We start from the raw sequence: 144,179 nt of genomic DNA on the forward strand, positions 1-144,179 counted from the left end.
AATGTTGTGGCTCTGGAGAAAAGAAAAACCCCATCAGACTCTTCCCTCTCATTACCTGAGCCAGTAAAAATGTGAGGTGGTATTTAATCTGGAGGATGTACAGGTCTCATTACTGATGCCTGGTTAAGGTAAACAATAAATTATTTTGTTTTGGAACTGTATCTAGAAATATATTGATTAAACTGAAGTGGCAGTTGTCAAAGTGTTTTTGTGGCTCCCTTGATTAGACTGGAATACCAAAACACAAGTCTTTTCTCTTTCCCTTAATCCATGCTCTTGACACACACCCTGCAAACTGAATGAGATGCCTATGGCTTGTCTTGATCACCCACTGTCATCCAAAACATGAACAAAGTATGCCCTTTTCATTAAATCGTTGATGTTTCGTCAATGTTTGGATGTAGTGGAGCATATAAATAGAAAAAAACCCATCTTTTCATATCGTATTTACAATTGCCACTTGTGAAATAACATGACTGTAGAGCAAATTGAGTATGAATTTTGACATCAGCAACCCCAAATTAGTAAAGTGTTTGATTTCATACAGCAAGTGGGATGCTAGACAGTGTATTGGTATGAGTACAAGTCTACTTTGCTCAAAGTGTCTGTTTTTACTACAGAATGGATGAATGAATTAGAAGGTATTTTCTTTAGCATTATTTTAAAAAGGTGCAATTAATGGTAAGAAAAGGCAATATCAAAGAAAATCCAGGGTGTCTGTAACATTCAGCATAATTTTATTTTTTAAAAAGCAAGGCTCTCAATAAGGTTTTGTTTCGTATGTATGCTAAGATGTAAGTTAATAATAAGGAGTAGGAAGGCTGTTTTTTTCTTGAAAATTTTCCCCCTGTCAATTTAACATTTTATAAGATAAATAATTCTATATTAAACATTCGTTTTTTTTCAATTTTTTTTCAAATATGTCCCGAGTTTCTGTTCTCAAAGTTGGTTTAATTATTAGTTTTATCTTTAAATTAACTAAATTGAGTTGTGTTATTTATGCACTATATGTCACGCGTTTCCCACGTTTTCTCCCATTATAATAATCAAATAAGGAGAATCAGACGTTATTATGTAACAAAAAAAATAGTCGTCCGTTGCGTAACAACACTGCCCGCCCCCTTTTCACTCGCTCCGCGCATGCGAAGTACAGATATACACGCCGCCATTGAGGGACCCACGATCTGGAGGAAAGGGTCAGAGAGGTACTTCTACCAGCGGTGCCTGCACGTTTTTCCAGTCTTCTGCTACAACTTTGGCTTGAGCTACCGTTTTTAATACTTGACTCAGGCTCTTGACTTATTTGCTGTGGATGTTTTTGGGTCGAAAACTGTCTTCATCGTTACTACAAGGGAGCCTGTTGTTTTTCTTTTTTTTTCTTTTAAAAAAAAAGTAGATTCTAGAAGTAACGGGCAGCAGCTATAACGAGGCTACAGCAGGCTAGCTAACGTTAGCCAGCGACCTGGCTAGCTGCACACGAGCTGAGCATTGCTCGGTGGTGGCGGGGGGGCGGTTTGCCTACAGTGTCATTTGATGGATCCGAGGATCGCCTGGTTCCAACCAGAACAACGTGGACCCGCTAACAACCTGTGGATGCAGATTTGGGAGATGACACAGAGAATTGGCTACTTGTACGTGAATAACAGCTACACTACTGTATCGAGCCCAAAAGCTAACGTTAACGGGGTGTCGGGAGCCGTCGTCGCAGAAGGAAACGAGGCACCCGATACAAAAAGCAGCGGCATCGGAGAAGCCAAGACTCAGGGGATGTCGGCCCCGATGGGGGATGGAGAATTGACAGTACAGGGGGACTTCATACCACTCGAAACTAACAGCAACCACAACAGCCGAGTCGTTGGTACGGGCGGTGTCGGTGGAGGAGGGCAGCAACAGCACGGCAGCGGGGTCGCTGTTAGCAGAGTCACGGACGGACAGCCCCCCAAAAGAAAAAGGGACAACAAAGCTAGCACTTTCGGATTCAGTGTCATCTTAAACGGTGACAATAAAGAATATGTTGGTTACACGGGCACGCCATGGAAAGAAAGGAACTACTCAGAGGGAATTATAGGGTAAGAAAGAGTTTAACGAAGTTGGAAAAGAGAGAACCTTTATAAATTATTTTACTGTATTGGACCCCTTAATGAGGGTGTGAATGTGTAAGCCAACCCCAAGTAGGTGTTCACCTGCAGTGTTTTATTTATTTGTTTATTTAAAGCCTAACTTGAACACCTGCATGCTGAGATAATTGAGGCTGTCAGATCCCATCCCCACCCACTTTGTCAGCTCCACCTATCGTGTTGGGCAACCATGTGCAATGTTTTCTAATTGCATTAAGGCTCATTTGAGCATAAAATTTAATACTTTTGGTTGAAAGGCACCTTATTTAAGACTATTATATAAGGTTATGAAAAGGTGCTGTGGTGGGAGTGGCGTGAGTTCACATGGCTCCTTGGCCAAAATCATATGGTATCTCCTTTGCAGTCCAGAGTTAAAAGAAAAAAAGTTTGATAGTGCTCTCTGCCACTATCATGAAACACCAAAATAAGGAAGTATATTGTGGAAGAATGGCTTTTTATCCCTCCAAAGTTGCAGAGACTTAGAGTCGGTGTTAAGCTCTATGGTTTGCATATCGATGACCAGCTCCTTGTTACAGTCTAATTATTATTTCGATTCTACGTGGTTCTGGATAAATATTCAACACCATATGAGTCTCTGTAGTATTTAGAACATTATAGTGATCATTTAGGTTAAGTGATAAGTGTACCCAGTCTTGTTCTTATACGTACTCATTACTGTTGCTGGGTAAAGTTCATGTTTGCGTTCACCAACAACTTTAGGCGAAAGTGGGGAGGCGAAAACTCCTTTAATAGAAACGAACCTTTGGAAGAAACAGACCACTTCAACTGGTTATGAGAAGGAAAATGGAGAAATGACAAACAGTACAATAAAAAGTCAGTAAGTTGGTGGGGGTCAGTAACTGCAGATCAAAAGCCTTCTGCTCTTGAGCCAAACACACCTGCAGTACAAGGAGAAAGAGAGGACAAACAGTTAATGGCATTCAATGCTGGTGTACTCAGAATGCTCAGAGGGTGAAAGATATGACAGAGGACAAATTGCAAAGGTAAAGAATAACATCATGACACTGACAAATACAAGGTGAAGGAATGCAAATCAACTCGAAACAGGTTGGCTAACCTGGGCTGATGGTAGATCAAATCTGCTGTATGGATGCTATACTACGATTGTGGTTGTGAAGTGGCCTTTTAGTTAGTGTCGCTGTGGATTTCTATTAGCCTGCGGAGTGTGATCATAAGTGCTGTTAGTCTGTGGACAGCTAAGGAGTGTTTGTAGCCCCTTTTAAGGAATTAAATTATTTTCCTGTTATTTCTAGCCACTAACAACGGTGTATTTTAACACAGAGTGCACTGTGAAAGCAAAAGAAAATGCAAGTTAAAAGAATTTTTTGGCATTGGTGGTGATTTTTGACCAGCACTCATGGATAGTCAACATGGTTATAGCATTGTTATGGCAATCAGTCTGTTTCCCTGCTTACAAACAAACCCTGCTTAAAATCTGGTTGTCTTTGAAATATTTATTATAGTCCTAATGCTTTTCCTTTGGAGAGGGGTCAAAGACTCTTTGGGTACCAACATTATTCATATGCAAGGGAAAAAATACTGGAGTTTAATGCTAACTTCAGCAGTTATTTGATTCATAATTTCCACAAAGCAGATTCTGGCAGCTACTAAACTATACTATCACTTCATTTGAGAGACACTCACTTCATTTACTGAGAATGAGATTTGATTCCGTAGAGAGCATGCATGTTTAAATTGCCGGGCTTATATTGTTGTTCCTACCTACTACATTTAGTCTTCTAGCATTAGTCTACAGTATTGAACTACATGACTCAATGAGAGAAGACTGCCTATATTAACTTTTTGCCTTTTTCTTTTCATTCTTGTCATTTGTTTCTTTTAGATGTGATCACTGTGGGGAAATATTTTGGTGGGTGGGGCTCTGTTTTAATTTTCTTTTTCTTAAAGAGCAGAAGTTTGTCTCTTTTCCCACCCCTTTCTGTTAGGCAAGTGCAGACAAGCAGAACACCCTAGTGTGGAGTTTAGTCTTTGGCTGATTCTCATTTATAGTAATATTGTAGCTCTGTGTTTGCTTAAGGACATTCCTTAGTGATTAGCTGGGCTAATACTAAAACCTGAACCTCAGAGTCAGAATCGGACTTCAACCACCACGGAAGGCTTTCTGTTTAACCATACTGTAGTAAATCACAGGGCCAATGTGATGTATGGCAGTACAGTAAATGTATTTTGAAAATGAACATGTGCAGAGCTACTGTATATGTGAATGGTTCACTGTAAAATATCCCTTGTTATACATGTTTTGTTGCTAGGGAGTTGTAGCCTGGGAGCACACTAATGCAACACCTTGAGTCAGACAGATGGAATATACTTTTAAATCAGTGGCTTTAAAAAGCACTGCTGTCAAGGGTGCTAGCATTAATGGTCATGTTGTTCATGAGAAGAGTATCTTGTGGCTGATTGGTTGTTGCTTAAAAAGACTATACTTTTCTACTGTTTTTGACTGTGAGATGTAGTTACCTGGGATTTCAAAGACCGCTTGTCCTATTTTATTTATGTCATGTGCACATTTCTTGATTTGGCCGGCATATTGGATGTGATACAACCACTGGTTGGTAGGGGGAAAAATGTTCCAACTGGTTGGCAAGTTCCTGTGTGTCGCTAGGTGAAATTGGTTTCACCAATTTCTTCCTTTTTTTTTTTTTTTTTTTTTTTTTGTAGATTCATTTTTTTGCCTGGAGATTGGCACACTTGCCTATAGAGTTTCATGTTTATCTTAGCGTACTAACTAACTCTAAGCCCAGAAGTAGTAAAACTTGAGAGGGTACGATGGTAAACTGGAAAAGGAGAATGCTTGCCTTTAGGGCTGAACGATTATGGAAAATAATCTAATTGCGATTTTTTTTTTTTGCCCCAATATTGCGATTGCGATGCGATATGCGATTATTTTTTTTTAAGGTCTTTGTCTTCTGTATTATTAAACAAAGACAAGCAATACATCATATAGTATGGCCAATACTATATTACATTAATTTTAAACTGTTCTTTCCTGGAAGACAGACCTCTGTTATGATGACATGAGGTGATGCATGAATTGATGACTGACATTTTTATTTAACTTCTTCAATCACAACAGTATATTTGAACATACACAATAGTTTATTTTTAGCTTACAAACATCTGAGCATAAAGTGCTGACAAGGAACCCTGGTGTAAACATTAAAATGAAAGTCAGTGCAATGTGCAGATTGCAGAAATATACATAAACAAAATCAGTGGCTTTACCACACTCAGTTTTTCGACATCTGTGAACTACTAGACAGTCATTCAATTAAAAAATAATATTAAATAAATAAAACTAATAAATAAAAAATACACACATCTTACTGATCTCTGCAGTCAGTAACATTACACATAAAGTGCAAACATAATAGCAATTGTATAAACACACACACAAACACGCCTTTAAAATTTAAAGGCGTGAAATTGGACGGTCTAGTTCTGATTAGCGTCACCGCTGTCTCGGTGGAGTTTAATAAACTCGGCCGTCTGCTTCTTGCTATCTAAAATATAACCAGACACTGGTGTAAATTCTCGACTGTCTCATACTTCTGTTTAATAAGTTTTCTGTTTGACGTTTAGTCAGCTGTGTGAAAACCAAGGAGGAACCCACCCGGGGGATTAATAAAGTTTTATTTTATCTAATCTAATAACTTTAATCTCAGCCAAACCGATTTACTCACGAACAAACAAAACACTGAAAAAAGCCCAACAATAACATTTTTAGGTTGTCTAAGTGACTTATATATTACGTTTAACCCGAGCAGCGAAACTCCGCGGTGATCTGAAAATGATGTGCCGGGAGTTGTGCCGTTCTCGGCCGCATCAGTAACCCTCGAGCTCCCGGCTAGCTGTCGAGCTGGTGGGTAGCAGACGCCTCTGAAAACGTCGAAGCACTTTTGCAAATATGGGATATCTTGATAAACCGAGCAGATATTTGATGTTTACACAACTACTTTCTCGCCTGAAAATATGTTAAAAGTTTATTTTGTGACCCAGAAAGATTAGTATGAGTAATTTTAAAACTTAGTAGCGGCCGCTATTGCTGGAAACTGGAGTTTGGCTGGGCCGCGCTATGAATTCTGGGATATGGTAGTAATTTGGACAGCCTTCGGCGCGTCGCTGTGACGTAATCGGTCTACAAATGCGGCCTCAGGAGGATGCAGCCCATGAATTTGGACATGTCCAGAGTATAATCGCAGCCTTTGCGGTTAGAAAATTGCACTTGATCATGTCGCGATATTATCGCAAATGCGATATATCGTTCAGCCCTACTTGCCTTCAAAGCAAAAGCTCTGTATTTTGCAAAATGTTGGCTACACTACTAAGGCACAGCTTTTACTTTGAAGGTGAACCCTCTTCATGTTCAGTTTGCGTCACAGTTTCACTACATCTTGGAGAGTAGCTGGACAGTGTTTCTTAGACAATCCGTCATTGCCATTCAAAGTACAACTGTAGCAATATGTCACCAAAGCAATCGCAAGGCTGCTATTTAACCAACTGGTTGGGAAATACACTTTTCCCTCGCAACAAGTGGTTGCCAGGGGGCTGGCTGGCTAGTCTTTAGGCGTGCATGGGTGGGGATTTTAGTAATAATTTTCCCAGCAACTGCAGTAAACCTCTAGCAACCACATGCAACCGAATGCCTTATTCACGTGATCCTACATTGTCACCATGACAAAATGGTGTGGAAGTTAATACCATGTGATCTGTGGACATGAGTGTGCAAAACATCAATTGAAGTTGATGAGGTTTTCAACAATTTGAATTTATAGGCTCAGTCACCAGTTTTCGTTCACAGTAAGACTTTAAGTCTACTCTCATAAAAATTGGGTGATTCTAAAGATCAGACCAAAGCCATGCTCATTGGTTAACCCCATCTTCACCTTCACTTTTAGTGGGATGATGTTAAGTTTTGCTGAATTGAATTATGGATTTGTTGCTTTGCTTGCTGAGCTTGCAGTGAAAAGTCCAGTAGAATTCATCTTGTCAAGTGCTGTTACAGGTGTTAGCCAACCAGATGAGCTTTATTCAAATCATTTGGTGTGGCTTTGGTCAGTCAAATCAGGTTATTAAAATATACTGAAAATAAAGTGGTTGCACTTCTAGTTTGATGAACTGTAGACAAAATGAATCCTTGTGGAGAGTCATCACCCTGTCTATTAACAAATGTATTAGCATGCAAGCTAGCTTGTCTCAGTCCAAGATTTATTGTTGTACCTTTACAAGTTGCTGTTGCTATGACAATCATGCCAACATGACCAGAGAAATCTTGCATTACTCATGTTAAATCTTCCAAGTTTCTTCTCTGTGATTCATCTGTGATTAGTAAGAGCTATCTAAGTGAGCCATATAATAATAATATTGAGCAAGTGTTGGTTACACGTGTGAAAAACTGTTCTAAAGCCTTTCATCTGCGCTCTTAAGAGAACAGGGTAGTGTGGGTTCAACACAGAAATTTGCAGACATAGGGTCCGCTCTTCGTACCTCGCTAAGTAAGTTAGCTGGATTTGGATTTGGGAAGTCTGTCGCAGCCATGTCCTGTCCGTATACGCGAGCAGCCCATTGCGGAAGGTGCAAGATTGATAAGGAGAGTTCTCAGAATTCAGCGTATATTGCGGGATAGACAGGATCCTTTAGCTCAGCGCGACAGTGTGCTCATAGAGAGATATCGATTTTCCTGTGAGGGTATTATTTACTTAACCAACTTGTTGACGAGGAGGTGCAGGACTACCACCTGTCTTTTTGTGCTCTGCCCTTTTCTTGGTTGCTGTTATAAACAAACAGATTATTTCAGGGTCTCTTTTCAAGAGACTAAAAGCAATATAAGTGATAAATATTACCGTTCTGTAGAATATTCTTATATTTCACTTTTACTTGTTCCCATGTTCTAGTGGGTCCTGTTGTGGCTCTAATGTGAAAGAGGATATAATGTAATATAATATAATATAGTGTAATATAATAAATTTACCCTACTGCCTACTGGTGTTGGCCAGAGGGGCCGATGGCGCGATATGGCAGCCTCGCTTCTGTCAGTCTGCCCCAGGGCAGCTGTGGCTACAACCGTAGCTGCCTCCACCAGTGTGTGAATGTGAGAGTGAATGAATAGTGGTATTGTAAAGCGCTTTGGGTGCCTTGAAAAGCGCTATATAAATCCAATCTATTATTATTATTATTATTATTATTATTATTATTATTATTATTAAATTACTTGCGAGTTTAATTTGTCAGCAACTTTCTGCCAGCCCTCTCTCCTTGCTTTTGCAGCCTTTGCAGTGTTCCCTTGCGTTTTAATTAAACTCTGAAACTCCTGAAATCCCTCAATCAAGAGTTCTTGCTCTGCTGCCGAAAAATACCGAGCGCACTCCTTCGACATTTTCGCCGACCAATCAAAGGGTTGCCGATCAATGTTTCTACTATCGATGCGTAGCCCCTGTTAAGCCACCCAGTGATCTCACATTACTTCATCCAGCTATACTAATCGTCAACAACAGGTGTGTTCGGAGAACCGGAATAGCGAGCTCAAAGTTAGCGCGATGATTTGATCTTGGATGTGTCATTTGATCTTGGATGTAGTAAGCGAGGTACGAAGAACGGACCCATAGTCTATATTGTACCTGAGCATTTTGTTGTTGTTTTGTTTTTTAATAAACAAAACCACAAACAACATAAACTGCCCACTAGGGCTGCCACAAACGATTATTTTGATAGTCGACTAGTCACCGATTATTTATGCGATTAGTCGACTAATCAGATCATCATCCACTGGACGTAAAACTACAGCTTATTGCACCAGCAGCATCTGCTCTTATATAACTATCATTAGCTTACAGCTTTAAGCTTTTAAGGTGCTAACTAAAAATAAAGACAAGATGATAGTTTATTCAATTTTAATGAAATTTGCAGATTGTTTCGGTAAAGTTTAATAAACTCCTTGCTATCTAAAATATATCAGGACACCGGAGTATATTCTCCAGCATCTCACACTTCTGATAATCAGCTGTCTGCTTGACGTTTATTCAGCTGTGTAAAAACTATAACTTTAATCTCAGCCAAACCGATTTACTCAGGAACAAATAAAATACTAAAAAAAAAAAAAAAACAACATTTTTAATTTATCTAAGTGACTCATATATATTTAACCTGAGTCGCGAAAGACAGCGGTGGGTTTGAAAACAATTTGCCGGGAGTCCGGTGTTCTCACGGCGCTAGTGACCTAGCCCCCGGCTAGCTATCGAGCTAGTGGGTAACAGACGTCTCTGAAAACGTCGGAGCGCTTTTGAAAATATGTGGTGTCCTGATAAACTGAGCCGATATTTGAGGTTTACACAGCTACATTCTCGCATGAAAATATGTTAAACGTTTATTTTGTGACCCAGAAAGAATAATAAGAGTAATATTAAAACTAACTAGCTACCGCCATTGTTGGAAACTAAGCTGGGCCGCGCTATGAATTCTGGGACGCTGCTGCTTCTTCTTCTTCGGGGTTTAACGGCAGCTGGCATCCTTGTACATGCAGTGCTGCCATCTTCTGTTTCAGTCCGTTATTACACTCTTAAATCCTGCTATTATTCCTGCGTCTTTTGCGATCTTACAAAGCTTCAAACGACACGTCGACTATTAAATCAGTCGTCGACGATTTTGATAGTCGACGTAATCGTGACTAGTCGACAAATCGTGGCAGCCCTACTGCCCACTGTGGCTACTGTTGGTGTCATTTTGGTTCATCCTTTTCTCCTTCAAGCCCTCTTCTCCAGTCAGGATTCTACTAAGATCTAGTGTCTTAGTTATTTCGTTATGGGCTGTTGGTTGTGTACCCAGAATGTAGTGTAGGAATAGGCACACAAATTTTCCTTTACAGAGTGGCATAAGGCAAAAGTGGAAAATGAGCATTTCAGTTCTTCACCTTTTGATTTTTTTAAGAAGAAGGTAAAGAAGTTTTAAAAAAACAAAAAACAAAACACTTTTAAAATAAAAAATTCCACTCAAGCTTTTACTGGGATTCCTGTCTGGTTTTAGTCTGTGACCAGCCAAATTTTTGCCATTTTTGCCCCCCTGTGCAGTGACATGCTTTAGATTCTTTTTCCCAAATCTGTCTTGTCAATGTTTTGGGCAGCAGGCGTATGTAAACCAGAGAATCACTGTTGCATTTTTGGTATTTGAAAATGGCAAAACAGAGCAATATGGTAGTGCATTTTTCCATGGGACAATCTGTACACTATATTTGGGCATGTGGGTTGGCTAGAGAGGCAGAGGCATGTGCTTATTTGTGTTTGACGCTCCTCCAGGTTTTCTGGAACTTAAATGGTCCAAGCAAGCAGCCTGCCTCTTGATGGCAATGGATCAGTGTTTACATGCTCCACACGGCCTTACTTCCATTAAACAAAGCCAACCCACTTGAGAGTGAAACCTGAGCCCTTTCTGTCCATCCAATCAGATTAGGAGCTTGAAGGGAGTGTTTCCACCTAATTTTCTAGTCATGTAGAACAGCTATTTAGATTCTTGATATGGTCACAGGAAGTAAGTGTAGATGGTAGAACTGTGGCCTTTTTCTGTCCTGCAGAACACATGTTGTGCTTTTTATTGTGTAGATAATGTCTCAAGGTTAGTCATTTACAGCAGGGACATGATGTTAGAATTCAAAGTGATAGGTAGTTTTATTAGATTACAAGGCTGCGTGACTCTAGTAAATTCATAATCACAATTGTTTTGGTCAGTAGTGTTGTACTGTGGTGATTGTGTTGACTAAAATGGCTTTGCCCTTGACTGTTAAAACAAAACTAAAAAAACAAAAGGGGGGGAAAAAAGAAGCAATTGAATCAGTGAGGAGGGTGGAGGACACATTGTGATCTGGTAGGACGTTTTATGCCCAGACTAATAGGTGTTTTGATTATATAGCTGTTCTCAAAAGGCCAAGTGCTCATCTGCCCCAACTGTGAAAAGTTTGCTTGTGCAGACGGCCCCAGTTGGCAGTAAACTTGCATGCCTTGGGAGACCTACACAGTAGTAACTAGAAAGTAATAGAGAGCCATAGCTAATCGCAAACTGTAGCATGCTACAGACAGTAAACTGGGTGAGAGATTCTGAGGGCTCTCAAGACCAAAGTAACTGTTCATGATTCTTCCACAGATTCAACTGTGGAAATGTTGCTTTACTTCCTGTCAATTGGTAAACTTTACTGAAAGCCCTCTTCCCATCATTACTCTACCTGAACAAAATGGTGATTTGAGCTTTTAGGTTGGGGCAAAAATTCACTGCTGTAAAGTAAAAAGATGAAACCTGCTTTAAAAAATGCAAAAAGGAGTCTTTAAATGCAGATTATTTTGTTTTGACGATCTTAAAATTAAGCTTGCTATACTACATGTGTCCATTTTTGTTAACTTAAATGGCATTTCCAAACATGGGAGACAAAACATCTGAAATAGCAAGTCATAGTAACAAAGATTTATAGCTAATGCAAGTAGTCCAGAGGCATTTAAGTAGACGTTAAGGTACCAAGTTCATTGCATTTGACGTTAACTGAATTTGTGTTTAATATTTTGGATATGTTTGTGCATGCCCACGGCCACGACACAGAAATGAAAGAGTAAAACAAAAATAAACAACCCTCATGTCAAACCTGACCATAGTTTTCACCTTAGCTGAGGGCTCCAGTTATAGAGTACATCTCTTACAAGCTAATTAAATGTGTGGTTAATAGTTCACTAATGAGTTGACTCACCATATTGTTTTATTACCATTTACTGCATCTATTTTTTTTAGATATTTATATGACCCTAGGACACCCATAGACAGTGCCTCTGTGACTAAAACTCTGTTAGTGGAGCTGTGGTTCATCTAGTTTCTGCTGGCTTTGACATCCATGTCACCCTCTCCTTTTTCTTTCTCTGCTTACTGGCTGGCTGTCAGCCAAAGTGTGTAAGCTTGTAGTGAGAAAGAAGCCTTATGCGTGTCCTGTGAATACCATGTAAAACGGGCCCACTCTGAACAGCACATGTGGGCAGCTGGTCATACTGTCTTCCCATGTGTAGTGAGGAATGTAGTTGTTTTTTTCCCTTTTTTCTTCTCTCTTCCAGTCCTATGGAAACTTCCTGTGTTCCAGTGCGATGCAGTGAACTTGTAAAACAGTATTTTCCAAAGGAAAGATCGTAACTGACTCTTGTCTATTAGTAGTTTAAAAAAACAAAACAAGGAAAAACAGCCACACAAACATTTTATTACCATTTTCTGTTTATTGCACTGTTGTAGGTGAGCTTTGCATGGCTGACAGTTAAAAATGGAGCCCTATTTATTTAAAGCGAGGCGTTTTAGCTCCTCTTCTTTTAAGTTGATTTTCTTATTGCTCATTGCGAATAGAAGGTTTGATCAGCAAATGGGTAGACTTTCTATGCTAACAGCCTGGTACGAGTTGACTGTCTGAAACTGAGTGCTTAGAGGACCCTGAATTTTGGTGGTAAATACACAGAACTCATTATTTAAACCTATCACAGTGATTGATATAGAGATTTTCCTGGTGACTGTTTCAACTAACAGAGGACTGAAGACCTAGTCTAAAAGCTAGAAAACGCATGGTTAACAATCATGTGGTTGAGTTTACACTGAGACTGCTGCATCTGTTCTTTTACATCAAAGTACTGCAAAACTGTGCTGGTTTGTCCACATGTTTGCAACTAGCAGAAGTACTCCTGGATTGTATTTGATGACTAGCCAGGGCAGCAGCATTTTAAACATTAGTTGTACACATCCTTAATATGAGCATCAACCATTGTAACTTTATTTATTTTTAAACATGATGATTAGAGTGATTTTCAAGCTCCAACTACTATCCTGGACTATATCAGGTTTCTGGTGTAGCTATTCCTATTTAGACCATAGCACCCTGGTACATCATTCAGGTGTACCCAGGCCTGTCACACTTAGTCAGCAGTGTGTGGGCTTTTGTGTAACTGGAGCTGTGTTGTCCCAGTGGCCAACATTTACCACCGGATCAGTTCATTGATGAAACATTAATGAATATGCCATCTGTGTGACACTGACGCGTCTACTTCTGTTTGTGCTCGTCCTCATTTAGCAACGCTGTGTGTAATGCGACTGGTTTGCCTCCAGGCATCCCCGTCAGTTCAAAGCTACTGTTGTTGAAGATGTCATTTCATAGACACAGCAGTGTCATGTAACGTTGCTGTGGATGTGCATGGAACCCTTTGTTGCAAAGGTTGGCACAGCACAAATTTCAAGCCTTGATTTGACTAAAAGGATAATGTTTGAACTTGTTTTGGCTAAATATACCAACAAAAATGGCGAGAACTGTAGCATGATTAATCTGGTGCATAACTAGACTGCATTGAGCAGGTGTTTTTCGGCACAGGAATGTCTTAAAGTGGCCATTAAATATTAAATTCTAAAGGTTTGCTTCAGTAAATACATTTATTGGAACATCCAGTAAATGTTGCTCAGTGTGATGTGACAGTAACCTCTTTTTCCTTCATTCTCACCAACTTAACAGATGGCTCTCAGTCACATGAACGCTTTTCAGCACCACACCCAATCCTGCATCTCTACCCTAATCTTTCTGTCTTACCTCTGGTGTATATATATATATATATATATATATATATATATATATATATATATATATATATATATATATATATATATATATATATATATATATATATATATATATATATATATATATATATATATATATATATATAAAAAAAAAGAAAAAAAAAAAAAAAAAACACCCAGCACGCCCCTGCGGGCGGTTTATCCTTCAAGCTCGGGTCCTCTACCAGAGGCCTGGGAGCTTGAGGGTCCTGCGCAGTATCTTAGCTGTTCCCAGGACTGCGCTCTTCTGGACAGAGATCTCCGATGTTATTCCCGGGATCTGCTGGAGCCACTCGCCTAGCTTGGGAGTCACCGCACCTAGTGCTCCGATTACCACGGGGACCACCGTTACCTTCACCCTCCACATCCTCTCGAGCTCTTCTCTGAGCCCTTGGTATTTCTCCAGCTTCTCGTGTTCCTTCTTCCTGATATTGCTGTCATTCGGAACCGCTACATCGATCACTACGGCCGTCTTCTTCTGTTTGTCTACCACCACTATGTCCGGTTGGTTAGCCACCACCATTTTGTCCGTCTGTATCTGGAAGTCCCACAGGATCTTAGCTCGGTCATTCTCCACCACCCTTGGGGGCATCTCCCATTTTGACCTCGGGACTTCTAGGTTATACTCGGCACAGATGTTCCTGTACACTATGCCGGCCACTTGGTTATGGCGTTCCATGTATGCCTTGCCTGCTAGCATCTTGCACCCTGCTGTTATGTGCTGGATTGTCTCTGGGGCATCTTTACACAGCCTGCACCTGGGGTCTTGCCTGGTGTGATAGACCCCAGCCTCTATGGATCTTGTACTCAGAGCTTGTTCTTGTGCTGCCATGATTAGTGCCTCTGTGCTGTCTTTCAGTCCAGCTTTGTCCAGCCACTGGTAGGATTTCTGGATATCAGCCACCTCCTCTATCTGCCGGTGGTACATACCGTGCAGGGGCCTGTCCTTCCATGATGGTTCCTCGTCTCCCTCCTCTTTCTTGGGTTTCTGCTGCCTGAGGTATTCACTGAGCACTCGGTCAGTTGGGGCCATCTTCCCAATGTATTCTTGGATGTTCCTTGTCTCATCCTGGACTGTGGTGCTGACACTCACCAGTCCCCGGCCCCCTTCCTTCCGCTTAGCGTACAGCCTCAGGGTGCTGGACTTGGGGTGAAACCCTCCATGCATGGTCAGGAGCTTTCTTGTCTTTATGTCAGTGGCTTCTATCTCCTCCTTTGGCCAGCCTATTACCCCAGCAGGGTACCTGCTCATGAAGTATATATATATATATATATATATATATATATATATATTTGCTTTGCTTGTTATACCTTTTGCTCTCCATGTTTGACTTGGAATTATTTTTCCAACCACCAGAAGGCCCTATTATGCCTCCTGGACAGGGTGTGTCCTCATGAAGTATAGCCCCTTTTACAGGAATTTATTTACAAAAACATTCAAGTATGCATAAAAAAAAAAGTGCATTTGGTTGGAGTGTACAGTCTTGTTTTCGAGTATAAATTTTAATGCATAAACTGAGTCCTTGTGATTTGTGCCAAGTTTAGTGGGGAATGAAGCCAACCAAGTTCAGGAACTCAACTCAAGCTGTGCTGTGTCAAGTCTCACCCTCACTGTCAGCAATTTGAAACTTAAGCTGCCAAGTTTTTCATCCTTACCTCTGACCTGTCAGTCCTGCTCCTGCACTGAATCACTGCCTGATCACTGATGTTTTAATCTCTGTAGGCTTTGAGGGAAATGGTTACTCATTGCTTCTCATTTTCTATTTATTATTATTATTATTATTATTATTATTATTATTATTATTATTCCTTTATTTATCCAGGTAAAAAAAATCTCATTGAGATTAAAAATCTCATTTCCAAGAGAGACCTGGCATCATGGCAACAAAAGTCACATACCACATAGGTATATAACATTTAAAACATCATTTGTTATGCGGTTAAGAGCTCAGAGCTCTGTCTCTTCCGCTGTGATAAATCATTTCAAATGTGATTTAACTGACTGGGAAGATATTTTGATTATTGTGGAGCAATATCGTGAATTTCACTGATTAGGGCACATATGTTGCCATACCCCCCCATACATACATGACATTGCCTAATGGTGCTGGACACCTGGGGACCTACACGTTGAATTGCAGTCACCAACCAATCATTTGATAGAAAGTAAAACATTTTTAAATGTTTTCTAAGATTTGTTTGAACTTTTATAGTAATATTTAGCTTTTTAAGTGCGATTGGTGAAAACTAGACCTTTGACTGTGCTTTCAGCTATCACAGACTGTTTTCATAGTTTTTTTTTCTATTTTTATAAATGAAATGATTAGTAAAAGCACTGCTTTAATTCCTCAGACCGACACAAAGTCAATTCCAGTACTCTGGGGAGTAGGGCTGTGCGATATGACCAAAATCTCATATCCCGATATAAGACATCTATCGTCCCGATAACGATATAAATCACAAAAATGAATCTCGGGCAGCTCGACTTGCGTGAAGTGTTTCCAGCTGGGTGTCGTGTAACTGGAGTCGAGTGTTTTAACCGATGCATGTAACGATACATTTTTAGACATAAATTTAATGGCCGCCGTTTTCTTTGAGTATTTATTACACAGCCTGCTGCGGGGAAAAGCCTGTTCTAACGTTTGAGTCTAAGGTTTATTTTTTAGCACCTGACGGGTCTTTTTTTGCTTTTCATCCGTAAATACTCTGCATACTCTTTCACGTGATTCAGTTTATTTTGAAAAGTCTCAACAGGATCTTGAGCTTTATTGTGAAAGGTTTATATGTAAAATAAACAAGCGGACACGCGTTGGTTTTACCGTCGTTGTTGCTAACAACAACGCATAAAAACAGGCGCTTGTCCGTCTGTAGTATATTAAATATAAGAGAAAGAGAGAACTTTAAGAAATTAATATAGCCACTACAGTGACCATCAAAACGATGAAAAAATATTGCCGTAAACAGTTTATTTTGCGACACCACGAAACAAACGATAGCGTAAAATGAAACGATAGACGTTTTTATATCGTCATCCGATATATATATATATATGTTATATCGAACAGCCTTACTGGGGAGTCAAAAAGTGGTGTCAGAAGAAAATTCAACATTGCTCCTAAGCAGCTCTGCTCCATTCATATTTTATTCATACATACTGACCAAATTACATTAGAGTACAAAACACAACTGGTTTAAAATGAAGCAGCACTAATGTTAGAGGCAGCAATTGGGAATAAACATGACTGGCAACATTTCAAACACTAGAATAAGCTTGTTGGAGGAAAGTGTTAGACTTCTCTCCAAGTCTCAGCTCTCTGGAAAGCTGCTCTTCTAGGTTATGTAACACCACAGTGATATAGGCAAGTGGGATTATGTGATAAATGGTACCAAGGGTCCTGAAGCTTTCAAGTCAGGCAGGCCAGAGGACTGGGATGTAATTTGATCCTAGAAGGTGAGGCCAGAGGAGGAATTCATTATTTGTTTTTAAATGTGTGCTCTCATCACTTGAAAACAAGGAAGCAGTAGTACTGTTTGCTGTAAAATGAAACCTAGTGGTGCTGTTGGTAAGTGAAACTGCTTGACATCAATGTTCTGTTGAGAATGCATTTGACAGAGGTTAATTTAACTTGACCTATTTTTAGGTATCCTGAATGAAGCCATGGTGACGTGTGTTCTCTAAACCATGAAATTAAAAGTAATTCTTCTGTAATGCAGATTGGAGCTTTTCAGTTTCTGTTTACCCTTAAATGAAACTTAGTGTGTGATTGAGGCTGAAATTTCTCCAGCGTCATTGGAGGGTGGAGCAAAAAAACCCAAACAACTATTTGCATTCTTGGATGTCCAAAAGAAATGAATTGTATGTGGTACCAGCTTGTGTTCTGTATAAAAACCTGCACTTAAGGTTATCAAACTTTTCAGAAGGAAGATGCAAACAGCAGTAACATGTTTGATGTGAAAGAAGGAAGCGAATGAAACTAAATGAAGCCATTCTGTTCACTTTATTTCTGTATTTGAGGTCAGCAGTCTGAAGCTTTCTTTAAGATGAAACCGTCCTTCCAGCTAATGGAAGCATCTTTGTGACAGATGTAATATCAGCATGCTTTTCTGGGGAGAAAAAATTGCTTTGGGGATCTTGTCTTGTCTTTATCTGCACATAGTGGTAATCAGTTTTCAGTTAGTATTACTTAGAAGTAGAGCAGGGCGATATGGCCAAAAATATTTATCACGATATATATATATATATTTGAAAATTTGCAATAACGATATAACTGACGATATAATTGATGCGAGACAAAATACAACTCCACAACATTACTAGCGCAAAAAGACAACCTTCCATTTATTTTCACTTAAACAAGAAGCTGGTTTTTATGTACATTAAAGCTTTATAAAAATGTAACAGTGCAAATGCAAATTCCTTGCTGAAAGCTGACACATCCTGAGCATAACCATGTATAATATCCACTGAAGTTAAAAAGAGGTGCTTTGCAACATTAAACTGCAGTGTGCAGTACGTATTTTTCGGACCATAAGGTGCACGGGATTATAAGGCACATTAAGCGAAACAAAGCAGTCAGATAAATCAAACTTTATTAAACTCATTCTTCTTGCTTCCTCCACTTCTGTACCATTGATTCATTAATGTTGAATTCTCTGGCAGCTGCTCTATTCCCATTTTGTTGCAGTATATTAATGACTACCCTCGTATTGTGGATGGATTATTTCAGTTGTTCTCCTGACTGAAGTTTGGTCCGTTTACAGCATCCTGCCATGCGATTGCATTTGTCTTTAACTATCAGGAACCTTAACGTTAACTTTTATAAGTGGGAAAAGTGTTAGTGTTTGTCCTCCAGCTTCACTGTTTATGTTATGCTAACATAGCTGTGTCGCTAGCGATCACGTAGCACATCATTATATACCAACTAGTCCAACTTCAGTAACCCTACAAACGTCACTGCTGTTTAGTTTCCTGTCTTCATTTATGTTGGAAGTGATAGCAGAGCTGTACGTTTGAATTTTTTCAGAAATCTCTCAGTCAGAACATGCTATATCATGCTTAGGTAACTAGCGAAACTAGCGAGCTAACTTCCGCTAGCTTCCTGCTAACTTCTAACTCCGTTAAATGTAATAAATTTTGTTTTCATGGATGCCTGGAAGTTAAACTTCTTAGTTACACCTGGTAAAGCAGCAATGCTGATCGTTTTATTAAAGATGAAAGAATTTAGACAGTTTTTAACTCTCAGTGATGCTGCAGTGTTCGTTTGACCAGAAGCTTACGGAGTTTAGGACCCAGATTACTCCCAGATTTAAGAGCATCTTAGTCCGACAAATACGACAATAACGACGGCCGCTTGCATGTTCTGCAAAAAAATGTGCTTTGTCGTGTATCTGACGGACAAACACCAAACCAGTTCCACATCACTGAAGTTGCACCATTTTTACAAACCAATTCTGGTTCATCTGTTTCACTCAACAATCGGCCATGTGCGTATGAAAACAAAGGCACTGCGCGTGCGCGTTTTACTCATATTCTATCGCGATATTTCATTTTCCTATCGTTGCCCAACATTATACCGGTATTACCGTGAACGGTATAATATGGCCCAGCCCTACTTAGAAGTATCATCTCCCCACAATTTTTCTTTGCATTTTCAGTAACTCGTTCACTTACGAACAGCCAGTTGAGCAGCATTGAGACCCAAGAATAGCAGTTAAATATTAAAGTTTTCATTTATCACAGTTAGAACAGTAGTAATATTTTTAGAAATCATCCTACTTGACCCTCTGCTAATGGAACTAGAATTCCTGATTTTAAAAGTGTACTTAATTTCCTAGTCTAATCATTGCTCAAGTTAAATGCCCTATGCTACTTTGATCTAGAATAGGGCATGATGTGCCCCTTTCAGAGTTTGGGGTGTTTCATAAAATTGTCTTAATTAATAAAATAGGAGTGCCTACTTTATAATTAATTATGATTATTGTTATTATTATTTTAAGTAGCCATCTTTTTGTGTTTAGATTAACTGTTAATTTGTACACACAATGTTTTTATCCAGCAAATCAGGGGTTAGTTTAAGGACATCAAGATGGTATTTGACTAAAGGGGGAGAGAGTTCTGCATTGTAGGTACAGTTAAGTTTCTGAAAACAAGAAATGATGAAGGTGAGGCTCAGTTTCCTTAACTATCAGGTGAGGAGAGCTTGATGTATAAAGCCCCAGTAAGATGACACACACAAGCTCTTTGGAGTGGAATCTAAACAACAGTCAGCAATACCAGCTGTCATATGCTTTTTCTTTACTGGTATCACTGTCTAATATGAATTGGTTAATTTTGGCCTAACGTGTGTCAATTGTCTGCACACAAACTTGTCTCTCCTTATGTGTATGTAGACATGACTGGTCAGTGAAAATGTCAACACACGTGGACAAAGTGACCCATTCCAAGGACAAAAGCTTAGCCCTTACTACTTTCCCCCTTTTTCTTTTAAACGGACATATGCACTGTAGAGGTTCCTGTTGTTTTTACGCTGCCTGACAGTTTACCAAATATAAATGGTTGGCTTTAAACTTAAAACACCACTAGTTATGTTATTTTTGGAAGACTAAAACTCGCATGCTATTTGGAGGAATAACACCCAGATATTACGTGTCTCAGAACACCACCATTAGGCAACTCGTATGCTCTGTCATAATATGAAATTCAGTCAAAACATTTTATTTATTTATTTTCTATTTTTTTTGATTGTACTGATAAGCATGAATTTATTTGCCAAGGGAAGGTCAAGTCTTTGGATCCAGCCTGCTGAGTTGTCTTTAATTTTTGGCCTGCTCACTGCAAAATGTGCATGAATACAGTGCTTGCATCTTCTAAACAATTGTCCTTGCAAAAACTGTTCAAATATTATAATAATTTGCCTGGAGATCATACTCTCATTTGGATTTTCAGCAACTAAAGAAACACTGCTGCTAGTTATATCCTTTTCCTGGCATTACATATTTGCAATGCTACTGTCAGAGGATCCCAGAATGGTTCAACCCAATGAGCGAAATTTTACCTTTTGTTTTTGGCATTAGACTTTTACTAATTACTTTTAGTAATGTATTTTTAACTGTTGTTGCTGTGTGGTGTGTGGTTTTTTTTTTTTTTTTTTTTTTTTTTTTTTTTTTTTTTTTTTTTTAAACACAAATTTACATTGTGGTGGTTTCTGCATTTTTATTTTCATTCTTTGCCTCTACTTAACTGGTATATGGATTTGGATGCATATGTCCTATATGATATATTATTGTACTGCTGTACTGTCACAAACAACCAGATGGAGTAAGATTTCATGCAGTAATGACTAAACTTTAGATTAATTTTTTTTTTTTTTTTAAATAATGATACCTTATATTTTAAGTTTTATTTCAGTCTGGTATTCTTCCACTATTTTTGACAGCACTGTTTTGTTCTCTACAGGCTACATGAGGAGATTATAGACTTCTATAACTACATCTCCCCACGGCCAGAGGAAGAGAAAATGAGACTGGAGGTGGTGGACAGAATCAAGGAAGTCATCCATGACTTGTGGCCAAGTGCTGAGGTATATTTTATTCTTAAACCCTAACAACTGCAAAAGTTTTCTTTAGGCAGAATGTTGGTTTGGATATTGAGAGATAATAGATTTATTTTTTGGGGGAAAAAATCCACTTGTGGGGTTTGTCAGTGAAAGCACCACTTCAGATTATTAGCTTTAATCTGAAAGCTATCTAATGTCTATTTTACCGTATCTTATTTTATTTTTTGCACAAATAAATGATTTGTAACACAGTGAAAACCTTTAACATGCTTTCTTAAGTGAATTTTAAGGAAGTGCTTGAAAAGGACAGTTTCTGCAAATAGCTTTTATTGCAAAGTACTTTGTGGAGTCATAAATGCTGACAGAGACCGAGCTCTATGGCCATACTACCTTTGACACAGTGGTCTCTGTAACTTATACAGGTCCTTCTCAAAAAAATTAGCGTATTGTGATAAAGTGCATTATTTTCTGTAATGTACTGATAAACATTAGACTTTCATATATTTCAGATTCATTACACACAACTGAAGTAGTTTGAGCCTTTTATCGTTTTAATATTGATGATTTTGGCATACAGCTCATGAAAACCCAAATTTCCTATCTCAAAAACTTAGCATATTTCATCCGACCAATAAAAGAAAAGTGTTTTTAATACAAAAGTCAACCTTCAAATAATTATGTTCAGTTATGCACTCAAAACTTGGTCGGGAATCCTTTTGCGGAAATGACTGCTTCAATGCGGCGTGGCATGGAGGCAATCAGCCTGTGGCACTGCTGAGGTGTTATGGAGGCCCAGGATGCTTCGATAGCGGCCTTAAGCTCATCCAGAGTGTATCCCACAGATTCTCTATGGGGTTCAGGTCAGGAGAGTTGGCAGGCCAATTGAGCACAGTAATACCATGGTCAGTAAACCATTTACCAGTGGTTTTGGCACTGTAAGCAGGTGCCAGGTCGTGCTGAAAAATGAAATCTTCATCTCCATAAAGCTTTTCAGCAGATGGAAGCATGAAGTGCTCCAAAATCTCCTGATAGCTAGCTGCATTGACCCTGCCCTTGATAAAACACAGTGGACCAACACCAGCAGCTGACATGGCACCCCAGACCATCACTGACTGTGGGTACTTGACACGGGACTTCAGGCATTTTGGCATTTCCCTCTCCCCAGTCTTCCTCCAGACTCTTGATGGCATCTTGATTTCCGAATGACATGCAAAAGTTGCTTTCATCCGAAAAAAGTACTTTGGACCACTGAGTAACAGTCCAGTGCTGCTTCTCTGTAGCCCAGGTCAGGCGCTTCTGCCGCTGTTTCTGGTTCAAAAGTGGCTTTACCTGGGGAATGCGGCACCAGCCCATTTCCTGCACATACCTGTACACGGTGGCTCTGGATGTTTCTACTCCAGACTCTACTGCTTCCGCAGGTCCCCCAAGGTCTGGAATCGGTCCTTCTCCACAATCTTCCTCAGGGTCCGGTCACCTCTTCTCGTTGTGCAGCGTTTTCTGCCACACTTTTTCCTTCCCACAGACTTCCCACTTAGGTGACTTGATACAGCCCTCTGGGAGCAGCCTATTCGTTCAGAAATTTCTTTCTGTGTCTTACTCGTTTAGAGGACCTTTTCATGATATGCTAATTTTTTGAGATAGGAATTTTGGGTTTTCATTAGCTGTATGCCAAAATCATCAATATTAAAACAATGACAGGCTTGAACTACTTGTGTGTAATGAATCTGAAATCTATGAAAGTCTAATGTTTATCAGTACATTACAGAAAATAATGAACTTTATCACAATATGCTAATTTTTTTTGAGAAGGACCTGTAACTGTCAGATACCAGTGTTGGTTTACAATACTAATCAGGCTGTTTGTGATGTAGCTAATGGCTACAGGCGTCAGGCTTTTATAAAGCATCCTGTTTTCTGTTATCTCGCTGCTGCACAGTACTGTTTGGGTCATTTTATTACTGCCACCTCAGGCATTATTGTACCCGCTGACTTTGATCCTGCTGATAGAGCAGTGTGCTTCAAAGTGTGTCTGCCCTGGGAATAGCAGCTCCTAAATGAGGAGCACAACACTGTCCCAATTGTGGTCAGCTTTATTTATTTTTTCCCCCCCCACCATGAAGTGAGCAGGAGCAGCGTTGTCATCAGGTCAGTGTGATGCCTGTTTAATTAGCTTAGATGCCAAGAAGTCCAGCAGTCACGCTGTTGCTGTACCAAATTGAAATCTTGCCAGGTAAACATGTAGGATTGTCTCATTCAAAAAGCACCAAGAAATGTTAATGGTATGTATGCAATAACTTGGCAGTTATTCACCACACTTAGGCCACAAGTGAAAGTGTTACTGGAGATGCCAAACTGGGATCAAACGACTCTTTTCACCTTCCTAACCACCTATAGTTACCTCACCCTTCACAGAAATCTTCAAGAACTACTATTCATTCATTCATTCGGTCATGGCTCTACACTCAGCTTAATGCTCTACATGTGACAGTCCTGTAAACCAGAGTTTATACTTCTGGGTTATAGTGGAATGTGTAGAGGAGGTTTAAGGGAATTAAATGTGGGCTATGGCTTAATTCTATTTGTGTAGTGCTCTGAGAGAGGTTAAAAGGGAAGGTTGAAGATGTATTTTCATTAACAGAGTGCAGGTTATAAGATTAGTAGCTAAAAAGGCTGTTGTTATTGTAAAAGCTGTTCAATTTGTGTAAGCCTGCCACTAAATCACTGCTATGTTGAGCTGTAAAAATGTATTCATGCACGCTGTAGAACAGGTTTTTGTTGTAGTCAGTTGTAGCGTGGGAAAATCAAGGAAAGCTATCATAGTGCTTGTTTCAGTTTGCCAGCAGGGTAATCTGTCATGGGTTGTCAGAGCTATAAAGGTGTGTAGGAGTTTAAAGAAACATTGTGATTAAAAAGACCTTTGTGACATGCTTTATCTGCATTTCTTATCCTAAACAAAAAAATATCTACATGTGTGTAACTGCTTGTCCTTTATCTTCAGGTGGAAGTGTTTGGGAGTTTCAGCACTGGTCTTTATCTGCCAACAAGGTGAGCTATGCAGCATTCATCATTTTTGCCAAACTGTAACTGAACTGGCTTATTACCACAGTTACTTAACTCACCTATGGAGAAAGTGCTCTGTCTAGCCAGGCTTTGAGGGTCAAGTGGTTTAGTAATTTTAGCACCACTGATCCTGGAGCTCGTAAAGGATTTACTCAGAGTGGCTCCCCACTGCTGACAGACAACAAGAAGACAACAACACCCCACCCCCCTCAACACACAGGCAGGCATGCCACCTGCATTAGTGAACTCTTAACACCATACTGAGCGCTTTAAAAGGGCTCAGCTGTTCATTAATGCTTTATTTTTCACAGACTGATTTCTTTGACATTTTTGGATCATTTCTAGAGACATGACTGTTTGTATTGAGCTGCCAGAGTAGAGTGTTTTGTGGTCTGCGTGTATATTTTTGTTTGCACGCCTCTTGTTTGTACTGGGTGCTTGTGTGTGACACATGGCACTGCTGACTTAATACACATTGGCTGACTCTTAAAAGGCTCTGTCAGGAGCTGCACATTGCTTTTCCACAAGAGGGAACCAAAGCCATCTGCCATCTATCTGCAGTTATCTAACACACAGGATAGGTTTAAGGTGGACCACTTGTGCGTTTCCTTGGCATTTGTTTTGTGTATGCAGTTAGTGATGGAAGCTCATGCTCAAATTTTGAAATGATGTCACAAGTAATTCTTCTGAGTCACACATTTGGGCTTCACACGTCCACACCCTGCTTGTAATGCTCAGCAGAGACTGGACCACAGTTTGAGAACCCACAGCCTTAAAATTACTTTTGAACTTCGGGGCTAAGACAGGGCAGTATAAGAAAGATGAGGATTATATAAAACTTTTGTGTACTTGATTACAAATTATGGAACAAGTGAACTTCAAATCCAGCTGGTTTATCATATAATACCTGTTGACTGGAGTAGAAAATTTTAGCAAAATCACGCCACACTCACTTGTACAGAGGAACAATGTGCAGTGTCTTTATGTGCGACGATAAATTTCAGCTGAAGTTATTTTAGTTGTGCACCTAATGTTAAAGCTGCATTGTTTTTAGTTTAGTGAGGGTCAGTATTTTTGTCACATGACAAACTTGAAACTAAATGTTTTGCTGTGAAGATAAACCAGAAATGCTTCTGCGGTGTGTTGGTGTTTTTGAGGGACTCATATAGAAGAGTTGGATTAAAATAACTTTTTTTTCCCTCCTCTTCATTTTCCCCTCTCAACAGTGACATTGACCTGGTAGTTTTTGGGAAGTGGGAGTCACTCCCTCTCTGGACTTTAGAAGAGGCGCTCCGAAAGAAAAACGTCGCAGATGAAAACTCCATCAAAGTTTTGGACAAAGCCACAGTAAGACTTCATTTCCAGTTTTTCTTCTGTGTTTAGAGGTATAAATCTGTAAAGCCACAACCTGTGGAAAAAGCAAACATGGAATCATTGCAAGCTACTAATTATCTGCAATAAATCAGATTCATGTAGAGCAATTCGCCTTAGTTTTCAGTGTCTTCAATTCAGGCAAGCAGCTGTATGAAATCACTGATGACGCTGATAAGCATAGTTGTCTTATTATAGTCAGGCATGTGTACAGACATGCACATGAAGAGAAATGCCAGCATCAGAACTTTGGTATGCTTCAAGTGTTTTGTTGCTACAAATGACAGAGTACATTTCATCCAAACTAAAGTGATGTGGTTCTAGCAGTGGCACAGCATGTAATGATCTTGAAGCTAACATTGTCATTCATATCACATCATTTTTGTTTTTTCAACCAATTCCAAAAGTTTAATTAACAATCTGTGCTTTGTTAATAGATTTTTCCTAACATTTGGGTTTATACCACCTCAGAAGATTTAGTAAAAGCCTTTTCTGCTTTGCAACTGTCGCTTATTATGGTTCTTAAAAAGCCTATAAGCAGTTGTAGGGGAATATCAAGTGGATTTTAGTTGAGGATTATCAGTTGTGTATGATTGCATGTGAACCTGTTGTTTTCACACTTACAGACACACTTGGACACAAAGTAGTTTATAGGTGCAGATTTAAAATTATAAATGTCTTTTATAACAAGTGTGAGGGATTCGTATTCTGTGTCACACATGTTCCAGGTTCCCATCATTAAACTGACAGACTCTTACACTGAAGTTAAAGTGGACATCAGCTTCAATGTGACGAGTGGAGTGAAAGCTGCACGTCTCATCAAGGAATTCAAAGAGGTACAGTTTACAGTACAGTTTCTGTTCAGTATGTATGATCCTTTTTTTTGCTCCATGTATTTTTCTGTATTAACACCTGTAAGGCTGAGTTCCCTCTTTTAGAGATGTGTACATTGTTTGAGCACTGTTGTAGTTGATCTTAGACCTTAATCTGTGTGGGATCACCCCGAGGTCTTCCTGAATCCTGAAGATGCTTGCTTTCTCGTGAGGCTACTTTATATAAAAATGTACAATATAATAATCCCTATTGTCTTTATTCTGTAGAAATATCCTGTGCTGCCTTATCTGGTCCTGGTGCTGAAGCAGTTTCTACTGCAACGGGACCTCAATGAGGTTTTTACCGGTGGAATTGGCTCCTACAGTCTCTTTCTCATGGCTGTCAGCTTTCTGCAGGTTGGTTCTGTAGTTTAAACCCAGCCGCCCAATGTTCCGAAACAAAATACAAAGACTACAAAATATAAAAACCCTTACCTGTGAATAAAATGTTCAGAAATTTGCAGTTTGAACTGAGAAACAAGAATTGCAGCTAACTTACTGATTTACAGTACTTCTAACAACCACCTGTACTTTGTTTCCAGCTTCACTACAGGGAGGATGTGTTTGGTCTCAACATCAACATTGGTGTTTTGCTGATTGAATTCTTTGAGCTCTATGGGCGCAACTTCAACTACCTGAAAACAGGCATCAGGATAAAAGACGGCGGGTGCTACGTTGCCAAAGACGAGGTTCAGAAGAACATGTTGGATGGCTACAGGCCCTCCATGCTCTACATTGAGGACCCACTACAGCCAGGTAGAAATTATTCTAATTCCTCAGAGGTGTTGAATCTTAAATTGGTGCAACATGCATATTTAAATGCACAAGCCTTTGCTACACAAACAGTGTGTCGATAAAAAGCAAAGAAAATCCAGTCTGATCTTCAGTATTATATTAGCGTGACTGTAAAAACTGCTGCTCCAGTCTGACTATAATGTCACATACTGCAATTAAGACCTCATTATTTTTTTGGCTTCAGACTTGCAGAGCCATCTGTGTTATTCTAACCAAATGTAATATATAATGAAGGCGAATAATTATGAAATAGCAGAAACCTTAAAAAGTGCAAGTGGTTAAAGCCATACCTTATCAAAAGATTCAACACAGAACTTAAATGGTAGAAAATGGTGTTGTCATTAAACGGGCAATGTGGAATTGATAATTCTTCATCGTATTGGCGTGTTGGTAATGTTCTCACCTTCTGTCTTGTGTCCAACAGACAATGATGTTGGCCGCAGCTCTTACGGTGCCATGCAAGTGAAGCAGGCGTTTGACTACGCCTACGTGGTGCTCAGCCATGCCGTGTCACCCATCGCCAAATTCTACCCCAACAATGAGAGTGAGAGGTAAGGAACAAATTCAAGAAACTTGCGAGGACTTGTCTAATGCTAATTTAATTTCTTAATACTGAAATTCTCATTCTTTGGACTTAAACAACTGAGACAGTAGAATCAGTGATTGTTTTGGTACAGTCACATTCAGAGCGGAGGGTTATCAGCAAAAACAAGGGCTTCTTACAGTTTATCTTCAGTCTGTGAAATGATATCTACTTTCTTATACTTATTAGTTATTGTAAGAAAAAATTTTGTTGCTTGCATCACTTGATGCACACAAACCCTAATAACATTTGTATTCAGACTGCTGTTTTACTATGTATTTCTCTCTTGTGTCCTATCACAGCATACTTGGCCGGATCATCCGTGTGACTCAGGAAGTGGATGACTACAGAGAATGGATCCGAAAAAAATGGGGAAGCCCACTCAACAGTATGTTCAGGTTTTCTCATGTGTTTGAAAAAAGTAACTGCAAAGTAACTTTGACCCACTAAAGATCAGCAGTTCACTGTCTGCTGAATGTACTAATAACTCCAGACCAATTGTAGACCAAATGTAATCTTTACAGGCTTAATGTGTTCACTCTGCATTTGTCTTTTCCCGGCTTCTGTAGAAAATGAAGTCACATTGTTTGAATCGCAGCAGCTTGATGAGCGCAACAACAACGTTCCAGATGACGACAATGATCCTGTGGTGGCTGTACTGTCAACTCCTCTCAGCAAAACATCCTCCAACTCTTCTTCCCCGTCACTCCGCTCCTCTCCATCCTCCTCCCCACTGTCGCCGTCTTCCACATCCTCTACTTCCACCTCAAGTGATGGGGTCAGTCCTGTGGCTGCATACATATTTCAAATATGACATTATTGCAAATATCTGTAACATTTAAAGCTTCCTAAGAAAGATTTATAGGTGACAAAATATTTTGGAAATTATATTTTGTAACAAATTTTGTCCCCCACCCAGGACTCTGATAGTACACCTTGTAAGACTGCCAAACAGCAGCCCAGCCGAGGATCCAGTGGTCACAGAGAAAAGTCTGCTGCTGTCAGCAATCACAGAACACAGAGCCACACTACCAGCACTCCACCTGGAGGCAACAAGGGAGGAAAGGTACTCACAGCTTCACATTAAATTCACACATACATCTCAAGATACCACAGACGTATCAATCTAACTTTTGACTAATTGTGATAGTTGTTAACCTCTTTAAATCAAGGATTTATCTTATTGAGATTTTTCAAACAGATCCAGTTTAAGAGCAAAGATTGAGGAACACATAAGACAAAAAGAAATTATAAAGGTTTATAGGTTGCAAGAGGAACTACAGATGCATAAATATAACATTTTAACATTTCAATTGCAAAATCATAGAATGCAACTTAATGTTTTTTTGCAGTAAATTTGGGCAATATTTAAGAGTAATGGCTAATGTTAGAATGCCCTGTGCTGGTAACTGCTGGATAACTTTGATTTGTATTTATTTTTTCTGGATAATGAAAGATTGCAAAAGAAATGGAGAAGCTTTTCTAGTGTGCTTTTTGTCACATTTCTGCACCATCACTGGCAAGTTACATTGACACTGTACAGCAGGTAAAATATTGAACACATCACCAATTTTCCAAGTAAATGTATTTCTAAAGGTGCTATTGACATGAAATCAACAAAATGTTGGTAACAGCCCATCTAAGCACACATGCAAAGAAATTAAACCATAAGAAATGACATGAGGGGGAAAAAGTGTTGAACACATGAAAAAAAGGGAAGTGCAAAAAGGCATAGCAAGTCATGACTTCAGCTGAAATCTCAGCTCTCGCAAGACCTTTGCAACCTTTTTATTGCAAAACACACAGATGGCATCAGCTACAGAAGAATTTCTAAACTGAAGGTTCCAGTGAGCACTGTTGGGGCCGTAATCCTGAAGTGGAAAGAACATCATTTCACCATAAACCAGGTGCTCCTGCAAGATTTCAGACAGAAGTGAAAAGAATTGTTACAAGAGTTGTCCAAAAGCCAATGACCACAGAGCTACAGCAGGTACAGTTGTTTCAAAGAAAACAATAAGTATTTTAATGCCATAGTGCACACCATGTCTGGAGGTCAAAAGGCACTGCATATTGCCCCCCCAAATACCGCACAAACAGTGAAGTACAAATCAGTTGAGCATCATGATATAGGGCTGGGCTTTTGTTTTGTTTTTTTGTTGTTGTTTTTTTTTTGGGGGGGGGTCTTCAGCATATGGGACTGGAATGCTTCATAGACTTGAAGGAAAGATGAATGGAAAAATATACCGACACATCCTTGATTAAAAATCTGCTGCCATCTACCAGGAGGATGAAGCTGGAACAAGGATGGATGTTTTAGCAAGACGATGATTCCAAACACTGCCAAGGGACCTCTCAATTGATTTCAGAGAAAGTACAGCTGCTACAATGCCCCAGCCAACCTGACCTGAATCCAACTGAAAGTCAGTGTAACAAAACAAAAACAAATAAAACCTCCCAAAAAACTAAAGGTCAGAGTTCATAGAAGGGAACTTTCAGATTTTGAAGACTGTTTGTTTGGACAACTGGGCCAAAATCACACCGCAGGAGGGTCTTGAACAAACAAAGACTTTTGTACAAAGTATTACTTGTTCAGTACTTTATCCCTGTGTCATGTCTCATTATTACACATAATTTATGGACATCAGTGGTTTGATTTCTTTGCATGTGTGCATTGGATGGGTTGTTACCGACATCTGGTGATTTCATCTAAATGGCACCTCTAGAAATATATTGAGTTGAAGTGCTTATTTTACCCGCTGCATGTCTACGGAAATTCCACCACTATTAATAACTAAATGTTTTGTCCTCTGCCTCCAAGGCCAGGATGTCTCGTTCTCACCAAAAGAGTGGCCATCACGGGCAGCAGACCAACTTCTCCGGTGGCAAAAGCCATCCGAGCAACAAGCCGCACCACCACCAGGCCAGCAGCAAGAGGAGGAAAAATGTGCGAGACTCTACACAAGAGGATCTTTACAGATAGGGTTAATTTTGCTAGCATCACCCCAGATCTCCCTTCCTTTTCTGCAACGGACTGTCACATCTTACTTCTGCTGCCAGACTCGAGGCTTGGGAGACTACTAGTATTGAAACATCGTCCAGAACTCTTTCAATCTGGCTTTTCAGGGTGACGAGCAACATCCTCTAGCAGGGAGGAAAAACTCACAAAGAGAATCGTAATTGGAAATGGACATAATTTCATGGACTTGAACTGAAATCACAAAGGGTAAACGGTCAGTTTCCAGCTTCCCAACAGCTTCTTGTAAGGAGTGGGGTTTTTCTTTCCATAGCCAGCACCTACACAATATGCCTCTTGCGCCTCCTGCTGTACAGGAATGGACAGGCCAGGTTTGTGAATCAGCTCTGGAGCAATACCTGGAACTGCTGGCTGGAAAATAGGATCAAAGGTTTTAAAGAGAAATTAAAGTATGCAAATGGCTTAAAATGTACAAAAAAAAGTTATGTTGAACAGAAAATGTGTATGAAGATTTTTTTTTTTTTTTTTTTTTTTTTTTTTTTTTTAAATGATGGTCACTTACAAATGCAATCAATAAGAGCGAGGAAATAACTTATGCATGATATGTTTTTAGTTGATTTAAATTGTTTTGTTATGTCTAAACAGGTTATAAAAAGATTTGTACAAAAAAACACACAAAATAAGCAAAAAACTGTTAAAAAAAAAAAAAATCACAACTAAGAGGAACCTATTTCGTATGACATTTTTACAGACAATTTGAAGTCGTATAAACATGCACATTTTGCTCCCGCTGCTTTGGGTCCCATTGCCAACAGAAATCATCAGCATCTAGTTTTTCTCCTGTTTGCTTTCTGAGTGTGCTACAGTGTTAACAGTTAGCCCTGAGTGAGCCTTTGCTCACAATACAGCCCTATAGATGAGCAGAGGGAGCTCGAGTTCTCTTATCCAGCTCAGTCGCATCAGTGTAGAGGCTTTAAGACTACAGGTTTGAAACGTATAGGGCGATAATGGGTTTTATTGGGGGGAGGGGGGACAAAAAAAACAACAAAATCCTACACTTGAAAACGTGTCATCAATGCGATAATAATCTGTTTCTCTGATAATTTACAAACTACAAAATCATTTGTATTTGTTAAATGTATTTATTTTTTTATTAATCGTATGAACATAGTATGGATCTATGTGTTTAACATTAGAGCCCATATCTTTGAGTCCTATATTTGAAATGGGATAAGTTGTCGGGAGGTGGGTTGGGGTCGGGCATGTTAGAATACAGGAAGATGCCACCTTTTTATTGTTGTACTACTACTACTTTTTTTTTTTTTTTTTTTTTTTTTTTCTCTCTTGTTCCACTGACAGTTGAGTGACCAAGGTACTTTGAACAATTTAAGACCATTTTACAAGTCATGTGGTGAGAATTTTCTATTCATGTGGCTGGTCTACCTAGTTTAAGAGAGACTATTTGTTTTACGGTTTATAAATCAACAGAACACTTCTGTCATTGCAGTACAGCAACTAACCTGTAGATGGAGTTATTGCTCCAAGTCTTAATCCACAGAGTTTGGGCTTGTATACTGCATTTGGGTTTTTTTTTTTCCTTTTTTTTTTTTTTTTTTTTGGGTTTGTGTGCGATTGTGATTGACATAAGCTTGGTGTCTTGTCTGAATAGGCAGCTGCACATAGCAAACTTTCAACTTAAACAGTTTTTCTAGGAGGGAGTCTCACACCGAAGCACAGTGCAGTCCCCTCGTCATCTACCTTTCTCAGATGTGACAAGAATCACCCACAGTAAAACAAGTAGCCAGCAATAACCACCACCTCACGTTATAGAATGCTACTCCACAATGACTACTGTAGCGACACAATGTTATGCTCACCACCGAGCTATGTTATGTTTAGATGGAGCAGGATCAGGACACTTTTAAGTCAACTTACTGTTATTTGGTGTTGAATTATTAAAAAAAAAACAACACAAAAAAAACACACAAAAAAAACCTAGTTCCACTACCCTTCCAACACCTCACTCATCCTCAAGTACTACAGCTGAGGTTTAAAAATGCAGTATAACAGCGCTGGTCTTGTGGTCGACAGACAAGGAGAAAGGTGAATCAAGTTGTGCCATCTGAATGTCCACTGACCATGTTTCTTCACAGCAGGAAAGCTTTGACCCCAACTGTACTCATTTGAAATGTTTTTCTGCAGCTATTACAATCCATGCAATAAAAACCATATCATTAAACCATATGTTGAGACAAGTTTCTGGTCTGCCTTTGACTTTTATTTTGAATTGTCTGTCTCTTTGTTGACTAAATTAAATAATTGTAAGGTCACTTAAAATGAAAAGCAGCATTGTGTTGGGGTGTGAGAGGGACATCTCCAGAGGGGAGCTCATCTGAAAGTCTCCAAGAGCATGAAATGAACCAGTGGTGGAAGTTGATCCAGTGCAAATACTCCTGTATTTGACTGAAATTCTTTTATTTTGCATGCAAATATTGTATGTAACTCATACTCCACATTGTTTCAGTGATTAAAGCTTTAAAATGTATAAACCCTACTAAAAATGTATTGAAAACTTAAACCACAAGGTGGCAGCATCTTACCAAAAGGTTTTATTGTAGGCAACTACGCTAACCAGCATTGCATTCTGTGCAAGTTTGAAATTAGTCTTGAAAGACGTTTTTATGGTGGTTTTAACAAAACTGCACAGACGTTTCTAGTGTTCTCAATAAGTACGATGACAGAAATATAAATGCAGTACAGATATTAAGTTAACATCAAAGATAATTGCAGCCACCGTAAGCAAAAATAGTTTTAAAACTACTCTTCACACAATACATCTCTCTTAGTTCATAGGACTCTCCTGCATGAGCCTCAAAATAGTAGCCAATGCTTTCTATACTATATTTAACCGGGTCTGTGGTCTCCCCCCTGCCTTTTTTGGGGCTCCCATCTTTGCCCAATGTTGAAAAAAGTCTGGTTAACGCCCCTGGTGTGTGACAGTGATGGAGGAGGGGCGTGCTCGCTTGGCGCAACGCGCGCACGGGCAATTGAAGAGTAGAGAAGAGGCGCACGGGGACCACGCACTCAATGAGCACTTACCGGTTCGTTTATGTACGATTTATTTCCCGGAAGACCTTTAAGTCTCTCAGGTAAGATGCTAAACTCTTGTTTGATTTAAAAAACTAAACAAAACAAAAACGACCCTTCCTGACACATTAACACCTGCATGCTCAAGAGAAGGGTAACTGGTTGCACGGGGGGAAAACGGTTAACACAAGGATGTCTCAGCGGAAAACTTTCCATCTCTGGCAACACCTTTTCATTTAAGTCGAGGTTTTTATATATATATATATATGTGTGTGTGTGTGTGTAAATTTGTCGAAGTCTAAAGTTAAATAAAATGACACTTTTCTTGATCTCCGCATCGATTTTCCTTGACGCATTTTTACCTTGTTCTAAACGGGCTTTCGGTCTGCCATGCGTTTGTGTCAAATGTGTATCTCCTTGTATGTCACCGGGTAATGACTGGTAGTGTTTCTCACTCATTTATTGAGCGCACCCATCCAAATATAACCAGTTTATTTACTTCGGCATGGATTAAACTCTACCAGTGATCCTGTGATGTCTTTTCTCCGTGCTCTGGTGTTCTTCAAACCAACAAGGGCATTTTAGGGAAGGTAAAATTGTTTTTAATAAGTAAGTTGCTTTTTGGCAGGCTGGATGTTGCTGATTTAAAATAGTTTTATCTCTTCAAATCTCTTCCTACAACATATGGTCCCCGTTTCTACCACGAATAGTGCCCCCGTCAGTGCCTGTATACTCATTTCAGAGTGAAACTGGCTTTAGTCCTTTAGTAACTGGAGCACAACACAGTGCGTGCTTCAGAAGGCGCTTTACTGTTTGAGTTTAAAATCGAAATTGAATTTGATTTATTTACAAATCAGTTTAAAATGATCTAATATTAAATGACGTTATCTGCACTTTTTAATTAGTGGTCATTAAAACAACAGTTGTGGAGCTGTGCTGCGAGATCCCAGAGAAAGCAGCATGAGTCATTTTTAATGAAATCAAAATAACTAACCATCCGATTTTAATAATATTTTAACTTCTCACACAGTGTTTGTCCATTTTTTTTAGATATCCATCTATGAGCTCAGATTTCATTTAAGTGGATTTAAAATGACCTTAAATTGATTTTAATAATATATTCACAATACAGAAAAACGTTGATTCCCATATCTCACTGACAACAGTTTTCACTGGGGCTTCTTTATTTTTGCAGGAAATGGTCCGTGTATTATTTGGGTGCATCACAGTGAGTGTGAGGTAGTTTTATTATTATCTTAAAGTTAGACATATTAAGAGCTATTTTTGTTGTTGTGAAGTTCAGTCTGTTTCCTAAATAGAAAGCAACCGCACATTGTCAGCCCATGTATTTATTGAGCCAGCAGTGTGCATAATTTTGCCTGAATGTAATGTTACAGCATAGGTGATGTGATCTCTGAAAGCAGAACATACAGGACATAGTTTTAAGGGATTATAATGGTCGGCTGATGTATAGCTTTTCAGGCAAATCTGTTTATGTGCACACAGTCCACTCGCTTGCTTTGGTCTGAATAGAAGATTAGACATCAGCTGAACAGCTTACATACACAACTCGCAATATATGGCTTCACTTGAAATCGGTCTTTGTGATAATTTATTGCAAATAGTTTGAGAAATGATATGTAAACTCCATCACATCTGAGTATTTAATGTTGCACTTCCTCAGCTGTTACTTTCCGTAAAGTGAAGCTGCAGCGAAGTCATTTCTTGGCATCGGCAGGTAGTTTAAACTGTGGATGAAGGCCATATTACTTCTCCTAAGAGCCAGGAAGAGATTGTGTAGCTGTACAAGTGACTTCTGAAAACACCAATTGGCTTTGTGTTTCTTCTCTACAAAGCTGTTCTGGTGATAAACTCTTTACATGGCTTAAAAGTTTTTTTTTTTGTTTACGCTGTGATGATGTGTAAACCCAAGAACCGAATGACATGTGCATTCCTGCCATCATATTCTGGGTACATGGATAGGCTAATTCTCATGTTTCTGCTTGTTTGAGCCTACTCACTGTTACTGACTCCATCGGGATAAGAGACATAGCTTCTGTGGGGCGGCTGTGTATCACTTGCTTGATTACTAATCTGATCCCTTTTCCAATTCTCATAAGTACAGGCGGCTTATGGATTGACCACTTGCTGTTATTTTTAATGACATCACTTTGTTTTAATTTAATCTAGGCAGTGAAAAACATTGAAGCCTAAAATGGTGAGACTACCATGTATAATGGTCAGTGTAAAATATCTGCAAGCAAGAGAAATCATTGCTTTGACGTATGGAGCTCATGTGTTTTAATGTAATGGAGGGGTTAGTCTATGCAGTGGCAGTGGTGTTAAATTCTTGGTCATGGCTCAGCAGGTGAATGCGTTACTGCAATTCCCTAAATAACCCTAACCCGTTGACAGAAAAGCTGTAATCTAAATCGTAACCTATACATTAGCATTGGCCACTGGTGTGCAGTTATCCTTTGTGATGGTATGATGTATGTAATTTTGACACGATGAAAACTGTGTTGTAATTTTGCAGATTGATTTTACAGTTTGATGCACCCAAACAGGGTTTAGCTGTGAGTGCGCACAAAAAAATCCCAAACTATAACAAAACAGATTGTGGGGAATGACACCAGGGTCTGCTTTGTGATGATAATAACTGGTAGTTCAGTTGTTTTGTGTTTCTTCGCCCTCTCGCGTGGAGCCTCAGCTGACCATGTCGCTAGTATAAGACAGCAGTTCCCAGTGTGTGGTTTCAGTGCTAGCATGTCTTCATCAGTGGGGTTTGTTGACAACCATTATTTTTCATGTTATGTATTCATAGTCTGCACTGTCATGCATCCTTAGTAAAAATGTTAATGCATTGGAGTAAAATGAATCAGGTCATTTTGTAGGCTAACGTAATCAAATTTATTCAAATTTGCATCCTTTGGTTTGGTGTTTATCTCATTAAGCTATGGCCAATTACTAACTCCACTGTAAAATTTGATGATAATACTATGAAACACTATTAGCAATTATCTGTTAGCCACACTGTCTGTCTGTTATCAGTAAGGTAGTGGCTTGCAGCTATGGTTGAGTAATAAAGCTATAACATTAATATAGAAGGTAGGCAACAAATGTCACCAGACAGTGTCCATTTGACAGGAAAACACAGTTATGTGTCCAAAACACACTATGTCCCCATGGATATCAAAGATGGTATCGGGTATCAAGTATTTTCCTCGGTATCAGTATCGAGTTTTGAAATTCAAGTATCGTGACAACCCTGGTTAGCGGATACCTGAGTCTGTCTGGTCTCCAAGCAAAGGATGGGCAGTATAGCCGCAAAATGATATCACAAGATTTCAAGAAAATTTGCGATAATGATATTACTGACAGTATCTTTTCATTGATCCGTGTAGCTTACAGAGAGCGGTAGCAAGCTTCAACACTGTTATCAAAAAATATTTTCTACCTGAAATGTTACATTTAGGATCGAGCTTTTTAACCACCTGGGCCGAGGTACAGTGGGGCAAAAAAGTATTTAGTCAGCCACCGATTGTGCAAGTTCCCCCACTTAAAATGATGACAGAGGTCAGTAATTTGCACCAGAGGTACACTTCAACTGTGAGAGACAGAATGTGAAAAAAAAATCCATGAATCCACATGGTAGGATTTGTAAAGAATTTATTCGTAAATTAGGGTGGAAAATAAGTATTTGGTCACCTCAAACAAGGAAAATCTCTGGCTCTCACAGACCTGTAACGTCTTCTGTAAGAAGCTTTTCTGTCCCCCACTCGTTACCTGTATGAATGGCACCTGTTTGAACTCATCATCTGTATAAAAGACACCTGTCCACAGCCTCAAACAGTCAGACTCCAAACTCCGCCATGGCCAAGACCAAAGAGCTTTCGAAGGACACCAGGAAAAGTATTGTAGACCTGCACCAGACTGGGAAGAGTGAATCTACAATAGGCAAGCAGCTTGGTGTGAAAAAATCAACTGTGGGGGCAATCATCAGAAAATGGAAGACATACAAGACCACTGATAATCTCCCTCGGTCTGGGGCTCCACGCAAGATCTCATCCCGTGGGGTCAAAATGATCATGAGAACGGTGGGCAAAGATCCCAGAACCACACGGGGGGACCTGGTGAATGACCTGCAGAGAGCTGGGACCAAAGTAACAAAGGTCACCATCAGTAACACACTACAACGGCAGGGAATCAAATCCCGCAGTGCCAGACGTGTTCCGCTGCTGAAGCCAGTGCATGTCCAGGCCCGTCTGAAGTTTGCCAGAGAGCACATGGATGATACAGCAGAGGATTGGGAGAATGTCATGTGGTCAGATGAAACCAAAGTAGAACTTTTTGGTATAAACTCAACTCGTCGTGTTTGGAGGAAGACGAATACTGAGTTGCATCCCAAGAGCACCATACCTACTGTGAAGCATGGGGGTGGAAACATCATGCTATGGGGCTGTTTTTCTGCCAAGGGGACAGGACGACTGATCCGTGTTAAGGACAGAATGAATGGGGCCATGTATCGTGAGATTTTGAGCCAAAACCTCCTTCCATCAGTGAGAACTTTGAAGATGAAACGAGGCTGGGTCTTCCAACATGACAATGATCCAAAACACACCGCCCGGGCAACAAAGGAGTGGCTCCGTAAGAAGCATTTGAAAGTCCTGGAGTGGCCTAGCCAGTCTCCAGACCTCAACCCCATAGAAAATCTGTGGCGGGAGTTGAAAGTCCGTGTTGCTCGGCGACAGCCCCAAAACATCACTGCTCTCGAGAAGATCTGCATGGAGGAATGGGCCAAAATACCAGCTACTGTGTGTGCAAACCTGGTAAAGACCTATAGTAAACGTTTAACCTCTGTTATTGCCAACAAAGGTTATGTTACAAAGTATTGAGTTGTATTTTTGTTATTGACCAAATACTTATTTTCCACCCTGATTTACGAATAAATTCTTTACAAATCCTACCATGTGGATTCATGGATTTTTCTTTCACATTCTGTCTCTCACAGTTGAAGTGTACCTCTGGTACAAATTACTGACCTCTGTCATCATTTTAGGTGGGGGAACTTGCACAATCGGTGGCTGACTAAATACTTTTTTGCCCCACTGTAGCTTTTCCACCATGTAACCACATCCTTAATTTCTATCCACCTTTGCTCTTCCTGTCATAATGGAGAGCAGCCAGCGACACCTGGTGGAGTCATTTGTTTATATTTGTTTCGCACATCACCAGCTGTGTTCAATCTTTAGTGGAAACAGTTTTCCTGTATATTATGTAAAGTATTTTGTTTTGTTGGAAGCTGTTGAAGTAGCTCGGGTTTTGCTAAATCGTCCTCGGAGGCTGACGCACGGCTCTTGCCTTCAAACTTGCCCAGGCTTGTGTCATTGTTGAGCACACTGTGGAATTTAAACACGTGGTTTCACGGTAGCAGTGATGTTTCGATTTGACATTTATTAATAATGTTTAATTGCAGACAATATGACATGGCATAGCCCTACTCCAGACGTTAACAACAGCTACAGAATCTTGTTTTTGTCATTTGAGCTGAATGACGGCCTATATGGACAGAGTAATAAAGCAGAGGGCTTGGGGAGAAGAGTAATTTTAGGGCTTGATAAAATACGTTACTGTAACTTCATTCCAGCTATTCATTATAACCCTTCTGTGTTGGTTTCCAAAAACACTTCTCAGGCTATATTTGTGTGAGTTTCACTTCACCTTTGGTGTAAATATAACTTCAGTCAGATGACCTGTTTGGTTTTTTTTTTGCTGCAAACATTGGAAACCACCGAATTAAATTGCATAAGTGTTCTGCAGCAGTATGGACACCTACACGCCTCAGTTTGTGAAGGAAAAAAAAAAAGTACAGATAACTCAATATAGGTATGTAAACTTATGTTAAATGCAAATGTAAATGGGCATTTGCAGTGTAAATGGTGCCTTTCTCTTCTAAGCAAATGAAAGAAGATGAGTGTGCCCTGTTTAATTTGACCGCTCCTGTGTTTTGAAACGGGTACACAGCGTTATCATCAGCGCTGAAGAGAATCTTGCTGAGTTGTGCGTCGCTTACCTAAACGCACGCATATATATATATATATATAAATGAGCTAACACCTATGTGCAACATATACTCTTGGTTTGTGCTTGACAAAGATAATGACCTTGACAGGAAATGTGGGGAACCTTCACCGGATGCACAATGTGACTTCTCACAGGTTTTTCTTAAGAACTAGAGTTGACACCATCTGTGAAGCTGAGAGGAACACAAGCTGTCTCTTTGTGCTGCTTTCAGTATCGTTCTTGCTTGGCAGCATGCTTATTTCTCTTTTTGGCTATATTGTTTTTTTTTTTGTTTTTTTTAAAAAGCACATTTTTTTTTCCCAACAAGAGTGGGAGCTGGCAACACAGAATGGCACAAGAACATATTTAAAGTTTTTAAATACTAATACATTAAAACCCTCACCAAATCTCAGGAAGCATCATTTTTGAACAATCATTTTAAAGTACATGTCTGATCTCTTTGAGTGTATTGAGATGGGGTTGTGTGTCAGGATAAAGCTATTTTCCCTCTTTACTGTTGAGTACTTCCTTCCTATCAGTCTCAGTAGAGAAATTCCATCCAGATTTGTCCTCATTAAGCACGCACGCACACACACAGGCAGTGTTTCTTACTAATAGGCATTTTCTGTTGTTATTAGACCTCATCATGTTCTTAAAATGCTTCTAGCCACTTACAGCACTGATAATTTCTCCAATTTCTCCCCTCTTTCCTGTCTTTTCTCTCTTCGTCGCTCATTTTTCAATCTCGCTTTCTCTCATCTGCTTCGGAGCAGGCTCTCTCGCTCTGCTGTCTCTCCCCTTCAGGCTCGAAAGGAGAAGGGTTCCTCTAGGTGGACAGTGTGCTAATCCTCGAACACACAGTGGGGACTAATCGGACTCATTAACTCTCGACTCTAGTGCTTTCACCCAGGGATCACAGCTAATCCTTTTTCGGCACAGTCTTCATCGTGCATGCTGTAAATGCTCGTTTGCTTTATCCTCTCTTGTGCGATTTTATTTCTTGCATAATAATAGAGACAGCTATTTTTTTTTTTTTTAATTTAACAAAAACCATTGCTACAGAAGGGTACCCTGTGGTCTGATCTTAGCTTTAAACATCATTTCAACTATACTTCTGACATGGTGCCTTGATAATAAGCTTTCAGTGACACGTGACAGCTCAGTGTTTAAAGCATGGATGTAAACACAGCTATAAAAACCGAGCAAAAACATCGGTCAGTGAATCAGGCCACTTACTGTCGAGCGCCAGAACCACCAAGCTCTCCGGATTGTTTTCACACTGCTTGCACTTGTTCCATATATTTAAAGTCAACCTAATCTCATCTTGGTCTTAAAAAAACACGAGTCCGTGGAGAGTAGGGTGAAGATGACGTCTGGTTTGGCGATGTCTCTGAATCAGTTTCTCCCAGAATCTTTTCCCAACAAGATGTTGTGAAACTATAGGATGAAAAGGATGAGGATGCCACTGGGACAGGGTCTCTAAAGTCAACCAAGGTTCAAAGGCTGATGTCATTGACGTCACCAGAATCATGGCTCACAGAACATTGGGCTAATACTTGGTTTTATTGCCCAACTCCTGTGACAGTTTATAGTCTAAACTTTAGTAGATTGAAAGACAAGAGTCCAAATGATTATGCATTCTGTACTAAGTGCTAAGCTCCAAAATCATGCAAACTATAACTAATCCTTGACTTTTCTTTGGAGCCAACCTGAAATGACAATTCAAGGAACAGGATTTGGGGGGCTTCTGCATTGCTTGATTAGTAGGAACTCATTTTGAAGGTGGCGCACGGTAGTGGTGGAAGGCGGAGGAGTGTAATTAAAGTTAATAGAAATATTCCTGGGCATCAAGAACAGCTCAAGATGGAAAACAACTGACAGTCAAGAATTTTAAGCTCTGTTTATGCGGCACTTTTGTAGAAAATAGTTGCTGTCAAAGTGGTCAGAAATATTTCACAATTCTACCAAGCTCTTTGTAAAATTTTGTCTGGCGGTGTGACATTCAGGGTACATTAGAGGCATGTTTACATGTCACTTTTTCTAATTTTCTGTCAGTTTGGACACAAAAAAGGAAATTCAATCTTTCGTATGTTCAAAAAATGTTGAGGTGCCTTTTTAATTGCACTAAATTTTGATCTGTGGCGTCTCTGAATTACATTTCGTGGTAGGGTAGTAGAGTGCTACTGTGTGTGTTTTGAATTTCATCATAGTGTGAAGCAGAAATAATAATTTGTGGTTCGAAAAATTACTTGAAGATGGTAAACAGGGTCATTACAGGAACTTTCAATTCACGCAGACATACAATCACGGTTTCAAATCAGTGCTATTAAGGTTAAGTAAAAGAAATCTTCATAATCACTTAGGGAAAGAAATGTTAAGACGACCTGCGAAGCACAAAACCCGATAACCTGTGGCTTTCCACATACTCAAGTTAAAAGAAGGAGCCCGTGATATTTGGAGCCGTGTATTTTTAGGAAGAAACATCCAGGACAGGTTTGTCACTTAAGAAACTTCTTCAGACTTTACTGCATACATTATAAGAGAGAGACATGGCACACAAAGGATCCTGAATTTAACTCTGAGACTTTTGCAACAGCAGAAATGGTGGTAAAAGTTTAACTTCTGGTATGAATTTTTTTTTTTTTTCAAAATCTTATTTCAGGGCAACGTCCACATCTGATTTAATCAGTTATTGCTCGATGTGATTGCATTTTATCCTGCAGTTCTTTCGACTCTGTGACCAAAGAAATGTTTTAGACAAACTATGACTTTACCTCTTAAGTATAGCTAGAGCAACAGCTGGCTGTTTGAAGAGCAAGAGGATGAGAAATCCTAATATGGTTGTCTTTGCTTTTTAGTCATCATTATTACACCCACTTGTTTCTAGTCCCACTCTGTTTCCATTCCTTGCCCTTGCTGCCCATTTCATGACTGTCACCGCAAAAATGTGGTATGCATGACAGAACTTGCCCTCTATCAAAATGAACTAACTATTAATCCTGAAAAACTCTGTTCTGTTAATGCACATGATAAGATCTCCAAGATTTATTTCAAAGATTCTCATATAGTGAGATTTAGTCTGATCTACCTTAAAACATGTTTCTTTCTACAAGTGCCACTTATTTTCTTCTTAACTTATCTTGTTTTACCCTGTGATGGGCCGGTGAGCTGTCTGTGGAAGCTTGTTTCAAACACTGAATAATGAAAACAGAATTTGCTATCGATAAGTCAAACTCTTGGTTTATGATTACAAAGTTTGAGTTGCATATATCCAAGTTATGACTTACTAACTGAAAATTCTGAGAAAATGACTCAAAAGTGAGAAAATAAGTATGTCATTAATTTGCAATTGTGACTTATGGGTGGCAAAAAATCTATGTATTTCTGAAAATGTTTTTTTTCAGTGTTAGTTAACTTCCACACCTGTTCAGGAAGTCCCTGCCTCTCACCCAAAATAAAATGGGATAGGTTCCACTTGATCCAGACTAACTTGATCAGCCTGACTATAATCAGGCTTCACTTAAACGCTGTTTCCCTAGTGATGAAATGCAGTAAAAGCTTTACTGCAAGTTTTAAACCAAACCTAAGAATAGAGGGAATGCACCATCACTCAGCTCACTTGACCGCAGTTTACAGTATAAAGATTTCTGCAAACATACAAAAGAAAAACTGTTGACACCACAGGGATGAAATTCCTGCCAACTGTTGCTTCTTCCAACCTGTTTTGGCTCTCCTGCAGCTTGTGCACTGCCGTTGATGTGTGGTGTACGCAACACAACCTATAACTAAAATAAATGGATTTGCCCATAGAGCGTCTACTTGTCACCAATGTCAGATCTGGCTTTTTGAGTCAAATATCAGATCGGGGGATCAGGGATACTGATCTCATGGAGTATTTATGTTAGTCTCCCAGCTGTTTTGCGCACTATGCACTTCAACACTTGACAACCCGCTGTGAAACCTTCCACGGTCTGCCACTTTGTGACTGAGCTGCTGTAGTTCTTAAATGCTTCCACTTTGCAGTATTGCCACTTACAACTGATCATGGAATATTTATGAGGGAAGAAATTTGCAGACTTGTTGCAGTGTTGGAATCTTATTACAGTGCCAGACTCAAATTCAGTGAGCTCTTTGCTTTCACAAATGTGTGTAAAGACAGACTGTGTGAAAATGTGTGATTTTTTTATTTTATTTTTATTTTTTATACAGTTGTAGCAGTGGGACTGAAAACACTTTAATTCAAAGATTAAGGAGAGTGGTCCAATACTGTGAATTCTGTGCCCAAATACAAGCAACAAAATGACGACTGCATGAGAGTGTTTGCTTTCTAAGGTTATGGAGAAACCCCTTTAGGTTTTGCTGGTGGGGTTTTTTGTGCTGTTTTTCAACTTTTGAAGTAGGTTTTTAGGGAAATAAATGCTAGGACAGTAACTACCGTTACTGTTTGCTCTCTTGTCATCCTCTAGTGTCCAGTTTCAATCACACTTGTTCAAGACTACTAATGTATCTTGCCAGGAAAGCTCTCTAGGGGCCATAAAAGGCCATGCCCTCTTAGTTTTGCTGTTTGGAGAGGATCAGTGCTGCTGAGATGGGATGCTTTAGAGTGCCATTAGAGAAATGCCTCTTCACCCCATTTGTTAAATTGTTCCATTTCCTGGACACCCTCCTCGCCCACAGCGCTTTTGTGTCAACACTCATTCTAATCTGCCTTCAGCAGTTGGGTGATAAGATACATTTTGATGTATGTACACAGTCAAAGCAAAACATTTGCCAAAAAGAGCCAATCGATACTATATTCAGATTTATGAATCTTGTCTAATGCGCCTGTGATGTACTGGCAAGAGATTTGTTGGCTGTAAAATGTTTTCGCGTCCCATGGATACATATGAGATGACCTTTTTGTCTCTTACTTCTTGATCGAAAGCCATATTGAACATTGAAATGCCCTGCAGCTGGCATGAGGCGATGCCTGCCTCCTCTGAATGCTCGTTTGAGTTTGGATGGTGCAGATGCGTGGGTGTCCTGCTCTTTCTCTCTTACTTTTTTTTTTTCCTCCCAATTTCATTTTCAGAGTATTGTGCTTGCTGTGGTTCAAGGACATTATGTAATGCTTATAAGAGCACCTCATCTGGAGAAGTGCCATTGAGACACAGAGTTTGCAGAACTCATTTTAGAAATGAAAACTTGCCTGTGAAAGACATTAGTAACTAAGGACACTGAACCGAAAAGGAATTCAGCAGGTGAATAACTCTAAGACAAGGAAAGTCTTTATTTTTACCAATTTTTGAAGGATATTTAGGGAGCGATGCAATATTCAACGATATAATGCAAATATTACTGTTCTTACAGTTAATTTGCTCGGTGTTTATATTTTTTCCTATAGAGCTTTTTAGCCTCAAGCTTGTAGTCATTTAGTTGGTACACAGCGCTGCTCTTGGTGGGTGCTGTTTTGTGTTTGTGCATTCACATTTTCAGAAATATGTGGTGTTTGCATGCCACAGGGAGGCTTGCGGCACTTTCCTGCTCCAACAAGCTGCTCATTGTGCTTGGCTGGTTAATGAGTGATTAGCCAGGATTGGCTCTCTGTTTGGGAAGAAGAGCTGGTAGGTGACCTATCGAATGAATAGTGCAGAGACTAAGATAAAAGCTGGGAATGCTGTTGGAAAAATGTCAGATGGGTCTTGGGGTGCACAATTTAAATTGGAATAGATAAGGTTATGTTTCGGGTAAACTGAAAAGCACATGCCTTTATGTAGATGTCATAGATGTGCCTTATCTGGTCAACTAGGGTTATTCAAGGGTTATTCAAGTATTTTTATATTTGGTTTCCAGATAAAATGTTGACATATACAGACCCAAACTGCAAAAGTACAAAGCTACAGCATATATCAACACTAGCCAAAGCGGTGATCATGAACTGTAACGAAGATTTAGCCAATTTTGGCAATGGAACAGAAAACGTTATCAGATTGTTTCATAGAGTAGTATGCTTTGAGTTTTTGAGTTGTTTGTGCGATGGTGGCATACATTTTTTTATTTTATTTTTGTTTTTTTTGTTTTTTTCTCATGTGGTTAGTCTTTATTCACCCAGAGACAGCAAAAATATATGTACCAAAACTGAACTGGGGTGGATTTTTAGAAATATCAGTTCTCACTTGGTAAAGTCATCATTTTTGGCTGACGCATACGTCAGTGCTTGTCAACATATGAACAACAGAATTTGAAACGGGAAAAAATACAACTAAAGAGTTATCTGTACAATGCCCAACTGCTGCATCAATCTGGCTCTGTTCCTTTTAGAAGTCCCAATGCTCCTGCTTGTCATAGAGTTGCCTGTAGAGAATGACCTGCTTCCAACCTCTCTCAGCAAGCGTAAACTGCCTGCAACATGTCAGGACTTAGGAGCAAAGCATCAGCTCTGGCTTAAGGGAGCGCCTCATCATTGGTCTGTTGACTTAACCAAAGTTACTTGGCTATGTTCTCTTTTGGGTTTACTCTAAAGCATGGGTGGAGTTTACAGCCATAACGTAATTTATTTCAACAAACACTGGTCCACCTGTTGCATTGCAACTGCACTAGACAGAAGGAGACAAATACACAAATAAAAGAGGGTGTCCATGTGGTTGATGAGAATCTGTGGTAGTGGTGACACAGTAGAAAGATAACTCATTTGCCAAAAGGATTTTGAATAATGCTATGTAATCATCAGATGCTGTAGGGCAGGGTCCCCAATCCCAGTCCATGAGGGCCGGTGTCCCTGAAGGTTTTAGATCTCACCCTGGGTCAACACACCTGAATCACATGATTAGGTCATTACCAGGCCTATGGAGAACTTCAAGACATGTTGAGAAGGTAATTTATCCATTTAAATCAGCTGTGATGGATCAAGGACACATCTAAAACCTGCAGGGACACCGGCCCTCGTGGACTGGGATTGGGGACCCCTGCTGTAGGGCAACAAAATAGTGCTCTCTTTCGTGCAGTATTAGCATAGCTATGTAGGCCAGCCTGCAGTGTAGGAAGATGACAGACGAGTAAGTGACATTTACACCAGGGTAGAGAAGAAAGGTCTTGGCCAGTATCCCAAAAAGTTGATTCTGTTCATCTGGATGTTGCGTTTTCAGTGGAAGAAACATTTCATTACTTATCCAAGTAACTTCAGTCTCAGTTGACTGGAGATGTTTTATTCACATGTACTGTCTATAAGGTTGAGGAAACCTTCAGTTAGCCAGGACTGAAGAAATGACTTGGTTGAGTGACGAAACGGCTCTTCCACTGAAAACGCAATGGCCAGATGAACAGAATCAATGTTTTGGGAATTCCTTACCTGGAAGATTGAGTATGCATTAGGATGTCTTAGCCAGTATTTTTAACTAGTTTTGTTAATTTGAGTTTTATTGTCGGGCATAATATAGGCATTTCTCAAAGTATTAGAAATAACAGGAAAATGCATTGATTTTTGTCAAACAAAGCAGTATTGATATACTTTATTTTTTACAATTTATATAAATTCGGAGTGTTTAAAAAAACAAAGTTATTATTTTTACTGTTTATTGACACATCCTACTGTAATATCACTGTCATAAATAATAACGTTACAATCTGGTAGCATCACAAACCTCATGTAATTGGGGATTCCCCAAAGGTCTCGAGGGAACACCCTGTACACGTAATGGGCAAATTATGATTTGATATCCTCCTTTTCTCTCTTCTTTAATACGGTTCTGTCAGACGCTTCCTTCTTTAGAAACAGCGATCTACTTCCCCACCGTCGCACCATAGTTTATCTTCTGATTGTTTACATTCTCTCTTTAATATTGCAGGATCTTTTCATTATGATATAAAGGGCCTTCTTATTAGCCTCTGCACATATATAGTTTCATTGAATGCTTCTGTTTTGTTGTGTAGAAAAAGAAAGCCACAGTCTTTAAAATATCATTTCTTTCGCATACGCCACACTCACTTCCTCCTTTGTGGGGCTGTCACATGGGTCACTGCCAACGCCATTTGGGAGGCAGTGGTCCAGTGGAGCAGCCCAAAGCTTCAGGCTCAGGTGTCACACGGTCAAAAGACTGGTGTTCTGTTAATGCATTGTAAGCTCATCTATTCTGGCTTGGTGATCTGTCTTCTAGTTGATAGTTGTTGTAGCAATAAAGATTTGTGTTATGCTTTTGTGGCTGCATCTCTCATTTGTCAGTAATCATGGAATGGATTTCAGTTTTAGAGCCTTTTAAGGATCATTACTGCTCCTCTTGATGACAGGAACCGTGTGTCCATAAATGAATAATAAATGCTTGGGTCTTATCTGCATCTGTGCTTATCTATCCCAAATAGATTCACTGTTTGTCTTGACAGGACTTAAAATCTGTCATTCCTTTCATAACAGCATCCATCTGTGACTAATTATGCAGTGGCTGCAGGATTTTTTTTTTGATTTTTTTTTTTACGAAACTGTCCTTGCACAGTTGTTAGGGAAATGAGTCACGGTTGTTAAGGAAGTGAAATGGTGTGCGGTCGACTGTATGTCGCAGGGTATGACTGGCCTTCATCTGAGAGCTCTCAGAGCACTCAAAACCTCTGCAGGTGTTCGATGTTTGAGCTCTGCAGATCTTCTTTCACATTTGGAAATAAAGAGAAAATATGGGAACAATGTAGCAATGTGATTGTACAGCTTATGTTTATGTATATCTTAATTGGTTTTAGTGTGATAGAGCAATCCAAAACTCATGGCAGCAACATCCGCAGTCAGTTACTCTGCGTTGTGTGGTAAGTGTGATCAAAGCAATGATTGGTGACAGCTGACAGCATACTGAACAAAAAGCTCACTGTGTTCCTCTTTTGACTCCTGGGTGATGCAAGAGTGTGTCAAATACCAATAGTGTGTGTGTGTGCACCATCTCTCAACACAACACAATGTTTTTAGTTAATCTTTGTATCACTATGAACAAGTATTTTGATGGTTTTAAGAAATTGGGAAATTATAGTGTTTATAAAACTCACTTGCAGACTGTAAAAGCTGCTTCTTCATTCAGTTCAAGTGAAGAAAAAGCTAGCAGACACTGAACTTGGACCAAAAGCGATGCCTTTCACTGGATTTGATTAAGTTACTTGATTGTGATAGTTGTAAGTTTATACATTTGCACTTTTTCTACATATGCAGTAAAATCAAACTGTTTCCGACACATAGACTTTACTTCTTACATTTAAAAAAAAACCCCAAAACATTTTCTCTGTACAAGACTCATATATATCATCTGCAGTCAAATTAATTTTGCACATTGGAGTTACTCTTATTTTGGAAATTAACCAGCTAGTTAATTCCTTTTCTATGTTTAACCCCTGGCTGGCTCACTGGGAACCCTTCATGTGTTAGCATCCACAGAGAGACCTTTGACTAATTCCACCATCTTGGGCAGCTAATAACTTGTCTATCACTGCTGCACTGCTGACATGTTCCTTCTATACTATGAAGATGTGCACTGAGGTTTTATTTTGAGTCATTTTCACTTTTTCGTCTTAGTACTGTTGCTTCTTGAGGTTTTTTGTTTGTTTTGTTCTATATAGATATTTTCTTTCTGTCCCTGGATGATCTGAGGAAGTAAAATAATCAAAAGAACCATCACACCTAAAACTCTAAAGATTGATTTATTCTGTGGTGAATCTTTGTAGGTCCTATAATGTAACCTATGCAAGAGCATTCATGCCTGGTGCATGGTGCATTGTGCATTAATTAGTGTGCATGGTAGAAACAAAGAAAATGCTGGGACGTTTTTTCCGTGCTGGCTCCCCACTCTTCAGTACCCACAGCTGTGGGCTGCAGTGAGTCGATATGTAGTTGCTTTTCTAAGAAGGTGCACATCAGATTATTTAACACGGAAGTTTAAAGCCCATTTAAATATTTTATTCTCTAGCTGATCACATCATGTCTGTCCCAGGAGCAGTCAAACTTTTGTTCTTACATCAGTAGTAATTTAAACTGATCAGTGAGTCATTTTTAAACCAGCGCTTCCAGTATTTTGCCTGGTAGCTCAAGAAAAGTTCGATTTATCAGATTAAATAGCTGTTAGAAGTTGTTCTTCTAATATGCCAAGTGCACGCTTACTAAATATTTAACGAAATAAAAGTAATTAAACATGTGGAACTAATAACTCCAAAAATACTAAAATTAGTTCAAGGTTAGTTTCAGATTTAATCAGCCTTCTTACTGAAGGATGTTTTCCTTCTTTCCACAGGCTACTTATAGAAACTATCCATTTGTTAACTCTTTCTTGGGTTGAACAGTAACTTTATATTGCCCCTGTTTAAGCATGCATACAAAATCGCCCTTTCTTGATGGAGTTGGATGTCATTATAGGATAACTGGAGTCATGCACTAAACAGGGTGAGTTCTTCACACCTGGATGAGCTTGTCTTTATGCTGCACAGTGTGAGACTGTGACTCATATTTGGGAGGGACTGCAGTGAAACTGAAGCAACTCATGTCCGTTCCTTTGAGAGATCCTGCACAGACAGATGCTCAGTAGGAGTAACCTTGCTTTCACCCAATACAGCCAAAAACTCTTCTTCCCACTCAACCACAGAAACCTCAGAATTGGTACTGCTGCCTGAAGACATTCCTGACTGTGTAGCTGTTCATCAGCAATGCTTTTATGCACATTTCTTGGCTTACAGTGGCAAAACATAAGGGGAGGTTTTTGCAAAATGTGTAACTGTAACCCTGCCGCATACTTTCAGACTGCCAACAACAAGGCCTCCATTCAGAATCGGAAAGAAAGTGTGAGCCAATGTAAAGCCTACAATGAAGTGGAACACAGACTAAACACAATTCGGAGGCCAGTCATATGAGGAGGCTGATACAGGAACAAACATTTTAAGAGTGCTAATGAAGACACTCAGCAAAGAGACAAGGATGCTATTAGTCAGCCCTCATTTACTCCAGTCATCCATAGCTCCCAGGAGGCATTTGAGGTAATGAGATCCCTCTGTGCTCTTTCTGCGTCACTCCCACTGTCTGACCTCTCTGTTGCTGGACAGCTGTAATTGAAGGCTTAGCAGAATGCGCCGTGCCATGCTGCACTTATAGCACATGCTGTCAGCATTTCTTTTGCTCATTACACGTGTATTATTTTCCACTGCATGGCTATTTGTCCCACACATGTACAGCAGGGAGTCACTCAATCAGTCTGGTGCTGAGACTTTTGACAAGTGTTTGGCTTACTCCAATAGTTAATAATATTGTACTTGTCTCCATGGGGAAATGTCTCATCTATTTGACCTGTCCTAACCACAATCATACAGCAATCACAGAGCAAAGCTTGTGGATCTGCGCCAGTACACAAGCGTGCGCCTTGTGTAAGTGTAATGGCAGGATTATTCCTGCCTAACGTGTCAATCTTATGGTGTGGGAGGAAAAGAGAAACTTGCAAATGCGGTGATGCAACAATGATAATTACCATGCAACTATAGAAGGAATCAAATTTTCCTCTTTTCCACTGCTGGGGTATTTTAGAATTTAAAATCCTTTCCTGAAGGGGAATTTGTCACTCATGTTCTGTGGGTTGGGAGAGTATCGCTCAATACAAAAGGTACATTTACCTGGAGCCTAATATTCAAGTGCTGACAGACCCATAATACTTCATATTTCAGCTGATTACAGTAGGGTTACCCGTTGACTTGCATGCATGCCTGCTTGACTTTAATCTGGTGTCAGACTCGAGGCCTGCACCCAGTGCAGGACACATGTCAAACTAAACTGGCGATCATACCCTTACCTCACTAACAAATATGCTAACACACATTAGCATGGAAAAGGTTGGAAAAGCTGATCCATAAAACAGACCATTTCATGAGAGTTTGGACTCACAGCAGAGCTGTGCAGCCCAGAATCTTTATTAATATTATTCCTCTCATTATTTTTACTGAAGCTTGTCGAACAACCACCGAGTTGTCATGTTCACACTTGTGAAATAGGCGATGTCAAGCTTGTAGGATACCTGAGGATATAGTTTAAGCGATTGCTCTGTATTATCACCAGTTATAATATTTAGCTTTGTGAAAAAGCTTCTGGTGTAATATTATTTTGTTTAACTAAATTGTATACTATTCAGAAGTAGCTTTATGTGGACCCAGTTATACATGAGAAAGCTATGTGAAACTTTATCAACTCTAAACTGTATGTAGGTTTCTGGCCCTTGATGTGAGTGAGTTTGACACCATTGGAATAAATTGCAGCAGGTTGTGTGTTTTTCCTCTTTAAAAAAAAGACTTTTCAAAGTGAATTGATCCCTTGCATAGCATTTGTATTTCATGTAAACACTTGAAGAAATAAGAGCAGCACAGTGCTGGCAACAACTACTCTGAAGAGATGATAAATATCCATCTTCAGGGAGCTCATCAAACATTCGCTAAAGAGATAAGATGGCCATTGAGGAAGACAAATGTATAATGATTTCATAACTGTAGCCAAAGTCCCACAGCTATTCTGATTAAATGGGCGGTGCATGTAAACACCAAGACACTGTCAACTCACCAGTCGTGTAATAGCACTGTTGGCCACTTGCATAACTTTTGCTTATTCCATGCTCTTGGGATCAGTGTTCCTAGTGTGCTGGGTGCGAGCGTCCAGAGACAGGGTGTGTTTGACAACAGTCGTTGGTCCTCTTAATTTTGGGCCAGAGCCAGGCAGCTCTTGGAGCCTTTGCAGACAGACTGACTACTCCCTGCATGTAAGCAAAGTGTCATATAAAATCTCCAATCATGAGTTGAATTCCTGAAGCTGTTTTAATACACCCTGTTTATATTCTTACATCAGATTTGTAGAAATAAAACAAAAAAAGGAAAATATTTTACAAATAGCTGCTAAGATTCATTTTAAGATAAAATTTGTTCTTAAAGTCGACAAAGATTCGTGCAGTGACTGCATAGATCAGAGCCATGACTACTCCATATTCCAAATAATTTTTTTTAATATCAATTTTTAGGAGGTTAACACTAACACCTACTCCGCCTAAATCCCACCACTGTACACAGATGTTTTGAATAACAACGAGTTCGTGCTTGCTTCCTGGCCTCCCACCCACAAGCATTGCATAAATAATTTTTCTACAGGGCAAAAGCATTTTGTAAGCCTCTTATTCTCTACTTGTTTTTTTTTTTTTTGTTTTTTTACCATCTCAATTATGCATTTAAAAATATACATTTTGAACTTTTGGAAAATACCTGCATCAGCCATTGCACAGCAACGTGAGGAGGAGGAGCACAGTGGCTAAGTTCAGGCAGCCTGATGTTGACCAGAGATACCGGGAACAAGTTTATTCAGTTCACATGTATGAAACTGCCGATATGCTGCCTCTGATAAAAAGGCTACTTTTTCAGTTTGCAGAATTTAAGATGGTTCTGATTACTCGGAAACCTTGGTCAGAGATTGGGAGCTCTCTGTCATACCAAGTAACAGTTTCCATGGTGGAAATTGTTACTAACTAAGAGGTGTCTTCTTGCTTTTGAAATTTCTTTCCACACATCTCTAAACACTGTGCTGACATATTCTTGGTTTGTTGTGCATGCACTGCATGATTGTGGTTTAAGTTGATCTCAGTAGTACTGTACGAGTGTCCAATGAAACATGTTTCCACAAGAGTTTTTTCAGTCTAGAAAGAAGTTGACTATAATTAGTTAAATCATGAACTTCTAGCTAGAATGATCTGTAAAAATGGGTATTATTTGCCAGTAGAATTGCATTAATATCAAAACCTACAAAATGGTAAACAAAACTGTAAAACGATTCTAGTGCAGCACATAATGCAAGTATAAGCTGGCCCCTTCCAAGTTGTAATTTAAAATTGTACTGTAAATGTACTGGTGGTTATAGCAAGAGCAGTAGATGATGCCAATTTAACTCTTTTACTTGATTTGGCTTCAAGGTTTTGTGTGTGTGTGTGTGTGTGTCTGTCAAGCTTTAGTTACATTGTTTGTTCAACCTTTTTTATTTGTTAATAAATTGTGATTGGCTGATTCACCCTGTGGACTGAATGGGACAGCTCCCAGTTAACCTGTCAGACATGATTTGGCGTTTACCATTGGGCTACTGTTTATGTCAGTCCTATATTCTTTATTAAAGCCATTGCATATTTATATTTCCTTTTTACCTCACTCCTTTTCATCTTTCTCATAGTGATCCATCAGCACCTGTTTGGGGAACATCATTTTGACCTAATAATTTCTTTGCCTACTAGCTTCACAGCTGACAGTACTTCCTGTCAAAGCTCCTGCCAAAAACAACCAGCAAGAAATAGCAGCTGTATTAGCATGCTACGTGTTTGAGGTGTATGCTATATGCAAACTTTAGTCATATGAGTCTAGAAGTCTCTTTTTATATCAGCAGCTTTGTGTGGGATTTTAGACCTTCAGCTTTCAGGTCACATGTGCATTCACTTTCATTGTTATTATCCCTTTGAACTTGCCTTCAGATAGACATTAAATCTGTACTGTACATAGCACCACAGCTGTGGCTCTTACCTTTCCTTGTACTTTGCAGTAATGTGATTTCTGTGTGTGAATAGAACCAACTACAGACTAATGTAGAACCGATCTAGAACTAGACCTTTTCAATAAAAAAACAAACAAAATCAGACAGTTTCTCATAGAAGGTGTGTGTTGCTTTAGTTTAAAGGTGATGGGTACATATCAAAGGCTTACTGTCATGGTCTCGGGCCATGTGGGCCCAGTATTCTCAGTTTTTGTATGTTTTGTATTTCATTCCCTAGTCATGCCTTGGTTCCTAGGATTATTTAGTTATGATGATCCTTATTTGGTTACCTCCTGTGTGCCCCTGTGTATCTGTGAGCCCTCGTCTCTCCTTGTGTTTTATTCTATGTTTTCCCCAGCCCGTTATGTCTGTGTCCTCCCCGTGCTCTCTCCCCTCCTGTTTGAACCTCTGTACTTCCTGTTTTACTTTGGGACTCCCGCACCTGTATACGACATGTTATGTTCACCCCGCCCTGTCTCGTTATAATTATCAGTGTCACCTGTGTTCCCCATGTGCTCCCACTTCCCTCGTTAACCCTCTGTGTATTTATGTCTGCGTCTCTCTCAGTTCTGTGTCGCGTTCTCCCTCATGCTGTGTGTGATTCTCCCTGTGTTTCTTGGTGAGCTTTATATTTAGTTTTCCCAGTTTAGTTTTGTATTACCCGTGATCTGCCTTTCCAGCAATAAAGCTGTGATTTTGAGTTTATCCCCTGAGTCCATGGGTTTGCATTTTGGGTCCTCATCCTGCCTGCCACACAGCGAGCCATGACACTTACAGTACATATTTGTTTAGCTAGCTATGGTTTTCATATCTACAATATCTCTCTATTGGTAGATTAGCTTAGTCAGAGCATGTAACTCAAATGTGCTACTGTAAAGTAAGTATTGTAACAAATACTCATGTTCAGCTGCATGTTAACACGTGTCTGATTAGCCAGTCACATGTTAGCAACTCGGTGCATTTAGACATGTAGAAATGGTCAAAATAACCTGCTGAAGTTCAAACTAAGGATCTGGGGAAAATGGTGATGAGGTGACTCTGAATGTGTCATTGTTGTTGGTGACTGACAGGCTGGTCTGAGTATTTCAGAAACTGCTGATCTACTGGGATTTTTCCCGCACAGCCATGTCTGCGATGATTTGCAGAGACCGGTCCAAAAAAAGGGAAATGAGCAGCAGTTCTGCCGTCTTCATGCTAGAGGTCAAAGGAGAATGGTCAGACTCCTTTGAGCAAATAGGAAGGAAATGGTAACTTAAAACGTACTAATTACAAACAGTATGAAGAACAGCATTGCTGAACACACTACATGTCAAACCTTCAGGCAGATTGGCTACAGCAACAGAAGAGCACACTAGGTGCCCCTCATGTCAGTTAAGAGCAGGAAACTGATGCATTTCACACGGGCGCGCTAAAGTTGAATAACAGAAGATTGGAAAAACTTTGTCACAGTTTGGTGTATAGAACATGAAAGCACAAATCCATCGTGACTTGTGTCAACAATTCACGCTGCTGCTGCTACTGCTGCTGCTGCTGGTGTAATGGTGTGGAGATATTTTCTTGACACGCTTAATAGCAGCTGTTGCTCACCATGTCTTTATGACCACAGTGTACCCCTCTTCTAATGGCTGCTGGATATCCAGCTGGAGAATGTGCCATGTCACATAGGCAAAATTATCTCGAATGTATTTTTGGAACATGAGTTCACTGTATTCAAATGACTCCACACTCATGAGGTGGAGATTCACATATTGGATGTGCAGCTGACAAACTTTGTCATCATATCAATACAAACCAAAACCTCCGAGGAATGTTTCCAGCACCTTGTTGAATCTGTCATGTATAATTAAGGCTGAACGAGTTCCAGCCTGGCACTGGAAAAGTGTACATAATGAAGTGGCTGGTGAGTGCATGTGTAGGTACTGTATATCATATTTTGATGCAGAAACTCCACCACTGCAGGAATGTGATAAGTACAATATAGAAAGATTAGTGTGTTTATAGAAAAAAATTTCCTGGGACTACTGACAGACTCTTTCAAAACAAAGATTGTCATCAGTCTGGGGTGTGCCCAAAGAAAAACAAACACATGCATGTACGGCTCAGCTGAAGCAAACATTTACCCGTCTTCTTTCTGCTACTATTGTGTAATGGATACTATGTAATTGTACTGTTTGTTTGTGTTGTGTTGAGACCCATTTACCACAACTTGTTTTCAATGTGGAACAAGACATCAACCCACTAAACAAACATTCACAAGCAAATATTGAGAATCTAAAATATTTTCATGCACACAGTATGGATGCATATAGTGCAGTTCCACTGAAACCTCTGCATAAATGTAAATGTTTTACATCTAGTGTATCTGTTAGCAAGTTTTATCCAATATGAACGAATCGCAGAAGACATGTCTCTGATGTTTTTCCATCTTTTGGTGACCCTGTCTCAGGATCCTGGCCAGACATGACCGATGACAGATGAGGGTGTGGTGTGGCACATCTCACACATGCACACCAGCAGAGTGTCGTTTTTATTAGAGCACTCCAAGAATTTGATTATAACCAAAGGCCTTGCATTTCTGGCAGTTTCAGGATTGACCTCCATTGTCTGTACTTCCCAGAGATAATAGAAGATGTCATCCAGTACATTTTCCCCAAATGCCCGGAAATCTTTGCTTCTGTGGCCACACAGAAGAGCGTTGTAGGCTGGGTTTACTCATGTATACCCATGTGAAAGCTTTAGTAATGTTTTACTCGTTATCCACTCATAGTTAAAGGATGTTCAGACTCCTCAGTGGCTTGCTGGTAAAGTGAAAGAAAACCAGCGCATTCATGTATGAATGCACATTATAAATTATGAACACAGTTAAAACAAGACTAGTTACAACAGTAGATTAGTAGATTGTAGAAAACATGCACCAGATGGCCCTGTCAGCAGACAGAGCTTTATGGTAGCCTGGAAAATTACCATCACCGTGTTGATCTGAAGCTGTCTCCCATTTCTGTTGGAGTAGCTCTGCATGATATCCACGGTAGGTTTTGTTTCGCTGTGTAAACAGCTCTCCTCTCTGCTAGATGCAGATGTTGAGATTTCTCTTTGAGTGGTAATGCCGGTAGTAAGCTGGCTGGCGTACTAAGGGATAATTATGGTTTTCTTATTGGTGGCGGCAGCGGTGGTGGTGGGGAAATGGGCTGGTGCATACAGAGGGTTCCTTCTGCTACAGATTTACAGGATGGAGCCTGTCTGGTTATGAAACGTGACATGGGGATGTGGCTGGCTATACCAGCTGGAAACAATGGTCTCTCTCACCGTATAGCATTCTTTCCACTCTTTCTTACTAAACTTTCTCTACAAATTACATGTTTTTGGGAAACAAAACCTTCCACAAAGGTCATCTCACATTGTGCGTCATCAATCTTATATATGTTGAAAGCACAAGTACAAATATTGAACGGGGTCAAATGGCTACAGTAACATTTGTAATCAACAAACAGCCTCACAACATGTATAGTTCAGATAGGTAGATATTTTTTATTAAATATGAAGAGCTGTGAAGTTTTCTAAAGATTTCTCCCTTTCGTTGGGTCTACAGGTGTTTTCCCAATCCATAATGCATATGAGAAGGAAATGGCTTAGACAAATTCAATCAGTGCTTTCCCAGGATTGGATTTGGACGATGGTTGATATGTTTAGATGTAAATTCTATGCTTCTTTAAATCAATAAGCTCCTCGTTGGAGTGCTCTTTGTGTCAAGCAGAAAAATTGGTGACTTGGGCTCAGTTTGTGGAAGCAAATGTGAAACAGTCGAGCAGCAGCAGCCAGCTTCCGAGCACGTGGTGTTTTCGCTTGCACTTCCTGTATTTATTATCAGCAACAGCATTTAAAGCTTAAATCATTGCTGAAATAGCATCCTGCTAATATTGTTAAGGGTCAGCAGCTCCCTCTGGTCAACATGGTTAATTTAATACCAGTAGACAGTACTGGGAGGAGAGTTGGAGATATGGAAAAGGACAAAACCTAATCTAATATGCTGGTTGCATTTTTGTACATACATAAGTCATCAGTTTATGTAAAGGTGTACAGGCAATGTCCTCCACAATTACAAAGGTAGCCCACCCCTAACCTACCCCTGTCCCGACTGGGATAAACCTTGTTCCATGTACTGACTGAAATATGATAGTATTAATCATAATTGATTATGCCTTGATTATGGCGCTCGGAGCAAGTCATTCAGGACATTCAAGCACTTCATGTTACTACACACTGTTACTCTCTGTTTAGGTTTGGTAACATCTGGTTTAAATTCAGGATTCAGGCACAGTTTACATTAGATTTCTAGCTACAGACAGAGCAATCATTTATATTAACTGACAGAGTAGATTTATCTATCTCTCTATCTGGTGCAACGATACACAAAATTCACGGTTCGGTTCGATACTTTGGTGCCACGGTTCGATACTTTTTTCGATACAAAAAAATGTTCATGCCTTTTTAATTTGTCATTTATTAAAATTATAAATATATATTTTAACTCAGAAGTACAGTTTTTAAATTTAATGTTGCTGAAACAACAAAATAATTTTTAAAAAAATCTATCTGATCGAGAAATCACTCATCTTTGGAAAAGAGAGTTTATTACAGAGAAATGGATCTTTCCAAAATAAAAGCTATACTATACGCTTCTTCTGGGCTATATTCTCAGCAGCATATTAAACATATCAGGTCCCCATAAGGAGCATCGTGTGTGTGTGTGTGTGTGTGTGTGTGTGTGTGTCTATATATGTGTGTATGTATATGTGTATGTGTGTGTATATATATGGCTGAAAATGAAATCAGCGATAGTTCCTAAATATATAAATTTGCTTTTAGTTAATTTTTGTGCAGAAGTGTACAAAAGTAAAGTGCAGCATTGAGATTTGCAAATTAGAGGGTCATGTTTAGATATGTGTGACTTAAATTCTTGGTAATACTAAGCGAGCTCTGTCAGGTGCCTCGGGTTGATATGCCCTTTACCCACATCACCTTTAACCCTGACTCTGTAGAGCATGGGTTGAAAAATGCGGTTGTCTGTCTTTAACGGAGGTCACTCTTTGTCCCTTTTTTGTCCAAGCTTATTGAATACCAACACAAAGGCGACCATAAAAGCAGAGTAGTTTTCTTTTGGAATGAGGCCTGCCTGTTTGCTCTCCATAAAAAGGATTCAAATGGGCTTATGCTTGGTGATGATTCAACTAGATCAGATAACATTGGCTTATTTCCAATGAGGTGATTACTTAGCATAAATAGAATAGATTGACCATTTCTGGGCAGCGCTCAAGCATACAATTTGAAATCATCAATGAAGAATTCACGCCCTTTCAGTCAGACTCTGAAAGTAAGAATTTGATGGGCTAAATCACAGAGCCAAAACAGATTGTGTCAAGGTCTAAAAATCCAGGCGCTGCACTGTATCTAGTCGCTTGACAGGACACCTCTAGTTGCTTCCTGTTAGGCAACTGGTGTTTTTGGCTACCCAGCAGATACTTACTCCTGCTTTGTTTCCCGAGAGGCTGAAGATGTCATTCTGCTGCTTAACAGACTGCTGGTACACAACATACGAAAAGTATCCGTGAGTCAATATGGAGAAAGGATGTCAAACAAGTGGTCTCGCAGCCCCAGCTAGCTTTCCTGTCCCTGGTTTGGTGATGCAGAGCTAAGACAGTAGTGATTTTTTTATTTTTTTGTATTTTAGATCCGGACAAGTCATTAAGATTTTGTAACTAAGCAATAGTAATTTAAAACTGTACAGGTGAAGGGTCGTCAGCATGATAAATAATAACAGTAGACTCAGAATGTGGGACAGCTGACAGGTATTACTAAATATCACTTATTGTTCTTAAGCATCTCAGTTTGTTTGTCGTCTGTTTTGTAAATGAATCACTCATTAAATATGAGAACATGACAGATCACCTGTAGTGGCTTATATTCTTTACATTCATTGGACTGTGCTCTGTGAATATGTCCTCAGGCTGTTAATACAGAGGTCTGCTGGAACTTCCTCAATCATTCGAGAGCTACCTGGATGTTAGCCTGGAATCATGCATAAGCACTCAGTTTTATGTGTGACACATCAACATAATCTTTGCTCATTGCCTTGTGCCATCCTCTGGATTTGCCTTACAGTGGGTTTGTCCAGAAAATGAAAATGAGAATCAAGTTTAAGGGTTTTTATTTATTTTTTTGCAAAGGCAGGTGTATGTTAGTGTAACTTTTTCATTTTAGTCACATACACATATGATGGTTACCACACTTGTCATAGTCATTGTCTTTTCTTCTGGAACTATCCGTTTTGAGAGCTCCCAGTCATCTCACCCTCCCTTTTCCTTGACTCCAGGACCTATACTTCCTACTGCTCAGAAGCAAGCACACAGTGACGTTGGTTGGTTTTGTATGGCTGCTGATCGAGGATTCAGTGACGCCAATTTACAAGGGTGCTATGTGATCCTTTCATTTGCCAGGCTTTTATAGTGAAAGGCCTGGCAGTCAGTGCAGCAGTTTCAATCCTACTTGCTGAGAGACTCCGCTCTATTGAGGCATACAGCCCTGTGTGTTGTCCCAGCTCCATGCCACAGAGCAGCCACAGGTTTGATGGTTCTGCTTTTTTGCTATGGTTACTTTAGAGTTGAAGTATAAAAAGCAGTGTAAGAGTCAGGCCCTAGAGCTTTGACATGTGGTCAATGAGAGTCTTTGCAGTGTGGATTGGTTACCTAAAGACTAGACAAACCCATTAAATACATAAGACAATGGGTCATCCTTTCATCAGTGATTGAAGTTTTGTTTTTGTTTTTTAAATTTCTTTCCTTGTGTGCGGTCATTGAGGGGGAAAAATGGAGCTTATTGGCTTTGTTCTCCATTTGCACTTCAGGCTTTTCTCTGCTTGTGTTTAGATTTTCCACTTAAATTCTAAGAGCCAATAAAATCATCTCTTAACAGGTTTAAACTAAATTCCTTCTAATCTCCTCTATTGGTAAATCTAAAAATAAGTTTTAAAAAGCCTCTTTCCCCACAAATTATACTTTTACTAGACAATTATGGCTTCTTTTACAGCTTAGTCCAGGAAGCCAACACGAACATCTCTTCTCACTCCACCAGTCCCATGAACAAATCTTATGGATAAGCCAAAAACAGGTCTACTTTCCTGTGTCTTTAGTACAGTTTAAAAAGAAAAACTGCTGAATGTTATTTTTTTTTCACTTCACTGTATAGTTTGTTATATAGGAAGATATATTGCCAGATGGCAAATAGAAGGACTGCGAGTCCATTGATAGGTAGTGTCCTTGAGATCTAGTGTAGGTATAATAGCTCCCTTGTTCCCTCGTAGACACACTGTCTGGACTGTTTCACTTCACTTTAAACTGCTTTTTTTTTCTCTCTGCCTTACTCTTCCCTCAGCTCTTTTTATGGCACATGGCATCCGCTTCAGTTGCTATGCGAGAGACAAGTATGAAGTGGTGTCTTCCACACACTGCACACTGGGGCAATGATATAAGCAAGTGGAGGAAATGAGGTTTCTATTAACAGTGGTGTGAAGTTCAAACTGCTTCTATTGAGCTTCAGGACAGCACCTTCTCGTTCTGTTGCTTAGAAATGGACAACAACGTGCAAATTCTCCCCTTTGTATTTTATTTCATTTTTTTGATTTTTTTTTTGTATTATTTTTTGAGGAATTTAATTTCAAATGTCAGCTTTTAGAAGGATTATGTTAAATTTTGTCAAAACGATGGTCAGTTGCTCTCTTTGGTTTTTAGCATATGGTTGTGAGGACCTCAGCTCAAATGTTTTCTTCAAAAGTAGAGCAGGTATTTAGGCCATGTTCTGGTTTACATGCGGACAGTTATAGGAAGCATAAATTTGTGCTTTGTCTGCTTTTGTTACTGGAAGCTGAGCTGTAGCTGTCTGGCTCTTTAGTTTGTTTGTTGAGCAGGCATGCGAGAGAAATAATTTGCATAACTGTACAGGAGCTCAGAAGCTTGTATTATTCAGTTAATGTGACCACTGTGGTCATCCATATGGCTGCTTCCTGTAAAACTTAGAAACACTGGTGTAATCACAAATTCTAAAGAGATCAGGCGTAAATTTGATCCGTATTGAAAACGTTATTTTAGGTGTTGTAAAAGCAGCTCAACAATTCATGTAGTAGACCTCCACAAGAAGTTGTTAAAATAAAAATATGCTAGACATGCTGCATTTGGCAGAGTAGAAAATGCTTTGGGAAGAGGTCAGAGTGACACGTGAGGACGTTTGGTTCGTATCCAGAATAATGCAATTATAAAAAATTGAGAAAAAAAAATTAATAAACCCGACACTTATGAGCTCTGAGAAGCTAAAAGCAGTGTTTTGCAAAAAATAAAAAAACAGAGACCAAACGTTGCTTACTTGAAGAAAAGAAATAATATCGAACCTTCCCTTAGAATCCATTCAGCCATCCGTCCATAATTTTTGGCTTATCCAGTTCTGGGTCCCAGTGGAGTTGGAGCCTCCCCACCTGTCACACAGCGACTGTCCCAGTTGTCAAAGGTTAATTTCTCCTAGAATGAAAAATGAAAAATATTTAAAACCATCTGGATCTTTGATTCAGATCTAACAGAAAGTTGATCAGAAGAGAGCCAGGATCCTGCACATAGCAGACAGGGTTTTTTATGCATAGATTTTACACAAGTATGAGAGTTCAGGTGTGAGTAAACCTGTGCTCTGTGACTGATTTGGATATCTCTTTATGAGCCCATAAAGTGCCTGACTATTTGTTCCCTTGTGTGTAGTGTAAAGCATATGAAAAAGCCCTTAAAATCAATTGAGCCTTAATTTTTTTGCCATGTTTTATATGAAACCTGTGTTCGTTTTGTGATTTTGTGTGTGTGATTTTGAAAATCTTTATCATTTTCGTTTTTCTCTTTCCTTTGTCTTGCCTTCTTCCATCCTTCAGGTGCCTTGCAGGACTGGAGTTCCCGACCTCTGTGCTGAGTTAAATCCTAAATCCTGGTGGGATCACGACTGACCTTTGTTGCTCCGTCATCGGCTCCTGTTTCCCTCCCGCTCTTCCTCCAAACTTCTCTCCTCCCCTTTCTTAAACTCTGTTCCCCTCCTCCTCTGTGTCTGTCGTTCCCGGGCTTATTACTCACTGAAGGGAGCAGCACAGTAGCTGGCAAAGGATGAAGCGGGTCTGCCTGCCAACACCAGACAGAGGATAGAAGCCACAAAAGGACTAGCAAGGGGGGCAAGAGAGGCCAAGAGGAAGAGAGACTGAGAAGAAATCTATCAGAGAGAACCACAACGAAAGTGTGAGAAGCAACAACAATCAAGATGCCTCGCCGGAAAGACAGAAGTTTCATCAGCTAGGAAGGTGCCACTAGCAGATCTATAACTCTGAACATTTTTTTAAACAAACTTCTAACCTGCACACACAAAAATAAGTTGTGGAGACAGATGCTCCTACCCTCTGGAGTCCTTGTTAACACCTGCTATGCCTCTGTAAAAAGTGTTAGCCATGCCAGCCAAGGGAAAGTACCTGTTGAATGACCAGGAGCTCAGAAATGAGGCACTCTACCGCAAATACTCCTGCATCAGCCAGTATCAGCCGCTGGTACTCCTGCTGGGCCTCTCCATGCTCTGCTGTGTAATTCTCCTTATTCTGTTCTTTGCCCTCCGATTGGTGAGTTTTAACATACACATTTGTTTAAAAGTTACACTGACTGCAAACACTGGAAAGCATTATACCTTTTAAATATGAATCCCAGTCTGTGATTTTTAACAATACAGTGATTATATTCATGACCTCTGAGGCAGAGGAGGGGAGTCATTGGAAATGATCAATAGTTCTTTTGAATTCCTTCATGTGACTAATCTTTGGGCTTCAACTGCATAAAAGGTATTAATTGGTATTAAAATGTCTTAAGTCAGTTTTTCATATACTAAGATATGGGCACCTGGGTTTTATTAATTGTACTTGACATTATAATTTAAATCCTCCAAAATATGATTGCTAGGTTGCACTGTTGAGTCATGAAAATTGGCTCCTTTGCCAAGATTTTACCCAACAGCTGAATCCAGCATGCAGGTTTTCAGCCACACGTGGTGCATTTTGTGTGCAAAGTGTTTCCGGTGTGGCACAGTAGGAATCAAGAAAGTGGAATCCAGTGCAAGTTCCAGTTCAAGTAATTCTTGCAAAGTAGCTTGACTAGATTAGATTAAATCACCAAATATGCTATAAACTTACTGGAACTCAGATTGTTGTTGTTTTTTAAATCAGCCTTACTGATTTGCCTATCTAGGAATAATGCAGTGAGTGTAAGGAATAACTGAATTTCTGAAAATTGGTAGCCTCCATAAACTGTTGTATAACAATTAAATTGAAAAAAAAAATGCAAAATGCACAACCTGACTTTCACAGCATGGTTTCTTATGACAATGGCACCAAGATGCTACACATAAACAGCAGCTCTTGTAGTCATAAACTCAGTTTTTCTACCTGGCATTTTCCTTTTAATTGATGAAAATATGTTAGAAAAGCAAATTAAAGAAATCACTCATCCAAGACAGTATGCAGTTAATAATTAAGATGCTCTAGATTCAGCTTGGTTCAAGTGTTGTTTTAAGGCACGTCTTAGAAGATGTTTATTATTTAGTCAAGGAAAGAACCTGCTGAGCCAACATACAAACACACCTGCAGTTTTCCTGCTTTTTGCATCACTGTTAGTTTTTATTGCTAGGTGACACAAATTGCTGTTGCAAGTATTGACGTGCACCAACGATGAAACATCATTTATGTTTCTTTGAGAGTTATTTTAAAGACCTACAGACCTGTCACATCCTGCTTTAACGATGATAAGTTTTAGTTAGTCGATTGGTGTTTGGGGGAGAGATTTGGCACATTAGGACAGCAGCAGTAGCGTGCTGTGTTATGAAGCAGGATGTGGCTGGATGTTCAGTTTGAAACCTTAGGTCACCAGTGAAAATGTGGGAGAAAAAAACAACACTCCTCTATTTTGATAGCTGCTTGAATAAAGCACTGTGGGTACAGATGTAGAGGAGTGTGAATGAGTGAGTGATTGTGTAACTGTTTTGATGTGAAGGAGGATGTATCTGAAGTAGGCATGAATATGGGGAATGCAAATTTCAGTTTCAAGATTATATAAGGTTATAATGTTTTTGTGCAGGAAACGGCGTGAAGTGTATGTTGTCTCAGTGTCTCGTTTATCCACAGAGAGATGTGAGGTCAAGGTTGGCTAGAGAGGGCTCAGAAATACTTGCGTTTAGTTCCTTTTTTCCTCTGAGGCACGTTCTCTCTGTTAATTGTTTTACCCAGCAGTTAAAACTTGCATCAACTTTGTTGGAGATTTGAATAGAATAAAACAAATCAAGAGAAAACTAAGACATGCAGTAAAATGTTTAAAACAATGCAGCTGTCAGAGCACAGCGACTGCAATTGTGCTTCCTACCGTGACAAGAAAAGACATGTATTCATTGAGTTCTGCTGTTCAGCGGCATGCTGTTGATTTTTGGCATGATGGCAGGCAGCTGCTACAGCTTCTGTCACCGTAGCTTATATTACTTTCTCCTGCTGGAAAAATCATTTTAACCTTCCTTATATTGTGTTGCTGCAGTCTTTTTGGCACACTCCTTTTTTTCATGTCTCTCTCAAACATTGGTTCCATCACTCTTGTATCCACTTTACACACATTCACGCTCGCACGTCCATGTTGGTAACATGTAGCTTCTCATTTGGATTTCAAAATATGTAAAATCTATTCACACCTTCAGCAATCCCCTGGCATACCATTACACACTCCTTTTTTTTCTGTCCTCTCTTCTGCGCATGCAGTTGCCAGGGGTACAAAGGAGTTAAGAGAAAATGTTGGGTTGGAGCTTGTATAACACTTATTAAATGCAAAGGAGGGGCACAGTGTCGCTTAGGGGGTGGCCATCAATGTCAGGCAGTCACTTTCGACTTATGTAACTCTTCTTTAGTCGTGGATATTGGATGATAAATGAAGGAAAAACTAGAGAAAACTGGCATTAAAAGTGTGTCTTCTAACACCTGTCTCGGGTCCTGATTGCCTGGAAGGTTCTTTAAATTTTATCCAAATACAATGGCTATAGCATGTATAATAACACTCTTAGACCTAAATATGTAACTCCTATAAATGCATTCACTGTGGCCTTGAAACCTGCTTTTGCTGTCTCCATATAGTTGCTTTCATTTTTATTAAACTTACTGCAAAACGCCCCTTTTTCGAATGTCAGTGATGATGCTGAATCACAGAAATAAAAGTCAGAATGATCAGTGCAAAGTCTCACAGAACTTTAAACACCCTGGCTAGTTTTGTGTGATTTCCCCCCCCCCCCCTTGGTGTGCCACATGTTAAACATTAAAGCCGTATCTGCTCACGTGGATTTCTCCGCAGCTGAAACGAAGTAATTGTGCTTTTGCTGCCGTCAGAAAGGTTTTGTCAAGACTCGCATCTACACGGGGAGCGGAAAATGCTTTAGTTGAGATCTGGCCTTTTCCAGTGCTGCCATGGTAACCAGAAAGATCAACATACAATGCAGAGATGGCCTTCTCCGCTCAGAGATCTATTGACTCTGACTTTGTGCGTCTGTCTCACTCCTGAGCGCTCTTTTAACCCCTTACTTTCTCTTGTGTCCTCCCTCCAACACCTACTCTCTCTCCCAGTTAACGCCAAGGCAATCACACATCATGTGCACACATCGACGAACTGCTGTTCTCATGCATGTAATTACCTACGCTTTTGATACACAAACACACACACAAAAACGCTCTTCTTTTCACAAATGCATTCTTTTTTTCCCCCCCTTTTGTGCCAGCTTCTCACTGTGCAGTAACTCAATTAGGAAGATGTTGACCTGGAGGCAACAGCACATGAAGCAGAGACAACTGTGAATAAAAACACGCAGTAATCTCACATAGGCCTTTGTTCTCAGGAGCATTTTATGTTGATTTTTTATTTTTTTTTACCTTCAGCTTCAACTGCAGTGTACGAGTTCACCAACAATACAAAAATTTTTGAGCTGCTCGTTAAAATATTTTTTAAAAAGTATATAAGTAGACTCTACAGTACATGCAAGCAGGTGAAAATATAGATTTTTCACACAAAATTTACAAATACTTCACATTATTGGCAAAATCCATAATGTTTGCTTTTCATCTTGTGGGAAATAAAGGTGGTTATTGCAGGAAGTGCTATTATTAGTTGCGCTTCTTCATACTAGATGGCTAACATAGTTCTTCTGCCACTGATACACCTGTGGCCCATGCACAAATGTAGCTACTGACAGCTACTGACCTGAAACTTGCCTTATAATGTGTTTAAATACTAGCAGCTGTCTCTTGTTAAATCTGACTGTAAATACTTGTGATATAACTTATGTTATACAGCAGTCCTCTGTGGAAAAACCTCTGCTTCAGTTGAGCAAACTTCCAAGATGTTATCTAAACAATATGTTGTAATTTAAACCTTGGAAACCTGGTTGAGGATAAGGTGTTGATCATCTTCAACCAGGCTTGAAAGACACTGAGCAACCCTGTAAGAGTTTAACAAATTGTGTTTTTATTTTTCTCTCCCTGGCTTCTGTTATAGGGAGCCGACAAACATTATGTCTTTGTGAGTGTGGTGAGCGCCAGCCTGTGTGTGTTCCTAGCTGTGTTTGTGCTGGTGTGTACAGACGTACTCGCACAGCGATGGAGGCGTCTGCTAGGCCTGATTGTATGGGCAACACACCTCACCTTGGGCTACACCTTCATCTTCAGTGGACCTATTGTCTTACCTTGGGACCAGGTAACTTCACTTTACAGCAGAGTTTAAACTGAAGTAATGCAAGCCTTTTCCAGAGGCAAAAATCTTGGGAAGCTGTGTAAAATGTACACAAATACTTAAATCATTTAGTCCTGAAAACCATATATTTGCTAGAAAAACTACAAACACAATACACTGAATGGTAGAAATAAAAATTTAAAAATCAATTTTTCCACTTATCCACTTTTTCCTGCTTGTCCAATCGAGGGCTGCAGCTTAGCACAGGCACCATTCAGACTTACATTTTACCTGCGACCAATATAGAATTGCCACTTTAACTATCTTTCGACTGTGAAAGGAAGCCAGAGTAGTTTTAGAGAACCCCCAGAGGCACCTACACAGAAGTACACATTGGATTCAAACCCAGGACCTTACGCTTATTTTAAATTTCAGGGACGAGGTATGTTTCCCACTGTGTTGGATTTGTCCTTCTCCTTTATTTATTTTTTTCATCGAGGTGGTCGGCTCCTCAACACCTGAAGCCCTCCCTTCTGTTGCTGGGTTTCGTAATGTCCCAAACATTATCAGTGGGTAACAGGCCTGGACTGCAGGCATCGGTTTTATATCTGACTCTCTGCTACAAACCAAGGCTGTTAAGAAATATATGGAAATTTTTTGACAGTCTTTTTCTTGAAAATGTCATAAGTTTAACAACCTTTTCCTGGCATCTTTTATATTGTTGTGCATTAATGGTGCTCTCTTACTTATGTACTGTGTACTGTTAACAACCCATATGGTCCCTGTCCTCTTTAGACCGGTGTGCGTCACTGATGCTTTCCAAAAGTAAATTTCAGACCACAGGGCAGGTTTTCACTTTGCCTCCATCCATCTTAAGTGAACTTATGCCTAGGTTGACTTTACTGGTGTTTGTTTAGAGAGTTATTCTTTGCATAACTGATTTTGAATCTCCATTAGTGGTTGCAGGGACTGTGCAGTGCTATGTGAGATCAAGAACATCATGGACATTCAATATTAGCTTTTGTTTTTTTTGTTTCTGCATGTAGTATATTTCCATTTAGAAGAAAAAAATGATGAATATTTATACTTTCTAATTCTCACCAAGTTGCTGGTTTGGTTGCGTAAAACGGATTTTTTTTCTTCTCATAAATCTTCTACAGCTTAGCTGTGAAATGTCTTTTAGCTTTGGATCTGTGACTAAACACCAGATGATGTAATTGTTCCAAAAACTAGGAATGATTTGAAATGACTCAGTCCTTTCCTATATGTTCCCAGGTGCCTTTATTCCTCTTCATCATCTTCTCTGTATACACAATGCTGCCATTCCAGATGAAGGACGCTGTAGTGCTGAGCATCATTTCCTCTCTGTCCCACATTTTGGCCATCACGATACACCTCAAAGTTTACAGCACAGAGACCAGTTACCTTGCCAACCAGGTAAAACCATTCGAATTGTTCTAGTAATTCTAGTTCTTACTGCTTCTGTGATGTTAATCAGTCTGTGATTGTTGCTTTAGTGTGAAGAATGTGTTCAGCACTTCAGGTCAATATAATTTGTAGGAAAATGGCAAGTTGCAGTTCATAATTACAAGAACATAGGAATCCTTCAGAAAACACTGAAAACTTACAGATGTGAATCTCAGTGTGTGATGTGATGGTGTCAAAATATTGTGTTTATTACTGGCCAAGTTAAACACAAAAAAATGGACCAGTAGAAAGCCAAAGCCATTGACGTAGGAACTTGAGTATCATTAATTTGTAATGTCCCGTTCCAGCAGGCACACAGAGGTTCAGATTCATGCCTGCGTGTGTGTGTTCGTGCATAGCAAGTGTTTCAACTTGAGCTCTAACATCTGCTGCTGTGCCTCTTTCTCTAGCTCCTGTCCAACCTAGTGGTGTTTCTGTGCGGCAGTGTGGTGGGAGCCTTTCATAAAGTCCTAATGGAGAAAACCCTGAGGCAGACTTTCCAGGACACCCTGAGGTCCCTGGGAATGCGGATGAAGCTCGAGATAGAAAAGAGACAACAGGTAATACAGTGGCTTTCATTGTGTGGCATGCATGCTTTAATGTGTGTTGTATGAAAATTTGTTTCTGCAAATAGGTCTGCAGTGCAATGACTGGATAAAGAGTGGCTTGGGTAACGTGGTGCTTTATCATGAGATTTCACAGTTTTTGTCTATATTTTGAACCCTCACAGAATGTAAACAAACATTACAGACAAATGAAAATAGCTCATCATAATCGTTATTGCCGTACTCTTATTATTTTATTGCATTTAATTTCTGAGCTTTGCCTTTGGCTGCCCTTACGTTGACTCTTCCATGAATGTTTTCAATGGGACTACCAAATCCTTCTCAAATTAGATTTTCCTGTGATGCCTTTTAAATTACACGCATCTGTGCTGACTTCTTCTACTTCAGGAGCCTTTTTGCAACAATTTCCCCCTTTTATCATTTGTTTTGACTGTTGCTTAGTAGAGGACATAAAACATGCTGACAGGGAGGCTTCAGTGTTGCCTAGCAGGAAAAAAAAGGAATGATATAGTCGTTAACATTCAAACCTTCTCTTCTTGTTTTGAACTGTGGCTGGGAGGAGAAGGGAAGGGAGGGAGCGAGAGAAAAAGAGGAACCAATGACAATCGCACACTGTGTCAATTCCACTGGGAAAAGCCCAGTATGTTCCCCCGAAATGCTTCTTGGCAGGGTGTGAAGGACATCTAAATGATATTCAAACTGTTTGTTTATGCTCCCATGTGAAACCAACATTAATAAAATTGGTTTAATAACAATGTTTATACATGTTAAAATAAGTATCATACTAGGGATCGTTCATATACATTTTCATTCACATGTACACATTATATAAAGAATGACATTTCCAGAAGCACTTTACATACGGTCCTCTGTGCAAAGGTCCCTTTATGAGAGGTTTTTCTTTCTTTCTTTTTTTTTCTTCTGATAAATATTTTCCATTGTGACTAAAAAGCAGGTGATATTGTTGCAGAGAGGAGGAAGCATGAGCGCGCACACACACACACACACACACACACACACACACACACACACGCGCGCGCATCTGTAAGGACTAACACATAAAATGCTTTGCCTTAGGTGAGTTCTTAACCCTCATGATCTCTCCCACATTGTTTGTGTTTAAATATTACTACATGTGGATTATTTGTTTTTACTTCGGAGTGGTAGTGACTCAGGAGGTACATCAGAGATCCACTAATCAGACGATCTGTTGTTACTGCTCCGGCTTCTCCTTTCTACATGTCGAGGTGTCCGCAATCCAGATACTGAAACAAACAAACAAATAAAAAACTTCCCATATATTTGTGTGTAGCAGCACAAGTATAATTATCATGAGAGTTTGTGTAAATGGGTGACCGTAATCTTTATGTGTAAGCTTTTTGAGTAATTAAGAAGACACAACTGTATGTTGTCTACTGTTTACACTCATTTAAATGGATGTGTGTGTTATTACTTCTTAATTTCCCTTTAAATTAATTTGAAGAAAAAAAAAAAAAGCGTGAGTATTTGGACTAAAAAAAATGAGACTCAAAATTAATTTTCATTCTCTCAGGTCCTTGATATGTTTTGACAGCTTGGAGAGTGTCCACAAACCCTCCAGGGAAATAAGTCTTGTGACAACACACTTGGCTTTTCCAAAAAGTCAGAGACATTTCTCACATGTAAACTACTAAAGCACTAAATTTAGACACAAATCAGCTGGTATATAACATACCTTGCATGCCATGAAGTGTGGTAGTGGTATCTCTGTGCCAAGCGAGTGGAGGTTTGCCAGGTCCTGATTAGCTGAAGTAAATAAAAGGGTCCCAAAATAGAGCAATATTGTAGATCAGGGCTGCCCAATCCCGGTCCTCGAGAGCTACTATCCTGCAGCTTTTAGATGCATCCCTACTCCAACACAGCTGAATCAAATGGTTTGATTACCTCTTCAGCATGCCATCATGTTTGGCAAAGGCCTGATAACAAGCCATTCATTTGATTCAGGTGTGTGGGAACAAGGATGCATCTAAAAGCTGCAGGATGGTAGCTCTCGAGGACCGGGATTGGGCACCCCCTGTTGTAGATTATGAAGACAATCAGTGTTGTAGCAATACAATGACGAAGTTGTTTGCGCTCCTCCCCTTTCTCGTAAAATTTCTTCTGATTCGCTGTCAGTTGCAAAAAGGTTTAACATGAGCATCCATCACTGTAATAGTATGCCTATGTATATGGCATAAAAATGTATAAATAGGTCAACTAATTTATTCATGCACAAAGAACTGCACATCAACTTTTCATTTTAATGCTTTCTGTACAAATATCTTACTCAGATCTCATGATTATTGTCATCACAATTACAAATGTTTGTCCCCTAAGTCAATTAGCAAAAAAGACTAAGTACTCTTGCTCTAGTGTTTTGAAGGATTTTTAAAATGCCAATGAGACGTTTACCTCGCTGACTAAAGGAAATATATTTGAAGCACTTTGCAGTGACTTGTTGAATTAAAATATAACAAGCCTCGTCTCAGCCAGCGTAGTCAGATGATGTAACCTGCCGCCCTTCATATGATGTGAGAAGGGATTAATCATTTCTTTGGAAGTCAGATTTGTGTCTTAATGAAGCAGTCGAACTTTGAACATTTCTCAGGCCTCAGGGTATTATGGCTCATGCTATACACATATTTCTTCTGCTGTCTCATGTTAATCATGGACTAGATGCGATAGCAGCATGATTTGTATGTGTTTGGTGCCATTGCACCATTTTTAACCCAGTGTGAATATTCTGGTCTCTATATAAACCACTCCTGCTCTGAATGCTAAGTAAAGGTTCACAGGTGTGGGGACAGTGCTGAGGAAATAATAGGACTGATACAGACTGGGACTCAAAGTATGATGTGATTACAGACAGAATTAAAGATGGTCACAGGAAAAAAAATGTTTTAATTGGAGCTTTTGCTTCCTGTGTTCTGGTCATCATATTTGTGGATGTCTTCTGTTCTACCCTTTCTGTTTCTGGTAGACCTTTGTTCACTACAGGACCTGACCACTCATGGCTGTATACTGAGTGCAGCCGTCAAATAAGCTTAATTTCCTGACTCTCCTAAATTGCACTTATGTAACTAATTGTGTGTGTGTGTGTGTGTGTCTGTTTGTATTTGCAGGAGAACCTGCTGCAGTCTGTGTTGCCAGTCTACATCTCCATGAAGATGAAACTGGCAATAATGGAGCGCTTGCAAGACTGTAAAGACAAAGAAGAGCAACAACGGCTCGTCAAAGATAACAACTTCAAAAGCCTCTATGTCAAGAGGCATGAAAATGTCAGGTACAACCGCAACCATCTTTGGGATCGCAATATTATTTTAAATAATAACCTCGTTGTAGAAGCCTCATTTTAGTCAAAAAATGCATTCATTGTTCTGGCAGCAGATATTGGCTGTCCAATCTGACATTTTGGAAATAAGTGTCTGTGGCCTGAATTTGCTCTGCTTATAATTATTAACACTGACAGATTTCCAGACTAAATAAAAGACTACATTTGTGTAAGCTTAAAATGAATCACTTCAGATGGATTGTGACTCACATCTAGTGTGCGTGTCTTGTAAAAGACCCGCGTTTTAAACAGTATTTTATTGTATTTATCACGTTGACTTTGAATTAGAAAGGACTTTTTTAAGTAATTAAAAGAAATGTATTGTATTTTTAATCTAAATGTAAATCCTCAGGCATCACATCTTAAAACAAACAAGGCAAGAAAAAAGCAGGGGGGAAAAAGCAATTCGAGACAAATTCTCTAAATACTGGAGATTACTATGTCTGTTTTCCGAGCAGTGACCCAAATATAGCTCTGCTTTATGAGGTTTTCATTAATTTAGCAAGTGCTGACTGATATCAGGACAGCTGAAAGCGAAATGATTTTTCTGATGCGGAAACAGGACGCCGTTCTCATCTCACGTCACTAAAAGCATTGCAGGTTTTCCTAAGAGCAAACTCAATACTCTGTAAAGGCAGTTGTTTTTTAACAATATTCTGCACGTGGACGCAAAATGAAACCGTAATGGCATTAAACACAACAAAACTAAACTATTTTCTTTTTAAGATGTTTGAAGAAATGCTTGAAGATCTATAGAGGTTTTGAATTTTGCAATCAAAGGTCCATTGTGGCATCATCTTTGCTTCCATGTTCATTTAAGGCCACTGCAAAAAGGTGTTAAATGATAGGCCGTGTCATATACAAGTCTCTATAATTACCTGAGTCAGTCCAGTAATTAGCTGTGTTCTCAGTCTCCTGAAACACCTGGCTCACTTCAGTCACGTAGTGGAAGCAGGTGCAGTATCTGTGTTCATCCGCTGGTCACTTACGGCCAGTGTTACTCAGGCCAGGCTTCAACGGTGTCAGTAATCAGCTCCACTCGGTGCATTTGCCTATATGTACACAAGCTATGAATATTTGTGGTTGTTTTTAATAGAGTTTAACAGTTCCAAATAAACTGAACCATGGGTATTCTTGGACATAGTTGATGGCTTCTTTAATAGTTCCCTTCAGTAGTCTTTTCTAAGCCAGATAAAACAAATCACTTCATGCTTCGTGCAGGATTAATCACGACTGTTGACATAACCTCTAATATGGTCAGGTGATTGTATTCACTTAGCTGGTGTGAATACAGATACGTTAAGACAATGAATCCATTGCTCTCTTTTTGTTTGAATTCATGCCAAGCTTCTAGTCTTTATTTTGGTGGTGTCAGGGTCTTTAATAGGTCAGATAAGATATCAGTGTTCCTTTGTGGTTTGCTGATGGGTAGTTTTAATAATGCCTGGTCTGTGTTTCAGCATTTGAACCAAACATGCCTTTAAATCAGGTCTACTGAAGTTTAATGGGTGATAGTACAGATATTTTTGCCCGATCAATCCCGATCAGCACAGCCCATAATGGTCACAATGGATCATAATGGGCTGTGCTGAGAAAAGCTGCTGTTTTGGGGCCAAATTTGAAGGACTAAAACTGTTTGAGCTTTATGGCCATTAGTATCCTCCAGTTCACTGCACATTGGTTGATTGTTAACAGAACCTTCATGAAGTCCTTGTCAGCATCTATTGTTAATTGGTTGAGTGACGAAAGCCAATGATGAAAGACAGGATTTGTTGTTCTGCCAGTATTTGTTCTTTTTATCAGCCTGGGCATGTGAATCGCAATCACATGGGTTTGGCTAAGTAAGCTAAGCCTGGTGGTTTTCTTTAGGAATCTCCTCTTTTAGAATTTAAAGGATGGCTTAATTCAGTGGTTCCCAAACTTTTTTTGCTAGGCCCCCCTTTGTTTTACAAGAAAAATGTTCCCTGCCATGGAGGGGCCCCACCCTTTGGGAAGGTCTGGCTTAATTAGTGGGATTCTTGTAGTTTCTACAATCAAAACATCACCAAACAATTTGAATTTTGAGTTATTCAGTCAGGACCACTGTAGTATTAAAAAAAAAAAAAAAAAAAAGTTTGACATCAGATGTGTCATTGATAAAGTCAGAAGCATGTATGCATGTAAACTTTGCCAGCTCTAAAACCTATTTTGTTTGATAAATGCTTGTTGCACATGTTGAATGGGTATTCTTTCATTACATGTGAATATTTCTGTGTTAAATGTTCGTTCACTTAATATCTTTCAGCATTCTGTATGCAGACATTGTCGGTTTCACCCGACTGGCCAGTGACTGTTCTCCCAAGGAGCTGGTCATTATGCTCAATGAACTGTTTGGCAAGTTTGACCAAATTGCCAAGGTGAGTTAAGACATTAAATAAAAATAGCTTTTATATCCAAGTGTCGAATGCCCAAAGGTTGCACAAACACAAAACTTCCATTGTTGACAAATCTCAAACACACCAATTTATTTAGCCATGCTAGCAAACATGCTAACATTTCAGCCTTGTGGAAACAAAATAGAGATCATATACTGTACATCAGCGGTCCCCGACCCCCAGGCCACGGACCAGTACCGGTCCGTGAGTCTCTTGGTGCCGGGCCGCGAGAGTTGAGGCTCGGGTGTGAAATTTATGGTTTTCAGGGTTTTTATTGGTTTTTAGAGTTATTATTTTTTTTACTACTTTTAATCATTAACTCAGTTTCCCTGGGTCTTTTCCCGTTTGTTATGAATAAATCTTCTTTTTTTGGTACTGGTACTGGTTTTATTTTGTTGTATTTATCCGCGACACCTTAAAGGCCGTGAAAATATTGTCGGACATAAACCGGTCAGTGGCGCAAAAAAGGGTGGGGAAAGCTGCTGTACATGCTGCAATCTGTCAGATGATTGGCTTAAAACAATCACATAGTAAATCACTTTCTAATCTCATATCACCCTCTTAAAAATTTGCAACAGTAAGTATAATTCTTAAAACAGAGTAGTGCGTTTACAACTGAGGCTACAAGTTTCATCATAAACATTCTGTATCTTTGTATATATCATTGTTTGCATTGGTGCTTGTTCACAAATGGAAGTTTAAGATTGAACTCCTCTCTGACAAAGCTTAGAAAGATCGCCCCCTCTGGCAGGAAGAGTTACATGCTCAAGACCAATTAAATGAAGATGCTAGGGGAGCCATGTTTAACCTCATAATAGTGTTTGGCTATACCATACTCCACATTTCCAGTACAAATGGCTGTTTTATGTTCTGAAATATGTTGTTTTTGTGCTTTCTCCAGTATAAGCTTGACCACAGGGGCATTTCTGGGCCCATTTATATTCAACTTGCACTTCAGTATTTGCCTCTTAAAGCACTGTTGGCACTATAGTGAAATAATCTTCATCTCAGAAAATCAGGGTCTGACAGCTGAAAAAGGAAACACTCACGACTGAGGCACTTAAGCCCTAATAGGCAAAGCTGTTTTGTGCAAAGTGGCACATTGATTGATTGATTTATTTATTTTGTGAATGACTTATCCGTTTTTCTCATTCTTTAAAGGAAAACGAATGCATGAGAATCAAGATCCTCGGAGATTGCTACTACTGTGTGTCTGGGCTGCCGGTGTCACTGCCTAAACATGCAAAGAACTGTGTCAAAATGGGTCTGGACATGTGTGAAGCCATCAAGTAAGTTTTTCTTATAACAGTCACTTTTAGCTGTTTTTAACGTACAGTTATTTTCAAGATAGATTGTGTAATGTTTAAATAACCAGGATTTATGCATTAATTATTTATGAAGAGTGTCAGTGGAAGGTATATTAAACTGCGTGGAAGATCTAAGGGGAACATTTTTACCATACAGATTAAAACACAGAAACGTATGGTAGAGATGCACTGAGACACACACACACATACATCCTTGCAGTGTTATTGTGTTTGGAATTACTGAAAATATAGAAATAATATTAAAGAATGAAAACAAGTTTTTGTATTTCTGCAAAACTCCTTCAGGCAGGTACGAGAGGCCACAGGAGTGGATATCAACATGAGAGTTGGGGTTCACTCGGGCAACGTGCTCTGTGGTGTGATTGGACTTCGTAAGTGGCAGTTTGATGTATGGTCACATGATGTCACTCTAGCCAATCATATGGAGTCAGGAGGCCTTCCAGGGTAAGGAGCACTACCCTTTTTACCTTTTCTTGTTTCACATTTAATATCGACTCTTAAAGTTGAAGTTACCAGATTCATTTATTTATTTTTTACATTTGACCAGACGTGTCCACATAACAGAGGCGACTCTGAAGCACCTAAACAAGGCGTATGAAGTAGAAGAAGGAAACGGTCACCTCAGGGACACCTACTTAAAAGAGCTCAACGTCCAGACCTACCTAGTCATTGATCCACGGGTAAGCTTTAAGTCCATATTCCTAAAAAACACAGTTTGTGAAGGATGGAGAGAAATCTTTAGCATTTCAAATGTCTCCTCATACAGATAACTGCTGTTAGGATTTTGAATTTTACTAATAAAACAATCATGTTAATCTTGTAAATCATTTTTATATATTTCACTTTGTATTTTGCACACTGTGGGGTTTTTTAAAATTGGATGTTGCTTGCCATATGTCAAAGAACAATATGTGTTGATATTTTAAATCTTTTTTCCCCTTCCCACTATACTTTTGGGTGTTTGTTTCTCACGACCTCAGCAAACGTTTTTCCTTTTTTCTCCTTGCTGTCTCATCTTAGGTCAGATTTGTCACTATAAAGAATACTGCATAAATGTATTTTTTGTTGCAATTTTCATCTCTTTTTGAGCCAATGGGATGGATTCTTTGAGCTATTAGTACATGATATTCACTATCAAATCTTTGCATGTTCATCTACATCTTAAGTCTTAAGTCATCTACATCTTAAGTCCTCCCAGAACAACCAAAAGCCCCCCAAACCTCGGGTGAATGATGGTCTGAAGATGCGAGCATCTGTGCGTATGACCCGCTACCTTGAATCCTGGGGGGCTGTCAAACCTTTCGCCCACCTGCAGAACCGAGACGGCTTCACACCAGACACGATTGTCAATGGCAAACCACGTTTCAAGGTATGGTCGCTGGATTGTACACCATGGTTTATTTACATTATTATCAAGATGACAATGAAAGAGAATAAAGTTGTTGTTTTCTTTGTGGCTTAGAATGGGATTATCGTGAGGTTGACCATGCACACATACATGCTTGGTCAGCATTTCCAAACCAAAATGCTATATAACTACAGTATTATCCTCATCTTTTTCAGGATATTCCTTTGCGACCGAGCTCCAAGAACCCTGAGAGGTAAGACAAATCTTCAGCTGCTCCAGTAGCTACAAAATTAATTCACACATGACTCAAACACAACATGAAAGTTGACATCGACAAAAAGCTTTTTCACACATATGCACGCTGGCTTTTACAACCAACCTACTCAGTAGCATCATTATGACAACTGCCTTAAAAGAAAAGAGTTTCTGGCCAGCAAATTTTCCAGCCAGGACATTCTTATCAGTCCATAAACCCTGAAGTCTTTGCAATGTCTTTATTAATACTGTATTATATAAGACTATATTGAAGCATTTAGAAGCATATTATAGTTTAACATCTTGCAGATGTTACATCAATGACTATATTCAGCTATACTTATGGAGATTAACATAATACCCAAAATGTATGCATTTCTGAAAGATCTGAGATTTCAGAGTCATTTTAGATGATATCTAAAACACCAAATAGCATCTAGCTTGTTATCCTCTAGAGTAACTTGCGGTGAGCGTACAAGCAGCGTGCTGAATATGTTCTTCTGTGTGTGCTGGGCTTTTGGAAGAGGAATATGGTACCATTCTTGTTTGTTATTCTAGCTGCTCAGCAGCCCTGAAGTCCTAAGACATCTAATATTGATTTTTCAGCCTTGTGCCTTGCGCATAGAGATTTCTCCCAATTCTTGGCATACTTTTATGATATTATGTACTGTAAATTATTTGACAGTCAGCATTTCACAATTTTAGGTTATTCTGAAATTGCCCATCTTTACCTCTGAGAAACATCCCCTGTTTAAGATGCTATTTTTATACCCAATCATGTTACTGACCTGTTGTCAATGAACCTAATTGCTTGCAAAATGTACCAGTTACTTTTTCAGCCTTTTGTTGCCCCATCCAAACAGTTTTGATTCGTGTTACTGCCATCACATTCAAAATGAGCTAATATTTTTCCTAAGATGGAACACCTTCTCAGTTTGGACACATGATATGATTACTTTGGGATTTCGTTCTTATTGTGGATAAACTGAGATCTGTAAATGACTGCATTCTCTTTTTACATATATTTTACAAAGCATCACGGCTCTTTTGGAACGGTGTTGTAAATAGCAGATGTAGTAGCATTAGTAGGTCACTTAATATGTAACACAGATGTCTGACGGGCAGTTTATGCTCACTGTTGTCATGCCTTGCCAAAAATGATCTAATTAATGCTTGCAAATGGTGTTGTTTTTATTTTTTGCCCTGTCTTGCACTCTTTGTTACCAGTTTTTGCTCTGATGCACAGTCAGTCTGAAGGCAGGTTGGTCTCTACAAGAATTTCAAGAATACATCAGTCTTGAAGTGTAGAGTTTCCATCTTGGAAATCAGTAGCGAGAAATTGCTGAATGTTTTTATCATTTAGGAGAAAACTCCATTGTGTCAAGCATGAGTACAAATGTTTATGGTGCTTTGCTAACACCAAAGTTCATGCCAGCTTTGACTACAACTGCCATCATCTCCTGTTAGCGTGGTGAAGCAGTTTTTTGGGGAGCTTCCCCTTTTTTCTCAGCACCAACACTTATTATTTAGGAGAAAACTGCAGTGCGTTAAGTGTGCTTCAAAAGCGAGTATAAACGTTTATAGCGCTCTGATTAGGTCACAGCTCTTGCAAGCGTAACTACACGATTAGTGTTTGTTGATTGGTACAGATTTAATATTTCTGAGACTCACAATGATTCTGTTTCATGGAAGCAAAAGTAGTGCTCGAGGATTCGATTTGACTAACAAATAGATTTTTTTTTTTTTTAAAGCTGTGCTGCAGTGGTAGTTATTCCTGCAGAGGGGTAGGAGTTCTGAGCAATATGAGTAGCCTTTCCACTAGCTTTAAATAATGCATAACCAAATTGATTGTGGTCATAGCTTTTAATGGTTAATTCTCTCTCCCCATCTGGTGAAGGCAGAATCAAAACAGCAAAGCTACTGATCAGTGGGCAGGACACGCCTACACAAAACAGTGTGGGCTGAAGTAATGTGATTAGAAGAGATAAGTGTGATCCAAGTGCACAAGCATTCCTTCCTGAGAGTGTGTAGGTTTGCTGTATCGCGGAAACTGTCAATTTCATTCATGTATTCACAGTCCAATAAGGCTGAGGCTGTCACAGTGAAATGATCTACACGGTTTTAATGACACAACATGGTAGATTATACCGATCTCTGATTAAAACTGACAGTTGTTATTGCACTACGCTCAATTTTTATCTTAAAATGATTATAAATCCTGTGGTTTGTTTTTGTTTTGTTTGTTTTTTTGGCTCTGCGCTGCTCTGTTGTGATCGATGTATATTTGTGTTTTACTGTTGGACCCCGACAGCTTTGATGAGTCTCTAGAAGAGGCATTCTCCTTACCCGCCCCGCCGCTCGGCAACCCTAAGTGAGTGGAGCCTTCACGGCCCGCAAGGTCCTCAGTCCTTTCAGTGCAGTAGTTCTCAGCCTTTCAGCTTATTCTCCCCAACAAATGCCTCACGTGCGCTTGCGTAAATGCAGACTACAGCGAGCTGAGTTTTACTTTAAATTATGCACTTGCCATGTTTTGTTTTGTTTTCCCAGTCCCCTGCAATCAGTTCGCTTTATGCAGATAACGAAAGAAAAGTTTTAAAGGGGACCTATTATGTGTTTTTATATATATTTTTTTATTAAAGCTGTCACTTTTTACTCATGTATGTTATTTACACATATAAAAACAGCCTTTAAAATTCCGTATGACTAAACTTCAAACACGAGGAACAAAATAAGAATTATTTAACAATTATATTGGGGTTTTTTTTGCTCAGCTCACCCACTTATGTTCAGTAGTAACAGTAGGCTAAATCGTAACCATTTGTGCTCTCTCTGTGTCTTTCTTGTTGTACTGGAAATGACATATGTGACATATCTGATATCATACATTCTGTGCCACTTGGGAGAGAAGCCAGCAGCGTTGATTTGTTACTCAGTTTCATAATTAAGTGTGCAAGTTTTTCAAAATCTTGAGTGTATAATTCAGTTAGAATACTTGACAGTTGTGAGTACAAGCATAGAAGCTTCACCCACCTGCCATTCAAGCCTTCTGTTTATGAGAAGAAAGACGGCTGGAGATGGTAGGAACGTAAAACGGTGTGTACCAAACAGAGAATAACCTGAGGGGTGGCATCAAGTCCCAATATAAGATAATTAAAAAATGTTTTGAACTCATGCACAGCAACTCGAGTGTAAGAGTAAAAATTTGGACCCGGAAGTGAGCAGAATAGGTCCCCTTCAAATATTTTATATGCATTTTTATAATAATTTTTAAAAGATGATTACTCTAAGTTTGAATGTAATAATTAAAAGCAATGAAATGTTAAAAACTAGACCTCCAGGTTGAGAACTACTGTCTTAGCAGAGAACCTTGCTGTTCTAACACTAACCCGTGCAGTGGTGTAATACGTATTTTCTGACCTTTTCTAACTGCTGCCTCTTTGTAACAGGGCAACATGCGATCTCGGAAGCCCCTAACCTTTGTTAGTGGACTGACATGATCCTATTAACGCTGATCACCTACTGGGGCTTGTGTGGTAATCAGGGTTTCTGCATCTGTGTGAATGTTTCCTTCCTGATGTAGCAGGGGGTTTCCGAGCAGGAGCACGACAGAAACACACCAACCAAATCCCACTGAGATCATCTAACACACAGATCTCTGCAGCATTACCGGCACACTCCCTTTTCGTACAGTAACACTCTTGCAGGCACAACCTACGTTTCCCTTTTCTCACTAATGCTCAGAATGGCATTAACCAAGTGGCCTCCAACCACAGCTACACTGGACCAGAGTGACCCACATGCTTGATCTGGTTTTCCAGCATCTGTTCCAGTCACTCTACATGTCTCTGCGTTTGTCTGCATGCCACTTCCTTATTGTCTCTGTTTTCTGGTCCAGGAAATCCCAGAAGACTCGGTTTGATGAGGAGCTGCACAATGAGATGACCATTACCATAGACGAGCTCAGCAACAAGTAGGTCGATTTCGGTCGAATCACAATTTATGCAATATTTGTAGCATATTTGATAAAATATTGTAATGTGTTGTATTTAACAGGTTTAAAGGAATTGCACAGTGGAGGAAATCCTCTGCTGAATTGTTTCTGATTGAGGTTACATCTTGATCCTTGATGATAAGCCTGACTAATTGTTTACTCTGTTGTTTCCCTGAAATTCTGGATCGGCTGTGTGACCGTTTCTATATGCCAAGATGTTGCAGTTTATTTTTATTCAGCTACTATTGCTTGGTTGTTGGTAATGCTGGTTGTTGATACAACCAACAAAATATTAAAATCCATTAACCCAATTTAAAATTCAGCGATCTGACACCAGCCTGTGTCACAAGCTTTTACTTGAAACCAGCAGCAGCTGAGGCCCTGTGTTGGTTTACCTGCATCCTCTCATGTCAGGTGCTGATCAGAAGTGAGAACAGATGACAAATTTGTTCGCGTTTGGCTCATTTGGTTTGTGCTTTTGTGGTATAGATACCACAGTTTTGCTTAACTGGTCTGTGACAAAAATATTTGCACAAAACAAAAAGCTCATGGTGACCGTAAGAGAAACATTTTGTCACTGAATTTATACTCTGGTACATTAAAAGTGCATGCATGGATCTGATGGAGCAATAGATTACAGACAATGATTTAACTGTTATTCGAAATGTCACATTAGTAATCTAACTGTGACTGAACTTTTAGACCTTGACTGACTGTGCAGATGTTTTAGATAATTAGTGAAGTTGCTGCTTTACAGCTTCAGATATTACAGATTAAAAATAAAGCTTCTCTGAAATCGGAGGCTGCAGCTAAAACATGCATATCGTTCCAGCTGTTGCGCAATGATTTCATTTCATGAAACTGAATGGAAATGATGCACCAATTTAAAAATAATAATAATAATAAGAGCAAAACGAAAAAGGTGATACAGTTTTTTGGGTGTGTGTGTGTGTTTTCTACTGTAATTTATAATTATGTGTATTTTTTTTTTTTGTTATCAGAGATGTTTTTGTATATGCACAACCATGAGGATACAAAAGGTTATCTAAGTAGATTTAAGAGCAAATTTAATTTGCCTTCTCTGTTCAGCACACAAAGAAATAAAGAAAATTGTATAAGAATTGTTCTGCCCTCCTTTGAATTGGAGCCTTAATGATAAGTGAGCACTTAATACTTAAGAGATAACTATTAATGTTGTAGCATTTATTTGCCATTTCACTGAACTCCACTTAAAGCTGTGTGCAATGTCTTTGTTAATCTTAGAGGTTAAAACATGCAGATTAAGTTAAGAGCCCCCATAATGATCTGTGGTGTTCAGTAAAATTATTTGTTTATAATGAACAGAAATTATGACCTCAGTGTTTTTTCATGTTTTGAGATTTTTTTTCTTTGCCGTTGCATCAAGTTGTTGCATCAGGTGTGATCCAACACAGAGCAGTGCAGCATGTGCCCAGTGTTCACCTTAAAAACAGTCACAATACAGAGCACCTGAAATGTAAATCTCATAGAAGGAGACTGTTAATAACTCCGATTCCACCTTCATTCCCTGCTTTTCTTCTTCCATGCCCACTTACCTCCCTTCATGTGTTGCAGGCAGTGGTACAAGTTTGAAGAGAGCGGCTTAGCTCTGTGGTTTCTGAAGAAAGATCTGGCAAAACAGGTTGGTGAGATTTAATGTTCAATATAAATGACTGCTTCATCATACTTTTACATTTTAGTCATTTTAATACTGAAAAAGAAACATAATAAGTGTCTTCCGCCTTTCTTAGTATCGAGCCCTGGATTTGCCGATGTTCAAACACTACGCCAGCTGTGCCACCTTCATCTTCCTCTGTATCTTCATCATTCAGATGTTTGTTGCAAGGAAGTGAGTATGTTTTTAGTTTTTCGGATATTTGAATATCTGTTCTTCTCATGAGTACAAACTCGGAGGAACAGTTTTTTGAGCATTTGAAAAAGGTTTTAAAGCGCACGACGAAGACGTTTTTATATTTAGAAGATGAGCTGGAGATTGATGTTATTTTGTTTTTTCATTCGTGTCTTCCTAAGGCAACAGAGACTGGCGGTGTTATTTGGAGGGCTGTTTTGTGTGCTGCTCCTGGTCCTGGCGATCTGTTACGCAGGTCACTTACAGGTTTGTCCATTGATTCACATTCAGTATCTGGTTATTTGAGTGATTTAGTACAAGATTCTTTTCAGGCCCCGTTTGTAGAAACCAGGAGAAAAAGCCTTAATGACACAACAACTCTTTCATGCATCTTTACAGTAACATCTAAAGCCAAGCTGGATGCTGGTCAAGCATCAGTGATAAATAGTTTCTCGTTTATCTAGAAACACATTTTAATATTGCATATTCTTAACACACAGGTGGTTTGCTGAAGACATTCAATTTAATTTCCTTGTGCATGGGAAGTAGAAGTTTAATGTTAAATTCTTTATAGACTTTTTTCAACACATGATGATGATGATGATGATGATGATAAAGATAATTATTATTGTTATTACTTTGTAAAAAAAAAAAAGTTTAATTATCCAGTAAGTACATAAATATAATCAAATCAAATCAAATTTCTATTTTTAATGTTTTATATTCGCAGCGTTTTTAAGAAAATACCAAGGGGATGGGACAAAAATGTCACAACTTTTCACATTTCTTAACTTGTCAAGATATAATACAAAATTCCTGCGTGGATCACTCCTAAATTCAAGTCCAGTGCAAATGCAGTGCTTAATTAATTAATTAGAAAAACAAACAAACAAGAAAACACAAAGATTTTAAAAATATGTTTAAAAAAATGAAAATGAAACAATGTCTTAGGCAAATGTCAAACTGAATTCATGCTTCTATACCTAAATTCGGCACACTGGACTTCTCTTAGAAGTCAGAAATTAATCAAGCGTAACAATCATTGAAGTAACAATTTCAAAATTGGCATCTGAACCAAAAAATAATGTGTTTTCCCTTTTTTTCCCCTGTCTTTTTTTTATCTTATAAATTTGAAAAATCATGAATAGCGGTAATTATATATTGGCATTAAAAATATTATTTTGATTAAAGACCTTGCACATACTGGTGGATCAACCATTACAGAAACGCAAGAATTGATTTTAGTACCCTTTAGTTACCCTGCCACCAGCCCCCACCCACCCTATTGGCACAAGTAATAAAAGCATGAGTGAAAAGGACTTGTGTTTTTGTGCACACTGTGCCAGAATTAGATGATCTGAGAATGGAAACATGGCATGAAAACTATCTCCTGCATTCACTGGGCTACAGCTTACTATAGACGCCCTTCTGACTCTGCAGATGACATCTGACATTCTGTTCTGGACATGCAGTTTTTTGGCTTTCAACTCGGACAGATTCCTTTCCTTGAAAGAGCTAGCTGTGAATCACTCGTGCATGCTGTCTGCAGATAGCTGACTGTAAAAAAGTCACGTTGCTCGTACCTGTTTGATTGCATTTTGTCTTTTTTTCTCCTCACTTCACTGCAGCGCCTGTTTCCGGAGAAGCTGTCAGGTTGCCAGTGGCTGCCAGCTGTGTCAGAGGCAGTGGTTAAACGGCCGTTTGTGCGCCTCCCTCTGGCAACCATCACCACAGCGGTCATCATTATCATGGCTGTGTTCAACCTGGTGAGACTCTGCTCACATGTTGAAGGCTAAGGCAGATCCATTTAGTACTCTGGTATTTCTAGCTGTGCTGTTCATAAATGTCATGCCAAGCTTCAAAGCATGTTGTCAGGTCGTTGCTTGTCAGTTGTTTATTTATTTGTTTTTCCACTCCCTGCAGTGCTTTGACCAGGCAGATAAAGACGACTACTCTTGCCTTCCCGTGAGTGATAGATTTAATCCCAGACACGATGGTGTATAAATAGCAGTATTACATTTTAGTGTAAAGTAGTGTGTATTAATTGTAGTTCTCCTAACAGTAAAAAAGAGTGTAGTGTTTTACTTGTTTGCATGCTGCTTATAAATTTGATTTAGGACATTATTTAGATTTGCTACAAGTCTAATTCCATTTTATCCCCTTTTCTGTCCCTCAGTACTCTGTCTACTGCTGCATCCTATCACTCATTGCCTGTGGAGTTTTCCTTCGGATGAGCTTTGAGCTTAAAGTGCTCTTTCTGACTGTGGCCTCTACGGCATATTACGTCATCATTATCAGAAACACGCATACATCCTTTTATGAATACAGCAAAAACCTCAGCACCAAGAAGGACCTTGAAATCTTCACAAATTTGAACTGCAGGTGAGACTGAAGGAAAAGGGTGAATCCCACAGCTTTTCGGGAAATGTATTATTTCCTGTTTTCACGCTGATGACCTGCAAATGTATCTACGTACCTGTGGCTTGTGACCAGTGAAGTTACCGCACCGACAGCAATCACTTTTGTGTTGCTTTAACTATCTCTGTCAGATTCACTTTATGCCACAACTCACATAGGTTAGGCTGTTGTTTATTGGCTGAGTGAAGCACTGGAGACCATGAACTTTGGAGGACTTAATTCTTACTTTATTTACTCTCAGCTTTCTGAGCTCCAGCTCTCCAGCTACTGATCTCTGTGGTTGTCTCACAGGAGTTTGTTTGTTTGTTTCTGGTTTGACTGAGTTGCTGCAGTTGGGCGTTCAATTTTAGCTTTATAATCCTGTTTTGTGTACAAACTGTGTGCTGCATCAGGGACATTTGTTCTCACTATCTAGCCAAGTAGTTTCCCCCACTATTTGCCTCAGTAGGGAGACTAGTGAATTAATAAAGTTGAAAGTAAAAAAAGCAGGATTTTGATTGGTGGAATAATCTTTTTGTTTAGATTGTGATATTATCCTGGGTGACAGCCTTAATGCAAACATGCAAAGGTTGCATTTTAGATTGCATCTGCTGGCATCATGTTTTCTTTATCTGAATCAGTGTATGGCTGCAGTGCAGTAATATTTATCATATAACATCAGATCTACTTCAGCCTAATAGTCAAGACCTGCGTCAGAGCAGCCAAAACATTATCAATGAGCAAATGGCTTAAATCGAGTAGTTCAGTGAGAAAGAATATGACAAGAGTCTAAAATATTATAACAATCCTCTCTAAAGCAAATTAACTGTAATTTCATAATGCAAAATAAAATCCAATAAAACAAGCTTAGTGAGTATGACAAAAGAAAAGGCACAGCAAATATCAGGTGATGAGAAAGTGGCTCAGTGGAAACTGTTCTGATTGTAGTCTTTAAAAGATGGATGTAACCATAGTGATCTTACCAAGGAGTTTGGACTCATTTCGAAACTTTAGTGTTTTATGTTGTGTTTGTGTGTTGTTGTTTTTTTTTAATCTTATCAGAGGTTAGATTGCTACTTCTGGGGTGGTCTATCACACATCATACCATAATCTTAATCAGACAAGTCAATAAAAATGATCTAAGGCACCAATATCTGCATACTTCTTTCTGAATACATGAATGAATTGGATTCTTAATCAGAGAATTATAGCAGAGAATTTTAGTTTACTGTTATGCCACCTTGTACTTTTAATCACTAGTGGTCAAAGTCATAACCACTGCAAGTTATTATTTTCCAAGTAAAAGTGGAGTCTGTGATTGGTCATGTTCTTGCTTGTCTTGCAGTGTAGAAATCCTGAAATGTTTAGGGCTGGTAAAACATCCCCAGTATATGAGTTGCATGTACATCACGCTTTTCCTGGTCACCATGTTCATCATCTCACTGCAGGTAAATGACAGTTTTTTGTTTGCTGAATTATTTTAAAAAACAAAAAAATTATCTCTTGTGCTGATTTTCCTCTAAACTTGCCATTCCTGTGGATTACAGAACGAGTACTGCTTCCGCCAGGACTTCCTGCTAAAGAACAAGAACCACACAGAGCAGGATGAGATCGAGACGAGAGAGAACTTGAACCGCCTGCTGCTGGAAAATGTGCTGCCGGCCCACGTAGCAGCGCTGTTTGTTGGGGAGAATAAGAAGAACGAGGTGAGATTTCCAAAGTTGATTCTAGTCCCCTGGATGCTATGAAGGACTGGTGAAGAGAGTTAAAAACAAAACATTCCCGTGAGATAACCCCCCATCATTACATACTGAAAGTGAACATGAACCAGGCGGCAATAATGTGACCAGTTATCTGAGGTCATCTTAAAAAAAGAAATAAATAATTGTTATTTCCAGCATGTGGATTTTGGGTTTTAAAAGACTCAAAGAGAGGGACCTTTGAAACATAATACTGTACACAATCAGGGTGCCAGCTGCTTACTCATCAGGTTTTCACTGACACCGAGAACAGGACACAGAAAGTTGTGCTGGACATATTTTAACCTCCTAGAACCTGGCGTAAACATATGTGGACATCACATTTTGGGACATCTAAACCAAAATACTTAATTTTTCTCTACAAGGGCCTGATATCCACTTGCGATTATACTGCCACTGTTCTATCAAAATTTGAAACAAATGTCCTCATATGTGGATCTAATTTTTCTCAAAAACAAAAATTAGGTAAAATAAAAATCTGGTAATTCTTTGTTTTTACATTCTTTAGGTCCCAATCAGCCCAAACAGCAAGGAAAAATTAAACATGCATGCCATGAAAGAGCTCGGGTCTTAGGAGGTTAAAGTACAAAGTTCATCAGGAGTGACTACAAGCGGAGATGCCTTTCAGTGTCTTGCTGCTTCATTGTTACACTGAGCATGAATTGCCCTTTCAGTGTTATCACAGTTAGTAGAAGTAACAGGAAGGTTTAAGTATCTAAATGTAGCAATCCCAATAATCTTCATATTTCCTTGGTGAAACAATGCGAAAATGTAAAAACATGGCGCGGGGGAAACGGCCAGCTCCTTAAGCCTCAATGTGCCAGAGGAGTGTGGGTATATAGAGGTGCATTTCAATCATTTACTGCTTGAGTTTGATATAACCACACAACAGAACCCTTTTTAGAGCCATAATTGTGACGAAGTGAAGAATGTAGATAACTGGCTGGCATGCTACTGTCAGCTAGGGGTGGGTTTTGATAATCGATTTATCGATTAAAATCGATTCTGGCTTGGATAACGTGATATTGATTCATTAAAATCCTGAATCTATTTTTTTTTTTGCCCGAAATGCCAGAATCTCAGGTGAAACCTCACAAAATTTCAACAACCACCAAACAGCTAAAACAGTAAATGAGAGCAGGTACACGGATACCCAGCCCTACTATCAGTGATATGACTCTGCAGCTATCACAGAAAATCAGGAGTGGCAAGTAACGGAAGCAAGCTTCTTGAGTACAGCATGGCAGTAATTATTCAAAAAGAAAAACTACAAACTATATAAGCAGAACTCTATACTATAACTCTACAAATAATCATAACTTCCAGATAGCGTGGCTCCATACAACATAAAAGTAACATGTTTCCTGTACAAGCTTTATCTGTTGGTTTTGTGCTTTTCCCAACAGGACCTCTACTACCAGTCCTATGACTGTGTGTGCGTGATGTTCGCTTCGGTGCCGGATTTCAAAGAATTTTACACCGAGTGCGATATCAACAAAGAAGGTCTGGAATGCTTGAGACTTCTCAATGAGATCATCGCTGACTTTGATGAGGTCAGGAAGTCAAAGTCTTACCGAATATTTGTCTGAAATACAAATGTCAGGGGCTAATCATGAAGACCCTGGCATGGTTGGGATGATAAATGCGCGCACCCCTCATTTGTTTGTTTGTTTGCCTCTAACTCAACAGCTGTTGTCCAAACCAAAGTTCAGCGGTGTGGAGAAGATCAAGACAATCGGCAGCAGTTACATGGCTGCTGCGGGGCTTAGTGGGTCACCTGGTCAGGAGAATAATCGGGTGAGGTAGTTACTACTTCAGATCAGGGTCGGGCTTTAACTTTAACTGTTTGAAAGCAAGCCATGACCAAACCTCATAATTAGGCTGTGGACTGACATCACTCTGTGTTGTTTTAGGACAGAGAACGGCAGCACGCCCAGATAGGGATCATGGTAGAGTTTGCCATCGCTCTGATAGGCAAGCTAGATGGCATCAACAGACATTCCTTCAATAGCTTCAGGCTTCGTGTGGGTGAGTGTGCATAAACCTTTAATTCAATAAATACTGCATTGTGCAGCCTCCATCTCTGTTAAGGCTGGCACAGGTTTCCTTGGTTACTCAGTACATGATTGGCATTCATGTACTGTTCTTGCAGTGAGAGTACTAGCATTCACTGACACAGGTTGTTAAAAGCTCATGCCTATAAAAATAGTCACAGAATTTCTGGAGTTGAGGCATTTTCTTCGTGTTAAAGCAGTTCCCACTTTATATCAGGTTGAGCCATGCATAAATTACTCAACTGTAATGTGGTGGAGTATTTTTCCTAGTTACCTTAAAATAAAAAAAACAGATCTCACAGAAGAACGCTATATGAGAAATGTCACTGGCCATAGTAAGTTCTCCTGCAGACCCTCTTTTCTTAGTGACAATCTGGGACTTAATGAAGCAATAATGCTTCTATTCTATTGGTTCGAGCCCCGGCTTGGACAGTCTCGGTTGTTGTGTCCTGGTGGTGGTCAGAGGGCCCGGTGGCGCCAGTGTCCGGCAGCCTCGCCTCTGTCAGTGCGCCCCAGGGTGGCTGTGGCTACAATGTAGCTTGCCATCACCAGTGTGTGAATGGGTGGATGACTGGTTGTGTAAAGCGCTTTGGGGTCCTTAGGGACTAGTAAAGCGCTATACAAATACAGGCCATTTACCATGCCAAGGAAACTGGAATTTAGTGACTTGTGATAACCTAATGGGTTTTCATCCGAACTGTACTGAAACCTTAAGGTCACATTTGTTTTCTTATCAGCAATAACTTGTTGATTATGATGGATCCTGAAGCTACTACCTCACTGACGTTCTGGTTTAAAAACATAACTTTGACACAGCAGCAGAGCTGTGGAGTAACAGCACAGCTTCAGAAGGTCACAAAACTGAAAACTGTTACAACAAAATGTTCCTTTAAGTCTAATTTCAAAGTGATCGTGCTGTAAAGGGAAGTTCAGTTTTTGTGTGCAGCCAATTTCAAGCAGAAGCCTTAGGCTGTACAAGGATCTTCTTGAGCAGTTAAACAGGAGAGGTAAGACGTGTAGGCAAACATGCAAAATGTTACAGATTCACCTCAGGATGTACTGGGTCCAGTACTATCAGTAGCTCTCATATTCAGCTTTGTGAAACAGAGCCCATCATTTCAGATACATCTTTTCCTTTTATTTTTACTGCATTCTGTGTGGTTCTTTTTACCAATACGGATCAGTTACTATGAGCCACTTTAGTCCATCAAATAGCAGGAAGCGAATGTTTTACTCAAATATAGAGCCAGAACCTTTTAGAGTCTGACAAACATCATCCTCCGTTTTTTGTGTCTACAGTCCTGACATCTATGATAAAACCAATCAAAACATTTACATTTTTGGAGTTAAAAATGCACATAGTACAAACAGTGAAATTTTTAATTGAGTGGCATCATTTTTCTTCATCAGTGGCTGTGTGCAACCACCTTAAAACCTCCTTTGTGTGTTTATTAAAAAGATATACATTCTCTTTAATGCACTCAGAGCCTGAGTACATTCATTGATTAGAAGATTTGTTTCCCGTTAGTCACCTAATGTTGTGAACAGCTTTGCACTACCAGTTAAAACAATAGTTTAAAACGACTGACGACAAGCCAGAATGAGCCTCGCTTCCAGTATCGACTCACCACACATTTTATGAGTTTCATGTCGCTAGTGCTGGATTGGACTCCTTCAACAAGCGGCTGGAAATATTCCAGAGTATTTTGGTCTATATAGACATGATAACATCACACGGTTGCTACAGATTTGTTGACATAAATCTCCTGTTTCAACACATTCCTAAGGTGCTCTGTTTTGTTGAGATCTGGTGACTGTAGAGGCCAGTTGTGGAGTACAGTGAAATTCTTGTCATGTTCGAGAAACCAGTTTGAGATGCTTCGAGCTTTGCGACATGGTACACTATCCTGCTGGAAGCATTTGTCAAAAGATGGGATCAAAAGATGAGTTGGTACTAAGAGACTCAAAGCGTGCCAAGAAAATTTACTCCATACCATTATGCCTCCACCAACAGCCTGTACTGTTGATACGAGGCAGGACGGATCCCTGCTGTTATGCTGTTTACACCAAATTCTGACCCATCTGATCGTTGCAGCAGGAATCAAGACTCATCAGGCCACAGAACGTTTTTCCAGTCTTTCTACCAAATTTTAGCGAGAATCGTAGCTTCACTGTTTTGCTTCAGTCTTTTGTATGTGAGTGTATGCCTCACGTGCATTCATTATCTTTGCCATTAAAAACGAAAAGAATACATGGCAAGAAAACTGGAGTAGATTCCAGCCACCCCCTGACCCTGGATTGGGTAAGCAGAACAAAAATGAAAGGAAGGAGATGGTCAGAAAGATCAGAATAACAAGTGCAGGCATTTCAGAAATATTGTTAACACTTGAATAAAATTCAAACCCAGTAGGCGTGTTTTTCAAACAGTTCATATTATATTTTGAATCCATCTGATTCAGAATACCTGCGTATGCTGATTTGAAGCTTGTGTTTCTGCCGGTGCCCATAGTCTTGCATTTATCAGAGTTAGACAGTAGAGGTACCGTTTTATATTGGTTTAAAATACACAGAATTTCTCAATTTGTTTCATTTCAGTAGCGTGATCAGTTGTGAAGTCTTTGCACTGAAACATCTTAATAATTACTGTGAACTTTTACATTTCTATCATGTTTTCAAAGCAAATCCTACTCTGTTTTAGACTCACCATGTCTTTAAGAGCAGTTACAGTATTGTCTGTGTCTTTTAGTCAGGTACTTCAGCATCTGCTGCACAAAAGCTTTTCTTTTAAAAATTTATGGGCCACTCAGAAAATTTCTCTTGTGGTCTAATGGCCTTGATTATAAACTGGTTGCAAACTAGCAGCACTGTATTAATGCATTAAAATGTTTCTTTTATTTCTTCCTAATATTTCACCTTTTCTGGTACCCCTGATCCTCTGTCACCGCAGCCTTACATTTTCATTCCATTTTACCTCTATAAACACTGCACATGAACTTTACAGACTTTATTATAAAATACAGCATTAAACTTTAACATATTGGGGGCTTGTTTTTCTTCCACAGGAATTAATCATGGCCCAGTGATAGCCGGAGTAATCGGAGCAAGGAAACCTCAGTATGACATCTGGGGCAACACAGTCAATGTAGCCAGCAGAATGGAGAGCACTGGAGAGCTGGGAAAAATCCAGGTATGTTCTTTAAGGTCAAATGGTCACTTCTCACACAGCATATCTCAACATTTACAAAAGATCCAATTTCGAACTGGACTCGGGTTTTATTTTCCTTACCTATCTCAACTGCTGCAAAAATAAACTCCTCCTGTCCTTAACCAGCCACGAGAACCACCTCTGAGAAAACCGTTACATTGTTTCTTTCTCTTCCAATTGCACTTTATGCTCTGTATCACATTTATTGGCAGATCAAAAGCTATTCATGCTTTAACTTGATAAAATATGTAAATTACTTTGGAATCAAAGCCATTAGCAGAGACAAAGTGCCACCTGAGATGCGTATTGTTTAATGTAGTCACGGGAAAATGATTTTGCTGCAAGGAAGGTCTCGCATTGAATTTGGGCTAATCCAATTTCCTTTCCGTTTGCTTTGCCTGCTTTCAGGTAACAGAGGAAACGTCTGTCGTGTTGCAGGACCTGGGCTACTCATGCGAGTGTCGAGGACTAATCAATGTGAAGGGGAAAGGGGAGCTCAAAACTTTCTTTGTGTGCACCGATATGAGCAAGCAGCAAGGTATGGGTCTGAGCTGAGGCCAGGTCAATGCTGCAAAAAGAACTGGGGACAAACTAGTTTACAGACTTCTGCTGGTCACACATGCGCACCTGCTAGCTGCGTTCCTGTGATGTTACTGAATTAAGGATTTTTAAAGGAACTGCTTATTTGCTGTGTGGTGGATATTGCATTCAACACCCAGCATCTCATGGTTGGATCAGGAGATGACTGAGGAGATGGTCAGTATGTACAATCACCATCTTTTTCTAGTCACAAACACATTGACACAAGTGATCGATCACTTTTGTACTATTTTCCATGTCTGTAATTTTATGTGATAGAAAAAAAAATGTGTATTGTACTAAAGCCAAATGCAGTTGAGATTTTGGATGTCCATTTTGGTCTTTTAAAACAAAAAATAAGAGGGGGAAAAATCTCCAGTGGATTCTGTTTGAATCTGAAAGTTGTATGGGTTTCGTTTTGAGAGGCGATGGACACTGTTGCTGTTACTGTGTAATGAGCCAGACATAAATGTGTTAAGCTGTTTCAATGTCAGAAACCAGCTGTGCAGAAGACAGGGAAACTTCTCTTGCTCCCATCTATAGAAGTAAATCTAGGAAGCTTTACTTTGTGGCTAAACTGCAAATCCTGAAGCAGATTAAGATTAGGTTTCCATCACTTTGTGGTCTTTATGTGACCTTTTAGGAATTCCAGCTGTGCTGTTTGGCCTTAGGAACAATAATTTAATATTAAGGTACGTACTGTATTTCAGGAGGAAATACATTTTCTTTATGTATGCCATCTGTGTAAGTGTTTAATCTGCTCAGATAAGAAATCCATTTTCAGCATCTTTGCCTGCCTGTCTCCATATATGCTGCGATGAAGGGTATCTGTGACGCTCTCTTCGATGTCCTCGATCTGTGTGATCTAACAACCTGCCTGCTGTGAATGTTTTTTCTGGCCCCAGCTCAGAGACCACTTAAACTGATCTGGATCACTTTCTGTGCCTCTGAAACTTGTCTTGTGGCCTTATCTTCTGAGACCAACATTTTGTCTGTAATTGTGGTTACATAATATTAACAACAACAATAATAATAATAATAATAATGTACTGGCCTTTCTGTGAACAAATGTGACATTGACTTTTGTACAGTTACAGAATGTAATAAATGTTTTAAGTCTGCAGTTTGTCACGCAGCGTTACACAAGAGCCAAGGTTGTTGGTTTTTATTAAAAAAAAGTTTATTGGCCGAAAAGCATACAAATGTAACACAAAAAGCACTTTTTGTACAAAACTTAAGTTATTACACTGAATGAGAGTGTTTGGAATTTCATTACACAGCGATAACTGGAACCACATCTGGACAACTGGTCTCCATGGCTTCAGCCGTGTCCTGCACTGAAAACGTGGAAAAGTTCTCGTCTGCAATTTTCTGTTTTTTGTAAGGTTACATACTGCATTTGACACAACTTAAGAGAAACTGCCTTTTACCTGTAGTGAGGTCTATGAAGAGCTCAGGTGGGTCTGGAGGGGCAGCAATGCCCATGGCCTTCCTGATGCCGTAGATACTGCTGACATCACATGGGGCCACCTGACTAGTCAGCTCAGCCAAGTTTGATGTCACCTTCTCAGCTGTAAAGGTAGGAGGATGAACGTGAAGACAGCAGGAAATTAAGATATTAAGAAAAAGCAGATTTAAAAAAAAAACAAAAAAAAAACAGATGTATGACTGGTTGTATTTACCAGGCCTACATCTGGTTATTTTTTGTTTGTTTTAATCTATATATCTATTGATACTCTGACTTGGATCAGCTGCTGTTTGGAGCTGCAAAAACAGTGTCCTCTGGTGGGCAAAACAGGCAACACTCATATTTGAAGGGCGTTTCTCACATCTCTCCTTTACTTAAATTTTCATTTATTAACTGTTGAATACACAGATACAGACGTATCAACAAACTGCTAATAATGTTAAATGTGATGGCAGGAGCATGCTGCTGACATGTTTATCATGGTGACAACACTTGAGGCAAGATAACGGAACTGCTATTAACCTTGTTATTATATTATATTAATTAAATTATCCTACATTTTAATGGTGAACTGAATAAAGAAATAGCTTCCTGCCTTTACACTTAACATGATTTGATTGGCTGGTGCCTGTATTGGCATTCTACATGACTAACTATTAAGTTATCAGTACAAACGGCGAGCGAGAGAAAGAAAGAAAACTGATATGAACTGAACCACATTTCTTAAGAACTGTTACATCCATTACAAAATGTCACTTTACAGGAAGTGACCTCAGGAAAAACAAGCTGATATGTTGATACATGTTGATAGCTGGAAGTGGCTTAAATATATGGTTTAAATGCTCTACCATGGAAAGGAAGCAATCAATGAATCATCCTAAATCAGTGAGTAAACTGATGGGCAGGTTTGCGAAATTGTATTTAAACAAAAAGAAATTCATTTCATTCTTGTCCTATTGTAAGATAATCAGCCTAGTGTGGCTGACTGTACTTACAGTAATTGACGTTTCTTGTTTAAAGTCTCCTACATTTTGATGCTGAACTGAATAAGGAACTAGCTCCCTCGGCTTAATTTGATTGGCTGGTGCCTGTGCTGGCATTCCACAAGGCTATCTCTTAAGTTATCAGAAAAATACTTGTTACAGCATGTAACAATTCAGTTCAGCACTGCATGAAGTCACACCATCCTAAGTAACAATTTACCGAGTAAAGAGGTTATTTTAAACACAAAAGTATTAAATGGTGATCAAGGACAACCGTTTATCTGAAAACCCTATTAATTGTAAATATAGCCTATGAAATTAGAGGTCGCTTTTTAATTTTATAAAGTCATCTGAAATAGAGAGCTACGTATTGCCATTCAGCATAAAAGTTCTTTTCCACAAAATGTGTCTCTTAGCCTCTTAAGCCCCAAAGGGGTTTCTGAGCTTCCTGCTCAAAAATGTAATGCCCAAATTTAATTGATTATTTCTCTGCAATTACAAACTCTGTCCTTACAATCTTGGTATCAAAATAAAGCTAACACTTGGGAAATTTCATCAGAGGTGTAAATATTGAAGCAGATATTACTGTGTCAAAGTTACTGAGACTGGAACACAGAAAAAGTAACTAGATTTTATCCTCGCCTATTTTTTTTTTTTTAGCTTATAACCCTTTTAAAAATATGGCTCAGATCACATTTGGTTCCAGAAATTCAGTAACCAACATATAAACATCATCTGTGCAAAGATTTGTTTCTAAAATGAAACGGTGAAAAAATTACAGCCCTGTCAATACACGAATATCCAGATGTTGTACAAAAATGTCAAATTTTGGCACAATTGTACACCATGCCAGTTGATTTTTTAGGTATTAAAGAGCAGAAATTAATAAGGCCTAAAAATGCTTTTTTTAAAAATATATTTTTGAAGAATTAACCACACATTTACATGGTAATGGCCCTTTTCTGCAGTGCGCATAGAGCGTTTGATTGGCCTCTGGCCCTTTAAACTCCGAGGGGCTGTAACTTTGGTTTCTTTTGGTCAATTTGCGTGATTGACACCTTTTTAATCGTTTGAGCCAATAGATTCACTGTAACGATGCCAAGTTCACGTCACTTCAACCATTTAGACGTTGTAATGCCAAAACCTACGTGGGCCCAAATTTACTACATGTTGCATCTGTCCAGTCACGTGTCTGTAGGTGGGTCTAAAATGGAGGTTGTTGACGGAAAACGGCTCTGATGTGGCTAGGTAGGCATGGTAACTACTGGTAATCACGTGGCTACCAGCGAAAAATAACGGAGGAAATTGGGACGGTAAGCCAATTTCTGTCTTAGCGCATTTGCGCCACTGTGTGTTTTTGTGGTCTTCTTTTGCGGCTCATTCAGTGAATTTTGGTCTGATCGTGGTGAAACTTGGTGTGTGGAGTCAGTGATAGCCCTGGAAGCTAACCAGTGCGTTTGGTGGTTGTAGAAATGGTTTATATGACATTTTGGCTGAGATTCTGAGGTTTCTGTGGATACCACACGTCTGGACTTATATTTCTCAACCAGCGTTATAATCGATTAAACGTGATCTCCTCCTTTTTGCCCCCGGTACCGGGGGGTGGGGTTTAAGTGGTTAAAAAAGAAATTTTGGCACAGGTTACATCAAAATGTGTTTTTTCCCCGCTGGGTTCACTCTTTTAAAGACAGCAGACCAATGGATGCCCTTTTTAACTGTAATTTAGATATAAGATCTTGGATGGCAAAAAATGTTTTACAGCTTAACCAGGACAAGACTGAAGTTTTAATCATCGGTCCTGAGCCTCAGAGAGAGAAACTCTTGTCTAAATTACAGGCATTTTCACTGTGTCCTTTGCTACAAGTGAAAAACCTGGGTGTTATTTTTGACTCCGAGCTTGGTTTTATCCCACATATTAAACATGTAACCAAAATTGGATTTTATCATCTAAAAAATATAACCAGAGTCTGCCCTATTCTCTCTCGGGCCAACACGGAGATGTTGACGCATGCTTTTATTACCAGTCCATTGATTACTGTAATGCCCTGCTCTCTGGTCCCCCCAAAAATAATATTTCACCTTTACAACTTTTACAAAACTCTGCAGCTCGTGTGCTGACGAAGACCAGAGGGCGGGTCCACATTACACCGGTTTTAGAAACGCTGCATTGGCTCCCCGTGTGTTTCAGGATCGATTTTGAAGTTCTTTTATTGGTTTTTAAATGTCTTAATGGTCTTGGGCCTTCTTATCTCTCACATTTGCTTTTACCATATGAACCCTCGCAGACCCTGAGGGGGGATGTGTGTGTATGTATGTATGTATCCATGATCGTTTATGTTAATGAGAGTGTGGGGAGTGAGTTGGAGGGCGGGGTGGGCTGCTTTTAACCATGTAAAGCACTTTGTGCTACATTTCTGTATGAAAAGTGCTTTATAAATAAAGATTGATTGATTGAAAGAAAAATATTCTGGAAAGGGGGTCCCAGTGATCTGAATCAGGCCAATGTCTACCACACCTGTGAAGGATGCAGGCTACAGAGGTAAATGAAGTGTTGTTCGAGGTCTACAGCTGACTTTAGTGGAAGAACAAAGACGCCCATGCACTATGAGGCTCTTACCCAGCTCCAGCTCCTTGGCAGTCGGGGCCAGCAAGCAGATCATGTTTGGTGGCTGCTTGGCACTCAGACGTTCCCTCTGAACTTCCTGCAAGTTGCGCAGGAGCTTTGTAGTCTCGTCCAATTTCTGCTGGATGTTCAGGGCTTCTGTGTGAGGGAAGGAGAACACGCAGCAAGTAAATACTTCCTCTGAGTTCCTCCAGTTACCTTCTGGTAACCCCCCCGCAAATCATTTCTTTCTAACACAATATAGCCACTGTTTCTGAGCCCTGACACAGACCCCTGGGTTCTCGTGTTACATTAATACTCGAAGGTGCCGAAAGCTGATGACAGAAGAACTCTAGAAAGATCTCAAAGGAAACATAATAGGACGATGGACAGCTAATATGTCGCTCAAACAGCTTTAGACATTAAAATGTTTACATTATGTACTATCTTGACAGAACAATGAGCCACGGTACACTTATGTATATACATAGGGAGAACAAATATTATAATAAATAATGGCCATGAATTTTAAAAAGTACCATGACAGATTTTTCATCATATCCCCAATACTATGTGAACTTGTAGTTTTCTGATTCTCATTTCTCTTCTCATCAGCATGAGGCAGGTCCTTAAACTGCCTGTAGTGCCACAATTCTTATTTCCTGCCATCAAGAAAAGGCATTAAAAATATTTCTGCTGAGTTAAAAATTAATACCACTAAGAAGGAAAATAAATCCCTTTTTGATTGTCATACCATCAAAGAACGATGGGAAGCCAGTGGGGACAGTAACAGTGCATTCATGCAGAATAATTGAAAAGATACATTCCCATGTTGGCTTTGTCATCTCAGTTTTATTTAAATAGCAACAGCATTCATCCAAAGGTACTTTTAATCTTAAAGATAAAGATCCTGCAAAAAATTGGGACTAAGAATTATGACACGAGAACTGAAGGTCTGCAAACTTGTATCATAATTCCATCATGCTCTATCACAATATCCATTGTAGGATGTTAATGCTCAGGTAGATCCTGGTAGTCTGGTGAGTGCTGTGATATTTAAAGATGTTTTTTTTCTCCAGGTAAATTTCAGTATTTTGATGATCATGTTTATGATTAAGTGACGTTCCCTGTGGTAAAAAACAAAAAAAAGGGCTGTTTTCCCTACTGCCCATTTCCCTAAAAAACAACAACAACAAAAAACTCCCCAAAAAACAACAACCAAAACCCAGGTATGAATTGAACCACTTAAGAATTGTTAGGGTCAGGGCTGTAGTGACTGAAAGTTTCCTGTGGATGTAGATCTACATGTGTATGTAGATGTAGAACATTAGGTGCTTGATTTTGGCAAAAAATTTCATCACAATTACTAAGGTCACAAGTTTTTGATCATGTAATTAACACAGATCCAGGGCTGAGGACCGGGCAGTGACAAAAAATGAACTGAATGAGTCCATCAATGTAATTTGGGCTTTTGGGTGGAAAAAAAAACGTGGAGGTGCCTGAATGACAAAACGAGCATGATTGCGAAACAGAATTCGGCACAATAAGCATTTTATCTTGATTAGCTTGTTTTCATCATGGAAAGATGAAAAGTATTAATGACATGTGTTTATAGTGCTTTCTAAAGGAACCAAATTAAACATTTTAAAGATGTTCTGATCATTCCTAAAAGTGTAATTAGCTGCCACTTTAAATACAGAAAAAAAAAAGTCAGACGTTTTACCCTCAGAAAGCTCCTCAGTCATCTGCAGGCCTGCAGCAGAGCGCAGGAAATCCAGTCTGTCACATGTTTGGGGGTCAGCTACCTACCAAAGACAGAGGGGAAACAACATGGTTAGTTAGATTAGAAAAATGCATTCCACACTGGACATAAAAGGGAACATCACAATCTTTTGAAGCTTCTTTTGTCATGCTACTTCTTCACTACAATAAAATCAGGCCTAATCAAAAGCTGCAACACCCGAGCAGGGGATGAGAGTAAACTGGAGGGCGGCCAAAAACAGCAAGAAGCTAGCACAAAGGGCCGCTGTTTGTCTGACGGTGGGCCCCTGCTCTGGTTTCCTCTACTGCTCTGAGGAGCGATTCAGCTTCACAGTCAGTGGGCAGTAGAGGAAAACAGTCCTCTCAAAATTCTCCAACAGCGGGCCTTGAGCATGTAGTACTGCTGTGTTTTAAAAGGAAATGTTCTTTCCATCTTTACACCAGGCCCCTGCTATGTTGACACAGCTGGTGGATGCAGCAGTCATCAGCTGAGGCCATCTAGAACACAAATTAAATCCATGGGGTATAATGGAGGAGCACGTGATATGCTTTGCACTGAACAGCAGCAGCTTCAAAAGCAGTGCTGATGAGGATGAGTGGCTCCGGTTTTGTATTACATAGCGAACGCTGGCACTCGTCACTCGACTCACCTCACGCACATTTCTATTACATGCTGCACATTTTTTGATCAGGGTTTCAGCTCCAGATTCTCTCACCTCCACGGTATCCTTGTCCTCTTGTATATTTGACAGCTGCTCTACTTGCTGGAGGAAAAAAAATGACAAAAACACCCCCCCCAAAGCAAAACAAAAACATTTATTTAGTCAACTGGAAGACTTTCCTGTCCTGAAACAAAAAACAACAAATGACGTCAGAGAAAAGCTTACTTGCTCGGTGTCCTTCAAGATTCTTGAATGCTCTCCGTTTGTCACTGCATCCAGGAGGTTGTCTGCCAGTTTGTACACATACTCTTCTGATTTGGCCAGGAACTCTGACAAGCTGCCAAACAACCAACCAAATGAAACTTTACTAGTTATTTACTAGTTATTTCCTATGCAGCAGCGGTGTAAAAGTCTGAATCATTTTGTTGACTGAGAATAATGACAAGTAGTTGATATTGACACTCCTGCAAATTGGTGGAAAAATAACTGCACCGCCTACACAACCAGTCAAATAAGGACGTGCTACTAATGGTAATTAAAGATTTTCATTAATTTGTAAACAAAAATCATACTGTGCTTTTCCGTTTAGAGGAAAAAACAGACACAAGAGACGAGCATGTGGTAACAATAAGCTAAATACATATAGTAATATGTAGTAGTCCCAGTTTCCCATAGCCCCTTGGAAAAATTGATTGCTTACACCCCCCCCCCCCCCCCCTTTTTTTTTTTTTTTAAATCACCTTGCATTTACTGAACTTTTCAGTTGAATGATTTAAGGATCAACCATATATATATATATATGTATTTCCTTAAAATTATCCTAAAAATTATGTAGAAAAATAAAATTGAAATTAAAATTCTGTCATGGATAACTAATGGTCCCCACTGGCTGCAGCCGTCATCATAGAACGAGCCCATGTAGCTTCACCTACTCAAACCTTTTTATGGCTTTTATATTCCCTAGATCTTTTTCATTCTGAACACTTTGGAGTTCCACAAGATGTACCAACCTGTTATGAGCATGAACATCATGAGAGAATAAAACAGAAACAAGATGAAACTGAAGTTTACGAAGAGATGAAGGGTTTGAGTCAGGGTGAGGCTCCGCTTACAGTTTACCTCCTCCTGATACAGAAAATCCAGTGGAAAAAGAGGAACATCTGGAAAGTAATCAGTGAGGAATGCCTCGCTGCTTAAAAGACACAGAGCTCGGGTCCTTATACAGACACGCTGTTCATACCTGTCTGAGCCCTGCAGGCTGGACTCGTCTCCATAGAGAGAGTAGATAAGGTCAGAATCTTCCTTGCTGATGTTGGCGAAGCTGGAGTCGTAGGTTGGCGCGTAGGAGGTGAATGGCCCATAGTTCATGTAGGACACTGTGGAAAGTGCCGCACACAGATAATTTATTGTCTTTCCTTTGAGACTCTGATATCAACAATATGGAGAAACATAAAGGTAGAGCCGTACCTGGGGTGATCCTGTTCCTCTTGTCCTCCCTGAAACCCTGCAAGGTGTTCACACCGCTCTGCAGCCGGTTGGACATCATGCCGAGTTTCACAGGACAATAACCCACATCTGCAACAGCAAACACAGTTTTTTCCCCTCAAGTCTCTGGCTGCATCATCATTTCTTTTATAGGTCTGGAAATACTAATCAACCATTAAAATTTCCCAGTCATAGTTTACAGAAATTAAAATCAAAGAAGCCAAAGGAAACTTATATTTCGCTTTTTTGTGTATAAGATGTTGTTGTGTAAAGTGGATATATTATGCTTCTATATTTGTATTTTTGGACTTCAAGAGTGGTGCAGCCTTTCAGTTCATCCACGGCCAGAGCTTACAACAGAAGCTGATGGTGTTTTCATTTATAACTGTGTGGGCTGCAGTGATGGAGTCGTGTAGTTACATTTCTAGCGTTTCAGAACATTTTGCGCTTATAATGTCTCTGTGATGTAGATTTAACACAGAAGTATAACTCCAACTGAAAACAGACTGTTTTAGCTCCTCTTTCTTTAAGCTGTTTCCTTCTGATTGGTTGTCCTACATAAACCCCTTTGACTCAAAATTCAAGCCTGCACTTTTGGCCTAAAGGGATTAATGGTATATGAGCTGATCTTTTTACATTAAAGCCATATTCAATATGAACATCCACCGCTGTGGCAAATTGTAATAATTGGTCTAATTGAGCTCTTTTATAGTTCCAAAATGGTCTCACCTCCTGCTGAGGGATCTGCTGGGTTGAGGATAGCCAGAGTGGTGGAGCCATCTGACTTCCGCCTTGCAAACTCCAACTACAAAACAAACAGTGATAGTGAAAGAGGAATAAAAATAATGAGAAAATATTACATTATTGGATTGTAGTTAATTAGATAAGACACAATGGACATCAGATAAATAACCAGCACTGACTCTACAACATCGTCTCCAGAGTCTAAAACAAAAAAGAAGGTGTGGATATATTTTAAACTGGGGCCCTTACTGGTTTTTAAACACAAAGCCTAATTTTTAAAGTAGAGCGCCAAAGCTCTTTTGGCAAAACAAAAGCGGCAAAGCATTTTTATTCATGCTCTAAATCTCTGTGGTCACAGACTGCACACACAGCCTGTAAAAATAACAGTGAGCACTGATTACATCACAAAACTAAAAACACAGTGTCCAGAACATGTAACTCAAGTCTTTTCAACCTTAAGCAGCTGTTCTGTAATTCTAAAGAAATTACAAAAATGTGAAGTAAAAAAACAAACTATTCTTCCACTATGATCTGTTTATTAATAAAAGGAAACATCAGTATATCTTGATTCAACTTTATGGGCCAAAATTCCTAAATGGGGCAAAATAGCGCGTGAGTGCAATCGCCAAATAGCGCTAAAGTTCAAAAGGTTAACAACTCTTACAATTTTGTCCATTTGTAAATATTGAGAGAACTTTTTTTTCTGGTGCAACATATTAGTAAATCTGGCCCTATGGGGTTAAACGAGGATCTGCCGGGGTTAGTTGGTTCGCTTTGTCTTACTTTTTTCCCCTCACTGAGAAGAAAAAAAGAAAACATAAGTAAATATTTACAATTTATATGTAATGGAAATCTGAAAGGATTAATATATGTCTCATATTAGATTTTCCTTATCTAATCTGCAATGACTTTTCTTAATCCTGCTTCTTCTCATGTCTTTTTTTTCATCTACCCTTCAGATCATTTCATTCAATTACTGCTTTCAACTTTCAACAAGCTCTTGCTGGCTACGTACTCTAAAGCGAGTTAAATTGCATCTGCTCTTAAGTGTAAACAATTGGGATTTATGCTTAAGAAATTACATTTCCGCTATACATGAGTTTAACTTCTCCTTTCCATGGTTACTATTTTGATTCATAAGATAACCATGGTGCAAAATACTGCGTTATACTGTGTGATAATGTATTTAGTGTTGGAAATTTTGTCTAAATCAGTAAAAACTGCTTAAGATTTATGAGCAAGTCATTCCACAAAGTTATTTAGAACATTCTTAAGAGAATGGGACCTGTAATACCACAATGCCATCTGAAACATTATGATCTAAAAGATCAGATATATCAGTTTGAAAGCGTGTTCTTGTGTTTAACTCTGTTTTCTCACATCAGACTGCAGCACTCTGTTGGACAGCTTTCCTCCAGACTTCTCAATGACCTTGCGTATTTCCTGAAGCTCTTTCTCTGCTTTTGCTGCTTCGTCCTTAGAGTCTTTGTCCTGTCTGCAAATGAAAAACAAATTGAAAGATGCCAGATGATGAGACACTGTGACCGTGAATGTACTTTGTGGCAACAACAAAAAGTATACACACAGCAGAGAGGAAATTTGCAGGAGTTTTTCTGTTCATTGTATGCCCACAATCTGTGTTCATTCCTCAGATAATTTACCTGTAAGCGTTTGCTGACGTCAACGAACAGATTTTGAGACAGCATATTTTACGAGATAAAAGGTAACTGAATGAAAAACAGCCTACTACGTGGCTTTCTGGGGCTCGTCCTCTTATAGCGAGTCATAATAAAATGCATAATGTCAGCATACGGGTTCTGTTACATCACCAAGTTAAAACACAGCTGTAAAAGATGATAGCCAAGAGAAAACAAGCCCCAGCATGTCATCAGGCATTCCCCACATTCTCAGCCTCCAGCTCCACAGTGGAAAACAAGCTCACAGGAATCAACACGGTGCACTTATGGGAAACTGTTTCCACTCATATGCTGCATCTCTTCATATTTCTCAGTTCTGCTGATACAAATGTGAAACCTTCTACTCTTTTAATTTTACAAATATGTAATTGTGTCAGGCCAACTGTAATTTTAAGGGGTTAAAATATTGACAGTATGGTCAGGAGTATTATTAAAATCCCTCTTGCAGTCTGGGCTCTCCAAGCTACACTTAAATGTGGCATCAAGGCTTAAGGACACGTGTGCAAAGTCAACATGTGAAAGGACCTGGGAGTGCTGGGTGTCTGTGACCTCTCGCTGCTGTCTGTAGTCGCAGGTCCCTCCTTGTTCTGGTCCAGAAAGGTGCTCGTTTGTTCCTCAGATTTCAAAGGTTGTTTGGCAGAAGGGTCAAGACCAGCCATAAAATCTATGCTTTGCTTCAGGCTGTCCAGCCTTTCCTATTAGGGAAGGTGAAAAACATGCTTTTTACTTGGGTTTAAGAAAGAGAAAAAAAATAACCAAGGAGAAGAAAACTGTGGTGCTGAGTTTGTGAGCATCTGCTGCCCCCAACTGTTGCTTTGTTCCTAAAGCAAGGTTACAGCAGCCTGACTTACAGATTATTTTACAGCAGGCTATTTATCAGTAGAGAACACCTGGGTCCTTATTTGAATGCTATTTTGGAACTTTTAGTACATAATTCACTTTTCTCCTGTCTCAATTATTGTAACTCACTTTTTATGTAAATGGCCTGTATTTGTATAGTGCTTCACTTAGTCCCTAAGGATCCCAAAGCGCTTTACACTACATTCATTCACCCATTCACACACTGGTGATGGCAAGCTACATTGTAGCCACAGCTGCCCTGGGGTACACTGACAGAGGCGAGGCTGCCGGACACTGGCGACACCAGGCCCTCTGACCACCACCACCAGTAGTGGTGAAGTGTCTTGCCCAAGGACACAACGACCCAGACTGTCTGAGCCGGGGCTCGAACTGGCAACCTTCCGATTACAAGATGAACTGCCAACTCTTGAGCCACAATCTTTAGATTACTATGAGCCTGTTTTCAAATTGTTCAGAATGCAGCAGCTCTGCTGCTCACAAAAACAAAACATTTTAGTTAATTTTAAAATGTTATTAATAACACATAAAGCCCTACATGGCCAGGCTCCTGTCTATATAACAGTGCTAGTGACACCACATTCCAACAACTGGCCTCTCCAGTCATCTGATTACAGTCTGTGAACTAGGGCTGCTCAATTAATCGAATTTTAATCACGATTACGATCTGGGCTTTCAACGATCATTAAAAATGACTGAGCCGATTATTAGCCCCTCCCTCATTTATCCGCGACACCTTAAAGGCCGGTCCGTGAAAATATTGTCGGGCATAAACCGGTCCGTGGCGCAAAAAAGGTTGGAGACCGCTGATTAAGAGGACCCGAGGGAAGCTCGGAAAGCTAAGCAGAAGTTATTTGGAGAGTGACTGCCGTTGGTTGAAAAGAGAGTTTAAAAAAGAAAAACTTCAGTGGTGTTGCACACTATTTTATATTATTTTTTTAAAGTCATTGTTAACCCTTTAAAGCCGTCAGAGCAGCAAGCTCCGTTTTGCGTAACTATTTTTAAATCCCTGTAGAACCTGAACCGTGTAAGCTAGCGCAATAATTTGTTTTGCATATGAAACCGGAGGAGTTGTATTTACATCTGATGCCATCAGCTTGTCCTCGGTCACGGTTTCGTTCCACATATAGCTTTGCAAAAATTGCATAAAAAGCGCTTGCAGGAACAAAAACATAATATTCCAGAAACACGCTTTGCCGTTCCTATCAGCTGTTCGTAACACTTCCCACAGTGAAATGATGCACATGCTGTTTTCTTTGCAAATTTGCATCATAGGATTGTTTTTTGTTTTTCATGCAGTATATAAAAATTGCTGTATCTCCAAAATAAAACTATGAAAACACTCAAAATAAATTTCCTGTGGTGGGAAACTATTTTTTGCAACTTTATTGTATTTAAAGTTTTGAGGGATAAACCTCTTAAATTTCTCCAAGTAGAAATATATGTAAACAAAACAAAAGCGATTTTCAATTTTTTTTGTAGTTTATTGCACTTTTTTGCAATTTATGTAATTACTATGGACTTAATGCATACATATTATTAAAATATGGGCTATAACAGTTGTACTGATGTATAGCAACTTGAAATGCTCCCACAAATGGCACTACAGCATGTAAAAAAATAATATAAGCTCTGGTGGACTTGGTTCTATAGTAGGTCTTAAAGGGTTAAATAAATATCGTCAAATAATCGTGATCTCAATTTCAGTGAAAATAATCGTGATTATCATTTTTGCCATAATCGAGCAGCCCTACTGTGAACTATTCCACACTCTTCTATTTTAAATCCAGAGACGACCAAGCTTTTGAGGTTTCAGCTCACTAACTTTGATACAAGCTTCCTTGTTTTAAAAGACTGATGACAGCAAATTTTTATATGTTAACTTTTCTTAAAATGTTTACCCCTTCGTATGTAAGAACGAATGTAAGACTGTATGTTTCATTTTCTGTCTGTACTATTACTATGGAACTATGTGTTTTAAAAAGTGCCATTCAAATAATGTTATGGTTATATAATTATAAAAGAAAAATTGGTGCATATGAATGCAGTATGTTTGTGTGCAGGTTTTATTGCTGACAGATGTCTACAAAGAAAGTACAACAGCTAATGTAGACACAAATCGTCTTTACAACTTTAAAATTACTGCAAAGTTTGTCATACATTAGGCTTTATAAAAATTTAGATGCACAAAAAATTATTTGAAATAATTTGAAATAATATATTTTTGGGGGCTTTCAAACAGAAGTTTTCTGTTATCATGTACACTGTTTTAAAATAAAGCTCCTTAATTTTTAATTTTTTAAAAACTTGATGAACCTTTCCTGGAGTGTGAACACCTCCGAGCTGCTGAAAAAGGCCCAACAGAGACTGTACTTCCTGAGAATTCTCAGGAGGAATAACATCACACAGAGACTGCTGGTGTCCTTCTACAGAGCCACCATTGAGAGTGTTCTAACTTACTGCATATGCATCTGGTACACTAGCTGCACAGGGGCTCAGAGGAAAGCACTCCAAGGGATCATTAACACCGCCCAAAAGATCACTGGCTGCCCTCTCCCCACACTGGAAGTTCTACACAACGCCCACTGTTTTAAAAAGGCCCAAAACATCATAAAAGACACCTCACATCCTGGCCACTCCCTGTTCGAACTGTTGCCCTCAGGCAGACGGTACAGGGCAATCAGAGCAAGGACTAATAGACTCAAACACAGCTGTTATCCAACTGCAATAACACATCTGAATACTACAAAAAAAATGTCCATCACGCCACTCTTGTGTTAATCTATGCACGGTCTGAAGCATGTGTGTGGGAATGTATGTGAATGTTTTACTGTTATATCTTATTAGTATTTTAAGTATTCTATCTATTTTATTTATTGAATTTTATTGTTTTATTTATATTTTGATATTGCTAGGGATGATGCAATGATCGGGGACCATTCTTAATTTCGTTGTTCTCATGACAATGACAATAAAGTTTCTGATTCTGATTTTCTGAAATTACCCCCAAGTAAAAGAGGTCAAAGAAAATGACGGTCCAAGGTCACGATACCTGGCTCAAGATCTTCATTCCTGAATGTAACAGTTTCCGTGCTGCTTTGTGGTAGATTGTCTCAGGTTTGTTGTAAATCATGGCATTTTCACACATAATCCTGAAATCAACCTGCATCAATGACATGCGTAACATTTTAAAGCATGACAAATACAACAGCTTCTGTTAGTTAAAACACACTAAAAATGTGTTCAAATGTGGCCTTTAGGGAAAACAAATATACTTAACATTTTTAACATGATTTAAATTTTTTTTGAATAAGGTGAAGACATCATTGACAAAGTTTTAGCAGTTTGATCAAACAAAGAAGTATAATCTGTAAATTGCACTGAAGCTACTTGTCATCAAAGACAGGCAAAAAACATCAAGTATCAGAACATACATTAAGAAGGGAAAAAATACTAATTTTTTCACCCAAAACAAGTATCATTAGTGGATGTAAAAGGACCTGGGAGTCCTCCATAAGCACCACGTCAGTGTGTCCTACAGTAAGCTAGAGTATCAGCAATTACAAGAGCTGTGTCTTTAAACTTGAAAGAACGGTTTTATTTATTTCTTCTAACCGAATGCAATAGTACACAGACATGTACCTTGAGTTCATCCAGTGACTGGTAGCACTCTTTCTTTACTTTGTCCTTCATTGTACTGAAGTCCATGGGACGCTTGATGACTGCAGAGTAACCAGGAGCAATGAGGTCTGTCACTGGAAATGAAAAGAATGCGTTCGGGTCTTTCCTGCAGAGGAGACACAAACAGTTTTTAGTTGCAGAAATATCATTACCTAATGCGGTGAGTTGCTCACCTCATTATTTATAGATATTACTAAATGTCAAATAAAAATGTAAATGCACAATTATCCCTGATCAATAGGTGATAAATGCTGCTGCACCTTTGGAGCTGCCTGATGAGCTGATTCAAAGCTTCCTGCAGAGGAGTCTGTTCTTTTTCTGTGGAAAGGAGCAAAATAACTTAAGATTCTTTCAACAACCTTCAGAATAAGTGTTAGTATTAATTTGGGAAATATTTAACATTACCTTCCTGTTTATCAATCTCTGAACGTATAGGAGTCCTGCTCTGCTCCCGGTCATCATCTCCATCTGCCTCCTGCCCTTTCTTCTTTTTAGTTACCTAAAATAAACAAACAAACAAACAAACATACATACATACATTAAATTCACACACACACTACCCTTTTAAAATATTTAACATTATATGCTAAATTATCTATACCAACAGATATGATGTTTACCTTCTTCTTCCCCTTTTCCTCCTCTGGTGACCCAAAGCTTTTCTCTTTATCCTTTTTCTTCTTCTTTTTCTTGTCTTTGGGTTTGTCAAAGTCAGCCGGCTGTTCGTCATAAAAAGTGTCAAGGCTCGAGCTTCCTGCCGTCACTTCATTTCCGGACACTTTCAGCACCAGCTTCAGTGGTCTGTCTCCATATTCTGTACAAACAAATATCGATTAATAATCAAAATAATGGTGTGTGACTACAGTGAGAACATACGGCAGCTTAGGAAAGCTAGAAACAATAGCCGCTAACAACTAACTCGAAGTCATTTAACTTACGCTGCACGTCTAGCGAACAATGTATTGTATTCACACATCACCACCTCAGTATTATTATTTTTCATTTTAAAAAATGATGGAAACGTGTAGATATCCATATAACTAAGTCGGGAAGGTAGTTTAGCAATAAGCTAGTTTACCAACTAGCTCTATTGTCGTGCTAACAGTGCTACAATACAAAAACACAGGGTCTACGAGTTAGTTTAAAATGTAAAAACGGTTTATTCTGATAAGCAGTTAAACTGTATGGGATGAAATACCTTCATATCCATGCTTCTCGGACTTATGCTTTTTGTGCTTCTTGCCCATTGTCTATATTTTGGTCTGCACCGGCGGCCAACTGCTGTGGCTGAGCACTGTGGTAGCTGAAGTAAAATTTCACCAGAGGTAGATACACTTGCAGCGTCACCTGTCGGTGCGGCGGTGGTAATACCCATGTCTATGGGTACGGCCGCCCTTCCAGCCGGAAGGAGGCGACATAACCTTTGAAATAAACTTCAATCACGGACCCAGGCCTGCATAACTGCCATTTGCCATGACCCCCCTTTAAAATAACATATGATAATAATCGTTCACCTGGAGAAATCATTCAATCAATCTTAAGCCACATACAAATACAGGGAGCACATGTTAACCACACTCGTTATGTATTGATAATTCAGCACGCCTGAATCATATACAGAATGTTCATTTTCCTTTAATATATGGATAAGTAAAAAATAAAATAAAATAAAAAATCGAGATGCTTAGAAGATATGTCCAACTCCAGTACTGTGAGTATAAACACATACAACAAGGGAAAGTTCATGATGAAAAGAAAAAATGTAGTATTGCACCTTTATGAAGCCAGGAAATTTGCAAGTGGTGCAATATTAGAAAAAACCTGAAGTAACAGCTTGTTTTTTTCCTTTTTTTTAGTCCACTATAAATGTCACACAGTAAACATGCTGAGCTTTTCTTTCCTACAACCAAAGTTGGTCAAACTCAATGCTAAATTTAAAACAAAGGTTTTCAGTTTTACTCGGATTACATCAAGATTAGTTTTTAGAGCTGACATCAGACAACTGTTGACTGTATTCATCAGCAACCCTTTAATACACCTAGAGTGTTGCATACTGGTGTGTTTAACCAGATCGAGTGGCGATCTGCAGTCGTATTTCATCCAGTTTGTAACGGATTGAACGGGCGTTGGAGAGGAATATGATCGGGAGTGGTGGTTTAAACGGACTAGTCTTTAGCCGTGCCCACAGGCCTCCCCGCTTGCCTCTCTTCTGCCTCCGCTCGCAACGTCTCCTCCTGCGGCTTGCTGTTGCGGGTAGCCCCGGGGGTTGCTTAACGATCTCCGGGGGGATGAGATACTCGGATGTTAGTTGAAGATCTCCACGGCTTAGATAACTATCATATCTGATATCATATCTCACAGTACAATAATATTGAATGGGTTGCATTGTTGTATTTTGTCATGTTTCTCAGGTCTTTGTCTGAATTTCTACGAACATTATTGCTAAGGATTGTCTTATTGCATTGGAGTCACACTGGGTTAAATATGTACACTTGGGTTTTAAGGGGTATTTATTATTTTCTTCTTTTTTTTTGGGTTGTATGGAAGCCCCAAACGCAATTTCATTGTTCTTGACAATGACAATAAATAAATAAATACTAAATACTAAATGATCCATATATATTAATTTTAATGCACTGGGTATACTTTTATTGCACTTTTTTCCATAACATTATTTCAGTGATTGAAATCAGTGTCTTAAGACCCAGACACATGTCCTCTACATGTCTTCTATATGCAGCTAACCATGATAAGCCAAGGAAATTCTGGAGATGTTTTATGCAGAGACATTTTTAGCCATAAACTATAATATTTTTCTAAATGTAAAAAGTTATTTGGGTTGTGCAAGACATCACAAAAAGAAAAACAATATTTCTGAAGTCACAAACATTAAAAAGTATATTTGTGCTATCACCTGCAGGAATTTTACTCACCGTATTCTTTGCCTGCTTATAAACAAACTGTGGCAGAGAAATAAAAGTATCAAATACAAAACAAAGACAAAATAAATGAATAGTATAAATATGGTAGTTTACTTGGAAATTGTGCAATTATGCCACTTGTCAACTCTCCAGCCTCTGGATGCAGACTTTAGTAGACTTTTATTTTTTCTTATCCTACAGCAATGTAGTAAACTGGAGCAGAACCCTCCACAAATTACCCTGAATGGTTTGTGTAATGAGTTGGCAGAATATATTGCCATCTTCAACACGGGTGAAGTAAAGTGTCTCTAAAACACAGCGGTTAATATTGAGGTCTTTCTTAAAACTTAAATTTAAAATTTGTTAAAAAAGCAGACACCTCTGTAAAGAAAAGAGAGATGATATTTGGTTGAATGTTGACTTCGCAGGACTCTGTAGCTGCAGGAGCTTCCCTGTCCGTTTTGGAGCTGTTATACTCGGTTAAATTGGGACATATTGTACTGTCTGATGAATGACAGATGTTTTATTCATGGCGGAAAGATAGTCTACATTCTTTGATGCACATTCCAGGTTTTATGAAAAGGGCAAAAGATGAAGTGGAAAACTCGAAAGGAATGAAGATTGACAGAATCCACTATTTGAGCCATTCCTGGTCATAGATGAAGACGTGATATTTATACTCTGTTATCGTTTGAGTCTCCTATCTTAGCAAACTCATCCCCAGCAAATTACTATATTACATTCTTTACATATTCGCTGTTATTGTGTTGGGGAAAAAATCAGTTGCATGTTATCCATGGCCATATTTAAAATTAAAATAACCAGAAAATTTAGTGTAGTAATTCAGAGACTGGTGGTTTTCTTAGGTGTCACTTGTGCAAATGAAAATGCACATACAGCTGTAATTCACTTGGAACTTGATTTAGACCCTCCCTGTGATGAAAAGCCACTGAGTTCCTTATGAAATAGAACGGTCAGGGAAAGTGTTTCCTAGCAATATGCCCACAATTCTCTGAGGGGTAATTGTGTTTTCTTTCCTCCTTGACTAAAATTAAACAAACAAATAAAGGATCATTTGTGGGCCCCAAAAAACAATGGATTTTCATCCTCCCTTAAACCTCTGAAGGCAGCAGAAACAAATTTTTAGCCTGTTTACACTTCCAGCAAATATGAGTTGGAGATTGGATTTGTCTACATAGTAAATGCTGTTAGGAAATTGAGGAAATTGTTTCAGGCCCTAAAACCAAAATAATAAGCTGAAAGACACCAAAATGTTCCACAAAGTTGAGGAGCTTAGTTTCATTTTGGATTGTTTACAGACCAGGAATGATTGGTACAGCTTTATAGTCACTCATGAACATACACATTTTCTTTCCAGAAAAAAAAGTTTGGAGTCATTTACGTGTGTTGTACGGTGTATGTTATTGTGTATCACAATCCTGGATAGTATCTTTGAACAAAGTGATTATAAAATCCCTAATATCAAATACATTTTGGCCTTTTTGAGCCTTTCTAATGAACATTTTAGATAGCTACAACATGAGAACAAACCTCCTTTCAAAATGTTCTTCATTTACTGTCCATGCAATGTAATGAGTACAGCAGTCAAAGATAGATGTCTGTGTTCTCTACAGATTTGCTAGTCCAGTACTACTCTGCAGCCCCAGAGAGGCCGTGGGATCCATCTGCTTGAGTCCAGCTGCAGAGCTGCGCACACATTGGAAGTCCATGGATTAAAAGGAGATCAGTTACACCAAACAGGGTTAACAAATGGCAGATGTTGTGAAATTCATTATCCTCTGTCACAACAGAGGGGCTAAAGGGACCCGGAGACCATTTCCACATGAAAGCTGCTTCCCAACAGAACCATGGGAAACCGCTTCCCGCCCTGCAGACGGGATGGAACTGGCATGTTTTGGTCTGCACATATACACAACAAAAATACAAACAGGGATACAAATGCAGGCTTTGAACGGTTTATCTGTTTTGCACATGGTTTGACTGAACCAGCTTTGGAGATAAAATGTGCTGTTTGGACTGCCTGAGCCAGAGCACCACAGTCTCCCCCCCCCCCCCCTTTTTATGGTGTTGGGACAATCTGGTTTGAGTTGGGCTGTAAAATGTCATCCCGGTGACAGTCCTGTAGTTAAAAACCATCTCTTAAAAATAATTTAAAAAACAACTTCCCCTTTATTTTCATTCTTGGTGTTTTCGTGTATTTTCTCTGATTTTGCAACTTTTTGTTCCTACCTCTGTTTTCAATCTTGGATATTAAAGTTATAGCTTCTTTTCTTGCTAATTACATCAAACCTAAAGCCTATGGCAAATGGAAATGAATAACGTCTGCCCTTTTGGCTGGATGTGAGAATATTTGATGAAGTTCGGTCATAGAAGTCTTTTCACTAGAAGTTGTGAGCGCGCTACTCAGTTATGACAGATGAAATGTTTGGGGTCATTACAACTGTCAACGCAGAACGGGTTTGAAGATGTAACCAGCCATCACAAATAAGTCAGACAGAAACATCAAAGAGGAGAAGCCAATCATTCTGCCTCAGTGTTTTTCTCCCGTATGCCAGTCTGTCATGGCAACATCTTTGAGCATCAATCACTCATCCCCGTCAAAGCGCTATGTGTATGGTGACTCTATTTTTATCTGAAATCAGAACACTTCATGCACGTGGGTTTGATTGTCAGTTTTTACAGCTCGCCATTGTCGCCGTGTTGTTGTCCTGTAGTCCTCTAACATTCTACCCAAGTCTGTAGATGAAAGTATGCGCTCTTTTTTGTGCTCTAACAATCACTTCTTGTGATGTAGAGACTGCAAAAAGCTTGTTAAGTGCAAAACAATGGTCAATATAACCTTTTCCAGGGCAGAAAAGTGTTATGAAATGTGATAGACATTTCAGATTGTTTATAAAAGATGGACATAGCCGCAAAGATGTCACACCAAGGTAGTGTAGATGGACTAAGGTAGTGAGATTTACCAGCATGGTGCGTGGATAGAAGGCGCACAGATCATTTTGTGAATATCACTTAAAAGTAATCAAATAAAATGCTAGAAAACCAGTCCTTAAAACCAAAGCACAAACATCTGGACAATCTGCGTCACAAAAAGGGTAATATTATTTACAAGATCTTTTAATTTAAATGCTGCAAGAGGCACCAACGCTGCAGTAATTTCACTGATTTGATGGTCTGCACATTGGCAAACACGCGTCTGTGCCCTGACTTTAAGCCTGTGTTTTAAAATAGCTTCAAAAACCTTAAAATGTAAGCTAAATGTATCAACATAATGTTAACAAAGACTATCTTAACGCTAACTCTGGCAAAATACAAAAACTCCTGAAGAAATGAGGGCAGAACTACAAAGAAATATCAAAAACTGAAAGAACAGCAGGAAAAATGTTTCAACACACCCACTGATAAAATGCTGCCCCTGGTGATAAAAGTTGTATATTTTGGAGAAGGTGATTACAGAAGTTACCTTTTGGTAAACCTGAAGAAGTCAGGCATTTTGCAGCTCAAGTGCAGTTTTAGCACCTATGTATTCACTTTTTTATTTCTGCCCCAAAGGTTACCTCCTGGATTTAACATCATGACCTCGGATGCTGCTTTAGTTACTGAATGTGTTCTTATTAACGTTTGACATCTTCAGTTTTTAGCCACAGTATTCTCTGATCTAGTTACTCCTATGTATATTTCACTGGCCTTGCTTAATATTTATTTATTTATTTTTTAGTATAATATCACTCTTTGCTTGAAGGTACTTAATGTATTATTCTGCTTTTGAAAACTCCATTATAATGCGAGATTCTCTTAAGGGAGGCTGATCTGATGTGTGACTCTACAGGGGATTCTTGGGAGTTATCTGTGTGTAAATGCATAGCGCACACGCATCAAAAAAATGCTTACATGCATCATAAATTTGGAAGTGTGTGAGTGTGAGCACATGTGATAGGACAAACAAGGTGGGTAAAGGATAGGGTGGGAGTGGGGGGATGATTTCTGTCGATCTGAGTCTTTATTCTCCCCAAGCCTCTGAAGACAGTGGTCCTGGGGTGGGTAAAACACACAGGGGAGTCGTGTTCAAAGCCTGCGAGCTTGGTGACGATCCTCGTCAGATCCTTAGCTGTTTGAAAAGTTCATATAAACTGAAAGACAGCCGCTGGGAAATGGTCTTTGCAAACTCAATGAGAGTTTATCATCTCAACACAGGGAGAGGCACTGTTTGAGGTGGAAGCTTGCTGCCTGTAATCTTATTCTCCTTCAGAGGTTTATCAGGGGCCGCTCCTTCCTCAAAAAGTGAGTAAACCTGGGTCCTTATAAACAAGGTATCTCAGAACAAGAGCTGTCATTCATACTAAACAACACAGCTCCGTTTATGACCTGCTGACGGTAACACAATTTATGGTTTTCTCTTTAAGAAAAAGACCCGTTAAAAGCACAGTTATCCGAGTACCTCATTATTCATTATTTGTGCATTTAATTAAACTCCTAATGAGTTATTTGTGTCCATTAATTGTTGTTGTCTGCATGAACAGGTCATTAAACTGTTTCCCTAAACAATAATTGTCTAATATTAGACTGGAAAAAGAAGTTAGAGACTGCAGCAAGAAATATGGTACAACTTCAAAGATGAGGACTTCATACTATCGAGAGGAAGAAAAATAAGAAGAAATCCTTGTGCATCACTAGAAATTCTTCTGTGTAGTCTTTTACCACTGATGTGTCTGTGATACACAAGTGAGGCAGTCAAACGTCGTTATTCTAGAAGGAAATGATATAGAGATTCAAAGAGTATATATGCAAGGTAATGAGGCTAGGGGAAAACAGGTGGGAAATACTGTGGGAACAAATCAGGGTTAACGAGACAAGGGGACTCAAATGAAGCACAAAGCACAAGGGACAAAGACCACCAAAATAAAACAGGACAGAACTTACACTGAGGCAAAAACTCAACGTTTACATGTAAAGACACCATGGAGAGCAAACCTATTTTGGCTCAATAATAAATCTGATGTTCAGAGTGAATGGTTCAAAGGGAGGTTTATCTGACCCTGGCTGGAAGGATTTAAAAGTTAGCTATGATCAGCATTTTCATGGAACTTATGTTAGCTTAATGACAAAGCTAGCCACATTTGCTATTTTGTATTAAAACTATATGCTGTTTAAAAAGAAAAGAGGTAAATCGCTTGTTGTGAACCACTTATTACGCTAGAACAGGTGCACCAGAAGGAAGGAAGAAGCATTGGGTTTAGTTTTCTGCCTTGGTACTCCTTCAAAATCTGACTTTAACACCGAGTCATTGTTTGAGCATTTAGCAATATCCAGAACAGCGGTCCCAAACCTTTTTTGCGCCGCGGTGCGGTTTATGCCCGACAATATTTTCACGGACCGGCCTTTAAGGTGTCGCGGATAAATACAACAAAAATAAAACTAGTACCGGTAGCGAAAAAAAGAAGATTTATTCATAACAGACGTGAAAAGACCCAGGAAAACCGAGTTAACGATAAAAACGATAACAAAATAACGCTGAAAACCGATAAAAACCCTGAAAACCATACATTTCACACCTGAGCCTCAACTCTTGCGGCCCGGTACCAAACGACTCACGGACCGGTACCGGTCCGAGGCCCGGGGGTTGGGGACCGCTGATCTAGAAGAAAATTCACTTCAGAAACTTCCTTGTAAAGAAAATCTTGCTGCAGTTGCTTGGGGCTGGTTGTTCTGCAGTCTTACTCATGTTGCAGCACACAAACTTACAGTCTCCTAAACTCATGAACAATCAGATCCTTCCCACTGGTTAGGCATAAAAAGACCCACATGACAGTGATTTCCAGGGCCCTGCAAAAGTGGGAGGAAACCCGAGATCACTCTGAGGGGATGATGGTAATTGTCTCATTTAGAGACTGATGCCCACAGGTAAGAGTAATTACGGAGGGCCATTATTCTCTCCTGTCTGCGTGTGTGTGTGTTTGTATACTGTGGAGGCCAGTTTTTCAGGCGAGTGCCAGCAGCAGATTACAAAGGTGTGGCTGCCGTGCAACATCCAAATGTGACACATAAAAGACAAAAGTGTGGCTCAACAGAGGGTGTCTCAGCCCCATTCCGCTACTTTGCCGTCAATCTGACAGATGGCATGGGCCCGTCTGAGGCCCAGGCAATGAGGAGAGCAGTGGCTTCAAAGGCCCTCTGTAATCTGCAGAAACATCACAGGCTGGGAGAAAGTGACTGTCTCCCAGACTCCCGCCCTACTAAGAGGGCGAGCGAGGCGCTAATGAAAGGCAGATAAAGGGATCGCAGGCACAGACAGCGCCTTGTGAAAAAAGAAAAAATTGATAGAAAACATCAGGTAGGCTTGCCTTTTTTCTTTGCTTTTCCTTTTCTTTTAAAGAATCCACAGATAAATGGTCTCATCAGTGCTTTTGTGTTCCCAGAAAAACAGCAACACACAGATAAAGAGATATTTTCAAAGCTCTCCTCCCCCGTTGAGTATGACTCAATTCAGACTAAATGGTCAGTGCTGAGTATGGGGTAAAGTTAGTGATGATGGAGATTGGAAATGTCACTAGTGGCTTGTTTGTTTGGTGGCTTTGATGTGACAGTCAGGCCTGGCGCTTGCTGTCAGACGCGGCATTAATCAGAGAAACTTGGTTCTTTGTCAACCTGTGCCACATTCATTTATCGCCCAGGAAACAGCTGCATCCCTTCATTTGGACTAATCAATTCTTCTTTTTAGCAACATCTCAGCTCACAGAAAGTTTGCATGTCCTTTCATCCTCTGATGCATCACAGCACCAATATCAAAAGCACAATATGTGCTTTACTTTACTTTAAAGGAACTTGTAGGTTGAAATCAAGGTGTCGTCTCCCAAGTATACATAACATTTACCTAATAAAAGGCTCGGGTTATTGTATAAAGGTCAACCAATTACTGTCACCAGCATTGGCCACGCTACAGCAATTACGACAAAAACAAAAGCCTGATTCCCAGTCTCCCTCAGATTGTGTGATGTGGAACTGGACAGCCAAAAGGTCCCTGAAGTAATTTATAAGTTTTGCGGTTAGCACTGACAGGTTCAGTGAAGTGAGCTAGAATCAGTCATAGTGTGCAGACCCCTGGCCAGAGGGTTTATTAGCTGGTCTCAGGCTAACCAGCCCAGTCTTCATTTCAACACATTGGCATGTTTTTTCCTGACAAACCCTTGAACTGTGAAGGCCCTGTCAAAGCTGGAACTGGCTCATATATTCAGGGACTACCCACAGCTTATGTTATCCATGCCTTGCAGTGAGTGAAACCATATAAAAGAAAACTACAACAACAAAAACAATGATACAAAGTTTAACTATCTGGCTAATAATTATGGTGTGGAATGCAGTGTAATAGGCTGATAAGATGCTACCACTCCAATCACTCAAATATTAATAAGATGAACCCTGAACAAAAAGACCTGCATGTGTATGTGAGGGTCTGCTAAGTTGTTGTTTTTCTCTCTCTTGGTGACCTATCTGTTGCAAATAACGGGCTTTCGACTCTGATATTTGCAGATAAGTGCTGAATCCTCTTAACTTGCTTGGGATTCTGCTGCCTCACGTATTAGAATGGCATATATGAGTGGGTTTGAGCTTTCTGGTGCATCTGTGCTGGATTACTGCTTTCACTCTGCTTAATTTTACAAACAACACCCAGAGTTGGCGTGAGAGTATTTTTATTTCCCGAGGTGAGGAAAACGGAGCCATCCATCTAAAATAGTTTGATGACTGAATAGATTGTAAAAAAAACACTGCTGGTGTCCAGTAATTAATCTGAAATGTGCTCCTTACCATTTTTCACGAGAATTTGTAAATTAATAGCCTTCAGTGGTTCAGACTGCAATTATCAGTATCTAATTATTTGTTCATTTGAACAGTTATTGCTTCTCTTTGAGTCTTCAAATTGAAATAATTCATTTTTTTTAACCAGTCACTACAAAGTAGATGGCATTTCCAACAGCTTCAACTGTGGTTTGTTTTTACTGCTAAATAAGCAAAGCCCTGATGGACTTCATATCAAATGTCTTTACAGTGACTCAACCAGATTTAAACTGGATGAGACTATTTTTCAGATGAGATGTAGATTATTGTGACTCCTGGCCAGTAGTGGGCAACTCCTCTGGCTGGAAATAGTATGTATGAAATTCAATTCAGTTCAATTTTATTTATACGCAGTCATGTCAAGATGCGTTAAACTGTAAGGTAAATACTACAGGGACTTTCCCTACAGGGAAATACAGAGTAACTCCAACAAGCTCTGGCAACAGTGGGAAAGAAAAGCTCCCTTTTAACAGGAAGAGACCTTCAGCAGGACAAGACTCAGGGAGGGGCAGGTTAGGAGAGGGAGACAAGACAAAAGACAGAGATTAATAACAAATCATAATTAAATGCAGAATGGTGTATAAACACATGGTGGGTGAAAAGAGGTGAGAAAAGAAGAAACACTCAGTTTACAGGAAAATGGCTCTCGAACTCCTTTAGTATACAACCTCAGTAAACTCTTTCCTGATAGGTCAGTGTCTCAGCCGCTAGTTATACTAAATACAACATGAACTCTATTTTGTAAATCATGGTTCCTGTTATAGTCAAGAAAAAGGTTTAGCCACACCAGGATTTATCTTGTGACTAACAAATCACTATGATATATGACAAGCAAGCAAGTATCACGGCGAAACGTGTAATAGACACGCCGGTCCACCGCGTCCATTTCACGCTTTGCCTCTCCAAAACGTGCAATTACTGCAAGCAGAAATTGCATTACCAGCAGGTAATGCAAAATGTGAAATGGACACTTTGGAGCGGCGTGTCTATTACATGTTTTGATATTGACTCGGACAGTGTACTGTTTCTTTGTTTCGGTCAGCTTTTACCCTCACTGATCTCATCTAGTTATGAAACACTGAGTTAAAAAGCTAAGCTACTGGCTTCACAACGGGAATGCTAACTAATAGATGCTGTCTTGTTCGACTAGTGCTATTATATATTGAGTTGCTAATTTAGGCCAAAAGTAAAAAATATATAGAAAAATCTATAACAAAATGTACTTCAAACTGAACAGACTCTGTGTGTCTCTTAAAGCAGCACAGTTAGACCAGATGTCACAAAGTTGTTAAGTTGACACTTACATGAGTGAGTTATATTAACTGTACCCTGTATTATCCCATACGCTTGCCATTAAAGGGGAAATTAGCTACTTAGGCAAAAAAACGCCATTTTTTAAAATAAACATGTTCACTTCATTTGAGCTGGACATTTCAACATTAAAAAGGTTTCAGTAAAATGATTTCCATTCATTCTTAGTTTCTTAAATATAGATGACACAAAATATAAAAGAAAAGACCCATAAACCACTTTAAAGAGCATCTAGCTGACACAACAAGTTAGGCTCCTAGATTACCGACATATAACACTCCACCAGCACCATTTTGAACATCTGCAGATGAGAGGCACTTCCATAAAGTTCTGGTTTTGTTTTAGGGCAGCTTACAGTAAAATGTCTGGGTGTCAGCTGCTGTTTTACTTTTAGCTCTGCCAGATTGCTCTCCTCCCCACGTCCAGCTGGGAATACAAAAGTCATTCAGGAGTTCTGTAATTGGCTGGAGTTTAATTAAAGGCCAATTTGGGGAAAAAGGCAGACAAAAAGGCAAATTAGAGACACTTGTAAAACAGAAAATGAAATGCTTAACAAGCTCAGCATCGCTATTCACTGACCTAATTTACATGCCAAACCTTTTCAGTGAGTGTGTTTAGAGCTTTGTGGCTTCGGTGTTACTGTTACTATAAAGCTCAGATTCTGTAATTAAAATATGGCAAACATTTTGCAGCAGCTCAAATCTTAGTGCATGGCAATAATTTTAAGTTCACAATGCGTGTGTCCCACCTTAAACATTTTAAATATAGAAGAATGGTTTTCTAGGCTAATGAAAACTAAGGACTGGAGCCCTTTGCTCTTCACGCCACATTTAAATATGAAAGTTAACCATATACTCATGATCTTTATGATGTGCAGCAAATCAAAAATAATTAATATTCATTAATTCATTTTGTCAGTGGAAATTATGATGCAGTTCACATGAGTTAAGCATTGTCCGAAGATTAATTTTTTTAGTTTAACTCACACAGCTACACTTATACTGTATACACAGTATATCCCTCAGTTCTTTATATTTTTGTTCCAAGGAGCCAGACTTTCTGAACAATATTCTCTGAGCTTTCTGAAGATCAAATTTTTTGTATTGGCTGCTTTTTTAGTCATTTTCATCTGAACCTAAAAAAATCAGTGGCAACAGGGCTTATATAGTCATGAACTTGGTGGTATAAATTATCATGAACATGTAGGGAGGAGTGTCAGGAAAGAGGTGCAACAGTGATTGCCTACAGCCATCTGTAAAACAAGGGTGGGTCTGTCGTGGTAAGGTGCTGCATTCCATCCAGTAGTGCTGGGAATCTTGTAAAAACTGATGTAATTATGAACACAGAAAAGTACCGTCAGATGTTGATTCACCGTGCATTACCGCCTGGAATAGATCTGACTCAGAACATTTCTTTTTTCAGCATAAAAATCACTTAAAAAACACAGCCAGTGTAGTAAAACCATACCTGGACTGAAAGGCACACAGTGGACCACTATAAGTCATGGATTGGCCTCCCCAGAGCCCAGACCTCAACATTATCTAAGCAGTGTGGGATTGTCTTGACACAGAAGGGAACAAAAGGCAGCTCATTTCCAAAGAAGAGCTTTGAATGCCCTCGCAGAAGCCAAGAGAACTATTCCTCAAAGAAATTACAGAAAAGTGTGCCTAAGAGAGTTGTGTTGAAAAATATGAGGCGAAACTCCGTTTTGCCTTGTATTGTGTAAATTGGGTATTTCTCTTTATGTTGCCATGTTTCACTAAATCACTGCACCTATTTGCTATTTTTTGAGCAAAATATTTAAAAAATCATTTTTTGAGAAAAACAAAACAAAAAAAAATCCAGAAAAAAAACCAAAGTAATTCCTGTGATTGACAGGTTAAATGAAGACTATGTAAATGCTGAATAATAATTCAGTCAGTACAAGACCAGGAATCTCTCAGCTCTTTAAAAAGTAATGAAAATTTGAGGCAGAAACAATGTAGCCATGGAAAATAGGCTACAGGGATATGCATCCACAATGCGACAATATTGAGCTAAAAAAAAACCAAACCACAATTCCCCTGGTGTGTTTCAGAGTATATGACATATGACTTGTCAAAAATCAGCTTGGCAGACATTTAAGGTGGAATTATATGCCCCTCCACCCATTAAATGAATTTAGAGGATCAAAACTTTCAGTAAACAATAAAAACGTGATTACCATCCACGCGTTTGAGGAGCTCTTTCACTGCCAAACCTTTTGATGAAGCCTCAGCCTTATGCAACAGATTTAGCAGATGTTGTGGTATTTTGAGCTGAAAAGCAGCTCTCAGACATTTTTCAGGGCTGTTGAGGGATAATTTGCAAACAGTCCACAAATCCAAGAAAAGGGTGAGTGGTATCAGGGACAGTGACAGCAGTACTGTTCAGATCTGTTGTTCTTTGCCCTCTTTACAACAGCCTTCCCTTCTTCCCTGCTTGTAAAGCAGCAGAAGAAGAGATAATAGCAGTATATAGCAGGATTATAGTACACTTTTTTTGTTGGCCAAATACCAATGACTTTGACATTCTGATGGTAATCTAAATCTGGTCACTAAAGTGCCGATTTGCGCACCATGCGAAGCAATCCACATTTTTATAAGCTGCAGAATTTTTAAAAGTAAAACGATGCAGAAGTGACCGTGAATAATCACATTGTGCCATGAAACTGCAGTAATTCGATGAAATTCTTTTGTAGTGTAGAACATTACACTGTGAAAGTGACATTTACAGCCTGATAAACTCAGCGGGGTGGCGATAAGTTGAACGACACTGAGAGAACTTGAGAACTTTTTCCTCAAACTGCGACACGCTTTCCTCGGTGTAAAATAAGAAAAAGGCGTCGATTCTGGAACTCCTGCTCCTTCAAAGCAGCCCCCTTTACGGAGAAGCTGGCATGACCTTGTTTCCTTGGGAGTAACAGATACAGAGAGCTGGAGGGGCTGGGTGAGGAAAAGGAGGGGTGAAGGAAGGGGGTGGTGGTGGGGTGGCATAGTGGAAGAGGTGGGGTAACTTCAAAACCCACATCAAAAGGAATAAATAATTGTTTCTGCTGGTTTTGTTGTTGTGATACGGATCGGCGAAGCAGCAAGTGGCGAGCAGGAAGCTTTGATTTGAGGCAGCCTTCCTGGAGAGGGCTCCTTCTGTCGGCAGCTGAGCAGAGGGAAGCAGGGCCCACTGATTAAAGTCCTGTTTGTTTTAATCTTCGCTTTTGCCCAGGGGAGGCCTACAGAGAGGGAGAGATCCTGCTGGGGGGTCGGACAAAACTGTTCTCCGGGGGCCAGTTTCTTCATCTTCTTCTTTTTCTTTGACATCCTGAAAAGGAAGCAATGGCGCAGCATCCAGATGCAGGGTGAGGCCGCTTGAAAGGGTCAGTGTGGGTTCAAGATTAGGGAGGCTTTTGGGTCAAAAGGGAATGGCAAATTATGGGGATAATATTAATGTATTTAGTACACCCACAGCCCAGTTGATTCATTTTAATGGTTAGTTCACAGGCATGCATAAAATTCCACTTTAGATTTTCTCTGTAATTACAGCAATACCCTTCTGACCACCTCCCTATGTATGTACTGCTTTAACTGCAATTACAAAGCTGTTTAATGAATCACATCCACATTAATACAAATATTAAAAGCTGGTTTTGGAAAACCCGTTAAAAACAAGCACACATTTGTATTTATTTCAAGTTGTGAGAAATTTGAATTAAATGTTTGTGAGAAATGTTTGAATATATGAAAAGTTAATCGCATTGATGTTTCGCTGTGGAACGAATAAAATCAGACATTACATAAAATTTTGTCTAAGCTTTAGGGAAATTCAAATGCATTAAGATCTCACCAGAATTAATTAAAAAAACACTGTTTGATCACTCCTACAGGTACCTGCAACACACGATGCATGAAATTACATTAATCTAAATGTCACTCTGCAAAGCTAGAATATTCCTTGCCATCACCTCTCGTCTCAAATAAACGTAATATTTGCAGTGTGATATAATCTGAGTGCTTCCCGCTGATTTGCATCAACTGATATGCGCGACACCAAGCCTTTGATTCTGACAGAAATCCACTATTGGCAAAAGTGTCATCAGAATTGCTGGAAGAATGAAATAGACTTGCTGACGTGCACATTGCTTCTAGCCTTTTATGCAGTTATTCAAACAAAGTAGTCTCATTGGATCTTATCGACATATGACGAAACAGCGGAAGGCAGCACTTTCCATTCTTGACAGTAAACAGACGCTTCGTCCACGGGCCTGCCAGTGTTACAGACAGAGCTCGTTAAGAGCTGACATCAAACGCTTATGGAGACTGATGATTTAAATATTGAATCGACTAGCGGCAGCACCCAGACAGAGGAGAGCTGGTATTTGCTGACACTAAAACAGATGTATATTTTAGCAGCCTTTTCCTAGCTAAACTAATGGCTTTGGGGAAGCAGATGAAAGTAAGACCTGCAGATCTGCTGGGACATCTCTGGGGTTTGCTGTACTGTAAGTGGCAAAGAAAGACCCCAGGTACCCTTTCCAAGTTCCTCTGTCCTTGTCTCCTGTACCCCATATATATTGCTGCTCCACTGTCAGTTGAATCAGAAGAGAGGTATCCCAATCAGAGGCCTCTCTCCCCAGCCAGCGGGGACACTAACAAGCTCTAATGATCTCCAGCTAGGCCCGTCTCTTTTCTCTTCCTCCACTCAGTCACAACACAACCTGCAGCACATGCCTCATGCATGCACCATTACTTGTCCAGCTATGTTCAATTTATGATCTTAATCAAACAGCCTCTGCTAGGACTGGATGGAGCAGTCCCCAAGAATGTGCACTGATAAAGGTACATCCACAAGGGTAAATTAATGTAAGGTTTGATAAAAAACATGACAATGAGGCCATTCTTTTTTTCAGTTCTGGCTGTGGTTTACTGAGTTTTGCTGGCATGTATACTCTCCAAGGAAAGGCCAGATGTGAGGCACTGGAGGGTTGAAAATAATTTCAAACATGTTTTTGTCTGCTTCTTATCTTGATGGATTCAAGCATATCTAACACCAAAGAAGAAGTGCAAACGCTTCTCTTCCCTAACAAAACAGCTAGGAGCCAATAGGGCAGGTTGTAACTGCGTGAATCTTAAGATCTATGGTCATTAACTAATGCTAAAAGAATAGGTCCACACCACAGATATTTACACATCTTAAGCTTTGTGTGTGTGTGTGCGTGTGCGTGTGTGTGTGTGTGTGTGTGTGTGTGTGTGTGTGTGTGTGGGGGGGGGGGGGGGGGGGTATCTTCAAAGTAGGTATAATGGGTGGGTGATATATATATATATAGTCATTTTAACATCTATATTTTCACTCCAGGATGTCACCTTTGTATAATTTACTATTCAGCGAGAAAAAAAAATCCTTTTCCAGGCCTTTAGGTGAACCTTGGAAATGGGTGATATTATCTTAGGTCTCTTTCAACTCTGGCTTTCTGTTGGCCAACATTCAGAAGCTTGCCAAAGTGCACCGCCCCATCTTTTTGTTCAGAAGGTTAGCATAAAATCTGATTCTTGGCTGGGAATGACAAATCTTTATATCTATCCCTACATATTAGCACCTGATTTGGAGTATGGGAATAAAAGGTAAGAACTAAAAAGTGGGAGACTGATGTCAGAAAATAAAAAAGATAACAGAGCCAGAAAATGTTAATTAGATGCTGCTGAGAAAGTGAAAATTTTGTTTAGCCGTGCTGGACCATGAATGTTCAAGTATAAAACATTGTATATATCGGGGGAAAATAAAGAAGAGCATATCTAATATACATGCAGGCAGAAAATCTTGGATGATGTGGTGTTGGATGGGGAATTTGTCTTCTCATCTTCTGCATATAAGATGCATTTTTCTTTTTGCACTATAACTATTTGGTTAGCTAGTAGATAAAAATGTATATATTTAAAATATTATGAATGATTTTCTAAGAACATACATTTTAGGTTTAGTGTATCTAAAATGAAAGAAAATTATGTGTATTGAAATATTAATTTAGGAAGCAGATCATCAAAAGTTTTGTGCATAAGGAATTGCTACATAAATTAAATTCATTAAATGTATGCAATGTTTTTATTTTTTTATTTTTTAGTTGCTAATGTGTGAACGGAGCTAAATTGTAACTTTAAAAATGAAAATGTCCTGATTTCTTAGTTGCCATAACAACCTTTGAGCTGATTTCTATTCAGCCTATAAGACACTGCGAGAACCTCCAGGGAAACCATAATGATATCATCCAATTTTTTGGCTGTCTTCCAGTTGCCTACAGTGCAGTGAACACCATCTTACTTTAGTTTAAAACACAACAACTTCCAACCTTGTGAGCTAATCTTTTTCGTTTAGTGTTGTATATTAATAGTGTTGAATATATTTTGTGGTTTGAAATGTGTTTATAATAAAGTACAACCTAGTTATTGGTGTTGTGCAATTATTCCTTTCTAAATGCAATCACCGCTTAGCAGTTTCGAGCTCAATAAGCAACAGGGACCTTAACCAATCAGAGACACTGCTGTTTGAATCCAGGATTGTGGATAAAGTAGTACTTTTCTGTGACTTACAGCGGTTTCTGCAGAAGCACATACCATTGTTTCACAATATTTTAACCCATAATACGTCCACTTTCAATGACTCATTGTTGCTCACAGTGATCAAAATTCATATTAAGATGATAACGATGAATTATGTTTACTGTTAAACACTAGATACACACAAAAAACAAAGTGACCAGACTTTCTGTTTCGTGAAATAGCGAGCAAACAAGCTCCGGTAAGCCGGCTAGATTTAGGATGCTTGTCTGCACAGATCTGTAGTTGATTAACGTACCCTGTTACACTGGCAAATAAAAAAGCAAGCCAAAGAACTAAGCCAAACAGTGTGGATTAATTGGGTGATGTTACACACTGAAAACAGGCTTTATTATGGCTAATTCACACAGTCCACCTTTGGGGGACTATGCTTTCAAGCATGAAGAATCTGTATACATTAAAGGCAAGTGTACTGTCTTATTTGAATCAGAATCAGAATCAGAATCAGAATACTTTATTGATCCCTGGGGGAAATTATTTTTTGTTACAGTGCTCCATTTTAAACCAACATTAAGACAAGACAGACAATACGCTAACTAAGAATAGTACAATATATACATATATATACATACATACATACATAAGTCACTTATAAATAAATAGTTGGAAAAGAAACATGTGTAGCTGTAGCAGCAAACAGTGTGTTAAGTGGATGCGTTGTACAGGGAGATGGCCACAGGCAGGAATGATTTCCTGTGTCGTTCAGTGGTGCTTTTCGGTAATCTCAGTCTCTCACTGAACGAGCTCCTGTGACTGACCAACATGTCATGGAGTGGGTGGGAGGTGTTATCCAACATTGTCTTTATCTTGGACAGCATCCGCCTCTCCGACACCACCTTGAGGGAGTCCAGCTCCATCCCCACAACATTGCTGGCCTTACGGATCAGTTTATTAAGTCTGTTAGCATCTGCGACCCTCAGCCTGCTCCCCCAGCATGCAACAGCATAGAGGATCGCACTGGCCACAACAGACTCATAGAAAATCCTCAGCATTTTCTGGCAGATGTTGAAGGACCTCAGTCGCCTCAAAAAATAGAGACGACTCTGGCCCTTCCTGTAAAGTGCTGTGGTGTTTTTAGCCCAGTCCAGTTTATTGTCAATGTGTACTCCAAGGTATTTATAGTCCTCCACAATGTCAACACTGACCCCCTGGATTGAAACAGGGGTCAAGTGTTTCCTGGTCTTCCTGAAGTCCACGATCAGTTCCTTGGTCTTTGCCACGTTGAGCTGCAGATGATTCTGCTCACACCACGTGACAAAGGAGTCGACCACAGCCCGGTACTCTGTCTCATCATCCCTGCTGATGCATCCAACCACCGCAGAGTCATCAGAAAACTTCTGAAGATGGCAGGTCTCTGTGCAGTGGCTGAAGTCTGTGGTGTAGAGGGTGAAGAGGAAGGGGGAGAGGACAGTCCCCTATTTGGCTAAACACTATACTTTTTAAATGATTTTGGGCCATTTAATAGATAAAAATGTCTTTTGTTATTAAATAAATGAAACCCAAATTAACAAATCTTTAAAAACCATGCAATGTTTTCCTTTTGCTCCAGATAAAATTGTGGGAGGAGAGAATTTTTTTCTCTATGTAGAAAAAGCCTCTAATACAACATTAGTTCACAGAAATTAGTTTATTTCCAGCACTGTTCTGAACTATAAACAGGCCCATACAAAGTTATATGTTTGATACATGTGCAGGCTGGCATGCAAGCCAGGCTGGATATACTTGCTTAAGAAAAAAGAAAAAGACTGCATCTGCAGCACATTGTTAAGATGCTGCTTGAAGTCCAAGACTATAAATGACTTTGGATTTTAGTCTCAGGGGCAGTTCTGCTTCCAGTCTGTTTGAGGCTAACTCTGTCTGACTAAACAAAGCCAGACACTTCAAAAAATGTTCTCTGCATGGCACAAAACAGTGAACAAGGGTAAGATAATTACAATTTATTCATGCATAGTTACTCGATTAAATATCATGATGTTGTGGTTTGGCGGCAATATCATTATCAACCTAAGTTTAAAGCAAAGAGAGAAATAGGTACATAATGTATTGCTAAACACTTTAAAATATATTACATCTAAATATTACAGAAAAAAAAACACAGTTTACAATGGGCACTATTTTCAGTGAACTGTCTGCTACAAGTCAGATCCTCTTTTGTAGAGCACTCTCCTCTGGGAATAATGAGCATGAGGCGATCAGACAGCAAAGCTGGTTTCACTGTCTGAAGTTTGTGCCAGAAACGCACATTGTTGTTAGATTGGTCCACAACTACTGGGAGCAGAAAGCTCCTAGCTTTTGCTGTTGTGAGCTATTGTGTTTGCATCACTCTCTAACCCTTAAACCTTCAAGTGTATAATTGAGTGGTTACAGAATATTTTTATTAAGTCAGAAGTTGCTGTCCAGCTCTGGCAAGCAGCACGTCTCTGCTGCAGCTCAGTGTACTTCAAAGTTTGCTTGAAACTTAGCCCTGTTTTTATTTCTGTCAGTCTTTCAAGCCTGTGTAATCAACAGGGAATTGACTTGAAGGTCTTAAAAGGTCCACTTTGAAATAGATCAGTACGCACTTGCATCCCTGGATATGAGAGGTGTGGACATAAATTTCGCATTGGACAGTGGATGAAATGAATATGAATTTCCAATATTTTGATCTAAGCATTGAGAGGGGATAAAAGGCACAGTCCAAAGCGCATCTGAAAAAGAAGCTTACATTTTCTATAATACTGAACCTAAGTCAGCCTTTGATCTTTTAATCCTGTGCTCATAAGGTTGTGAGATAAGCAGGCATGACTAACGTCTCCTTCTAATAGTCAAGAAAAAGCAGAACCCACATAATGAGCTCTTTTACTCCTTTTGAAGACAAATTGGACTGAAATTCCATGTTTAATGGCTCTTCCTTTCAATAGAATTCTGTTTAAAGTCAAAAAGAGAGATGGTCAGTCACGTTAACAGTGCTGTTCAGCTCTTAGGATGCCTGGCCTTGTTTTCCTTTCAGCCTTCCAGATGTCTGTCTGAACTGTCTCTTTGTTGTCTTTGTGGTATCGTCCTTCTTATGGCTTTGTTTAGCCAACGCTGTCATTTAGACTGACTTGCAGGGTTTACGTAAATACGACACAGCAACTCAAGTGTGGTGCAGTACTGTCAGTGTTTCTTGTAATCTCACCCGTCGGTATGCCGATGTCAGCCGTGCTGACCACTCTGTCCTCAGCTGGCATCCTTGTGCCTGTTTTGGAATGAGCTAGGCACACGTAAATATTAAGTTACACAGGATTTTAATGCAACCCAATAAAAACAAAATATGCAAATGACTTCAATAAAACTGTGGATTTACAGCTGTAGGGCCTCAGTGAGTCAGATTAGAACACATAATAATTGTGCATTCAGATAGTGTGGAAATCATTGGAAAAATGTTTCAGATCAAAGTAAGTATTTTGTCGATGCTAAGAATTTTCAGAGTGATGGTGCAAAATAATGTGTTGCAAATCAAGTTCCAGCATCCGCAAACAAGTCAAATGTTCTTTTAGCTCTGTTATTGGTCTTCTTGGGGGCTACAAAGTATTTCCCTGTGTTCACAAGCTAAATACCGTGTTTATAACTGTGCTTCGGTGCTAGTTTGGAGACAAACTAAAGGATATAGGTGTTGTTTTATTTGAATCTGGATATAGTAAAGATACTGTATTTGTGAAAATGAAATATGGAGATTTTTGTCCAGAAGCAGGTGTGAATATCGAGCTGAACCGTAGCTAAGTTCTGCACAACTTCTTCATGCAGCTATATGAGTTACCCCTTATTCGACATTAATTCAATTCAATTCAATTTTATTTATATAGCGCCAAATGTTACGGCCTCCGGCCTCAGGTGGCCCCGCCTTCCTCTAGTTAAATCAATGTGTTCCAGGACTCGTGTGTGATTGGTTACTGGGAGACCCGTGCCAACCCTCACTTATGCAGAATGAAGTGTGCCAGACCACACGGACGATTGGCTGCCCCGGGATCCCATGATGCTCCAAGAGGCAATCAGTGGCTGATCGTACCCACCTGTGGCTACAAAAGGCTGGAGGTCCTTCACTCAGTGGCGGCTGCTTAGGACTGAACATGCAGTTTGCCCTTCATGCCTCCCTCGTCGATCTTTGTTGAACTTATTCATATTGCTGACCTTTGTCGAACCTTGGTGCATGCTTTAAACCTAGCCTGATTAGAGTTTTGAGCTGCTAGCTGGCTGTGAGTAGGATTGTGTGAAGCTGGCTTGCCTTAGTTAAAACCCTAGCTTTTATTTTGTGTGCGGCCAGCCTGCCTTAGTTACCCTTTAACTTTTACTCGTGACTGTTCTTTCTTTATGTAATAATTGTCTGCCCAGTGGTCTGTTGCACAGCCCTGTCGGTTTTCTGTTTAAAGTTTGGAATTAAAACCTTTTGCTTTACTCAGTTTTGTGTTGGGGGGCTCGTGTATGTTACTCCCTCCCTGACGCCTAGCAGAGGGGGTCGTAACACCAAATCACAACATAAGTCGCCTCAAGGCGCTTCATAGATACAGAGAAAAACCCAACAATCATATGACCCCCCTATGAGCAAGCACTTTGGCAACAGTGGGAAGGAAAAACTCCATTTTAACAGGAAGAAACCTCTGGCAGAACCAGGCTCAGGGAGGGGCGGCCATCTGCTGCGACCGGTTGGGGTGAGAGAAGGAAGACAGGATAAAAGACATGCTGTGGAAGAGAGACAGAGGTTAATAACAGATATGATTCAATGCAGAGAGGTCTGTTAATACATAGTGAGTGAGAAAAGTGACTGGAAAGGAAAAACTCAATGCATCATTCAACATTAGAAAGGATGCAACATTAGAAAGGATGCATGTGTAAGGCACTTCAACTTTGTTTCAGTTTTTCAGACTGGAGACTATTTGTGCCTACTTCTGTCCTCCATAGCCATACACATGATCAATGTTGGGTTACATCAAGTGTAGAAGACTAATTTGCAATTTAGATGATGAAGGCGATATTAAATGACTGAAATCCACCTTTATACCAAATGTATATACTGTTAGTGTAGGCAATGTAAATTAAGTAAGATAACTTGTGAAACTGCAGACATCTTGTTGAATTCATATTTGTAAATCTACAAAGAGCAGCAGGTTAGCTGAGCACAGCCTGTAGGCTAAGAAGATCTACTGGAGAATTTTTGGTAAGTTATGATCCAGACTGTACTCATTTTCCTGTTCAGGTTTGGAGGCAAAGTCTATCTGCAATGTAGGAAACAGAAAACAGTTGTTTTATTTTATTGCTTGTGTCCTACATAATAGGTTCAAGCTGAGCACATTCATTAGAATAAGAATTTAGATTTGAAATAACATTTGTATTCTCATGTACTAATATTATTTAATTATTATATTAATATACCACAATGTCCAGCTACCTTTGCAATACATTTCAGAGCCTGTACTTTTTCACTTTTAATTTTGTAAAGAAGTTGATTCAAAACTTCATTTTTAACTTGAATATTTTGTATCTGTACTTCTTTTTTCCTACCTCAGCAGAAACATTATAGATACTTCTGCATTTTATTTTGGTTTGTGCCCCATTTTGCTTTTACATTGTTATTGTAAATTTATAGCTGCCTTAAGCTGAACGTACACCTAACACACTGATGTAAATCACAAGATGAAGCTGAGCCTGATGAAGGTAATTTTAATCTACAGGGAACATTTTCAGGATTTATAATGCAGAAACATCTCTTATATGGTTGAGAAAATTTAAGAAGTCCAAATTCTAATTCTAATCTTTGACACACAAATAACTCCCAAGTAAATGTTGATAATTAGCCTCTGCAGGCCATTGCAGGCCATGTTATCATTTTTTCAAAGATTACAGCCCTTTGTGCCCTTTTTAACTTGAGCCGGCTAATAGTTTCTCTTTGGCTCTCCCACAGGCTGCGCTGAACCTTTAATTGGGTGACACTGTTTCCTGCATGCTCCCGCTCTCTTTCTCTCTGTATCTGGGTTTCATAAGCAGACAAAGTTATTTAAATTGTTCTAATACTTTCATCTCATATTCTCTTTGTATCATTGTTATGCAACCACATGGACTCAGATGTAAAAGACACTAAGGGTACAAAGAGAGGATTTTTTCGCCTTACTTCTCTTCAAATATCTTGCATTCTCACCAGACAAATTATATTCCAGATATGAAGTGGCGGGGGGTGTGCACGAGGTTGAACAAGGCCAATTTGTTTAAAGGCTGGTCTTCAGGATGAGGCACACCACAAAGCTATATTCATTACATTTGCGATTTTACACTTCTGACGGGCGCTCTATCGTGTGGCCGTTTTCATCTCTGTGTTTGATGATGGTTAAGGGAGAAGGCAGGCATTGTCCTCTGTGGCCTACAGGCATGTTCGGAGCTACGCAGAGTGAGTCAATGGAGAGTCGGGGGCCGGCTAAATGTCAGGCGCACATGGCCACGCTCGCATAGCTTAATGCAGCCCTGTGTCTGGCCCTTGTCCTTGTCCCTCTCCGACTCTGTGTGTCTTTATCCCTCTGTCTCCAGCTTCTCCCTCTGTCTCAGATGTACACGCCATCTGGTCTGGCTCCACATCTGTGGATATTCTGTCTACAAAGCCCAGACAGCAGTGCCCTTTGTGCAGTAACGCTTTGCATAGAAGCTCTTTGCACTCTCAGGCACCTGCCACGGCTTAAATCACTTTACCCATGCAAAAGAGGAAAGCCCATTAATATTGTCTACCGTTAAACATTGCATGTTGTAAAGCACTTGCTGGATATTGTTTATAGCCTCAGGCTGAGATGTAGCTTTGCTTGGGAATACCATAGCAGCTTTACAGAGGAAGACCATTTTCAATCCTGTCAGCGACCTGCATGACCACAGTGTGCAAGTCATTGATACATCAGCCTTTTGCCAAAGAGGGAAATGTGACTGGAACTACAGTCCAATTAATGATATAGTTGAATCATTAATTAGTGTTTATCAATTGAGTGCCTCTCTTTTGATAAATGCTCATTTCTTTCTTTCACCTTTTTTGGTGACTTCGAACAATGATATGAATGCAAAGATTAAATGCCCTTCACTGTTTTGGCAGCTCTTTGCTCCACAGATGTGTTTGGTATGGAGCAGTCACAGCAAGTAGGGGAGAGCGGGGTAAGTTGTCACACTTTTCACACTGACTAACTTTTACTGAGCACCATACATCACAACGTAATAAATGTTTCACCAAATGAAAGAAGGAAGTCTCGGGCACATATGATGTATTCATTACATTTTCATATCTTATCTCATTACGGAGTTGTAGACTGTTGAATGGAGAATGTGCACTTGTGACAATTTGCCCCATCGGCAGGTAAGTTGTCACACTAGATTATCTTAAAATAAGAACACAAATACTTAATTGTGATTATTGATTTTAATTGTTAAATTCAAACCAAAACTGGAAATTTGAACAATTATGCCAAGAGAATTTGGAAAAAAAACAATTATTTCAATTCAATACACATTTTAATCAAAACATTAAGTAGAAAGAAAACTTTAGTTTGAACTTTAAACTCAAATGTTCTCTGGCTTGCACATAAATCCATCATCCATGAATGGAATGCTGCAAATAACTTGCTTTACTTAACATGTTTATCCTCTGAACAAAACAGATGCCCTATTTCTGATTAATCAGACTCAACTTCAGAGTCACAATTCTGGCACACATAAATTGCCTGGCCTGAGGTGCAAGCATCATGGGCCCATTTGTTGCATTTTACGCATTTTACCCAGGTCTCTTTTGGACGACTGTTTGAAAATGGCTCCACACAGACAAGGCAGAAGCACTCTTCATCATCTGATGATGACTCTTGAATTATTTTTCTTCTTTTAGCTGCGTTGTTCTTCATAGGTCCAGATGTTTTCCCCCCTTGCGTCCCTCTCTTTTGAAACAGCTTTTTGCTAGATTCAGCCTTATTCTTTTCTTTTTCTAGTTGCTGCTTCACTGGTGTGTCGGTTAGAATTGCTGATTTGCGTCGTTTTCTTCCTTTGCCGGATGGTTTTCGGCGGCCAGCTTTTGGATATGGCTGGATGTCCTCTGGAGTTGGTAGTCCACTGTCAGTAATTGCCAGCACTGCAATTACTGACAGTGGACTACCAAGTTATTACAAATACAAATGAATTACAATATCACAATTTTTTGGAGCATTTATTTGTACTGGGGCAAGTTGTCACATGTGACGACTTGCCCCAAAGTTAATGAGACAACTTGCCCCAAACTGACATTTATGCTAATTTTGGCTAAATGTCAGGGTTAGCTCAACATAGCACATCAGCTGAAGTATCAAAAGACACGTTAATGTCTCCTCTATTTTGTGTAAAATAATAATTTGTAACATCTATACCTAACAAAGTTGTACTGAAGAAAATTTAAAGTGATTTATTTTTCCTTTTAGGTCAAAAAAATAAAAAAGATGTGCTCACCTCAGATTAGAGCAGTCTTGACCACATGTGAACAGGAGGTTGACTCTAGAAGAAGAAGTCACACAAAGTGGCTATTTCATTTTTGAGATAGAGCCTCTAGTGTTGGAGTTATGAACAGTGTGACAACTTACCCGTGTGACAACTTACCCCGCTCTCCCCTACATGTGCACCAGGAATGAAAATACATGACGCTTCCCACAGGGACAACTGAGTAGCTGCTGGATTCATATAAAGCACTGAAATATCTATGTTTCAAGGTGTCATTGTGATTGCTTTAAAGATGCAGTGAAATCCTTTTAATTAGATTTTTTCAGGATTTGCGTCAAATTGACCATTAAAGAAGAATATTGTATTTATTATAGGTTTCTGACATGTGCACATTTCTACAGATAATTTAGTCTACTGTTTTTAACATTTTAAATCCCAGTTTGTTATATCTTGGGAATATGCAGAATCACTCACAGACATGTTTTAAATAAGACCAAAAACAGAAATATTGGGAGATTCACTGATTAAACTGCAGGTGCAAACAAACCTTTTGTCACTGTATTTGGAGTACTGAATTGCAGTATTGTAATAGCAGATTTTTATGTGTGTAACATAAGCAGAATACTCGATTCAGCACACACTGTAGCCTGTTAGAAAACCCTTGAAAACATGGGGAAAATGAATGTTTTCTCATTATTTTTTCTCCAACTGTACACCCAGAAGTAACTTGGATATTTCTGTAGCATACTGCAACATAAAGTAATTTTAACAACTAAAAACATAATTCACATAAAAATAATATCAACATTATGCTGATTATTAGCTTCTTTTAAAAAAAAGTTAGTCTTTATGCTTGTGTCGCTTAGTCACTCTATATTTCCCTTAAACCCTCTTGCATTCCACCACAAAGCTATCCCATATGGAAAAGAAATAGTAAAAACTTATAAAAGACTTGCATAAGATGTGGCCTACTTCATATAGTGAATCATATAAGGCTTATATGATTTACTCATGAAAGTGGCCACTTTCTCATTACTTTCATATATTGTTTTAGGAAGTATCCAAAACATACAAGTTTCATTTATATAATTTTTCAAGGGATCTTATGTGTTTTCACTCTTGTATGCTTTTCATACAAGTTTCACACAAGACAGATACAAACTTTATAAGATTTATAAATATGTTTTCCATATGGGATTGCAGTACTCCCCCAGTGATATTTCTCCTTATACAGTTCTCCTTGTACTCTTTCATAACACAATATACTGCTCAGCTGATGAAGATAAACATGCCACCAGTCCTCTTTCAGTGTAGGCAGCTGTAATCACATGGTGGTGCTGACTTTGTCTGCATTCATGTACTGTGTCAAAAACTGTATTGCAGTGATTGTTAATGTTAGAACAGTACATGCAGCACCCTTCTATGGGTGCACTCTAACTGCAGCAGTAGGTAATCAAAGCAGAGACAGGGAGAGTGCTGTTTGGTGTGGTGATCAAATATTTATAATACTTCAACAAACTTAAGCCAAGGCCACTCAAAAAAAGATGAAAAGACCTTTATTAAATTGCGGCTTTGTCCAAAAACAATAGAAACTCTAATCATTGTGCTTCAGTACATTGGTGAGATAGGAGATTCAAGCTGCGAAGCCTGCAATGGGCAAAAGTCAGTGACATACTCTCAAGAGAGTCCACTATGACCTTCCCTGCTTAAAAAATATTTTATTCGAGTACTGTGCAGATATTTTTGAGAACTTTAATTTTTTTTAATCCATCTTGATGAAGACAGCACTATAAAAGAGGTAACTGGTGAGTCCAAAAGTCATTAGGAAGCAAGATAACAAACATAAACACAAAGACCTATAGTCCTACAAAAACAACGGACCCTACTCTTAACTTCATGGAGTTAGTCTGAAATTACATGAAGTGTAAAAAAAAGTGCACTAGTCTACCCAAAAGAGCTGGTGTTGTTTTTGAAATAGAGGGTGGACAATACTGATTTTGATTTGATTTTTGTTTATGTCTGTTTGTATCAGTTTAATAGATAAATTATTTCATATCTATTCTTCTATAGTCAGGATAGACTGAAATAAATACACTGTGGTTTCCTGATAGGCAATGAAGGTACTGTAGGTAGGCTGTGATCATTTAAATGATTATATATATATATATATATGTGTGTTCAAATAATAAAATGATTTAACATAACCATGTAGTTTAAATTCTAAGCTGCTCTTCATTTCTTTAGACATATTGTATTTCTATATGACAGAATATCTTATTAGTCGTTGAGAAGTGGAGCAATGGCAAGCATCTGCAATTGAATTGTCAGAAGAGCAAAACAAGCTAAAACAAGGACTCATGGAAAATACTCAAAGGAATTCCTATTGCTGGGCTTTAAAATGTGGGACCAGAAGACACATTAGTCTTGTTTGCTGATTGGAGAAGTCATTAAACATCTGGTTGGGCCACAGAAGATTTTCAGATTCCAAAGTTGGCTGTGGAATTCATAACTTGGGAATGGCTGTTTTATAGGCTGTAAAATGTCCAGCAGTGAGAGAAGAAAAACTTCACGGTTGAATTAATAAAATGCATTTTTAAAGTGTAAGTGTGAAAAGTGTGGTTTTTATTACTGAGGCTGCATTAGTTTAAATGCAGGTACTGCATTAAAAAGTGAAGTGCCAACAGAGCAGAACAGGAAAGCAGAGCAGAGAGAGGAAGAGGCCAAGACAGCGTCAACCACTGTGAACCTACTGGGCAGTCACCCTGAACAGACAGCACATACTCAGGGCGGTACTGTCGGCCCTGTCAAAACAAAGGACAAGAGCCTGCCTACAGCAGCATGTCTGATGACGGTACAGGGTTATGGACTGTGGCCTGTGGGTAATGTTGCACCACCAAGGCTTAACTGTGGAGGTTTATTTCAGAGCACTTATGGACATTTAATTACAGTTTATTGAGACCACAGAAAGTAATTATTTCTGTTTGGCTTGCAAATATAGTATTTGTGTGAATGAATGAAAAACACTTCTTCTTTATTGTATCGTGAGTTTAGAGAAACTAAAAACCAAAGCTGCAGTTTAAAATTGGAGACAAACTGAATCTTGACAAACTGCATTGCATGTGTAACACAATTTCTCCCAATATTATTGTGTCTTATTAGTATGAAAAAGTTTTAGTGTGACAATTAAAGGTGAAGCGGGAGATAGTGCTGCCTTATCTGCTCTGCTGTTTGGCTGCTCAGAGGACTCCAAATGCCATCACGTTGGTAAAGTCCCATGCCTCTTTCAGCTCTTAGGTCAGTGTGCTGTTCACACTGCTGAACACAAACCACTGGACACAGTAGTTTACAGCTCAGCAACCCAAACATGTCAGTAAGATAGAGTATGTTGGTTGTGAACTCATATTTCAGAGAATTAAGGGAGTAAAGTGTATTAGTTGGCTGGTAATCTTAAAACATCATCGTCCAGGCAGCTTGTTGATCTGCTTGCCTTTTTTGGTAGCCTTCTGTCTGCTTACAGGGAGATATAAGAGCAATGTGAATTTGGCACAATTCGATCCAAAGCTAGAGTGGTGGGGTGTTTTCTGCTATTATAAATATTAACAGTGCACACCCAACTCTTACGTGCATTGAAAGAACACTCCCATATTTTCAAGACATCCTTTTTTGGCAGAAAAGCAAGGCTTTAAGTATGCACCAGCACACACACACACACTCGCCTGCTCACATACACGAGCGGCAGATCCATCTACAGTTACTCATGTTTTCAGTGGTGGTTCTTTCTGGAGTTTCTATTTTATTTTGCAGAAGAATAAGCATACTGTATCTCGGCTTAGAACACCAAAGAGACAATGCTGGAGCTCTCTCAGTGGTTTGATGGTGCTGCTGAAGTCCTTTGGGAGTGGCAGAGTGATAATACCACTCTGTTACAAAGCTGACTTGTTAAAAGTGATTGCTCAGTTAATTAGTGCTGTGAAATACTGTATATACATATAAGTGTGTAGCTGAGTGCTGGAGGCAGCATAAAGCCACTGAGCTGTAATCTTACTTGCATCTCCGTTAAAAGGCCGGAGTCAGGAGAGACTCTGATCACAACTAGCTGCGTACTCTCTGATAATGCTGCTTCAGACCCTCTGCAAGCTCACATAGGCCTTTCATATGTACTATTTATGTAATTATTATGCTCATGAATTGCGGATTGTCAACAGTAGTTTGAAGATGAAGCGCTGTGTCAATTAAAGTGATCCGCATTTGAAGTCCGCATCATCCACCACTACAGAGAGAACAGTTCCTCTGATGTGCAGGCATGAATACAAGCAAATGCATGTGATTAAATATTGTTTCCTATTATTGTTTACTTGGAGATTTCTCTGAAGTTAATTCAGAAAGTCTTTCACATTGAATCACTTTGAGCTGCACATCAGAGGGAGAACTTGAAATCAAATGCTTTTGGGTTTTTTTTGGCTTTCTCATGGAAAGTTATTTGAGAGATTTATTTCAAACAGTTACTCTTGTCAGGCTGATCTAAAGCTTTGGAATTTCAGAAATGTGTGATTCTCTCCAGAGCCACCATCAAACCAGACTGAACTCAAACTTTCCACAACATGTGTTCAGCCAAACACATGTTGTGTGTTGCGTTCTCAGAATTCATCTCCGGAGTGGACAGTGTGCATCTAACATTGATGTTATTTTGTTGTGCACTTTTTGATTTTTCATTAAACATTACAATACACCTCTGAATTGTTATTTACTGGAGGTCCCATATATCTGCACTCCATTTAGAGAACTACTCAAAATTAAATCAGACACTACACAACTCCATTTACAGTTGTGTTTTTGATGGGGTGGAAGAGTGGTGCAGTGATTAGCACTGTGAATTCACTGCAAGGTTTTCTTGTGCCAGCACCTCTGGGTAAGCTGGCTTCTTCCTGGGGTCCAAAGACACAAATATTAGGTGAACTGGTGATTCTCAATTGGCCATACATGCAAGGTAGTTAAAGTGCTTAAAGTTCACAGAATAAAACACTCCATGACTGTATGGGCAATGTATGGCTTGCAGTCTAAAGTGCTTTGAATGCTCAGTAAGAATAGAAAAATAAATACCCATCCATTTTCATTTGTTACCACAAGGAAACTGTTTGACACTTAGGTTTGACTGTTAGGGGTGGGGAAAATTACTGACAAAATAACCTTTTCATAATTAGTAGATTACCTTTTGGTAGCATATAACCTGTCCATCACCACTGCAAACAAGAAGGGTCTCAAAGCTGATCCCTGATGTAATCCCATCCCCACCTTCAACCCATCAGTCACTCCTACCGCACACCTCACCACGGTCTTGCTGTCCTCTTACATATCTTGCACCACCCTCATAAACTTCACTGACACTTCCATGCCACAGGCACCCTATCATATGTTTCTCTACAAAGACACAGTACAAGTCCTCTTGACCTCTCTACACTTTTATATAATTCATCAAGTCTCATAGCAAATATCATATCTGCAGCACTCTTTAGATATGCACCAACGCAGCCCACAAAAACTGTGATTATCCCTTTCAATACTGTCCTTTCGTCCTCTTTCTTCCAGCCACTTCTTCTTCTGTGACCACTTTTGAAATTGACTGGAAGGCAGTGAATGAATTTGAAGATAATATCTCTACTGCCAAGTGTTTTGGTAGTGAAATTGCAGAGGTATTATATGAATGTTGTCATAAATGCTTGGCTTTACATACATTTAACACAGGAGTGAAAATGAAACTTGGCACCTAGCAACCATCCCATAATTTTAAGTATTCATAACAATTAAGGCATAAACCAACCTTTTCATGCAGTTGTTAAACTAAAAAATGAGGAGGTGACCATAACTGATTATTTGTGCTGTAACATGGGGATCAAATCCTTAAGTGACCATTAGTGGAACTGCAGTTTTCAGCAATGCGATCGCTCCCTTTTATCTCCCTTTTCAGCCACTTTACTTGCCCCGAAATGTAAAGAATCTTCCGGAAACATGGGTGGACCACCTTTTATCATAAAAATATTTGAATGACTTTTTGAATCT

General features: G+C 39.3%; 3 protein-coding genes across 5 annotated transcripts; 2 read left to right on the top strand and 1 right to left on the bottom strand.

Moving 5' to 3' along the window:
• The first annotated feature begins 1,168 nt into the window (after positions 1–1,168).
• On the top strand, positions 1,169–33,229 carry tent4b (terminal nucleotidyltransferase 4B). The gene is made up of 12 exons (XM_085425301.1): positions 1,169–2,069; positions 21,220–21,343; positions 24,318–24,364; positions 25,606–25,726; positions 26,479–26,586; positions 26,851–26,979; positions 27,165–27,378; positions 27,842–27,968; positions 28,303–28,388; positions 28,570–28,778; positions 28,920–29,066; positions 30,819–33,229. The coding sequence occupies exons 1-12, from the start codon at positions 1,534–1,536 to the stop codon at positions 30,978–30,980; spliced, it is 2,010 nt and encodes a 669-aa protein (XP_085281427.1). The 5' UTR covers positions 1,169–1,533; the 3' UTR covers positions 30,981–33,229.
• Positions 33,230–33,990: 761 nt separating this feature from the next.
• Positions 33,991–96,186, top strand: adcy7 (adenylate cyclase 7). Of its 2 annotated transcripts, XM_085425420.1 has the most exons (27): positions 33,991–34,123; positions 63,608–64,333; positions 68,280–68,477; positions 69,729–69,890; positions 70,331–70,480; positions 73,627–73,787; positions 76,120–76,231; positions 77,411–77,538; positions 77,863–78,021; positions 78,125–78,257; positions 78,767–78,946; positions 79,141–79,178; positions 81,492–81,551; positions 83,076–83,150; positions 84,765–84,831; positions 84,941–85,038; positions 85,221–85,305; positions 86,667–86,804; positions 86,962–87,003; positions 87,215–87,420; positions 88,781–88,883; positions 88,983–89,141; positions 90,602–90,748; positions 90,885–90,992; positions 91,109–91,223; positions 94,312–94,436; positions 94,863–96,186. In XM_085425420.1, the coding sequence occupies exons 2-27, from the start codon at positions 64,169–64,171 to the stop codon at positions 95,007–95,009; spliced, it is 3,261 nt and encodes a 1,086-aa protein (XP_085281546.1). In that variant the 5' UTR covers positions 33,991–34,123; positions 63,608–64,168; the 3' UTR covers positions 95,010–96,186. The 2 variants fall into 2 exon arrangements, with proteins under 2 accessions (XP_085281546.1, XP_085281629.1); XM_085425503.1 differs by lacking the exon at positions 81,492–81,551.
• A 2-nt stretch (positions 96,187–96,188) lies between these two features.
• Positions 96,189–112,299, bottom strand: brd7 (bromodomain containing 7). Of its 2 annotated transcripts, none has more exons than XM_085425719.1 (17): positions 112,173–112,299; positions 111,595–111,788; positions 111,380–111,473; positions 111,235–111,292; positions 110,936–111,080; positions 110,346–110,456; positions 106,961–107,130; positions 106,119–106,233; positions 104,724–104,799; positions 103,977–104,084; positions 103,750–103,885; positions 102,735–102,846; positions 102,564–102,611; positions 101,810–101,891; positions 100,102–100,245; positions 96,464–96,604; positions 96,189–96,365 (listed from the first exon to the last, which is right to left on the bottom strand). In XM_085425719.1, exons 1-17 carry the CDS (start codon positions 112,219–112,221, stop codon positions 96,355–96,357), a joined length of 1,794 nt encoding a protein of 597 aa, XP_085281845.1. In that variant the 5' UTR covers positions 112,222–112,299; the 3' UTR covers positions 96,189–96,354. The 2 variants fall into 2 exon arrangements, with proteins under 2 accessions (XP_085281845.1, XP_085281760.1); XM_085425634.1 differs by having other exon boundaries at positions 96,189–96,370.
• Between the last annotated feature and the right edge of the window lie 31,880 nt (positions 112,300–144,179).

Source organism: Rhamphochromis longiceps, linkage group LG1 (assembly GCF_057381845.1).
Source record: "Rhamphochromis longiceps isolate RC_006_pf linkage group LG1, R_longiceps_female_GT1.1, whole genome shotgun sequence".
Taxonomy (NCBI): Eukaryota; Metazoa; Chordata; class Actinopteri; order Cichliformes; family Cichlidae; genus Rhamphochromis; species Rhamphochromis longiceps.

What these genes read in the sequence shown, in the direction of transcription:
- tent4b (XM_085425301.1), top strand. Translation starts at nt 1,534, where the DNA reads ATGGATCCGAGGATCGCCTGGTTCCAACCAGAACAACGTGGACCCGCT. An exon ending in GGTCTTTATCTGCCAACAAG is followed by an intron (nt 24,365 to 25,605) that starts GTGAGCTATGCA and finishes CCCTCTCAACAG; the next exon opens with TGACATTGACCTGGTAGTTT. An exon ending in TGAGGACCCACTACAGCCAG is followed by an intron (nt 27,379 to 27,841) that starts GTAGAAATTATT and finishes TGTGTCCAACAG; the next exon opens with ACAATGATGTTGGCCGCAGC.
- adcy7 (XM_085425420.1), top strand. Translation starts at nt 64,169, where the DNA reads ATGCCAGCCAAGGGAAAGTACCTGTTGAATGACCAGGAGCTCAGAAAT. An exon ending in ACCTAGTCATTGATCCACGG is followed by an intron (nt 78,258 to 78,766) that starts GTAAGCTTTAAG and finishes CTACATCTTAAG; the next exon opens with TCCTCCCAGAACAACCAAAA. An exon ending in AGAAAGATCTGGCAAAACAG is followed by an intron (nt 84,832 to 84,940) that starts GTTGGTGAGATT and finishes CGCCTTTCTTAG; the next exon opens with TATCGAGCCCTGGATTTGCC.
- brd7 (XM_085425634.1), bottom strand. Translation starts at nt 112,221, where the DNA reads ATGGGCAAGAAGCACAAAAAGCATAAGTCCGAGAAGCATGGATATGAA. An exon ending in CGAGAAGCATGGATATGAAG is followed by an intron (nt 111,789 to 112,172) that starts GTATTTCATCCC and finishes TTGTTTGTACAG; the next exon opens with AATATGGAGACAGACCACTG. An exon ending in CTCATCAGGCAGCTCCAAAG is followed by an intron (nt 111,081 to 111,234) that starts GTGCAGCAGCAT and finishes TCTCCTCTGCAG; the next exon opens with GAAAGACCCGAACGCATTCT.